This window comes from Spea bombifrons, chromosome 6 (assembly GCF_027358695.1).
Source record: "Spea bombifrons isolate aSpeBom1 chromosome 6, aSpeBom1.2.pri, whole genome shotgun sequence".
Lineage (NCBI taxonomy): Eukaryota > Metazoa > Chordata > Amphibia > Anura > Pelobatidae > Spea > Spea bombifrons.
In genome coordinates, this window is record NC_071092.1 from 7,832,282 (window position 1) to 7,976,460 (window position 144,179).

The 144,179-nt window shown below is 40.7% G+C and overlaps 3 protein-coding genes across 6 annotated transcripts in view; 2 read left to right on the forward strand and 1 right to left on the reverse strand.

The window, feature by feature from the left end:
* The first annotated feature begins 527 nt into the window (after window positions 1–527).
* On the forward strand, window positions 528–17,222 carry SLC6A6 (solute carrier family 6 member 6). The gene is made up of 14 exons (XM_053470361.1): window positions 528–562; window positions 7,255–7,491; window positions 7,625–7,759; window positions 8,445–8,679; window positions 9,103–9,235; window positions 9,802–9,936; window positions 10,678–10,781; window positions 10,867–10,991; window positions 13,181–13,293; window positions 13,870–14,007; window positions 14,347–14,449; window positions 15,082–15,182; window positions 15,756–15,926; window positions 16,665–17,222. The coding sequence occupies exons 2-14, from the start codon at window positions 7,263–7,265 to the stop codon at window positions 16,791–16,793; spliced, it is 1,851 nt and encodes a 616-aa protein (XP_053326336.1). The 5' UTR covers window positions 528–562; window positions 7,255–7,262; the 3' UTR covers window positions 16,794–17,222.
* A 5,253-nt stretch (window positions 17,223–22,475) lies between these two features.
* On the reverse strand, window positions 22,476–117,624 carry GRIP2 (glutamate receptor interacting protein 2). Of its 3 annotated transcripts, none has more exons than XM_053469247.1 (24): window positions 117,129–117,624; window positions 48,147–48,227; window positions 44,115–44,250; window positions 43,749–43,894; window positions 43,345–43,431; window positions 42,721–42,796; window positions 40,219–40,364; window positions 38,160–38,307; window positions 37,215–37,384; window positions 36,216–36,341; window positions 35,901–36,056; window positions 35,048–35,234; window positions 33,304–33,449; window positions 32,124–32,204; window positions 29,249–29,312; window positions 28,694–28,839; window positions 28,177–28,321; window positions 27,352–27,491; window positions 26,609–26,788; window positions 26,052–26,205; window positions 24,756–24,876; window positions 24,234–24,425; window positions 23,593–23,739; window positions 22,476–22,919 (listed from the first exon to the last, which is right to left on the reverse strand). In XM_053469247.1, the coding sequence occupies exons 1-24, from the start codon at window positions 117,181–117,183 to the stop codon at window positions 22,749–22,751; spliced, it is 3,201 nt and encodes a 1,066-aa protein (XP_053325222.1). In that variant the 5' UTR covers window positions 117,184–117,624; the 3' UTR covers window positions 22,476–22,748. The 3 variants fall into 3 exon arrangements, with proteins under 3 accessions (XP_053325222.1, XP_053325223.1, XP_053325224.1); XM_053469248.1 differs by lacking the exon at window positions 117,129–117,624 and adding an exon at window positions 55,212–55,475; XM_053469249.1 differs by lacking the exon at window positions 36,216–36,341 and having other exon boundaries at window positions 117,129–117,623.
* Window positions 117,625–134,970: 17,346 nt separating this feature from the next.
* The window catches only part of CCDC174 (coiled-coil domain containing 174), a 10,965-nt gene continuing 1,756 nt past the window's right edge, over window positions 134,971–144,179 (forward strand). For both annotated transcript variants that reach the window (XM_053469289.1, XM_053469290.1), the window contains exons 1-8: window positions 134,971–135,134; window positions 139,719–139,823; window positions 141,370–141,470; window positions 141,570–141,628; window positions 142,490–142,652; window positions 143,050–143,145; window positions 143,257–143,393; window positions 143,715–143,809. In XM_053469289.1, the coding sequence (XP_053325264.1) occupies window positions 135,093–135,134; window positions 139,719–139,823; window positions 141,370–141,470; window positions 141,570–141,628; window positions 142,490–142,652; window positions 143,050–143,145; window positions 143,257–143,393; window positions 143,715–143,809 (798 nt within the window). In that variant the 5' untranslated portion in view covers window positions 134,971–135,092. The remainder of the gene's footprint in view (window positions 135,135–139,718; window positions 139,824–141,369; window positions 141,471–141,569; window positions 141,629–142,489; window positions 142,653–143,049; window positions 143,146–143,256; window positions 143,394–143,714; window positions 143,810–144,179) is intronic.

Genomic DNA, 144,179 nt, shown 5'->3' on the forward strand with positions numbered 1-144,179 from the left:
ACTGTATGGTGCTGGCACTGTCTGCCTGTACTCTGCAGGTTACTGTATGGAGCTGGCACTGTCTGTCTGTACCCTGCAGGTTACTGTATGGCACTGGCACTGTCTGCCTGTACCCTGCAGTTTACTGGATAGCGGTGGCACTGTCTCTCCTTACCCTGCAGGTTACTGTATGGCGCTGGCACTGTCTGTCTGTACCCTGCAGGTTACTGTATGGCGCTGGCACTGTCTGTCTGTACCCTGTAGATTACTGTATGAGCTGGCACTGTCTGTCTGTACCCTGCAGGTTACTGTATGAGCTGGCACTGTCCGTCTATCTGCAGTTTGTTGTTCTAAAACACGTGCTGAGGAACCTTTCTCATCTAAAGTCCCGCCCTCCCTATTAAGAGACCCCGCCCCTTGGTTGGCCCCGCCCGAGACAGCTGTCTGGTACAGCCGGTGTTTTTCCATTATTGCCCGATGCTGTTGCTTCACACAGAGAGACTCGGTGCATAGAGGAGGGCAAGACACTGGCTGCGGGGAGAAACTACGCGGGCTGTGACTGCCACAAACGGGGCAACATAAGGTATGGGATGTGACCACCACCCATGGATACTATACAGATAGGCACCTATATTTCAAGCTATTAATGGTGCTCTCATTGCCATCACCCATGGATACTATACAGATAGGCACCTATATTGCAAGCTGTTAATGGTGCCCTCATTGCTTTTTTTATATAAAATCACTGGATATTCTTGATACCCAGAGGCACAAAGCAAGTTATCCTGGTACATCTACCTATAGAGACGATACGATACTGCCAGCTCCACCTATAGAGATGCTGCTGGTCCTATGCATACGTTCTGCCTATAGGGAAACACCTGGAGTTATACAGCCACATCTCTCTATGGTTATATTGTTAGATCTACACATAGAAGTGCATCTCTGATCTAATCTATAATGTCACCTCAATGTATAGAACTGCATCTACAATGCCACATCTACATATATAAATTCATCTGCAGCTATAGAAGTGCGCTTTCGTTATACTATCGAGAGATGTGCTGCTGGTTTGTATAATAGGTGGTATTCTGATGATGCTATACATTTACTTCTACATTTAAAACTCACTGTGTGTGTATATATATATATACGGTATATATATACATACTGTATGAGTTATCTCGCAAACATTATATAAAGATGCTTCTGTCTGAATATATAGAATTATATTAGTTCTAGCTAATGAGCTTTTGCTGGTTCAACACTCATATAGAATGTATGCTTTGACTTGAAATACTACTTTAGTTCCAATACATTTAGATTCTGGAGCTATACTTCTATTGTTACTGTTTTTTGGGGGGGTTCTTCTGCTTGTGTCATATGAGGTGCATTTACAGATATATAGAGATGGACTCTGGTTCTTTAATGTGCCTGATAGATAACTATACTGTCGATTCACTGGCTTTCTATAGGCACCAGGGTGTATAAAGGCAGAAACCGATCTAGAGTTCTAATGGTGTTCATCAAAATATATTTAATGGGTCTATGTCTAACGAACGCAGTAATTAGATACACTAAAATGGACTTTAATAAATCCATGCTGGTCTAACGACTTCTGCCCACTTGTTATAACGTTTGATTCCAAATGTCAGCACAGCCATAGGCAGCTATTAAATACTTTACCACAGTAGCACCAACTCTGAATAATTGGACATATAAAGTTTGGTACACTTACCGAGTGGTATAAGAACGAAGAAAAGGATTTCCAGTTTCACCATCATGAGTGTTGCTACTGCTTCATCTGGAGGAACCCTTTGGAACAAAGAACTCCCATCCCATTTGATTTCTATGTCTATTCTTAAAGACAGCTCCTGGAGTATTTTTTGTATCCTAATAGCTTTCTATAGGATCACCTGAAGGAAGAGGAGATGTCTGATTTAAGAACAATCAACAACGATCTAATATTTGCAGGGTTTCATTAAACAAACCTTATCCTATGGCCATACATTATTTTCTACAAATTCACAGAGAGAAAGAAACTCAATGGAATCTCTACCCAGATCAGGGTTCTTCGTGTAGCAGCACCACAATTCCCATCACACGTTTGTATCTAACGATAGGCTGAGAGTGATTCTTGCTGCGGTCTAGGAACTGAAGAGCAGCAGGTTCTCTAAACCCTAACCTAGATCACTGGATGTGGCACCTTCCCCAAGCACATCACCAAAGGTCCTCTACGTCTCCCATATCACAGAGCCTTTCTCTGTTCAGATACTGCCACTCTCAGGTCCCCTTTTGTGTGCCAGGTCTCCTCAGTTGCCACAATACAGAGGTACTTGCATTACAGGTAACAAAATATGGCACATAAAAAGCAGCAGAACATTAGAACGCAGGAGTTCTATGTACTTTTATATATATATATATGACACTGTTCCTACTTTTCCCAATAACTTTACAACCTTTTCTGACGATTGCATCAAACCTTCACAATTTTAAAATAAGCAATATTAAATAATATATTAAATAAGTAATTTTGGTTACCTCCAAAATCCAACAAAAATTATTGGTATATACCGATACCAGGCTTGGACATTTAGCCTTCATCTATGGTGATCATCTACTGCTACATCTAAATATGATTTCTTTGCAAATAGCAGCGTTCTGACGTTGAGTTGTATGGTGGGAGTCATGGACCTCCAGTAGTGGGTTGTGTGATGGCAGTAGGATGGTTCTGGTGATAGAAGCTGCAAGGTTCTGGTGGTCAGTTGTGTTATGGTAATGGTGGAGTTCTGTTGTTGAGTTTTGTGATGGTAGTGATGGGGTTCCAGTAGCGAGTGGTTTGATAACAGTGGCGAGGTTCTAGTGGCTCGCTGTAAGAAAACAGTAGCAGAATTTTAGTGGTGAGTTGTATAATGTTAGTAATTAAGTTCTGGTGGTAATGGTGGAGTTCTGTTGTTGAGTTGTGTGATGGGGTTCCAGTAGTAAGCGTTGTGATAACAGTGGTGAGGTTCTGATGGCTGGTGGTGAGTCGATGAGGGAGCCCATGTGACCATCGGTAAGGAATTATAAAGTCACCTGTGTTCTTTCCTACACTCTCTGCCTAGAAATAAGAAAGTGCTTTGAAAACGTTGAACTTTCGGAGCAGAATTGTTCCTACGCACACATTGGCATTAGTATGTTCTATTTTGCACGCTATACTCTGTACCCCCATAAACATGCAGAATATTTGGCAGCTCTTGTATAAATTCATCGTGGCAGTTACGTCTGGGTGGCCAAATGTCCCTGTTTTCGGAGAACAGTCCCTTCCTGTAGTCGATGACATCATAAAAATCCCAGCCAATTAATTTTCTTGAATAATAAAAATCCATTAAAGGATATCATTGATATTGAATGTAATAAAATTGTGTGCTTTTATTACCTTTATATCTCAGATAAAGCAAGTTTATTTCCTTTTACTTCCTTTATTATGGATATATTTCTTTGTCTTTCCGCCGGATACAGTGTATACTTCTTTCCCCTTTGGAATTGGATACACAGTGCTTTTAAAAATGTCTTTTAATATAATTTTAATAAATTAGATCATCTTAATATGTGGATTTTATATGTCGTTTGGTTCAGGACACCTGTCAATCATTTTTTCTTTCTTTAATTCTCTAAATTAAGGGTTGCATGTGAGATAAGACATGCGCATTGTGAAGCTCCAATTGCACTATAAATTATACAGGACTGATTTGACCCAAAGGAGAAACTACATGGATTACACCGGATTAAGGGGATTTAAACTCTAATAATGCTTAGCCAGCCAATAGTTGCTCTACATGCGGAGAAAGCATCCTGGAAATGACTGACAGTGATTTGATATTTAATTATCCCCGTGGGAAACGGGACAGGAGATTTCTGGAGTTATTGCGCAAATATGTTTAGTGATTTTCTGCATACTTCTGTGAAATGAAGATATTTTACCATTTGTAATTTTCATGTACGCCGTATGTTTCGAAGGCTTCATTTAGATATTAATGGATTACATTTAGTGAAATTGGCAGTCAGTTTGTGAAATTTCTGCCCCGGTTATTGTGAACTGGAAGTTTCTAGGAGTAACAGCAGCTCAGCCACAAAGTGTTAGACTCACAAAGTGCACACTCACAAAGTGGGTCTGTCGAGAAGCAACATCAGCACAAGCGCTGTGCGTCGGGAGCTTCATGAAATGGGTTTTCAGGGCTGAGATCACTGTGCACAATGCCAAGTGTCGGCTGGAGTGGCGTAAAGCATGCCGCAATTTTTAGAAAATCATGATCTATTTTCACAAATAGAAGAGAATTTGGAAAATAGTATTGGTCCAAGAGAAGATTAAGTCTGAAATGTAGTGATCTCAGAGGTCTCTTCTGTATGTTGGCCCTATAAAATGTGCCTCCTTCAACTAAACACTGAAGGATAGTGATGTAAAACATGGAAAGTGACAGATCCGCTTTAACTAACGACCTCTTGTTATTCACGCCAAGAAATTAAAAGAATCCCCAAGAGGTCATTATGTTAACCTTGGATATCATTATTTTAATGAGCTCTCCTGTGAGTCTTTCATTCTAGTATAAATAAATCAACTTTTATTAGGTGTGTATATATATATATATATATATATATATATATATATATATCTTGTTTGTCTGCCCTGTCTGATAGTTTTTGTATAAATAATAATTTAATTAGGTATAAATACAAGCTTAACCAAGCTTCTACCAATCCATCCTGTTTTTGATCCAAAAGAAGGCATGTTTGGGGTCCCCAATGTTAATAAATCTTGGACGTAATTCCTACAATCCTTTTGTTTTTCCCCTTCCTGTGGACCCCCATACCCAGTGAATCCCATTAAAAAAACTCCTATCTGAGGCATAAATATAGGGTATTTCGTCACACTGTATGGTTATATATTGCTTAGTCTGCCACTACATCAAAGAACCCCAAATTTGGCGAGTTCTGTCTTATTTTTCTTGGCTATATTGCTTACCAAGGAGCCGAATCAGTGGGACTGCGCCGCATTTTAACCCAACCAGACTCTCATGCAATAAATAAAATGCGGTGCAGTCCCACTAATAGAGCTCCTTGGTAAGCAAAAAGCCATGAAACAGGACTCCCCAAACATGGGGTATTATAACGTTCTCTTTGCGCTCCCCTTTCCGTATGTTGTTTTGCTGTAATTATTTTTTGGCGTGCTTGCTCTCCCACCGGGCCAGTCTGCCAGACTTCATGGTGACCTCCACCTAAACAAGCGGGTGTCTTATTAAACCTTTAAGACGACGATGCAGAGCTGCACGGTATTTATTTTAATAGATGTTTACTTTTCTCCTGTAAACAATCACCATTCCCTGGAATCTCTCTCTAAACTTGCGGTCTCTGTCTGTTTGTACAGAGAGCTTAACTTAATACTAATTGCAGGTCTCCATCCTTTTCTTTGTTTACAACTCCGCTCCATTTGATGCTGCTCGCTAATATGGAAATTTTACTTTGCTCAGTTCAGGGTTGATGATAAACAAATGAATTGCAATGGAATCTGGATTAAAGTCTACATTCAACGACAACAATATTAGACGATATTCTTTTTAAAACATCTTGAGCTAGTCTCCTTTTCAATCATGTATAGACAGGATCTTTTAAATCATGTAGTGTTACATTTTTTTCTCCAGTATTGTCTCCATTAACCCCTTAATGAAAAAGCCCGTACATGTTATTAATGGGTTTAGGGACAGCCCATTGTCCTTAAGGGGTTAATTTTCCCACTTCCGGTGTCAGGCTTGCTGGTCTGCATTTACTAGGTGTGTTCCAACTTGTAGTTTCTTTGCCTGATCTAATACTTTACTTAAAATGTATTTGTCTTTTTTAACTATACAGTAGACATGTGAATTTGATTGAGTTGGGATGTAATTCTGTGTTTTTTTTTTAGCATTGTGTGACTTTTGTGGCTTCCAAGAAACTATTACATGTTGCACAATTGTAACATTTACAGTGCTTTTATTTTATGAATTAAAAAAATATTTTATAAGGTTAGAACCCGTATTTATAATGAACAAAGATAGCTGTTTCTTCTGTTAATTTCCATTGACAACGATAAGCATGCACAGGATGAAAAAAGTAAAAATAGTCATTATTGTCACATTAAGCGCAAGAATAAGAATACCCAGAGACTGAGTCATTCCTGCAGCTGAGCCTGTGTATTTCAGAGGCAGACAGAATGTCTCCCCTCCTTTCTGCAAAAGATGTAATAATAATGAATGATGACTCATTCTTGGAGTTAGAATGAAAATGCCGTCTTTTATGTTGTCTTCTCATTCTTCTGCACTCTCTGCAGTTGGTTTGAAAGCATAGGAATCTTATTAAGTCGTTTTGTGCCTTTAGAGTAGCAATGTTGCTGCGGACACTCACGATCGGTTGTAGATTGTATTTGTAGGTTGTTTCAAAATATTGTTATATGAAAATTGCATAATATTGTGGACTATATTGGGTTTTCGGTTTTCATTCATCACCCTTAATCTGCGGACTATTGGAATAAAACCATAGTAGTTAATATCTAATAATGATACATAGTGTATTGCACTCCAGAGACAGTAAAACATGAATGCAGCATTCTATAACGTCCCGTGATTGCTTTCAGCATAGACATGCCATACTGAGCCCTTTAGATACTGGCTCTCGGGAGCCTGTACGTATCTAAAGACAGGGTCTCCTTGCCCCTTCTCACACCATACTCCTTACAATGCAACCTCATCGAGCTTATCCTCAGAATGGGCCTTTTGAACTGTAAAGCCCGGAAAGGCCCAGACATAGGTAGAAGGTCGTGAGGACCAAGTCCCAGGCAGCAAGCTGCGAGAGCCAACAAGGGTGCCTGTGGCAGATAAGGAAGGCCATGCCCCACTACTTGCCCATGCCCCATACAAAGGTAACGGTTGTACCCCTGATCGGGGCACTGGTAATTAGCATGAGAAATTTTTGGCCTCAACTGTTCTATCCCTTTAACTTTTATGTGTTGTCATCTGATGAGGGCAGAATACAAGTAACATTCTGTTTGTCATCATCTTATGGCATCCAGTGGGTAATGAGAATGCTTGCATCCTGTTTGAAGGAGAGGGCTTGTGCATGTCTGAAAACAGACCTTGTCCAATTCCCATCATCAAATGCAATGCTAACCTCAATGTCTGCACAGTACCTTCAAATTAACTTAAACTGGTCAACAAGAAAACTCATGGATAAAAGAACTTCAGTTTTTTGTCACATTATGTTTTGCAGACTCAGAAATGTCCAACAAAGAGAAGCTACAGTGTCTGAAAGATTTTCACAAGGACATTTTGAAACCTTCCCCAGGAAAGAGCCCTGGAACTCGACCAGAGGACGAAGCTGATGGTAAACCCCCTCAACGGGAAAAATGGGCTAGTAAGATTGACTTTTTGCTGTCCGTGGCCGGAGGCTTCATTGGTCTTGGGAATGTTTGGAGATTTCCGTATCTCTGCTACAAGAACGGTGGAGGTGAGTTTCTGTGCTTGCTTGAGCCAGAACAACCAAAGTAGGTCCTCTTACTCCAAGGAAGACTAAGTTGTCTTCACACAATATCATGTGAAGGAGCCCTATCATTTCAATCTCTTTTTGTTTCCATTTAAAGGTGCGTTCCTTATCCCATACTTTATCTTTCTGTTCGGGGGTGGCTTGCCTGTGTTCTTCCTGGAGGTTGCTTTAGGTCAGTTCACATCTGAAGGAGGAATCACTTGTTGGGAAAAGATCTGCCCCATCTTTACAGGTAAGGTCGCTCATTAACAAAACAGTGTCCTCAAGAACCATAAAAAACCATCTCCAAACAAGTGTGAGTTAGCTGTCCATAGGTCACGATTACCCATTTGCTTAGAAAAATAGCTTTGCAGGAAGAATCCGCCTTACTTAGAACACATTGTGACATTTGTTACCACAAACGATCCATTCTAACTTCCGTTTTTGTTAGTTCCTTGTTTATAATGACTAATTAAACTTAAAAACAGAATAAATTGCCAGCGTTGTCTTAAAGTGAATGGAAAAAAAGAAAAGAACAAATGTAAAAATAACCTGCAAGCATTAACCCTAAGTAGACCTTCAGATCGGGTTTCATTATTAGGTGTTGATCTTCTCATTCAGCGCGTGGGTTCATTTTCCCATCGTTTTACTTGTTCCGAATCAGAAATGTTTGAAACTCAATTACCTAAAACTGACTCATTTCCTTTCTGTTGTAATGGAGCGGCTTCTAATAGCATAGCCACAAAATACTCTTATCTGAGCCTTGTTTTTAAAAAAAGGGCGATTTTCTTTAAAAAGAAAATGAATGATCACGTTAGAAAAAAAGGATAAAATATCACAATTTAGGGAAAAAATTTATAACCACAAACACTGTCATGTCTATAAAAATATATATTCCAATTTTCTGTGTGTTAAAACCTTTTTCATTTCTTTCCTAGGAATCGGCTATGCTTCCATCGTTATTGTGTCTCTCCTGAACGTGTACTATATCGTGATCCTGGCATGGGGAGTCTATTACTTGTTTCAGTCATTCCAAAGTCAACTGCCGTGGGCTCTCTGCCACCAGTTGTGGAACACCGAGACCTGCGTGGAGGACACTTACAGGAAGAACAAAACCATGTGGATGGCGCTGAACTCCACAAACTTCACCTCTCCCGTGACAGAATTCTGGGAGTAAGGAATGTTCTTAACATAGAAACATAGAATTTGACGGCAGATCAGAGCCATTCGGCCCCATCTAGTCTGCCCATTTTTTTAAAGACACAGATTTAACAATAATTTTGTTTTTTTTCATATCGTGATTAAAGTAACTTGTAAAAATCCGCGATGCAAGCAACATGCATGAATTACAATAATATAAAAATATTGTCGAAACGTGTTGGGCACACAGGCCAGGAGACATTAAAGTCTATAGGGTTGGGGAGGTGTATAAGAGGAATCGGTAATATGCCTTGAAAGCGGCCACAATGTTTCATCTACACCCAGTAACCCCACTCATCGACTGCATGGTCTCGGCCAAATGATTCTATCCCTCTGGAAAGCCTATTGAAACCACATTTTCCTTTTTCGCTTACACCGGTTTATTGTCTCCATCAGGCACAAAGTTCTTAGCTTATCAAAGGGAATTGATGATGTTGGTATAGTGAAATGGGATCTGGCTCTGTGTCTGCTTCTCACCTGGGTTATCTGCTTCTTCTGTATCTGGAAAGGCGTTCGATCCACAGGGAAGGTAAGAGGTCTTGTCCAGGAGGTCCACACTGCATAGATGGGGGGATCTCATGGGCACATATGGGGTATATTAAAATAGCCTTGAAGATAAATGTTTTTGGATTTATTACCGTTTTTTTTTTCTATATATTTTATCTGCTGGTTGTTGGAATATACGGCTGCTAAAAGTTACTTCAAAACCACACTTCTGGTCTTCTGGTGCACAGATGTTCACAATACAATGAAATTACGCTTTATTAAAGTTCTTTCTGCCAGATTGAGATACCATTAGATACGTACATCAACCCAAAACCACTGAATAAATTATCTGTCACCCTTGTTAAAAAGTCCACATGGAGTCCACCTTATGTCCAATATTATGCAATTTGGGAAAAAAATGTCTAAGACACCTATTAAAGTTCACCTACATTCCACTGAACCCCACAGTCTCATCAGACTCTGTTCGGGGTATCATTTGACCTCATCCATTCATGCTTATAATTGCCTATGTTGAAGTAACTGATAATTACGTTTAGTTTTGTCAATATGCTCAGTTTCTCTCTGACCATATTCTTTTTTTTAATTTAGGTGGTATATTTTACTGCCACGTTTCCGTTCATCATGCTGATTGTCCTCCTGATTCGGGGGGTCACCTTGCCCGGAGCCGCAGAGGGAATCAAATTCTACTTGTACCCAAACATTACTCGTCTGGGGGACCCTCAGGTGAGGATGCCGGATGAGTCTGCAAATGAAGCGTTCCATGTTAAAACACAGACACGTGGCTGACAATTGGCCGTACTTCCCCTGAGAATAAGCCTAGAGAAGCATTTATTGAAGGGCACTTGAGGTCAGGCTTGTAAATTGTGTTGCTTTTTTTCCTTTCCACAAGCAATGATACTATGTAATGTTGTATGAACCAAACGTTTCTGCGTACCCAGTTTTAGGACGCAGAAACAGGAGAGAAACAGAATGAGCCGTTCCTTTGACTCACAAGTTTCTTTTTGCCCAATGTACATTTGATATTATTAATATTGTTAATGAATCCTAGACAAACACTATGGGGAAGAGATACAGTAAGCCATTTTTGTTGTTCTTCTTGTCTTATCCGTTATTAATAACAATTACATTTCTTAATTTTAGCTTTATACATTCAGTCCCTTTTTTCCCCCAGTCCAGCCTTTGAAAATGTGGCACATGAACTAATATCATCATATATTTTATAGCAATTTATCCTTCAATGTGAATCAATCCTGGTGGCTTCTCAAGTCAAGTTCTCTTGTTTTCATAGCGTCTTCCTGTCCCTCCTCGACTGCTGTCTCTTTTTCCGTTATCTTCCTTTTCCTTGTCATTCCAAGCCCCATGTGTCTTCCGATTGATATTCATACCTAGAGGTTTATGTAGGAATACCGAGTAGTACAGAACATATCCCTGCTCTACCTAGCTGCTATCTTCTATTCCTGAAAGGTATGGATTGACGCCGGCACTCAAATTTTCTTCTCCTATGCCATCTGTCTTGGGGCCATGACATCCTTGGGCAGCTACAACAAGTTTAAATACAACTGTTATAGGCAAGTTGGCGGTCAGAGGGAGATGGGCTGGTCTGGGTTTGGTTTTTGTTCATTAACACTGCTCCGTGACATGTGTGTGACTTAGGGACTGTTTGCTGCTGGGATGCCTCAACAGTGGTACCAGTTTTGTGTCTGGCTTCGCAATTTTTTCCATCCTGGGCTTCATGGCACAAGAGCAAGGGGTGGACATTGCAGATGTGGCTGAGTCAGGTACTGTATGGATGATGCTCAGGTGAGCACTGTCACTGAAAGCCAGCAAGGCCAGTGACAGACCTCTGTGTGCTAGGCCATGGTAGAATTGGTTAATAGACCAGAAAACAAAACAGTAAAAACCATGCAGCCCAAGGGTTCTCTTGGCCACTAATGTCTTGCGGGGGAACACTTTCCCTTGCCCCTGACAGCAGATGGGCTCTAGTTTTGAGTTTTAGTTGAGTTTTAGTGGTTGTAGAATTTTCAGTCTGTGTAGCCTTTTGATGTCAAAGGTGACAGGTTGTGGAAAACCGTAATTGTGGCCTCATCATAAAGGGAAATGTTATGGCAGAAGAAGGCCCTGGGGTGGCTTTTCCCACAACAAAGCAAGGGTTTGAACAACCTCCATCCCTCAACTTTGAGTCCACGTCGCATTTCAACTGTTGAAAAAGAGGAGTTATTTCTTCTGGTTCTGCTTCTTGAAGGTGCAGAACATTAATCAGTGGCCACTGTTTCTTATTTCTTATGAGTGACCCTCTTATTATCGCATTCCTGGGTGTGTGGACCTTTGGGTTTTTTAGCTGTGTCTTAAAGTCACATAGATCCAAATTAGGCTTGATGATGATATTTATAGGTTACCTACTTTGTAGGTTAGTTTGCTTACAAATGACACCCAAGTAAGCTCAGGGAATGCTTTGTGGTGGCTATGATAGAGCCTAAAATGAATATCCGAGATCCTTGGAGATATACAAGATCTTCTAGCAATGATGGAACCCAAGGATTTGGCCCCTGCGGGACTTGAGATGGATTATGTACTCCTCAGGCAGTGAGATGGGGTAGATTTGTGGAATGTGAGACTTTCACCTGAAGATCATGTTGTATTTAACATATTTCCAGAGTGACTCGAGTATTACTCTAAACATCTCTCTAATATGTCCACAGGGTCCATCTTTGACATATTTTTGGTAATTTTAGTCACTGGTAACATAACAGATATTTGATTCAGACCTCATTGCTCAATATGTAAGGAGGCCCATATTCACTAAGTAGTCATTCACAAAATGATTATTACAATTCTCTTTAATACTTCACCAGCCAGGGCCCTGGAGCTGCAGTCCATCAGTCTTTAAATATTTATATAAATGCTCTTTTAATTGTCTTCCTGATATCCATATACATGTTTGTTTTATCTCTTGCCCCCTAAAACATATGTCAGAACACATACAACTGTACTCTTCTTTATACACAGAGCACTTATCTCCTAATCACCTCCTCCTAATACACAGACATCAGCACATCTACCTCTCACCTCCTCCTAATACACAGACATCAGGACACCTACCTCTCACCTCCTCCTAATACACAGACATCAGCACATCTACCTCTCACCCCTCCTAATACACAGACATCAGCACACCTACCTCTCCCCTCCTCCTAATACACAGACATCAGCACACCTACCTCTCACCTCCTCCTAATACACAGATATCAGGACACCTACCTCTCCCCTCCTCCTAATACACAGACATCAGCACACCTACCTCTCACCTCCTCCTAATACACAGATATCAGGACATCTACCTCTCACCCCTCCTAATACACAGACATCAGCGCACCTACCTCTCACCTCCTCCTAATACACAGATATCAAGACACCTACCTCTCACCCCTCCTAATACACAGACATCAGGACACCTACCTCTCCCCTCCTCCTAATACACAGACATCAGCACACCTACCTCTCACTTCCTAATATACAGACATCAGCACATCTACATCTCACCTCCTCCTAATATACAGACATCAGGACACCTACCTCTTTACTGTTAAATGGGTTTTAATGGGTTTGTGTGCCTTTCGCTAGTTCAGGGAATCACCTTAAGTGGATTTTAATTTTAATTAAATCCACTGCCAGCTTACCAGCTAGGAATAAAGCACATTTGTGCTACTTTTCCCATAGTATAGTGCTCTTAAAGTAACTTTTATGGGAATTCTTAGCCACCCATTTTATCGCAATCTAGAGTACTAGACCAGAAAAGCGAGATGTATAGTGACTCAAGTACTGAAAGGTCTTGGCCATAAGTAATATATACATTGAGTAGCGTTACGGGGTTCACTCACTCAGACAGGGAATTGCCTCTAGTACCATGAACAGAGCTGTGCTAATTACTGTACCCCCCACTGTACCCTTCCTTTTGATTTCTCTCTAGGTCCCGGCCTGGCTTTCATTGCCTACCCAAAAGCCGTGTCGATGATGCCTCTCCCCACCTTCTGGGCCATCCTGTTCTTTATTATGCTTCTGCTGCTTGGACTAGATAGCCAGGTCAGTGACTCCAAAACAAAAACCCATTTACCAAAGAACAAAACGGAAGGACATAGTACAACTAAAACTTTTTTGTGAAAAAATGCTGGTTCCTTGTGTTCTTGGTGTTCTATTTCCTCTTGGTGTTTGATCCCAATCATAAAACTGAAGAACCCTCCTCTCTATAAATTTTAGTGTATGAAATTAGAACATCATGCAGAAAATAGCAGATAAGCAAATCCCATTGCCGTCTATCAGTCTATATACTATAATGTTTGTTATTCACATGCGAGATTAAATTAGCATCGCAAACATTTGCATTTTTGTTTGCATGTTCCAGGTCCAAATAAATGAGGTTAAAAAGTCCAATCATCCAGATTTTACTGAAAGCAAATATTATTTTAGTGTACTGCTTGCATTTGCATTTTTATTTATTACTAAAATCAAATGTGGTTGCCGGCATCTACCACCAAACCCTTAATGATGTTTTAATATTGTGGTCCCTGTCAGAGCACGCAAAAAAAAAAATATATAAATAGAGTTGTCCGTATAATGGGTGTAACATCTAGGTCCTGACTGTTCATTTACTGTCCGCAGTTTGTTGAAGTTGAAGGACAGATCACATCTTTAGTTGATCTGTACCCATCCTTCCTACGGAAGGGTTATCGACGAGAGGTCTTCATCGCTATAGTGTGCTTCCTCAGCTATCTTCTGGGGCTAACCATGGTCACTGAAGTAAGTGTCATCATCCCATCACAACATCACACCAACCATCAGGAACTCTACATCTTAACCCCTTCAGGACAGCATTTTTCACTCACCAGATTCCCCAAATCCTGGTTTTGTAATCCATCACCTAATATATATGCATATATTACCCCATTTTTAACCAATGTCTAGAATCTAATGTCTATGTTCTTCAGCCCATGGTTGAAGCCTCCTCTCCTTGGCTCCTGTCCTGTTTCATCTACAAATGTGATTTCTTTATATATTTTCTGTTTTGGCCCAGTAAAAGCTACCCCCCCCCATTTCTGGAGTCTGCCCTTATTCTCTTGTTCTCCTCACTCCACACAGGGTGGCATGTACGTGTTTCAACTCTTTGACTACTATGCAGCTAGCGGAGTTTGCCTCCTTTGGGTTGCATTCTTTGAATGTATTGCCGTAGCCTGGGTTTATGGTAAGTTTCTATGGCAACAGCCTATCACTGTCTGCTTGCGTCACATGACCATTAACGGATCCTGGTAAAAATGATGAATGAGGAAACGTTTTTACATGATTAAAGAGTTATTTCCGGGACGGGCTAGGAATGGTGGTTCTAATCATACGTTTGATTACAAAAGTGTTAAATGCAACCTAATGCATTATAGTTTCTCAGCACCTAATATTTGCATTTTAAATGTATATTCATTTTTTTTAATGACAATCATTCATAGTTTATGAGGAGTTAAAGAAGCCTTTAATTATAAAGAGCAATTTAAAAATCATTGAATTAAAGTAGCGCTTTGACTGTAGTGCAGTCACCATGGAAACTGACAAACTGTTTCAACTGATTGCTCTTTGTTTAGTGTTTTGCACCAGAATTGTTCTTTGTAAACTCATGTCATGCAGTTCCCTGCACCCACTACTCTTGCAAACAGATTCTAGTAGCAATATCCCTAAGATTTTTTAGTGTTTAATATTATTATTACATATTTTTTGTTTATATGATGTCATCACAGGGGATTGATTTTTATTTATTTTATTTAAGTTTTTGAGGATGTATTTTTAAGCTCTCATAACAGTTGGTGATTTTGTTTTCTTTGTCTTCAGGCGCTGATAAATTTTATGACAACATTGAGGACATGATCGGGTACAGACCAGGTCCATGGATGAAATGGAGCTGGTGTGTGGTCACCCCACTGCTCTGCGTGGTAAGTCCAACATAGAAGCATTTTCAATATAAAGTTCCAGAACTAGAGGGCATGAGTTAACTTTAGAGGTCATGGAAAGCTGAGGACTAATATGATAAAATTCTGCATTACTGAAGAGGTAGTAGATACCTGGAATAGGCTTCCGGCGCAGGTAGTGCAGGCAAACAGGGCAAATGAATTCAAGAAAGCTTAAGGTGCGGGCAAAGCTCTTCTAAAGAACAACTAAGTAAAAAGTGATTTAAAAAGGACAGACTAGATGAACACAGTTTTGTATTAACCCCTTAAGGATAATGGGTTGTCCTTAAACCCTTTAAAAACAATGCATTGTGAGCCCATACATGTACGGTCTTTGTCATGAAGGGGTTAACACAGCAGAGCTATTATGAAACATATAAACAATATATCTGATCTAGCTCGACCCTATATACAGATGTCCCGCCATCTATAATTCTCTTTATGATCACGATCTTCTCTTCAACCAGTAATTATACTATTCATGTATACATTGATAATATATTCATGTTATGTAACTTCCTTGTATCAGGACTTACCGTATATTTTTTGTACTTTCAGGGCTGCTTTATATTTTCTTTAGCCAAATATACCCCTCTCACCTACAACAAGTACTACACGTACCCTGACTGGGCCATTGGGCTGGGGTGGGTTCTGGCCCTGTCATCCATGGTCTGCATACCATTGGTTGTTGTCTTACGGATTGTGCAATCAGAGGGCTCCTTGATCGAGGTAAGCGGAAGTGATGTCATTATGGCCGATTAGAACTTGTATAAATACATCCAAACTGATTCATTCCTCTGGAGACTCAAGAGGTTTGCCCTGTCCACTGCCCGCCCACTTCCACCAACTTCCTGTCCCCACTTCCTGCCTGCCTAGCCCAGCTTCCTTTCACCAGAAATTCATTAAAGCTCTACAGAAATAAAAGAAACAAGGCTGCGGCCTACAAAAAGTTTGGTTTTTTATTAAGGCAAACAAGAAGATACCACAAACAAAAGTGAACAGTGAAATCTGTAAACAGCACCACCTACTGACAGAACAGTATATAACACATAAACTGTATACACAACAGAATACATGAACACAGCATCTCCATATGTAGAGGGGAAAGAGAGCATATATATATATATATATAGGGCCCAGAATATAGTCGCTCAGAACACATTTGTCAGACAGGGTTCAACACCCACTAGTTTTCAGCCAATCCTCGTCAGTGAGTGACTCCTCACCTTGGGTGGAAACTTTTTGGTTCTGGAAGTTTCTCACCCTTTATTTTGGATGAGGCAGCCATTGTAAGGATGAGTGAGGATTTCAGAAGAGAACATTCATTGATCTGTTAATTCCACCCCCTTTTACCACAAGCCCTAGCTGCTTTGTGAAAGAGTCCCTTAAACCACATACCAACCAGTCAGATAAAAAAAACTGTGAAACCAAAATACCCATTTCCACATCATTTTTTTTTTTTTACAGAGAATCAAGTCAGTCACAGCTCCGAAAGATATAAATCGCTGGGCCACAGACGCAGAAGGATCCACACCTTTCTGTGCGAATGGAGGCCACCTGAAGCCAACCCATGTTATTGTAGAGACCATGATGTGACCATACGCTCGGTCTCCTTGCTTTCAAGGAAGGAAGGAGACCCGTAAAACACACTGTTTACTAACACCATCCTTAGATCCAGGTTAATGGAGATCTCTATTTGCACTAGAATTCAACTGTTCAGCTCTTGTAGAGAAATCTGTATAATAATTGTGTACGCGAGTGCGTATTTTGTAATATTTTGTAACAATTCCTAATGTCTTTGCACAGATTCTCATATCTTGACATTTTAACCGTTGGATTTATAAATATATATATATCACTATATATATTAATCTTCTGTACCTCTTGGATCCAGGTGCTGTCAGGCCCCAGTTTATAGGCTTTTCTCTAAATAATAACTTTGTAGTTGGCATAAAGCCTTGTGTTTTGGAGAACTTTGCAACATTGTGACAGTTTTGGTCAATTTTTAATTGAAAAGAAAAAGAAGTTAAGAGTTATGCACAAATTGATACATTTTGTTAAAGCACAAATCATCTGCATAGCTTTTGTGCTGCGAAAATATACATTGCTTTTTTATATCTAAACAACTTGTATCAGCTATATTCCAGCTTTAATATAAATTTTAAGATGAAAATGCATAATATATACAATTTTATCAATAGGGGATGGTGTCTGTGGCTGCATTGGGAGAGTTCTGACACCTTGTGGTGACTCTGAGCACTGCAGGCTTTGTTACAATTCTGTCTTCAGTCAAGTAACAAAAATATATTTTCCAATACCAAAACAGATCCCAAAACCACAACAATGTTGCGCGCTCCAACATATCATTTGTACCAAGGTGTGTGTGTCATCACTTATAAGAGAGTAGATAATGATGATAATGATGATGGACATTTAATAATGTCTAGGTCGTATGGTTACTTGTAAACATTAAATAGAAAACGCAAAGAAAAGTTAATTTGGTGCCATTCCTGGTTGCTGTTATTCATACTTCAAAACTAAATGATTGAGGTCCACAGCTTTAGGTATGTCTGTTTCTGTATAGGTTATATTAATATAATAATGTACAGAGACATTCTTAAAGTGACAGTATTACAAAAAAACCCTCTATAGATCTCCGAATGCTGCACTTCCATGTGATACCATCCCTTCAAATACCAGTTTTCAGAAACAAGAATTAAATTGTATTCATTTTAATTAAATCTCTAACAAATTTTCAATCTGTGCGATCTGTTCTCCAACATACTAAGACAAAGCATCGTTCTGAAAAAGATTTGGTTTGATAGTGTTAAAAAAGCACACATTTCCTGTAAATCAGTATATATATACTACCGTCTTAACGTTTAGGGTCACTTAGAAATGTTCTTGTTTTTTTTAAAGAAAAGCAAGTTTTGTCCGTAAAAATAAGATAAAATAGATCAGAAATCCAGCGCAGATGGGGTTAATGTAAATTACTGATTTTTAATGGAATCCAGTGGCAAGTTGTGTTCGCTGATCCAAGTTTAATTGTAAAAGCCTAAAATCCTTTGAGATTTTATATATATATATACCGGTATATACTGTATATATATATATACAATCAAATAATGCAGTTTGACATCCATCATATAGAATATATTCAAAATAAGTTAGCGTCAGTTTCTGTTCATGGGAAACCTTATATGTATATATATATAAATTTATATATATATATATATATATATATATATATATCATGTAACACTGTAGTGAAGGGAATTTGTCATAGACTGTGTATTTTTAAATGTCTGCATTTGTAGACGCACATTTAATGTGCCTTCCGATGCAACACAACCCCCCCCCCACCAAAGCCCGCTTCGCAGCGCACTCAATGACACAAGAGAATAAAGGATCTGATTTACAGTGATAAAAATCAGCTGTGTCTTTCCACAAGCGTCCCTTTTGCCAAAAGAAAAATGTTAAACCCTTATCCAAATAGACCTTTGATGTCGACCTACTGATGTCGATAAGCCGGTGGGTTCACTTCTCCCTCGCTTAATCTCCGGTCATAGCTGCCCATGGTGTCCCCATCATATAACTCCTTTGATTGTCACAAATAAACCTAAAGGGTTAATGCAGAGTACCCAACCCTCGCCCTAGGGGTCCCTAACCATTCGCGCATTGATTAATTCTATAAACAGTGTATTTGGTGAGGACCCGAATTTGTTGCGTCTTCTATAGAAGTTTCTTAGCTTCGGTTCCCTCGTATTACTGGATTCAGACTCCCATGGGCCCTAGGCTTAAAGCCATCCAACTAATTACCAGTGGTAATGGACTGACGTGCCATCATCCAATGGCAGGGTCGTAGGCCGTAGCGTATCTTACTTATGGGGTATTTATGCTGCTCTGAATTGGGAGATAAAGTATAATTTATTTTCATATATATATGCTCGATATCTGCTAGCACAGTAATAGTCATTTCTGGTTACGTTATGAAGTCAGACACACAATCGCTTTCCTTCAAGGTTTATTTTCACGCAGTGGTGGGAGCGGAGAGAAAAAAAAAATGATGCATCTGCGGCAGATTCCCTTTAACATTAATACGCATGATCCGGGTGCTATTTTTTATATGTTCAAATCATATCACATATTGACATCTATATATATCTTTTCCAAAGCGTTCCATATCAAGTGTTTTATTCAAGACTAATTTTTAAATTGTGTTAACATTTGTACACAAAATTTAACATCATTTTTAATAAAAATCCTTTTAACTCGCATCCTTAATTCAGAAGACAATATTTTTTTTTGTTACCGATAGCAAACTATCTTATGCATTATGTTGTAAATGTTGCAAAGATAAAAAGAATGTTTGTATTTTGAAAATGTCTTGGATATGGTGGTAGGATTTCCAGTTAACAAGGGGTTAATAAAAATAACCTTCAAGGACAACGGGTTGTCCTTAAACCCATTAAGGACGATGTATTGTGAGCCCGTGCATGTACGGGCTTTGCCGTGAAGGGGTTAAGAATGCTTTATGCAGTATATACCTCGACGCCATTCCTATTAACTATTTAATAGGTTTTTCAGCTGATGAACAAAGAAATCTTGTATTAAGGGTCCACTTCAATGAAATCTTTATTCTCATTTGTAAGATAGCTTTCTCTCGTTACCACTGAAACATGGCTTTTTGCTTAAAAGCATCAAACTTCCCAACAGATAAGACCTGTTCGGCCCCCCATCAACTCGTGTCATCTTATATTCAGGGGCCGTATGCCTATCCCATGCATGTTTAAACCCCCTTACTGTATTAAGCTCTACCACTTCTGATGGGAGGCTGTTCCACTTATCTACCACCCTCTCTGCAAAGTAAAACTTCTCTACATCTAAATTTGATAGGTATGGATATATATATATTTTTTTTAAATCAATGAACTTGATGGATTTGGGTTATTCTATTTATAAAGAGATTACGTGGCTTTTGGTGTATTTTGATATACAAAGGGTTCATCGGTTGGACAAATACGTTCTAAATATATTCATTAAAATTCCTGAGCGCACTCTATCCTGGTGGAAGTAGTAACCGCTTGGACCAAGCTTCTGGGTCTGGTATTAAACTTAACTTTTAGTACAAAAAGGAAAGGAGGAGGACGATAATGTTTTATCAAGAGGCTGTCGTATCCTCTCTCTCTCCTAACTCAAAAAGGATTTTATTTGCATTTTATCGTAAATTAGCAGTTTGCTGTTTTTCTTTGTAATTTTAGGAGCTTTTGTAATCAACTTCAGCAATAAAAACATTAAAAAAATATTTTAAAAACAAATAATTGTGTGTTTCGTTTGTAGTTCACTTGCGATAGAAGTAATATTTCTGGATGTTAGAACAGGTCGCTGTGAGATAATTAAACAATATTAATAATTAAACTGTAAACAAAAAAAAAAAAAAAAAAGAATCAAGCAAATAAAATTCAAGATTTTATTATAAAAAAACAGAATTTGCACAACACCCTCATTTTTAAATACAATTTGATATAGTATGTACAGCTTGTCCAGGACAGGACTAAAATAAGACTCTCCAAAACATGTACCGTAACATATTGTGCTTTCCAGACTAGAAAAGAAAAAACAAAGTTTGTATAAAAATACTTTACATGTTAAGCTGAGTTAATTATATGGATAAAAATATTTTTGTTTCCGTTATGTGGGTAACAGGCAAAGATCATTGAAAATGCATAGGAAGGGGTACAAGGAATAGTTGTTATTATTAAAGCCTTCGGTTAAAATTATTCATTAAAAACCCAAAAAAAGTGGAGCTCTGTACCCACAGATATTGCATATAAAAATACTTTCAGTAGCTATGGCACATATATCGAACATGGCAAAACCGAACGGCAAATCTCGTGTACGTACAGCTCGGTAAGGACCTGGAAACGGGGCATATCAACGGTTCTCAAGGAATCCATGCCTGAAGGAAGGTGCGTCACCTGCGTACAAGCAGGGCTGCCCATTCATTAAGACCTCTTTGCAATTCCATGCAATATGGGTTAAAAACAACCAATTTATATACATTTTCCAAAATGTGGTTGCTACTCAGATAGGGCAGCCGTTTCAAATAAAGAACTGCTCCAACATAGTAAAAATTAGATTTAATCAGACACAGCTAGCACAGACGGGCTGCGCTGGACAGACGTACGGACGTAATGCAATAATAGGGCTGAATCATCAATAAAATTAACCACTTGGGCAACCAAAAATGTAAAAAAAATTAAAATCAAAAAAATAAAATAAACTCATCACATAGCCTGCTGTAACAAAATGGCCTAAACTGTAGGGTCTCAAGGTACAAAGAAAATAAAAACCTGGAATAACACAAAACCCCCCCCCAAAACTCCAAAATTCTATGGGAAATTACGTGTGAATTTATGGTGACATATGCTGGTGTAAAAAAAAAAAAAAAAACACTTCTATGAGTAGGCATTTTCTGAATGTGCACATCTGGCTGCTATAGGGTTAACCAAATCAATGTATAAAGTGCAAGAGGAATAATATGAGATCCATCAAAACAGGAACATTTTATCACATGCAGGTCATGGGAGACAGATAAACAATATTAAAATGTGCAGGAATCGGAGGAAAAAAGTGAAATCCATGAATTAATTGTGCTCTATCCCCGATACACCTTGGGTGACATGGGATAAAAAAAAATATATAATATAATGTGCTTATAAGAAGAGAACGTTTCCTGGATGTCTCGGTAGGGTCACAGTGCCAAGTCTGCTATCAAGGAACAGAATATTAGATTGTTATAGAGGGCCAAGGATGAAAATCTATTTGTGAATTGTGATCAGTGATCAGTGATTGTGATACGTGCAATCCTAACAAGTGCTGCGGGAACAGGGATCGGTGTATCTGTGCACGAGAGGTTTAGTCCAAGCAGGGGACTGGGAATCGGGGGGAAAAAGTGGGAATAATAAAAACACTAAATTTGACACAAGTCTAAAGTGCGTATGTTTAAACAGTACTATACACCCAGGAAAATAAAATATGGAGTGACTGGCAAATTTCAAGATTATTTAAGAAGAAGAAAGAAAAAAGTATCCTCAACTAATGGAGGTTCAAAGAAAGAAAAAAAAGTTTGGGAGAAAATAAGTTTTTTGTGCAATTCTCTGAAAATCGTGGGGGGCGATGTAAGTTGACAAAGAGGGCAATAATAAAATAAAATAAGAAGTAGCACCATGAATTTATAATTTAAAAACCTTCTATAGAAAGGGAATATTTGTGGAGCCAGAGAGCAGGACGGCCCTTCTAAGGCTTTGGTCAGTTGAACAGCCCCGTTACGTTGAGTGAAATGAGGTGGGACCGGCGCGTCCCACGAGTCACAGATGCAATAGGTCTGGACTACGAAAAGTGCCTAAAATATATATATATAAATTTTAAAAACAACAAGTGAGCTGATCACCTGGAACAATTACATAATCAGGACAAAGAATTACTGGGGCCATAGGAAACGTTACAAACGTAGATCATGGAGTGCATAAAAGGTTCTTTTAGGATTCCTCATAAGGTTTTTGTGCTCGTCTTCGCCTCTAATCCTCCATGCCGTATCACTGCATCCTCCGGAAGGGCCAAAGGGGTCCGGCTAATGACGAGGTCGAGCCGGTCGCCTGCGTCAGCAAGAAGAGGCACTGCCAGGCAACAGTCAAAATCCCTGGTACGTACGTGGTTCACCTGTGGACAAGCAGACATGTGCAGAGTTATCCTTGTGGCTCTAATGGCGACTGAGACAATGCAGATGATGAGTGGGAGTGGCTAAGTAGTAGCCTCACCCCTCCACTGAACAGCTCCATCTATGCCACGCCCAGTTTTATATACAACACCCCATTCCCACCTATGCCCAACCCACAAAAACAACGTTACTGAGCAGGGCCGTAACAGGGATATGGAGACAGGCCTGGCACTTTAAGGCCAGTGGCCACCTGATGATATAAGCGCAGCTGACGGCTGGATATGCATGGCCACGCGCTGCGTTTTTATGGCCACTTAGCACGCGGCCGGCATTCCCAGCCCCTGGCCACACGATACAGCACCCAATCTGGCGCGTCTGTCGGCTGGTGGCCCACCTTGCTCAGTGTGCCAGATGGCCAATCCATGCCTGATACAGAGTTCTTATTTTAACAGATTAGGTACAAATCAAATAATTTAGGTCTTTGGGAGGCTGGGATGTATATCGAGCGGATAAATGTCTCAACTGGGATTGGTTAAGATTTCATGGCTCACAGAGGTTAATTATACCACATCCTAGAAGTTTCCATTTTCAAGATCCTTAAAACTTTCTGGTATATTTTGATAAATCATAAATCGTACATTAACACCCAAAGGGCAGATATATACACGCGGTTACCTGCAAGATTCTATCATATTGCTGCAGCCCACTCCTGTCGGCGGGACCCCCAGGCCGAATCATATTCACATAGACTCCTTTCTCCAGGAGACCATCTGAGACACTGAAGCCAAAGTCATCATTCTCCAGGTCTTTCATGACAGTTACCTGCGACACACAGAGCCAGTCAATATTCATCTTATTAATACGGCTATATACATTTCTGTATATAATTAGAGGCAGTTCTTCCAAAAAGAAAAAAAAACACAGGCCAGCCATGGGGGTCTGATATCTCCACCCTGGGGGTCTGGCTGCTCCCGTACCTAATACTCAACTTATATTATTCTTTGGCAGAACCAACACCTTCTCCATTGCCGACTATTTAAACCATGTTTGCTTGTTCACATAGTATATACTTTGTGTGAAATGCATCCCGTGCAGAAGCTGTAACAGTATGTCATTAGTCTATCAGCAGTTAACGTCTTTTAGATTTTTTTATGGTGCTTTATAATATTAAATGTTATTTCACTAGTTTTATGTCTGGTTCACCAATTCCCCCGCAAAGCCAACATACTGAATCCAAATTAAGCATGAATAAATTACACATCTACAGATCCATGTGTTTTTGGAGGCATGAATTGTAGCAGCGTCAGGTTCCTTACTTTGAGTAGTTCGGTAGTGGAAGACTCCTCCTGGATCTCTTTTTTTTGGCTTTTTAGGTCTTGATTGAGCTTGTTTGTTGGGGGGCTATTACTATAGCGGCGGTGGATTCCCTTCCTATGGCTTGAGTTTTCAAAAGGCAGTTTGCTGTTATCAAGGCCCAAAGTCTGCACGTTGCCCGTCATAATGGATGCCTGCAAATTAACGGTAACCAGTACCAAAATGAATTTATATATCGATATATATATATATACAATTGTTACTGTAAGTTAAATTATCGTATTTTCTACTCGTTATGTCCCGTTTAGCCATTGTACAGCACTGCAGAGTATGATGGTGCTATAATAATTACTGTGACTCGTAGTTCCGTGTGTTTTCCCATAGTACAACATTGAGCTAGAGGGTGTTGTGAATTTAAGAACTATCCCAAATTATAACGAAGGAAAAGCTGGCAGGTGGATCACTATTGTTAAAGCACAGATTTTGGGAGAAACATCAGAAGTTTGACCAGCCCGGAAATTTACCTCAATTTCCCTCAAAAGCTCGGACTGCCCACAGGTCTCCAAGTCTTCCAGTGCCTCTCCAAAAACACGCCAGAAACTGTCATCGTGGTCTGTGTCTAAGCCGTTTGGTTGACTTGGGAATCTGTTAAACCAAACATGGTGAGCCCTCAGGACCATCTTCTGCCCAACACTCCAAACTCTTATGGAGTCTTCTTACACGAAAGTACAACACCATGAGCGTCCAGGGGATGCCCCTCTCCTAATGACAAGTTTATGCATTCAATCTCCGAGAAAGGGGGCAAAGGAATCATATTGGGGATTTTACAAAACAGGTGGAGAGGACAACATTCAAGCGCCTGAGTGGCAGAGGGGCGAGCAATGCATTGCTCACAAATCAGGGATTTGAAAAGGTAAAAGATGTGCTAATGATGACAGAGAGAAATGAAAGGGGAAAACAAAAAATAAAAAAAAAGTGGAAGAACGTTGGAGGAAGTTACAAAAATAGAAGGTCCCCAGAAGCTTTTTTAGTACGGGAGGATGGGTGATGGGAAACGGTTCAAAGCTGAGACATAGAACACCTGGGGAAAGAGAGAAAACACAGAGAGAGAGGAGAACAGACAAGGTGAGAAAACAATGGGAAAGAGAAGAGTTGTAAGTATCTTTGAAGGGTTGTTGGGGGAAGAGGGTGGAAGACAAAACAACAGACAAAATAGCCAACGAATGGTGGCCATTCATCATAAAGGTCATCATGGTGGGAGCCTTCTCTCAACATTTACTCTACTTCTAGTTAATCACAGCCTAATTTCTAGGCCGATATTGGAGATTATTAATGTCTCCTACGGTGTCCATGGTTGAAAAGCTCATAACTCTTATCTTTAGTTGATTGGTTGAGGGTTTTCTTAATGATTATGTCACAGACAAGGACTGGACACATATTGGTTGATTCTTTAAGAGAAGTAGTGGGTAGGCCATGGATTGACTTGGCCTCTTTGATGCTGAGAGAAGATGTCACAGTCTCTGGAGATGGGGCACTGAACCATTGAGGGTGAGGAACGTTCTATTTCGCAGACAAATGATACAGATAACCTCCATTGGTCATAAAGAAAACCAAAAGTAAAATAGAAGGCAGGGAATATGCAGAACATGCAAAGAATGATCAAAAGTGCATAGCCGCTAATAAAGCACACAGGCAGCGCCATCGTTTTTGGATACTCTAGATTCGCTCATTAATTTTATAAGGGATGTGATGACATTTTCATTAATGGAATGCTTCTTAAAGCACGATGTACACAGTTCTTCAATAATCCTGTTACATACCGCGCAGGCTTCTCCCACTCCTCCTCATTATAACTTCCATCCAGAAAGGGGTAACTCTTTCTGTGCTCCACAGGAGGGGTTCCAATTTTATGACGGGCTGTCCTCCATTCGTGAGGATGTAGGGAGATACCGACAGCCTGGTGAACATAGTTACCTGCAGAGGGACAAAATCCTAGGTTAAAAACATTATGCAAAATTAATTTGCCCCCCCCCCCCGAAGTCTCTAAAAGCTTCCAACTTCTTTAAAATAAGTGCAGTTTATTTTTACAATTATATTCTGATTTAAGTAATTCATTGAAATTAAGGTTTAAAAAAATGCCCTCCTCACCGACTGCTTCTGTATGTCATCTTGTTATGTTATATACGAATTGTTATGTCCTGTCTACCCTTCGTTATGAGGTTGTAAATAAAATGTGATTCTGGTGCGAAAGAGGTCTTGGCTCCATAACAGTGAATGGAATATTCCTACTAACTGAGCCATAGAGGGGGAAGAGGACCACTCAGTTTCTCAGACATGGCCCACAGCTTTTCTATATATCAAAGACCAGGTCTCTCACCTTGGCTTCCATAACCTGCATCAATACCAGATCCATCCCAGGACTCCAGCGCACTGTCCACGCTAGGGATGGTAGTCGAGTAGATCTCAGACAGTTTGCTGGTCTTTTGAGAGTCGGTAAGGTCATCTTCTGGGTCGCTCCCTTCATTCAAACCATCAGACATCTTCTGGGAGTTTGTGCCTGGAAGACAGGTCCAGCCGTTACACAAGCCACGTTTATACGGAGAAAGGCTGCATGACCACAACAGGAAAACTGTTCTCTATTTAAAACAATTACAAGGAGAATTAAATGATAAATCTGCTCAATGTGTTGGATCGCTTCATGCTTTGGTTTCTACAAGAAACAGCTTCATAAAGACATAATATTGCTACTGAAGCCACTGTTTTTGGGATATTTTTTTCTGAGTGGCGTGAAACATGTTCTGATTTCTATCTTTTTAAACAGTTACATTTCAAAAATAAAGTTAGTCGGCCTTAATCGTTAAGAACATTTTGAACTTCTAGGGTAAGATTTAGTTTTAGCCCAATGAGTAGAAGAAAAGCGCTCCCATTGAAATCAAGTGCATACAATGGCTGTTGTGTCCCTTTAAGGAGACCGTAATGTTCCACCTCTATCCATAACCATAGGCTTCTCACCACTAGCCAGAGACAAATGACCCGGAACCTTTTTGTTAAGCCAACGTAATGATTCAAGGTCCTACAGGCACCAATAGTAATAATCCCTCTATGATCTGTCCTACTCACGCTCTGCCTGTTTCTTTATTTTGAGGGTCACGGTTTCTCCCGCCATCTGCAGCAGGTGGATGGCTTCGCTCAACGGCTTTCCCTTCAAGCTCACATTATTAATCGCAAGAATACGATCCCCAATGTGAATGGCTCCAGTCCTATAATTGAACAAAAACAGTGACAGTGGGCAAAAATACAATGGAAAAGCAGGATTTTAAGTACGGCTCCATAGCTGCAGTCCTGGAAGACCAATGGCCAACCAGAAGTTAAAGAGCCTTCATACATAGGCACACAAAACAAAAACATTACAAGCTATAGGTAGTTTTAATAGATTAATTTCTGATAAAAGCTTTCGCCTTTAAAATCCAAGACTGGAAAGATGCTTTCATCCACAACAAGAAAGGTATTTTTAGTGGTCTGGAATGTAACTAAAGAAAGCATCCCGCTCAAAAAGAATTTAATTGTGGACATTTCCAGGCACCACTAGGTGTCACTGTAGCACAACAGATCACAATCGGACTGGCATCTAGAACCCCGATGGAACCTTAAAAAGGTGTTTTTGTGGCACATGAGAGAGTGTTCCTGGCATAAATTACAAAAAAAAGAAATATTCTAGAAAATAATTAACGGGAAGGAGCTGGGCATTCAATAGTACTAAGAACGAGGTTTCTAATGTTGCGTTTTGTTGCTGAAATAATAGTCAGTACAAATGAAAATCTTTTAAGTATCCTTTAACATTAAAGCAATGCGTTCATTTAAAGAAGCCAATAGTCTAGAATCTGAAAAAGCTTCCATAGTGGAAAGCAAGCTTGTCTGCAAAGAGGAACGTATAACAGGACTCACCTTTCAGCCAGACCTCTCTTTGTGAGCCCAGATATCACAATAGGATCAAACGGTTCCTCGGTTCCCGATATCGTGATACCAAGGGGGCCCCCATACCTCTTGAGCTCCACCGTGTATATAATGGCACCAGTGGTCTCCTGCTCATCTGCAAAACAGGAGGATTAACGTGGTCGCTCCCAAAAGGGACATCCGTTGATTTTGTGGGTCAACAGCAAGGTTGCATTTGACGGTCTTGTCACTTTTTCTAAAGCTAAATTATGTTACTATGTGACACTGGTGTTAACGTAAATGCTGATTAAAGACTAAGTAACACAAACTTTTTTAAAAAGATCTTGGCATATAAAGTCTTGGTGAGCCAAGTATGAAGAGCTCCGCCTGAGTTATCTATCTATCTATCTATCTATATAATATATATACACATACATACACACACATACATACATACATAAAGTTGCAAGCAACATATAAATCTCTAAGTAAAATGCTTTATTCGGCTGAACATCAAAGGCTATCATACCAGAATTATCCTCATCCTTTCGAATCTTCAGCTTGACCAGTTCTTCACACTGCCGTAGGATCTGCACGGCGTCCTCCATGGAACAGTTGTCTAGACGGATGTTGTCAATAGCTAATAGTTTGTCACCTGGTTCTAGAGTGCCGGTTCTGGAGAGACAATTATTTGTTTGCAGCTTAGGAATCAGGTTTAGACGGCACGTAGGGTGTCACAGATAATATTCCGTCCATGTCCCGATAATCGGGCTAAATTTGCAAGTTATCATTGTAAGTAGGCGATTGATTTGGAGATACGGCTACAGAGATGGCATGAGAGACGGAGACGATGTGAAAAAGGTCTGCTGTACAGACAGATTGCCAGAGCTGTACTCATCTGCCTCCGTCTCCCTGCTTTTGACAGAAAAAGATGGCTTATTAATATAAATATGAAACATCCCATTATTAGCTGGATTACGTACGGTGGAAACAAGCACATTCTACGGTCTCCGGATTGTTGCGGATTGACAACAGTGTCATTGAAACCGGCTGCATTACCTGCCGAGCCACTGGGGTAACCCACCTGTGTGCAACGCTGCCCTTCTTGATGTCCGATATAATTAACGGCTCCCCTGGTTTTCTGCTTGCTGCGGGAAGCAAGGGAGCATATATCAAAAACTAGAAGATATAAAAACCTAGAACCTAAAAAGGCTAGATTGTCCTGGATTGTCCTTTTTGGCTAAATGCCGGTATCGGTCCCTAGTCATCCCGAATGATCCCCTGTGGCCATAGAGACTAACCGGCAGAGACAATAATCAAGGTGCATTGTCCGTTCCAAACTTCCCTCCCCACTCTTCGTTTACACGCTAATAAAAGTCACTACGTGCCACAAATATTAGTGAAGCTGTAATCACAAGTCTCCAGCATCACTGCACTGGCCTGATTCAGGATTGACTAGCTCACCTGTGCTCAAGGAAGTTTATATTTAACAGCTTTTAAAAAACGTAGACAAAATACTTATGAATAAGCCACGTCGTGCCAGACTGTGGACTAGGTTTTGGTTAAGTGAAGTTCAACCACTGTGTACGACATGGTAAGAAAGTCAGTAATGGTTTTGTGCGTCTGGATACTGGTATGCCAGGCACGCTTTCAATGCCCCAGGACACCAGCTACGAGAAACAGCGATTATAAATCACCGAAATCACAATGTATCCTTCAACAGGGACAGGAGAGCAACGCAGAAGAAAAATATACAACAGCAGATCAATGGTGCCATTTATACTGATAATATATAGCTAATTTAATACGTCATCCCTGCTGGGACTTCAATTTGGCGGATGATTAATGACTGTATGAAGATACAGAGCTCTCTTAGCGGATATGATGATGATGATGATGACGGAGGTTTGTAAAACGTGACTACAGACATGGACACCGATTGCTGCCACACAAATGACAGAGTAAAGTGGTTTCTCATGGGCATAAGTGAAGGTAACCATGCAGTGCTTTGCTAATGATTTCCAATGCATACAGGCTTTGGTCAAAGAACGGCGTAATAAGGCATGTTTCAACAAACATTAATTTCAGTGATAATGCAACATATTGCCGGCGGGGCTTCTCATTAATTATTTCAAGAGTATGTATATCCAGGCATACCTTGCACGCACTAATCAATAAAGGACACAAATGTTTATGCTAAGAGCAGCACTAAAGCTTCAAAAATCCATTAGCAGTAGTTACGAGGAGTCTGAATCCGGGCTTCGGTGCAGATAAATTACTTTTCTTACTTGCGTGGTATTAAAAATAGATCATACATAAAAACACATCTGCTGCTTGGTATAATGGCAAAAACAGAGGCGAACGCACCATCAGCAGGGATAATTGCGTGAAATTTTATCATTCAGCCTGTTATGTAGTTTTAACTAAAGTTACAAATGCAATGTAAGGTTTCCCAACTCTCATCTCTGCTGGTCCAGTCCATCCATGATGTTCACGACTATGTGCATTGATTGTCTACCAGGTGTCTCAAAACCGTCTGCAGGGTCTACGATGGGGGAGACCACTCTTTTCATGCCCCTTGTGTAGCTCGTCTGGATCAATATGAATGCCTAAGGCATTGGGATATCTATTAATCCAACTAGACCACCAGTTACAGATGTCTAGTGGATATGAGATGACTGGACCTTTCAATGTAGATGCAGTCTCTATATCTTCTATTACCGTATTTGCTCGATTATAAGACGACCCCGATTATAAGACGACCCCCCAAAATCAAAATATTAATTTAGGAAAAAAACAAAAAGCCTGAATATAAGACGACCCTATAGGAAAAAAGTTTTACCAGTAAATATTAATTCATGTAAATTATTTTTTCATGTTTAATAAAAGCTATGATTGAGAAAAATATATTTTTTAAATTTCCTTTTATTTGCCAACCTGCCTCCCCCCAGTTATGCCACTCTGCCCCCAGAAATGCACTCTGGCATATAGGGGGTTAAAAGGCATATCATGGGGCTGAGTGGCATATAGGGGGTTAAAATGCATTTCTGGAGGTATATAGGCATATCATGGGGCTGAGTGGCATATAGGGGGTTAAAATGCATTTCTGGAGGTCCAGAAATGCATTTTAACCTCCTATATGCCACTCAGCCCCATGATATGCCTTTTAACCCAGCATGTACTGGCTGCCTTGGCTTGATAGGAGTGTGATTGCTGTTAGCAGTTTGATATATATATATCAAACTGCTAACAGCAATCACACTCCTATCAAGCCAAGGCAGCCAGTACATGCTGGAACCTGGGGATGATAGTAGTGGGATTACAGCCTCCCTATGCCATGCTACAACCCCCACCCCCCTTACACATCCATGCTATCACACACAAACACATTTAAATACTCATTCATTCCATTAATCACACATACTTCACACATTAAACACACATTAATCACACATACTTACCCAAAAACCCTCCCCCACCCCCTTACCTGAACTGCAGATCTCTCACTCGAAGACTTCTGCAGGGGACCGGCTGTAGAGCAACTTCTCTGGCCCCGCCCCCAGAGGAGGGAGGGGGAGATAGAGCTCTGTGAGGACGCTGCAAGCTTCCTGTCCTCCTGCTTCTAACAGAAGAGACGCTGCTCGCGACCGGTAAGCAGCATGGCCCCAGCAGACATTTTTTGGGGGGTCTGAGAAGACGACCCCGATTATAAGACGAGGGGTATTTTTCAGAGCATTTGCTCTGGAAAAAACCTCGTCTTATAATCGAGCAAATACGGTACTACCCAAAAGCTACCCCCATTATGCACTCTCTAGAACATGAATTCCTGCGTTTGTTTCCAGGGAACATTTCAAATCGGCGACGTTTTTCTTATCAACCAAATTTTATGACAACAATGAGGAAGACATAGGAGTTTGCACTCCACGCTATTGAAGGCCTTCATTTCACGAGCTACTCACAGCTGATTGTTATCCCCAACTCAACGCCTCTCTTCTTTGGTAGTTTGACGTGAAACGTTCCACTGCTCGGAACCACAGACTCTTGGAATAAAAATAAAAGAATGGGGAGAATGAATGGGTATGGCAAAGATCTTGCTCCAAGGCAGGAGGTTTAAATGTACAACACATGTAAGGCATTTGAGATCAAATTATCGCTAAGGAATCCTAAGCAGTCTCCAACTCACTGGTTAAAGCACACGACGATAGTTCATTGGCACAGGTGGATACGGTAAAAAATACCACACATACACACTAACGCTAACACACACATTTATGCTAACACACATTTACCCCCCCCATTATAATATTTCCTTTACGAGGCTTGCAGCAAATGCTGCGTAGCCAATACATGTGTGTTTCATTCAAGGGTGTTAATTTAAGAGAAAAACACAGGCTGTTAAAACAGAAAGCGTGGCACGGAAAGTGTGTACACACAAACCCACGAACAGTCTGTCATCCTCCAGCAGACATTGATATGGTTTCTACGTAACCACACTCCTCATCAGTGATAGTCGCAGACTTAACCATCTGAATAACAGAAGCCTTTCCTCCAAGGATGGTGGAGCAGCTACTCATTCCATTAACAGTCCGTGAACCCCGAGTACCGAGGAGAAGGTCCTTTGAGGCCAAAGTGTTATTGCAATGGGGGGCAGTAAAAATGACACTGATACACAACGAGAGTTACTGGTATAGAAGGAGAAGAGGGCCCTGCTCTTGTGAGCTTACAATTGATTAGAAGGTTGAGGGGGGAATGAAAGGATAAGCTTATCTACAAAGCTGTGAAATAAAGCCATGTGCAGCGGGCCTGGGTCAACTGTTCTGACCACTTTTCTCTGATCGTCTGGCAACCCATGCCCGTGCAGACTGGGGACCCAATGAAAATCACACTCCAGTTTAATCCCAAAGAACCCCATGAGGAAGACTGAAGAGCAAACCAAGTCATGGAGGTACAGATACACCTTATACACTTCCTAGACCACTAGATTCCTTTTACCTGCATTACGATGGAGAGAGCAAGAAGGAGTGTAACCGCTGGTACAAGACTACAAGTCATACTCATGTGGATGACACCAAGCAGTACCAACTTGCTTTGTTATAGCATTAAAGGGGAAAGTTTACATTTGATACACTTAAAACTCACCAGCCACGTCATACTCGATCTCTAGAACCACTTTATTGGCGAGAGCTGCATCTCTCAGAAGTTGGTTGGCTTCTTCCAGCGTCCCGTCCTCCGTGAGGATTCCGTTGATTGACAGAAGTCGGTCACCGACCTGCAGAAGTCCGCACCTACGAATAATGAGTAGCAGGATGGCTCAGCCACACGTTTTACACAAATCCAACTAAAACGTCCCCCAGAAATGCAGGAGAGCATTTTTTACAGCTTCAAATGAGCGTTTAAAGTCTAGATTTGTCTTCAGTTTCCTTTTACAACAGTCATTAATGAATATAAGAGCAGATGCGGTGCTTTTAGTACGCAATCCGTTTAAGTATGATCCAGAAATCTCGGTGCGACTGCGTCCCTTGAGCATCAGACCTGACAGCCTTGGATTAGTGGCTAGTGTACCTACCCTGTTCCTTTAACCTTGCTCTAAATTCCCCTCCCGTTCTACCCAGTTTGTTTTACTTGTTACTCCCCATTCTGACACTTCTTCTTCCCGACCTGCGTCCTTCTGGCTTTGTCTACCTGCTTGCCGCGGCACAGATGTTCTGATAAGGCTAGGTGCACGGCAGCGATAACACCCTTATCACGCTGTTGATTTGTGCCGTCTGAACCTCCCGTTGGATCAAGATTTAGAGACTCTATACTGCCCTTGGCAGCACCGCTAATTCTAACAGCAGAAAGTATTAAATGACCGTACAACGTCCATAAAACTAAATAACCAGAACGTGATGGAATGTCTGATACCCTGCATAAATCAGTAAGAAAAGAGAGAAGACCCCAGTGTTATGGGACACCTCTCCCCCGGATCCCACCTGCTCTTGCTTATACAGAATATAGGAATTAATCCGGAGTATAAAAAAGTAATCTAGACATTCTGATCTCTCACAGGGAAATACAAATTAAAAATAACACATGACAACGCAGAACATACTATTATACATAAGCCATAGGAAGTAACGTTAAAAAAATGCAATGTTAATAAAATAGAAAATACAAGAAAAATGGGAAAATATAATTTTGATTTGTATTTTAAAAACCTTGGGAAAAAAATGAAAGATTTGGAAAACTAAAAATGTCAAGAAAGGAACAGATGGGAATTCTGTAAATGTAAGGAAGCAGGTAGGGGTTAAATAAATAAATTTTAAAAAGCCTCTAGAGGAATGGAGGCTTCTGCCCAGGGGCTCCGCTCTGACCCCATTACCCAGAACAACAAGCTGTGTGATTTATTCCTCCGGAAGCTGTTCGATTAGATGCACAAGTCAACACAGGCACAAGCAGGACGGGGAAATCACTCTCAGAAATCAAAAGTTAACGGGCGTCGATGCTGTTGCTAATTAAAATCTGCAGTCAATTAATTCCCCGAACGAAGCCTCGTTTGTCAACGCAGACAAATCCACTGCCCTTGTGGGACAAATGGATGTGTCCCCTGCGACCCTACTGCTTCCAGAACGGTCCTCAAATCACAAAGCGCGGCTCCGGACACTCTGGGTGCCAAGGTTTCCCCAAATGTGTACAGAGCCTAGAAAGTATAGAACAAGCCAATTAACGCTACGTCAATCCTCGTTAAGAAACCATGTCTATTAGGCGCTGTAGTGAGAACACGACTTGATTACCAAGTGTTCTATAATTAGTCATCATCAAGCTTGCTTTACAGACCGTATTAATTCGATGTTAACGTTCTATTTTCCGCAATCATATTCCTGTACAGGCGCTTGACCCTTACCTCTCTGCAGGGCTATCCGGCTCAATGAACCGTATAAGAGGAGGGGACGAAAGGGTCTCTGTGGCAAAAATACCCCCCTGAAGCTGAATCCCAAAGCCATTTAGGGGGTCTCCACGAAGGACAATCTCGGTGGTCTCAGTGTGTATGATCTGCCCACCAGGACCAACTGTACTAGAAGCCAAGGACACTGGAACAGAAAGGAAGGTTCATCAGCAAAGCATACTCTACATTTGTAACTCAATGGAGGGGAAGCATTGTTTGCATGTTTAATACAAGCTGCGGCCAGGTTCTACCTGGATCATTACTGTAGGTCTCCAATATTTTCTGCAACCACGCAATAACTTTTTCGCAAGCAATCCATCGAACGACAACATTTAATTAGATCAAAGACAGGTGGGAGACGGAATCTTTAAAGCAGATCTGTTAAACAGTTATTTAGTACGAGTCCCTTGTATCCTCGCTACGCCAACCACCACAGCAAGAAAATTAAAATACCTACGGTTTACAAGCTATGGCGTCCCGTAAGCACTCCTACTCGGTGACACTTATGGAACATCAATTAGGTAAAATTGTCCTTCTTGTTATATATAATAAAGGTGTATTTGCCTAACTAAAAAAAAAAAATAGATTTATAGTCACATAAGCTTCCAGGAACTCTTCCTCTGATATGAGGTCTCGAAAGCTTACACAACTGCACAACTTCTTCTATATCGGCTCAACAAACGGTATCAAAGTCAACATGCGACTCCATCTTCTCTTCGACCAATTCAGTTAAATCCATTTTAAATATATATTTTTTAATATGGAACAAACAGCACCTAATAAAGAGGTCATAATTATGCTCCCCTCTTACATGAGCTCTTGTGGTCCTTTCTGCGCTGTCGCCTCCTGGACATGGTAGTCCTTGGGCTCATCGGATACGCAGTTCGGGGGAGTGTGTTTGAATTCTGACTACTGAATCCCGGCGTTCCCGCTGAAGAGGAGGAGGAAAAATTGGTAGCGACCAAAGCTGAAAATAAAACGGGGACAAAAAAAAAAGGCAATTTTTAGAAAGCCCTTTAAGCACGACCATACAAGATCATCCAACCATCTGAACCTGAAGAGCGATGCACCTAGACACTGACGTTATGAAGACCCCCGGTTATTACAGAATGTTTGCATTACGTACATTTGCAGTAATCTTGGTTAGAACTTGGGTTCCATGTGGGGGTTTTGCAGTGTCCTGGGTGATGGGAGTGGCAGTAGCTGACACAGGGGTCCCAGCAGTGATGATGATCACTCTTCTGCACTTTAACTGATACAAAGGGGTGAAGACTGCAATGAGTTCAACGATACAGTGACCAGGGGTATACCTGTAGCCTACGATCCCCGGATGTAGGGAACATATCGGAACTAAGGAACTACAACCAATTGATTTCCTTTTAGTGTTCATTTAAGAAAGAAGAGCATTGCCGGTCCTTTCAATCCTTTGTCATACCATAAGTTTGTTTATTGGTCACATTGCATGGGGGTCTAAGGGGAGTTCTCTGCCTCAATTAACATTGGTTAAAATGTGCCTTTATATATATATATATATATATATATATATATATATATATATATATATATATATATATATATATATATATATATATATATATATATATATATATAGTATATACCAACACATATCAGTGAAAGAACATGGTATGGGGGTGGGGAGGTCTGTACCATCAGAAGCTTCCTCACCAACACAAGAACACAATGCCGTGCTGGTTCTTAGCATACATTCAGAGCTGAAATGCCTATAGCTACGGCCAGGTCCGGTTCATACAATTTACTACGGGCTAAAATTGTCCAGTGAAACATTGTGAAATCCGATGCGTGCTGCTTTTCTCTGAAAGGGTTACAGGCTATTTCAATGTCCTTCACTGGGATCAGCTTGACGGGATGAACCCCCCCCCCCAACAGGCTGAGTTACTATGTTACACTGCTCCAACCTTGCCTTGTCATATAATAACCCTTCACGGCTGAAAAGCTCTGAATGAAAGAGCATTTTCCTCTGCAGACTGACTGCGGGCGGCTGAGCTTGACCTTCACCTAAGCCCAAGCTCCCTGTTACAGATCCCAGAGCAGAAGCAGGCAAACAAGTCTTCAAGTAATACACTAGTTGCACTAGCTCACTGACCAGTCTCTGGGGGTCTCAGAGAGAGTCGGCTGTGGTGGGCTGGTAGGATTTCCAACTTTACATTCTCTGTGGTGCTTGCAAGAAGTTGTGTGGCTTCCATCAAGGAGCAATGCTCCGTACTTGTACCATCAATGGAAAGGATGTGGTCACCAGGATGAAGCGCGCCACACCTGAAAGGTACAGGAGAAGGTAATACTAGGGTCAAGCGGTCAACCTTTTAAAGTGTCCAATTTTACAGAAGGAGAGAGAAAGTCTAGTTCAGGTCAAAGAGAAGTGAGACTGGATATAGCTGGACTCAATATATTTGCATTTGTTTGTATACTGAAGATAAAGGATTAGGGTATGGAAGGACAAGCGATGATAATCATGAAAAGAGTGGATAGCAAACAGAGAATTGGAAGACATATCTATTTTTCCCACAGCCTTGTAGATGGATGACACCATAAAATGATGACTTATAAAATATAAACCACTGCGGGCTTACTCTCCAATTAGGGGCACGTCTTCATCATGAAGTATTTAAGGGCCTACATTGAGACATTTCAGACTTTGCATTTTGGGGACCCAAGAAGCAAAACTGATCAGTGCATATTAATCTGGGACATGTGTGCCAAGACCTGGATTAACAATTATTGCTCTATGAAGAGGGTGTCAGGAAGATTTCACCGCAACAGGCAACAGGTGGCAAACATGAAGATGCATGAATGATGGGAATTGTAGTCCAGGGATAATCAACACGCCAAAGATAACTTTCAGAACACAGTCAACAGTTTATTCAGAAATGTTTATGTTCAACTGGATTTAAACCAAAGTTGATCAGTAGAAAACACTGCTGGCTACAAAAACATGACCTTTAAGAGGAAGCTGCCCACAGTGTGTTGGAATAAAATTCGCAAACATGCAGATGGTGAAACACAATGCCTCGGGCACTGCCCCCAGACTCACCTGTCCACCACACTGCCGGGTTTAACTTTGTCGATAACTATGACCTGCTTATTCCGGAGAGTGCCGGTGCTAAGAGAGATACCTAGTGTGGAGCCTGGCGTTTTGGCAATTTCAACGAGCAGAGGTCCAGAGGCGTTTGTCACAGTGTCTGCAGGAAGCGGAGTAAGTCAGATTAGAAAAATAAAAACTTAAACTGTATGAAGTTGACACAATTTGCATGAAAAAAAGAATAAAAACCACAATGTAATCTGTGTAAGAAAATTGAATTTTAACGAACGAGAGATTTGTAGAATAAGAGATATTTTTCTTTCTATGTCGCAATAAAGATGAATGGAATACATCAGTACTTACACTGGACTTCTTTGTACATGGTAATACTTAACTTTAGAAAAGTGTGAAAGAATACTGAAATGGTTACAGAACAGGAATAACCAATTAGCATCTTTCAAACAATTTAACTACAATTTAACTCCATTGTAGCCACAACCATCCAATCGTGGGTTGAAGATCATGGAAGCGGTAAACCAGCAGCTGGTGGGCCACCTTCACTTGAGAACTTTGGGTGGTCTTGGGTATGTCTCTGCCAGCTGCAGGAGAACCTGAGCAAACCAATAAAATGTTTGGTCTGATTTCATCATATTTTTAATCATTTGCATTGTCGCTATGGGGATTTCTATGCCCAAATTGCAGTATTTAGGACTCGCCAGTAATCACCCCATTCTTCTTACCAGGCGCGATTTGAAATACTCAACCAGCAACCAGACTTGCCGGTGAATAATCGCCTGTTAACTACAACCCACGGCCTCATGTCTCTCCACTATTTTAACAGCCAAAGCCAAACACTGCAATTTATTAATGAGCCTTCTGCGAATAATGATGTCCGATACACCGCGCAGCCCTGAAGGAGTTACGCGTACTACAGATAAACCCGCAGAGAGAACGCTGAATCTGGTCCAATCAATTAATTTCCTGCATCGGATGAAGTGGAGAGTGACTGTGCCTTCGAGCGCTGCCGTTTGTTAAAGGACTTCTATCGACATCCATCAGAACAGTGCCTTCCTGTCCCTCCACAGTGAGCAATTACACCAACGCATAGAAAATACACAAGAAAAACAACAACTTTCCTTCTAGAACACAGGTAGACAACCACAACACAACCCCCACCATCCACAAGCAAGAGTATGAGACTAAGCCCCTGGTATGTTCACCTTAGACCTAAAGAATTAGAGAAAACGTCACAACCATTCATCTCATGTAAGTATATAATATGTTCTGTAATTAATTAACGCACTTTTCCCAGTCTTGACCTTGTTGAACCCAACAAATATTTTTACCAGCTATGGTCCAACTCATGACAATATGCCATTGCACAGTGGAAAGGACATACAGGCTCAGAGCTACCGTGAAGGGTCTTCCAATTCAAACATCGGGACATCTAAAACAGCATGGTCCCCTATGATGATGATGATAACAGGTGTCCCCAATGATAAGAGGTCTTCGGGGGTCATTTGCACTATTTTGAGATACCTTTGACCAGCATTTAGCGCGGAGGACTGGCCAGTGAGCTTGTTTGCGATAACTTATTGGTGAAAATTCTACAGCAACCTAAAGTTACTTGGGCTTATCCCGTTAGGCTAAAAGCAACATCAAGGCTTCAATAAATTATCTGTACACATTTAATTCCCTAGTTAAATGGGTGCTTTGGGATCAAGTGGTTTACTTGAAATTACTTTTTTACAGGAGGGAGTTACAACGCGTAACACAACCGAGAGCACGCAGAAAATCACAAGTATTATCTGAGAAAGGTGCAAGCCCTCGTTAGCCAGTAGCTTCAGCTGAGAGTACGGCGTTCTTTTACGCGAAAGCTCTAGTGAAAAATAAAACAAAAAATAGTTGGGGTTTTAAATGGCCGTTCCTAATAATTTCCCCAAATCACCCCTTTTGTATAGTGTATTTTTAAGCAGTAGCTTGATTATTGTTTGGTATTATTTGTTCAATATTTGCTATTGCGGGGGGCGCAAGCTGCCGCGGACTACGTCTCTCAACGAGTTCTGCTCACCCATAAGCGCAACGTCGTATTCAATCTGGAAGACGGCCTCCTGACTGCATTGGCGGAGAATGGCGATTGCATCTGCATGAGAAACGTTGTGAAGGGAGATGCCGTCAACGCACAGCAGACGGTCTCCAACTTTTAAGGTCCCTTCCCTGCAAAAAAATTAAAAAAAAAAAAAGAGCCTCAATTAATGAGAAGTAAAATCCAAGAACCTTTTTTTTTAGTTAAACTCGGAATTCTAGTCAATTTCCACTAAATGCTCCCCTGCCACCCCTTTCAAACATTAAAACTCAGTAGGTTAGACTTCTGGATTGTAAGCTCCTTTGAACAGGATTCTCCTTACCATTTTTTCCTGCAAGTCCCAGTTGCACGAGTTATGTCTGGTTTATCCATTGCACAACGCTATGGACTATGATGGCGCTATACAAATCAATAAAGATCTCTGCAGGAAAGTAGAGCGTTGTCAAGCTCTAATATACGCTACGGTTTGAGAATTATTAGTTGCCACGCGCCAGCAGCTATCCCCTAAAGCATTACATTTAACGAGTCCTAGCTTTGATCCAATTTAACCATTTCCTGACAAGTATGCTAAATCGCTTTCCAAGGCAAGAAGCCGCCTCTGGGGGTTAAAGTAAATGTGGCATTTTTCCCCATTTAGAATAAAATGTCAGAGTTTAAAATTGAGGGCATTAATATGACAAATGCCTTAAACCATCCCAAATACCTGACAGCTTCTCGCTTTGATCAGAATAATTTGCTCGGATCAATCACTGTCAAGGACGCTACGAGTTTTCATTTAAATTCTGCTTTTCGGCTTATTGTAGGGAAACTGGAATATTACAGATCGCTTTAAATCCCTCAGGATTTCGGGTTTTCTTCTGTTCGGAGCTAGGCGAGTTGGATAATTGAGCTATTAGGACGGGCAGTATCAAGGGGCAACCGGGTAGGTGGGGGTGCAAAAACAGAGTAAGGTGGGAAGAAGTGAGTAGTTAATGTCTTACGGAGAGAGTTCTACATGACCCAGATAGCCAGACAGGCATGCAATCCGTCCACCTGCGTTCTGAAAGAAACCTTCTGTTTTCGAGATATCTAGATCAGCCTCGCTACAATCAATTGATCACCCGAGCAGCCCTTCTCCTTCCGTCTCATACCCCCCCCCCGCAACTTCCTAATAGATTGTAAGCTTACAAGGACAGGGCTTTCTACTCTGTATGTATCAGAAAGTTTTAAAATGCGCCAATGGAAGTCTATCTTGTGTAGATGTCAACGTTGTGGTTGGTTTGCTCTTCAAGGTTGTAACAGCGTTAAGGAATCTCCTGGCTCCATGAATAAAATGCAAAGTAAAATATAATAAGTTCTGAATGAGTTGACGTCATGGTTCCAGAAGAGAAGAGAACAGTCTTGGTCAAGGATCTTTGTCAATGTCTGGGAAAGAATTTCGCTTTGAAATTCTGGGTGTACTTACTATGGCTTTGGTTATAATCTCTTATACAAGTCATAGATCAACCAAAAATAGCTTTAAACCTCATCAAAAGATGTAAAAATGCTAGGTTTGCAGGGAAGCTGCAGATTAACCCGTTGACTTCACTGTGTATTTTAGAAGACCAACACCAGTGTCTTCAAGAACAACGTAGTCGCTAATTCATCAGGACCTCAGGATATTAAGACCTTATTACATGAGCAAAATATTATTGCAGGGCTATCCAAGATCTTCTTCCAGGATAAAATATGACAGGGTTGGCCCCTCATTGAACAAAGCAAGGTGTGTGAGCTGAAACCCCAGCGCTCCAACAATCTCCCACTTTCTCCTATATTTCAACTGTTTCTCTCCATTTAAATTTAATCCTCATTCACTTCTGCCTGTTTAATTTCTTAAGTTTTCTTACAACCGCCAGCTTTATCCTTATATATTCCAAGGTGCCCCGCAGACTCAAAGTCCCAAAGTCAAAATGGCCGCTTCGACCTGGCATACCGATGCCGCAAATGGAACATCAGCTTCGTATATGAAGAGAGCTGCTCTTTATTCCCAAATAACAAAATATTAAGAGCGAGAGATTCAAATTCAGTAGCTTGGACCAGTTTCCCCCTTCGGTTCCTTGTTATTCCACCATGGCTTGTGAAATTAAATGTTAAAATATGAGAAACCCCTGTTCCAATCCATCACTTAGACTGCCTAGGATTCCTTTAGAAAAGCAAAATATATATTCACTGAACAAGTGAAACACTCTAATCTCTAATTTGGATCCAATTTCCCAAACTGTCTGCTCTGGAATTAAACTGACATTAAGTCATTTGCAATATGTCTCACATTCGCTGCGCACATTAAGTAATATTGGGGATGAATTTATTGGAGTGCCAGACTGAGCAACCAGCTGTCACCGTTACGCACGCATCCGTTAACCCAAACCAAGCTGGTTTAAGGAATATATTCCGCTTGTCTTCATGAAATAAGTCACAGGCTTCTCATAACAGAAAGATAACGGCGTTATCATACATCATATCATATACCTATCTGCTGGTCCTCCGGGCCTCACGTAAATTATAACTAGTGGTCTGGATTTATGCCAGTCTTCATGGGCCCCTCCTGCGGAGAAAGGAACATGAATGCGTAGATTATCCTCAACCTCTACCTTTGATAATTTAACTTTGTACTTCCTCCCATATTACCATAAACTAATTGTCATTATATTTAACATAAGGAACGTAACGTTCCTCTGAATGCAAAATATCATTAAAATTATCCATTTAACCATCTGGATTCCGGGCCATGGCGTGAATGAAATGGGATAGCTTGTTTCAAATGGAAAAGATAGACTCTGGATCTACAGAAGACCATGATGCCCCAGCAACGAAACGAGTGAACTAGAATGTCCCTATGTAGAGTGGAATCATTGGTTCATGACTGTTAGAATGTTACTGATTTTACATATTCTAAAGTAAAACTATAGAAAGATAAAGATGGTCTTGTAGGGATTTCCACCTTCAAGTCTCCCTGGAGAGATTGCGCAATGCTAAGCTTTGTCAGTTTATGGAATAAAAATGGATGGCCACCATGAAAGTATCTGAGGAATGATGCCAGTCCCCATGTTCCACTAATGACACATGCATTATTAAAACATGATCAATGCTTACCTCTCATCACAAACCCAAAGCTGTTGCCCTCTTTGCACAAGGTGATTTCGATAGTCTTTGGGATGATGGCCGAGCTGGTGTCCGGAGCTGTATAGATACAAGTCATACTCAGAACATTGCACGTATGAAACCAGAGAGATATCATTGTTTCTACCTCCTAAACTAGCAGGGGAATAAAAATGGACGCCACCACATTCTGAAGGGAATCTACTACAAATACCCTCTTCCGTTGCCCCATGTCAGTACAAGCCAGGTTATGACGGCATGCAGCGTGGACTGATATGATTCAAAAACCAACAAACGGTCATACTTTCTCTAACTATTGGTATGAGGCTTTGTCTGTCTTTTAACAGCGATAGGTTTTGTCAACTATACGAGCGTGGCATTGTTAATATGGTACTTACTGGCAGGAGGTAGTTCATACTCGACCTCCAGGACCACCCTCTCACCCACATTCTTTAGGAGGCTGATAATCTCTTCATGGCGTAATTTTGTCAAATTGATACCATTCACAGACTTAATATAATCACCAATATTCAGCTGGTCACTCCTGCAAAAGCATAGAGAGCGATAATGAACGTGTCCGACATTGGTCAGATAAGGAACATAGGCCAAAAACTAAGCACAAAAGTGAAAAGAGCTTACAGTCTAAACTGTTAACCCTGCAAGACAGAAGAACATCTCTGGAACATCTCTTCATGGGTATTAAAGGATGAAATAGAGCATATACACGGTATAGAATATGTACACGGTATATAATAACGACTCACCTGGTGGCCAGACCTCCAGGCCTGAGATTGGACACTCTGGGTTTCCCATCTTTGTCGGTTCCTCCAGAAATGGTCAGGCCCAAAGTGCTTCCTTCCTTCTTAATCAGTTCCACTATGGTAACGCCACGGAACTCCTCTGCGAAGATTGAAAATGTTTGCAAAAAGACGGATCAAGATACAAGCCACGATGAACTGGTTTATGCAAGAAACAATGATCTGTAAGAACTTTACTATATACAGGAGTATCCATATTCTTATAGAAGAGCTGCAGAGGGAATAGCCAAAAAAATCCATGTTTTAAAAGTTTTTTTTTTTTTTTTTTAAGTTTTAAACTTTAAATGTTTTCTGCCCCGTGGCTCTCTATGCTCTACGTACCCCTGGATTTTTCAATTCCCTTCACCTTGCAAGATTTGACCATTATTAAAAATAATAATAATATATATAATTGGCAAATCCAACTTTAATGGCACATTTTATACGACATGAATTTTTTTTATTTTTTAAACACTAAGTTGGCTGATGCACACAAATATTTCACTGTGTTTGTGAAATCAAGGACAAGATTTAACATTTAAATCTAAAAACGAAAAAAAAAAAGTTACAAATGATCATAAAATATAAGTAAGGCACACAGATGACCTCTAACATGATTATTGTTGACCACAACCTTTACGCTCTTGGAACTCGAATGTAAGTTCTAACTTTCCTTCCAGCTGACGCACTTAAAAATGGCTTCTTGACATTGACAATCCCTGGGCTTCTTGACATTGATGTAACCATCTACCTAGGTCTTTCCTCAGACTTTACAGTTTGGTCATTTTTTTTACTTTCTATCCATCTCATGGTTTTATTCTCTACAACTTTAGCACAAAATGACGCCATACATTTACCACGCCAACAAACAACGGTCTATTGATCTCCCGTGTCATTATTTCTTCTCCGAGCACTAACCTCTCATCTATTATTGACCCCGACATTCTTGTCGAATCTTACAATTCCATTGCTTCCTCGGCTATTGACTGTTCTGCCACTTTGCAGATTTTACCCAGTTAATCCCCGTCCCCGGCTTTATCCCTCCACTCTGACAAGCTGAACATAAATTTATTTTATCGTTTTCAGTTCAACGTGGCCAAAAGCAACCAATAAAATCCACATCCCATGCTTGCCTTTGCATGATGCATTTTATGCTTTCATCACATTTCATATACGGAATTATTCTCCATTATGGGAGAAGATGAAGGTCTCCCAAGTAGTTCCTTGTAGCGCTCCAATTTATCTGTCGGCCATATGATGATTTAATTATGACAACATCCCTTTTCTAGTGTATGCATGCGTCTTTGAAGAACGCAAGCTCTTGAGCACAGACAAATATTCCCATTCATCCACTTGACCTACAGCATCATTCAGGGTCGGCAATGACAAGGCGGCCCTGGCACCGATGTAATGGTGGTGTAAGCGCGTGTGACGGTTGGGTATAACCAGTTGCACGTTCCATTTTAACGCTCACGGAGCTTGCGGTTGGTCATTTACAGCCCTTGGCTACACACCCGATCAGGTGAATATGGGACGCTGGTGGCCTGCATATATAATGTAATAATTTGTATCAGGGTGGCCACGTGGGCGCTGTGCGGCTCTTCTGACCCCTCTAACCAACCCCTAACTTAAAAATAGAAGCTGTCATACTTAAATTGGGACACCGAAGAGGTACGAGTCAACACAATCTCTGCCCTTCAAACCTATATACTGTAATCCCCTCCAATCTGCCTACAGTAATGCTATATAATGAAAGGGTTAATGAGGCTTTCCGTCCCGATCCCTTATGGACGGCTTGCCGCACCGCGTGACTCCTTGTCGTGTCAATCTGCCTTGCTTCTGCTCAAATTATCAGCTGCCCTGGCCGGGTTTTTCGCATCATCCCAAGCAAACTTCCAGATACGACTGCAGATGGCACCTGCCGGGATATTAACGCTCCCCGGCGGTCGCTTAATTTGCGTCCCGACAATCATTTACATTGTGGTTATGGTGCCTGCGGCTTGGAGGGAACCCTCGCGGCTTCTGGATGATGCCCAGGAGTACGGTGAGCGTGCCATGCTCTGAATGCAGAGGAAAGAGAGGGCTTGGTGCTCGTTTCAACAAATCGGTATCAAAGACCAATTTATTTACCCCATTCTGCCGTTAGGACGGTTTAGCTTTGCATTGTTCACTGGAGATTGTTAGAACCGGAGAGATGAAAGTTCTACATGCGATCAGCGGCAGATAAAATAAACTATTTTGCTTTTTTGGTTGTCGACGTCTGCGCTGGGTAACACTTTCTCTACAAAGGCTATTTTATCAGTCCGGAAAAATAATGGTGTGTGGCAGGTTCTGTTTAAGTCTATCTCAGACTATTTTAATCTCTTTCCTATAATAGCCATTCTTGCACCTCTCCTGCGGTGTGAAATCTTTAATCCTCCAATCTTTCGAGCATAACCAGCGTTCTTAATTTTTAACCTTGTCTTTCATACAAAATCTCTCCAAGCAGCGCCTCCTGGGCTAATATTCATTTTTTTTGGTTCAGTTTGATCCAGATTTAAAGTATTCTCTGATAAAATGAAAAATCAAATCAGTGTTTTATCTTTTTAATATTCAGGGATATTTGTTTTATACCTGGGAAGGCCAGGGTTTTAACGGGCACTATTGCCTAAACAGCTTGCTGTTACTTCAAACATGTACAGTACATAATATTTCTGGCTAAATTATTTTCATTGCATGCGCAAGGACTGCATTTTGGAAGGTACAGAGATTGGTTTTAAAGGTGCTGTTCCACTTACTCTGCTTTACTAAAGGCTCGTAACGAAACGCAGCACAAGAATATTTATTACTATTACTGATGAACACAAAACCGCTTCTCGGACCCTCATTCTCCTCAACCCTCATTCATAATTTTTCCCAGGAATACATCCAGTGGCACAAAAAAATGGTGTCTAATATTCTGCACTGATAACTTTAGTAAGAACATACATTTAATTCACGTCAGTTTGCGTCCTTCCTCCTGCACTCTATCTCTTTGCTCCATTCTTTAGGATCCTTTATATAAGAGCTATTTACACGTAATCAGAACTGCTCTTTAAACAAGTAAGCAGCGCCAGGCACCGGGCTCCTGCGAGATAAGAGCCATTATCAACCTCTCAAACAAGTACCCCAGCGCCTTCAATCGATGGAGGTAAGCAGAAAGGATAGCCTATAGTACTTTTCAATAAGGGTGCAGATTGTTAGCACGTAAACCCAGATACAGATTCTCATAGATCAGGGGTGTCCAACCTGCGGCCCTCCAGCTGCTGCAGGCCCCTTAGCTGAGCATTATGGGAGATGTAGTCCTGCAGCAGCATAGATTATAGCCCAGTCTAAGCGTTGATGCAGGGATACTCCGGGTCACAAAGCCTAGCAGAAACTCTTTCACATTCAACAGTGTGAGGACGTGGTAGAGATCTCAAGTTGCACCACAACATGTGTTATGACGGACTATTTAAGCATCTATTTTCCTCTTAGATCATTTATAAAGTTCTGTAGAACCTAACCAAGGCCTGTGTGCCCATAACAACAAAGCCAGGGCATCAAACTGCTGGAAACAGCCCCCCAAGACTATGCATGTTGGGGTTCACAGAGAGCGTCAACAGTCCCACGGTGGGCCTTGGAGCCAACAAGTATGGAGGCAGAAGAGCACAAGCCATCTTTGTGTTTTCTAGCATGAAGTATTAATGATCAAAAAGCTTACTGCTTGACAATGTAACTGAATGTCCATATTTCCACCAACAGACTGGGCACAGAAGTTCAGCACCTAACTTTTTGTTTTGCTCTGGAGCTGGAGCCCATGACCCCCGCCATTATAGAATATCGCTAAGAACACCAGAACGTAATTCAGAGATGTTAGATAGTTCAGAAAAAACCCGTCTAATACACAGTACGCGTTTTGGTATTTATCAGAACCTTTTTACGTATGGCCGATTTTCCTTATCGTTTGGACATTCTCAGTCAAACCTCATATGAACCCACCTGGAATACTTTGCCGTCTGGAGACAAGAGCCAGATCATTGCCTGCAGAGTCTTTTCTTCCCTTCAAATAAGGCCCATCATCTAGAAGAAAAACGGGACAAACTCACTTTAGAAATATAGGGCACATTACAATATACGACAAAGATGAAAACATATGTAGCCATAAATTACTGTAACTTGAGCAAAGATGTGTAAGTTGCCATAGAAAAGTCTCTTAAATTTGGTACAATGTAGCCACAACGCCATATGATACACTTTCGTTTGTTAATTATGTCCTGAATTGTGACAAAACTGGACTAATTTTGAACCAAAGCTGCTATCTGCATCTTCCTTATAAAAGCAATACTGCATTGTGTAATACAAAGGGCAAACAAACCCCAAATGAGGGTATCGTCAGCTAATTCTTTAGATCGTATCCATGGTGGAAAACGGAGAAGTGAAACATTAAAAAATGTATTTAATATTCCATAGCACACAAAAGAAAGCCAAAACTGGTAACAAAACAAATAAAAATGTACTACTTACAACAGTAGATATAATTAATGGCAAAACAAAAAAAGTAGTCCATGAAATGTGTATTATATTAAAATTTTTGTCATCTTACAAGTCAGTGGGACGCGGAATTAAAGTCCACCTGCTGCTCTGCGTGTTATGGGATACTGCCCTAGATCCAGAGTCACATCATCACGGTATAGTTCAACAACGGACGGATCAAAGGGTAGATGCTTAACACAGGAATAACCCCACATTCATGTATCCAGGAAAAGTGCGGTATCTATAACACGCTACATGCTACTGCAGTGGATTCCATTTAGTCTTTTGATGAGATGTCTGCGGACTGCATGCAGTGATCAACGTATCAAGTCTTACGACACATTGAACGATGTCAGATTGAATGGGTTGCATATCACAGGTTGGTTTCACGACAATTAAAATAATCGTCCCACTAAGAGAGTCGAACCCCTTTGTCCATCTTTCCTCCCCTGATGCCCCTCTTTTCTAGGAGCTTGGAATGTTTGCTGGGTATGAGGTTATCGCTGGGCTCTACAGCCTACACAATAAATGTGTATAAAACAGAAAATGGTCTTTATAAACTAAAACGTGTATGTAAAATAAAAGAAAAATGTAACTGCCTCACTCAGTTACCTAAACACTGATCGACAGGTCACAAAATCTAAATAAAGCCCTGTCCTTATTGCCATGCCCCTAACCACAAACTCTGCTAAAAAGACACCATTTTTTTTTGGTAATCTTGGAAGGTATATTATCATATAGTGTATATATAGACACCAGTTTTAAAGCCAACCAGGAGCCGAACGAAAGTCACTATACATTTTGCGGCGGGTGCATGCTGGCAGAAATCAAGAATAGACTCCTAGCTTTGGTACGAGAGCGCAGTAGATAGATTTCTACGCTCAGATGAGTAGCGCCTGTATGCTTTTAATGAATGGCCAACATGCCGATTGCCGGCCGTTCCCCATGACATTCTTCTGCCAGCTGTTTGCCGGGCGCATGTCGGCAGATAACCCCGAGAGTCGATGCAACAGCCGGAGAGAACCTATTTGTTATTCCCGATAAAAAAAAAAGATCCTGTGTTTATTGCAGTTATACGGTTTTACACTTTATTTCTGAATTTTGATGAACAGGACTCTTTCTCCTGTACCAGTATGACTTAACGTGCGTCAATCTCATCTTTAATCAACGTTAATGTTATTGTTCATTCTCACTGTCCCCCTATAGGCATAGAGAGCGAATGAATCTGCTGGCGCTCCATAAATAAACGTAATGTTAAAATGATACATGGACAGTCCAACCCCAATGAGTTACCCAGGCTGGCACTGTATAATGTATAATTAAATATTTCAATAAAAAAACAACTTTACTTACAGCATGCATTATGCAGCGTCAGCTTGGTCCTTGAATGAGAAACTTGGCCTGTTAGGACCTTTAAAATTCATGGTTAAGTTGGCAAGATGAGGTCATCCCCAATTCACTGGTCTGTAAATAAACCCCTTTGAAACTTGGTATATAAACAGCTCTTACTATTATTTGCCGACGACCGGCTTGGAGTGGAACGCGTTTCTTCTGCAATGCAAACTATGCAGGTCCTGCTTACATTTTATTCCAGCCGCCCAACCATAAACCCCACAGAGCAACCTTAAATAACTTTGTGAGATACAATCTTTCATTACAGCACGTCGCACCATTAAAGCGCTGGAACTTAACATCACGCTCGTTGACAATTCCTCAAACCGTTCAAAAGATCCGAACTTCGCCAGAACGTTCTATGCCCAGATCATAGACCATAGCAAGCAACCAATATTATATATACTTAGACTTTCACTTTTATTTATCGAAAAATAGCATATTTTTGTTTTAAAAAAAGTGATGATTATTGAATGGAATTTTAAGTGAAAATTGTGTATTGTAGTTCTAATCAAGAGTGAAATATAGGTTATATACACACACAATATATATAAATGTATATACAGTAAGAGCTAACCGCAACAATATCTTTATTCTACCAAATATTCTGCTTTCATGGCTGCACTCAACTTTGTCCTCAGCCGGTGAAATAAGCTCGGGATGTGACAGCTCTTTTTTAAAGCCTGTCACATTTATCAACAAAAACAAAAACCTAAACCTTCTACCGTGAATAATAGCAAACCAAGGACTAGCATGTTCAGAATCCAGAAGAAGTCAGCTCTGTGACTTGTAACTCATCCGGAAAGACCATAAATTTATATTATATACACACACACACACACACACACATACATATAATTAACCACAAATGCAACTTATAAGCTACGGAGCTAAACAAGAAACAAACAAACAAAAAAAAAAGCAGCAGTTTTTTATTCCAGGAGGCCACCGTGTTTACAATTTTATTTAAATCAAATGTCCAAAATGTCCAGAAAGATGTTGTCCTTAAAAAAAAATTAAATAAAAAAAAAAAAAAATTGGCAATGGCCCATAAAAATGGCATTAAATCTGCAATTTTTTTTTTCTTTGCTATAACTAGGCCACAACGTCAATCTTCTATGAATTTATGCTAATCTTAAAATTCTTCTCAAAAGATTAACTTTATATCAGCACCTGCAAAATGTCGAGAGAAGGGGACAAATTAACATCATAAAGGAAGAAAATGCAGAATCAACCCTGGTGCGATCACATGACGATGCCCGGGGGTGCCCTGGTATGGGACTGGAAACCCGCCATCTTGGACTGTCTTTGCATTCCATGCTAGCTTGTTTTTGGGATCTCTCATAGGGAACATAACAGTCCGTTGTTTGGATGGAACGCCACTTTCAACACCTCACGCATATTCACATGCTGAGTAGAGGCCATTTCCACAAGAATTCTAGCTTTTTTAATAGGAAATCGCTCCATATTTTCTGTATTATACTTTATTATAACGTATGCACTAAACTGACCATGCTGTCTCTGACCATAGATTGACTTCTCAAGCCTTAAGCACCTATTGCCTCATGCACTCCAACTCTCCATTTGTCTCTGTAACGGTTAGTAATCATTCCCCGCTTCCTTTTGATTTGGAGAGTGGTTTATGTGGCATTTGGCATTGTAACCGATAAAGGCGTCTTCGCCCTGCTGTTTCGTTTTGTAATTAGTCTGAAATGAAAATTGAACAGGTTTACGATTCACCCAGAGGGACGTCGAAACCAGGCCATTCTATCTGCATCGTCTACATTGTTATGAAGAAGCTTCACACGCACGGAAGAGCCATTTGCAGAATAAATACGGCATTCATCGCCATTATGTTAATCGGTTGTTACATTTTAACCCTTGTGTTCTTAATTTCTAAAGCACTAGACCTAAATAACCAGCAGCCCATCACATCTTATAAAGATAAGGATTATATCCAGAATAGGGTAAGGCTGCTGGACGGCACTGGATGACCCCGCATAAAAGGGAGCCCCTGGAGAACATATACAGAAGGGGGGCATCAGAGGTGAAAATCAGAGTTCAAAGAAAGTTGTGGCAAGACCTAAAAGGTCTAGGCTGGGGCAGTTTCAGTCCCTGATCCTCGCTATATACATTCAGCATGCCGCCTGACCTGCCAGAATGCTCATTCTGCTTGCCCGTGTACTGAACCCTGGCTGCCTTACTGGAGTAGCCTCATCTCTCAAACCATGGCTCTTCTGTTGGATTACAAAACATCCGGTGCCTTGCTGGCTCTGGATTTTACCAGGGGTCTGACCCTCTACTGGCTGTGAGTACTTTTCCATGTGGTTACTTCTCTCTTAGATTATTAGCGTATCCACCTCTAATCTGGCTCCATCGACCCCCTTCCCAACAGGTAGCTGTATAGGACCATATTGGAGGAGCTACTTCTCTTTCCATTATGACAAATTTTTTTTATTAATCGTCTGGCACTTCTTCTTGATTAATATCAGCTTTATCTAGTGATAGAAGATAAAGGAGAGGTGGACCTGAAGAGCAGTGGTTAGAGAAGGAAGAAGACCATGGCTCATGCAGCACTGGAGTCCATACTGATGGAGTTCCAAGCGGTGTCTCAGGGTCCCAACTGGCTTCAGGAGCAGCTGATTTTCAGTGGGTCATCTGTCCCTTCTCAGCTAGAGTAGGTACGGTTCCAGGCCCAGTCGCTCTCCGTCCCTCATGTCCTCCTTGGCGGCCCACCTCCCGCTTCTTCTCTGACTTTGCTGTTGTCTAAGCTCCACTCGGACCAGCTGGCACCTCTAGGAAAGACCTAACTGGAAGTCCCATCGTCGAGTGCCCTCTATACAAGGAAACAGTGTCTCGTCGGGTGCCCAGCGGTGTCCTCAGAGAATGGATCAGCAGGCAGTCCCCTCTTACTAAGGACCCAGTGGGGGCCTATTCCAAATTAGAGGGGATAGGGGGTCCCAGGGGGTCACACACCAGACAGCAACCGAACAAGCAGGAAGTTCTGTTCATCTGAGAGTGTCAGGGGTGTGGGGGTATGGCAACATCACCAGTTAATGAGGCTCAAAATGATAAAGATAAAGAACAGAACAGGTGACTGATCGGGCAAAGGGGGAGCTTTACATTTGTTTTGAGGGGTGTTTGGGTTCCCATTTGAATAGGGAAGTGGGGTGAAAGATTTGGAAGTTCAATCTGGAAAGAACTGCAAAGGCGAAAGAGAAGAAGAGAGAGGAGAAGTGATACCAAGAACTTTTTTTTTTACCCCCACTGACTACAAGCGTTTGCAATTCTAGCCAATGTCATTGATTAGAAGGCTCCGGAGAACCGTTCAACAGTATTTTGCTACATGGACAGTGTCGGGGAAGCTCAGCGGCTCATAGGGATCTGGCGTGGCTCCACTATGGCAAACAATTTAGCCAGCGAAAAGCGGTTCGTCAGAGCATTAGACAAATCTTGCGACAAATGTTTATGACATTACAGTTACCATCATTTCCTTGAAATAACCCAAAAAGCTAGCAATTTCTTCCAGCAACAAATTAAAGTTTCTCCAGTTAAGTAGTTATGAGTTACCAGATTGTTGGCCAAGCACAGGGATTTTAAAGCGTGAATTTCTTCTAATGCCACCACGTTAAGAAACATCTCAGGAGTAAAAGCCATAAACCATTCCATAGGTTTCATTGTTACCGGTGTTCTTCACAAGCGGTCTGTTCACTGTTCTTAGCAACAGTCCCAGTTTGCAGGTATCTGAACACAAACGTTCTGCCATGCCAGGAATGTGGGGTGGACTATAAGAAAGGGAAGGATAATGCAAACATACTGTATGTAAAGGCAATGTGTACAGGAGAGCGACGGGGAGGGTATTAAACATTTAGGCAGAGACTGTGGGTCAGAGGTTAGGAATGCATTCGCTTTTCTTAAACATAGACCCATATACACCGAGCCAAACACCGTTACTACATCTAAAAAGGACTATAACTCACACCATTCTTTTTCCAAGGATAATTGAAGTTGCAGTTAAAGCGCTGGGTGCTTAAGGTTGTAATCAGTGCGCAAGTAATTTTTTAGAATTTGTAATATATACCATGACTCATTTTATTAGAGAGAGGATGCAAATCCTAGATGTTTGTATATGTAGGCATCAGTAAAAACGACAAAAAATATATAATAAATTGTAACATATTGGTATACGGCTGTATTTTTTTCCCCACTAAACTTTTAATGATTTTTACTGAATATGTTACTTTTTTTAACAAAAAAAAAAAATCAATCAATACACAAAGGTGACAGATACTCCCATATTCACTTAAATCAATGTACCAACTAAGAGAGGTAAAAGAATCGTTGTTTAACCTTTAACTTTCCATAGTGGTGCATAACACATTTTTTCCAGTCCTCTGTCTGGGAAATAAAAGCATTAAAAAGACATCAAGCTGCCTCATATGTTTTGCACGTTCCTGAAGCAGACAAGGCGCTAAAAACAAAGCAAATAAAAAAACAAACAAAACAAAAACACCATCTACACTTTGTTTGTGTGCACATTCTCTATGGCCATATTTTGTGATCAAGTTTAGTAATTAATGCCGCAAAAATATTCAACGAACCTTGTTGGGCAGAGTATTAAAGCCAATAAAAACTAACCAAATTCCAGAAGGGCAAGCAGCCCCTCTGGCACTGAAACTGTTAATCCAAAAGGTTGGTTACTGTAACTATAAAATATTACAGTAAGAAACATTTTGAGTTAATTTCAAAACAAAAAGGAGCCCCCCCCCTTATTTCTGCAGAGATTATTCCAATACTATAAAAATGATGGTTTAAAATAATAGAAAAAAGGCAACAAATGACTTAAACAAAAAAAAAACCATTATCTTAATGATATAAAGAAAAGAAAAAAAAAGAAAAAAAAAAAAGAGATAAAACTAAGAAATTAGAAATTGCCAGATATTAGATCTGGCAAAAATAACAGGTTTTACAATTGAGATAATTGGAAACCTGTATAATACATCTCTCATAGCTCTGCTTGTTCTCTGCAACTTGGTTAACATAGCAACTTCATGACAACATTTAAAATATATGTATTAAAAGAAATATGGCAATAAGAAATGGGAAGAAAAAAAAAATTAAAGTTAAGAATTTTCCTACCAAAATCTGACTGCAAATCCTTCTTCAGTCCACAAAGCATGACTGCTGGAGAGCTGGACGAGGCAGTTGGCAGTGGTGCCCCTTCGTCTCTCAGCTCAGCCTACAGAGGTTTCTCCCTCATAATCCAGGAGGCAGACTCCACGCGACGCCGATTGGATCGCACATCATAACAAAAGTTTTTTTTTTCCTCCCCCCTTATTCTTTTAGGGAGGTGTATAAAATAAGCCGATGGAATCCACAGGCTCCTGTATCACGCAGCTAATTTTTTTTCTGTTGCTTCACATGCAAAGTAAAAAACACAAAACTGAATCGTTTCGTAAAATAAATAATAAAAATAACGAAGATACCCGGGTTTAACTGCGACAGCCACAGGGATAGGAAACCCAGCACAAACCTTCGCTATCCACGAGGACAGCTGGCCAGACGGGATCTTCCAGGTTCAAGAATGCCTAAATAAAACATTACGTTTGTAGGCTTGGTCCTGGTATCAGGGACGGTGACGGCGGAGACCGGTGGCCGGGTGGAAGTCAGATTCCTCCGGTCACATGCAGGATCGGAGCAGCTGTTGCGGTTGAGTGCAAGTCAGCGGAGATGTGAATGGTAGAAACAGCTGCTTGGTATAAAGGAACAGCCCGATACATTCACTTCACCCGCTACGAGCAACAACAAAGGCGTAAGTCTTCCCCTATCCAGATACCCCCCTACTACGGAGACCCTTTACCAGCTTCCAACTCACTGGAGGGCAGGTCAACAATTTGGAACCGTAATCAGATCATAACAGATGGAAGATTGATTTGAAAGCAAAATTTCGCAATCAAGGAGAACAAATTAAACAGCTGTGTGGGGTACCCCAAGTGGTCAATAAAGCCCCCAATAAAGGGATAGTCATTAGATGGTATGCAAGCGTGATTTCTCGCATTACATCAATATAAAGCGAAAACATTTTAAACATCACATCTATTATTTTATTTCACAGAGTAGTATTTTTATTTATATAGCGCCAACCACGTATGCAGCGCTCCTTACGGTACTTTTAGGTTCATATAGTACATTTTTATAGCATATAGAAATATAATGCCACATGCAGAAAGACTAAAAGAAAAACCAATAAGCAGAGAGGTTCGCCGTCAACAACCCGTTCAATTAAGTCCGGAACGGTTTAGAAATTCAGAAGACGCTGGCTTATGAAGTCGGAATTCACAGGTTTGTTACCTCCTGGGTCACCAAGAATAGTCTTTGGTTTCTATTCCTGAGCTTATTTCTTTCAAACAAATTGGGTCTGAAGTATCCTTAACACAGACTATCATTATTCCGTAGAGCTATATTTCTATATATCCACCCAACGATGGGAATTTTGGAGAGTTATTAAAATGAAAATTCATTAGGCTGTAAGGGGTTCTTCTCTTTATATTTATTGTGAAATAAATAAAAGTAATAATTGGTTTTGGGCATGGATTAGGCTAAATAATCTGGTGAGGAGGTCTGCACGGTCTTGGAAAGAAACACATACACAAGCTGTTCACCCAAAACACGCATGGCAACATTTATGGGTCTAGAATAGATTATAAAATCACCCAGAAGAAACAGGATCACTTCTGTATATCTAGAACTCCCCATGTGGAACAAAAAAGTTCCACTTAACTCATCGGTCCACAGAATATTATGCTTGAACTCTTGGGGGTCATCAAGATGTTTTTTGGCACACGTGAGATGAACCTGCATGTTCTTTTCGGTCTGCAGTGGTTTTCGCCATATTTGCAGTCTCTTGTGGAATTGTGAACGACGACCTTAACCGACACCTGCAGTTCTTTACAGGGTCGTCTGGGTTCCCTTGCGACCTCCTGGATGAATGGGCGCTCTCGGAGGAATTTTGGTAGGTCGGGCGCTCCTGAGAAGGTTCACCATCGTTTGTAGATAATGGCTCTCACCCGGTCACGCTGGAGTCTTTGTAACCCTTTCCAGACTGCTAGATGTTTCTCATCTGTTCTTGAATTTCTGTAGATCGCGGCTTCATCCGCTGCTTTTTGAGGCCTTTTAGCCAACTTCGCTTTGCAAGTCAGGTTCTATTTAATTTATGTTTATATCCAACAGCGCTGGCAGTAATCATGCCTGGGTGCATCTGGTGAAATTCAACCCAATTAAATTTAGTTAATTGGTCGATTTAGTAACTTAGGAGGCAATTACATTTTCACATAGCGCCAGGTAGGGTTGGATAGCTTTTTTTCCTTTAATACATGAAATCAATGAAATTAAACAGTATTTTGTATTTACTCGGGTTATCTTTGTCTAATATTAAAATTAAGGGGGTAAATATTTTCTTTTACAGCGCTGTATATTCATATTCAGTCTCGGAGTCAAGGGCCAACATGCTTGTTTTTGGGTTCGAGTCGGACTCACTACTCACTAAACCCAACGAAAAACATCTCATAATGGAGCTCTTTAGTTGCTTTAGGTTTGTTACCCGTCTGAATTTAGGGAGTTAAATAATAGATTATTTAAGATCCAGATTGGTTTTCACTTCCTAAACTGTAGCAGGGAGAACTCTCACATAAAATAACACGGTCATTTATTTAGGAAGGGGAATACAAATTACCAATTACTCCCTCTTTGAGCTTTACTTTGGAAATATGGTGATATATTATAGGAACATTCAGCCTCATACATCACCCGGAATGGTGAATACACTTAAAATTTCACAGCTCAGTATATTTAATGAACCGAGTGGTGTTTACAGATTAAAACACCAGGATAGATGTGCTGGAAGTCCACATTATTTGCATGCAAGCAGGAGAAGCACTAAAATATTTAAAAAAAATGGAGGGATCTAAGGAGGCTGACTGGGACACCAGAGGAAAATTCAGGGGAAAGGACCCATTGGAACGATAAACACGGTACATAAAATGCACTCAACTAAAGTTCCGGGTGACACGATCACGATCCGGCGTCGCTGTCTTGAGTTTGACCGAAAATCTCTCTACAACGGCTGTCAGAAGGTTAGCAGGCCAACGTCTAACGCAGGTGATGAAGATGAACCATGACTGGACGTCAGACCTTCACAGAGATCACATTCGGAATCCCATGGCAGTTCCACCTGAATCACCGCAGAGGGATTAACATTTCGGTTTAGCATTCGTCACTTGAAAGGGGTCAAAACTGGGACTTCCCAAAGTTTGTATTTTGCGATCAATAAACTTCCAAGGTTTTTATAAGCTGCATCCCCCCCATTCTCTTTGTATAAGGAGGCAAGAGTTATTATTCAATTATTCAAGTAATTATTATTCAAGTAATATACAATTATGTCACTTGTATACAGTGACAGTGAACACAATGTTTCCACGGTCACATCGAGGATCAGAGCTTTGATATAATATCCAGCGATTAAGGAGTCCACCATTCTACTTTTCATGTATATTATAATTATATATATTTTTTAAGAGGGGCTACTAAAATATCTTTAATATGCAAGGGCTAAAAAATCCGATACATAACGTTACGATGTGTTAGACGAAGGCCGGATTACTGGTTATTTTGCGGCGCTTCCTCAACCCATGACTCACTAAACAATTATACTCGTACATCAAACACAAGGCCGGGGAAAGGCAGCGGTGTTTCATCAAGTCAAATTGGCCGGACAAGAAATCAATGCCTCAAAAAAGTCATATTTCTGGTGATATTATTTTGATTTTTTTCCAGGATACAAAAGAGCAGAACTTTTCAGAATAAATCAGAAAATACAATCAGTAAGTGTCTTCAGAAATGGAGATGACCCACCGCTCCTCATTGTAATTCTCCGCAGGGGTTCTTGTAATGGTTATGATATAGATATACGACTGGTGCAGGGAAATAAGGTTTCCCAAAAATAAATGTTATTAAGTAAAGCCTTACCGAAATGATACCTTATATTTACAGGCAGTACTAGTGCCTATAATATAATGCTGGGTACACCAGACACCGTTTATCTGTGTATACCACCAGAGGGACCACAAAGCATTGAAAATAGGGAGTCAACATCTCCACAAGACCAAGCTTACACTACATAAAGGTTGTTGCTTCACGATATCGGAAAGTCTCTAAAGGGTCAGACAACAAGTCAGTGTAACAATTGTTGTAGAACATTTGTCTGCGTTCTTCTAGACCAGCATGGTGGTCATGAGCTGGACAGCCTCCTTCCAAGGTGGGAACACAAGCTGGTATCCTACTTACAAGAAGAACCGTCTGTGCCCGGTCATGCCTCTTGTGTATAAGGGGTTCACATTACTTATTTACCCATTGCCCAGCTTTAAAGGTTGGTGGTCGGGTCAATTTTGTAATGAAATTCGGGTCTGTACAGTACAAGCCTTCATTTAACATGACTGAACACAGATGTTTGAAAAATAAAAGTATATAGTGCTTCTCGTAGGATTAGAATCTGGAAGTAGCCCAATTAAAAAAAAAATTATATATATATATATATATATATATATATATATATATATATATATATATATATATATATATATATATATATATTTTTTATTATTATTTTTGTTTTAATTTAAAAATAGATTTGGTTTTAATTTGAGAAATCCTCCTCACAGATACATTTCCAAAATGTTTTATTTTGCTCAGCAGGGGGAGCTAAAGAATCAAAAGCCTGATATTATTTAAATTAAACTCCTGAACCCTTTCCATAGAGAGTTGTAGAGCGTATTTACACTTTCACGTAAAGCTTCTATACACGTAATCCCTTCAAATGGAATGTAATCCCTTAAATGACCGCAACAGCATACCCAGATTATATCTATTATAAAAGATTTATATATATTGAAAAAAAAAAAAAAAAAAATTATATATATATATATATATATATATATATATATATATATATATATATATATATATATATATAAAACGAGGTCCATTAACCCATTATTCAACAATCAGGTCCGCAGACCCCTCAATGTGATAAGACATCATATGATTATTTCAGAAAACTATACATTTCTATGCCACAGATCTCCCAGGAGCGACACCCTGCTGCGTGTCTCACCAACCATTATAAAGGCATTGAGGTTTACCCATTAAAGGGAGAGCTGTATATTTAACTCTTTCATTTCACAATACATCACGATGACTGACACTGGCAGGATTCTTCAGCGTGAAGGTGTGAGCCGGTAGTATATAATATATAATTCAATGGGTGAGGAGACTTTGGGGGAATCTTGCTGATTGAATTATACATTACACAGGGCCAGCCAAGCTCTTTCTGCTGCAGAAGCTCATTGCGGTTGGACCTTAATGATATCTAATGAGATCAAGGAGCTGGAACTACAACTCTCCATCAAACTCTGGACAGCTCTCCCTAGTGGATAGATCTTTTGCCCCCTCCTAATTTAGATGCTCTTTCATGAAAACAATCTACCAGTGTCCCATTTGCCCCCCGTCAAACACGCACTACAAAGCCCACCTCTGCAAACCAGCAGGAGGTATCCCACCTACACGTTATACCCCCGTTTTTCATACTTCAGTTCTCTGCAGCTTAAAAATATAAATATATATATATATATAAAAAAAAAGAAGCCTCACACATTGATATTTCTTAGATTTATTTTTCCCTAAAGAAAAGATGGTATCCCACTGGGAAAAATAACTCCGATACACAGGAGCCAGAGTTCCCTTTGTGAAAGAAAAATGACAAGATATGGCTGTTAAGCGAGAAATCGAATTTGGAGTGATCAGAGAACACGGTGTATTTGTAGAGCTGCCCATTATATACACAACTCCAGAGATTTCACCGAATGAAAGAGATCTTGGGTCTGGAGCGGCTGAGTCTGGGGTTTAATCGTGAACGTTCTGTACAGACTGTTGACACGGATCAGAGGAGATATTACGTGAGAAGCTTATTCCAAGAACGAGAAGTCTGGAGACGTTTGTGTGAGATGAGGAGGTTTGTATAAAACAAATGAATACATCCATGCTCTCACACACACACGTGCACATCCATGCTCTCTCTCTCTCACACACACACACACACAAACTGGTGCACATCCATGCTCACACACACACACATTCTCACACACACGTATACATCACACACACACACACGTGCATATCCATGCTCACACACACGTGCACATGCATTCCCATTCTCACACACACGTACACATCCATGCTCACACACATGTACACATCCATGCTCACACACACACACAAAAGTACTGTGTAAGCAGTAGGGTTGTAGTGTCAACTCCCTTGCTTCATTTTCTGCAGCTTGAAGGGCTGAGCTAGCCCTGTATAATATATAATCCAATGCATGAAAAGACATCTTGCCGACTGGACTATACATTATACAGGGCCAGTCAAGCTCTCCCTGCGGCAGAAACTCACATTAATAAGTTAAAGAGAAATTAAGGAGCTGAAACACAAATCCCCTGCCAATTCTCCCTTTAGTGAATAGGATGCTTATCCTCCGCTCTCTACTCAAGCCCGTAGGTTTCCAAGTAGCTAAAAATAAGATTTACAAATACAAAAACACCGAAAGGTTAAACAATTTTAAGAAAAAAGGCTGTACAGTGTAAAGAAATGTAAACGAGGCTTCCATATGCAAACCTGCGTAGGATGGAATTGGAGGTGAATTGGGGGCCGGGGTGTACGGGGTTTGATGGATTATGCAAGAGAGAGAAGGCGGCGAATACATGAAAGTTTGGGCAAAAATCAACGCGCGTGAAGAGTAGAAAGTAGTACGCGGCTTCGATTTTAGAAACTGCTTGCTTAATACATCTTCTATTAAATAAGACAGTTTAAATAACAGCCCTGTCACATTAATCAGAAAGGATTTCTTAATTACACATGTACAGCACTGACACATCCTCGTCACACGTTGCGGAGGCATAATACAGAAGAGAAAGACAAGTGCCAATTAACCCATTCCGTGTACTACATTTCCAGCTCCCGTAGTAACCGGGGCAGTTAGTAACCGGGGCAGTTAGTAACCGGGGCAGTTAGTAACCGGGGCAGTTAACGGCGTTCGTCTGAAGAATAGGCGGTTTCACGAAAGGGCCAGAATCTCACCAGGTTTTCCCATGAACCTTATTTACTAAATGACAAGATGCTAATCATAAGAATAAGTTCGCCGCAGTGAGCGACACTCCTGGGTTATACACAATATGAAATGTAGTCTATTTAACCATTTTCCATAGAATTAACACAGCAGGGGGCAGTGTGGGCATTGAAATCCTCGGTATATAAGTTTATCAGTTATCACGCCGATCATATATCACCACATAGACACCATTCAAGCAGTCTTCCAACACAGCGGATGACGCGACCCCATCAGCTGTAATTTTTAGATGAATAATTATATATGTACGTCTCTGTTTCTACAAATGTACCCAGGAATTCATATTTCTATTTCTCGCTAGGGAAAGAGAGAGAGAAAAAATGAATATAATAACCTCACCAGATGTTGAACTGCAGCTCTCATAATCCTCAGACAGCCGTAGCTTTAAACAAGTGTGTTCCCATAGGACGTAAAGATCAAGGGGGGGTATCTGAGGGTCTAATAATCCTGGTGGTCTAGCAACAGAGTTTATGGTTTAGTAATAATATTCATGCGAACGACTGCGTATTTAACCTAAAGATGATGTCATATAATGCGTTTCCTTTGCTAAACAAAACTACATAAAACTATAAGTCAATAGAATAAATTCCTTACATTATACCATAATCGTTAACCATATCCATACCATGACACAGCCCACAAAACCTGGAAGCCTTAATGGGGATCTGCTAGCAGTTCAGTAAATCTATTTTTTTTTTAAATATTTTTTAAATGTAAGCTCTTAAGCGCAAACACTAGTTTTTCACATCTCTGAGTACAACCCGTAAGCGATGTACCTGTTCGTCCCAGAATGGAATATGTAATATGTAATATATATATATATATATATATTTATATTATTATTTTTTTTATTTTTTTTTAAACCTCCATAAACATTTAAAAAGGCAGTTTTATTTGCGTCCTTAACCTATCTTTTTGTTTGTTGCCTCAACTCTTAACGGCAGAAAGAAAAAAAAAAATCAGCATGAATTAGCAGGCAGTGGGCTGTCAGAAGCCGGCAAGCGCTCCTCTTTGTTTAATGAAGTTTGTCAGAGCAGGAGAAATATGGCATAAGTAATATTTGTTTGTTTTTTTCCCAAGCGGAGATGACTTGAAGGAGATTTTCAAAAATAGAATTATTACATCACAGACCCAGCGAGCGCGGGATACATCATCAGACGGCAAAACAGAGACATAATGGTGATGAGAGAGTGGAGAAAAAAAAAATAGGGGAGCAGAGGCATGGGGGGGCAGGCTTTTAGGGGCTTACATTGTAAGTATGGGGTGTGCGTTGTATGGCGATCCATACCTTACAACATCTTCAATGGGGGACGGCTAGAAGTGTAGCTGCTGGATGGGGTCCACCAAGACTTTCTATGTGACCCAGTTATAGTAATGCATTCAATTTAATGGGGAATTTATCTGAGCGCCTAGAAAATAGGGACATCGGGGGAGGAAAGGGGGATGTGGGTCCCAGAGGGACTGTCTCTACTAAATAAGGACACTTGGGAGGTTCTGTGATAGCTCATGTTCCTTTAACAAGATATATATTACAATAATAGCCATCAGAGGCTTCCTACAGCAAGAAACCTGGAAATAGAGAAAGTATTTACAAAGAATGGAATTGTAATTTTCTGTTCCTTGTATATTGGGGTCTAATAATGCCCCCCAACCCCGTCAGGAGTTTGAAGGCTCAAAGCCAAAAGAACATTTTCTCCACCGATTTATTGGGGTCCGCTCTCCTGTTTTCTTCCCAAAAGGGTCAACGTATAGCATGGATACAAAGTATATAGTTTGTTTATTATACAAATAAGAGAATCATAATATTTTAAGAGCCAATTGATAAACATTGCCTAATCCGAAACACTGGGCATTCTCGCTGTCTACAACTCCCACACTGCTCAGCCACGGCACATAAATTCAATATTTCCTACCAAATTATCGCCATGACCTTCCCACACATTACTAGTAGTGAGAAAGAAATTAATTGTCCAACAGAACAGAGAGAACTTTTTTTTTTTATGTTGTCAGATTACCACCGCACCGTTAGCTATAGACATTCTACCTGCCCCTGCTGGGGGTAGAATATTAACAATTCTCAGATTACAAAGTATATATTTTATTAACTCCCATCATGAGATAAATTGCGCTGGGAATCTGTGATAAAGTAGAGGAAAAAGAATTACAACGAGACAGATGAATGCTCATGCGCGTATAACAGACCTGACCTTTAATAGCTCTCCATTTCAGAAAGGTCTGCAGGAAATGCATTTTATTCTTCCCGCGCGGGGGACCGGCTCGGCACCCCAATCCTTACTGCAGATCCTTGGGACCGGCGGCCACCTCTCTACTTCCAACCCATGCAATAAAAACCACCGGCGCCCATATCCAACATACTAATAAACGAACACGCCGCTCTATCACCTGCGACCGAGTCCTTTAACCACTTAAAGTGGACCAGTCAAATATTTACATTTAATTCACGGAGGGAAAAGAATGTATTTTGATAATTATACAATACATTTAAACATTAATTTTTAAGGATGTATTTGCCATAATGCACCAGTCCTTCCTTTATTCATAGGCTGCTCATTTTTTTTATTTTATTTTTATTTTTAATTTTTGTAAAAATTTACAACTGGTGCAGGAATCCACAAAGAGGCAAAACATGTTTACCCCAAGCATAATAGCTTCCAAATGTGGATATGTTAAAATGTATTACTAAAATATCTTTTAAAAACTGGGCAATCTTTTTTTTTTTTTTGTTTTGTTTTTTTAATATTAATAATTTATCATCATTTTTATTCATACCTGAATATCTACTATTAGAACAATATAACTGCTTATTATAACAATTTATTCTAGTTTGATTGGCAAATTAATTGTGTTTTTTGGAACAATAAAATGCCTGCAATTAAGACATTATGAATAGGAATGGGTTCAATTGCCTTAAATGCCACATGTCAATTACCGGTACTTTAAATATTTGCTTATAACCCAATTTTTTTTTATCATATTCACATTTATTTCAAGTAATTTAGTTCAGGGTGATGAGATTGTCTCTTCTAAATGGTTATTATTCAAAAATAAATAAATCATACCGAGAGAAATGTTATAATTATGTTTTATATATGTTCTCAGTTAAAATATATATTATTAAACGTCTCCCTTTAATGAATATGCATGTGTATTGCTGGGTCGCGTTGAAATTTATTTATTAAATTAAATTTATGTATTATTATGATAAAAGGTGTTCTGACATTAAAATCATCTTAGGTATCTATTTATTTGCCACCAAAAATCATTCTTATTGTAGATACCCTGGTGGCTGTGTGAGAAATGACTATAAAGCACTCCGAAAAGGCTCCAAAAAGGCCTAAAATCTTTAAATCAAACGAGCCCAGGGGGCAATGTGTTGACTTGTTGGTCAATATGTTCCTTTCTATTAAGGCCTAATGGCACTGAAGTCAATAAGTGGTCTGAGCGGCAATTCTATGAGGTAAATGTGGTGAAATCGCTATAGCAACCGATGGCCCATATCGGCAAACCGCTCCACTTTGCACCGGGGTGACGATTTATCCGAAACTTCCAAATGCTCCCTCTAAGGTGGTCAGCTTAGCAATTAAACTGTTAACGTTAACTATTTCCATACCCGGCTGCTCTAATTACATAGAGCATTGCCGGAAGGGCCGTTTAACACTTTAAACTACCTTCTTCTAGAGTGCTCTGAGAAATCTCTAGGGGCCGAGACAACTCCACTCCGTAATGGAAATGGAAACAGCTAATTCAAAGCTTTCCTTTCAAGACGTGCCGTAATCCACAGAGGACCTCGCGAGGCGCAATTAAAACATGCAAAGGGCCCCAAGTTGTGTTTTTTTTAAATAAAATTATGATTACTGATATAAAATATTTGTATATTTCTTTGCTAATTAAGTCGCTCCTTTGAAGCAGCTACGCATTGCGAGCGGATAAGGTCGGGCTGAATGAATTCCTGTGAATGCGCCAAAATTATTTTGCATGAAAAAGTAAAAAGAAATTGATGCCTGGAGCTAAGGACGTGTAAGCAGACATTAAAAATGACGTATACGTTGCGTTAGCAGAATTCCAAGCGAATACATTATGCAAGAGAAGGTAAATTATTACATATACTGGCTTTGACCCCTTTGTGAGGTCACCACGTGGCCGCATATGCAAATTAGTTTGCATGAGACTAGTGTTTCAGCTCCTTGAATGTCATATACATATATATATATATATATATATATATATATATAATGAAGAGCCAACCCCCAGTGAGCTTCTGCTGCAGGAAGTGTGTGGTTGGCCCTGTACAATGTATAATTAAATCAGTGAGATTTCTTCACCTTTTGACTTATGCATTATCCAGGGCAAGCTCACCTATTTGCCTTTTATAATGAATAGTGAATGAGGGGGTTGAAACCACAACTCTCCTACAAATGGTCCTGACAACTCTCCTTTTAGTGAATAAACCCCCTGATTCACTGAACTTGAGATTTGGCCAGCAAAGTACTGTAGTTGTGAGTTTCACTGGGTTTAGGCTAATTGGGCCAGCTTTTTTTTCTGAGCATATGATGTCATAGTTCCTGAATAATTGCAGCCTGGGGCATTTCTTTTCTGCCCAATGCCAGGTCTTTGCGTTCCAGCTTCTTGTTAAAGCTCTGATGCTTAACCTGACATCTACCTGCGAGTCAGAAACCCCATAAGCTGTGTCCGTCATAATCATGTCTAAAGGCTTTTTCAGTCTAGTTTGCCTTCAGCGGGAATTTCTGACGACTTTAATCAAACCTTTGGACTGATTCCATCTTCCAAAATTATCATCAGATTCAACTAGGTCTGCTCCTGACTTCATTCCTGCCAAGAAACCTATTCATAATAATAGCCGAGATACCATGAATGACTCTATCAGAACACACGTGTCATATGACCAATACCCAGCCAATGGCAAAGTAAAGGTGCCGTTCCACTTACCCTGCGGACATTATGCATCAGTATAATCATCATTCGGAGTAATGTTGAACTTTTTAATAATGTCACAGTTTTATTGGGGTACTTTGTATCATTATCAAATGTTGCAGTTTTAGAAGTACTGTAATTTGGGGTAGCCGTAGTTTGGGGTAGTTTTAGAAGTAGAATACATGTATTGGGAATACCGTCTAAGAGTACATTTAAAACACATTTAAAAAAGGGGGATAGATGTAATTTAGACTGATTTTATTATAAAGTGACCTGCAATTTAACGGCACATTAAAAGGTTCTGAATGCTCCGTAATTGTTGATTTTGAGACATAACGGAATATTCAAACACAATGACATTAATCAGCTGGATTCTATACCGATACGTAGTATCCAAATATGCATACAGCGCCACTGTATATGAAGCAATATGCCTTTACACTATATATCCGTGTCCGTACAGATAGAACGAGTCTGCCATCACATACTTCCAGTGCTTCATTTTCAGCAGGTTGACAAATATATTAGCCCTGGCTAATAGCCACATTCTGGATTTGCCAGCAGCAGCTTTGGATCCCTCGCAGATTCTATCTCTAGCTCTTGGCTGAAGAACAGAGGGAATGTCAGCTTCCAGGCTGACGACGGCCATCCCGGCCCCAAAGTGACGGCTTCAAGCCATCTGGCTTAATACATGGGTTTCAAAAATAGAAGTAATTAAATGGTTTACCCGGAGATACCTAAAAACATAGCGTATCTAACAGCTTCCTGGGCACAGACAAAGAGGGGTGACAATAGCGTATGCACATGCCCCCCACAAGCGCTGCTTTATAGTATATACATATCCCCCAAACATATCTACCTGGATGAACTATTCAGATCCCTGTGCACATGCGCAGCAAGCACTCCCAAGGATTTCAATAGGAACAGTTTCCTACCACTGACTGGCTGCTTCAAGCAGCCAATCAGTGGCAAGGAACATGAAACCAAGGAAGAGCAGGGGAGCTGCAGCAGCAGGAGTGCAGCTTCTAGGTCAGTTAAGTTTTTTACTTTATATTTTTTTCTCATTTGAAGAATGCATGCTGAAATACTCACAGAGGGTCCGAGCTACTCACAGAGGGTCCGAGTTAATGTCCTCTTACAACAAATACACCTTACGCATATACCATAGGAGCAACATTCCTAACTTCTTCTAAGGACCGTTATGATTATTCCTCCCCGTTGAGTTATTCCTCCTTTTTGCTGGACATTCTTTGGCATAAAATACTAGTTTATTTTGTTACCGCTTGTCACCGATCATACCTTGGCTGGGGTAAAATAGTCTCTTACTTTTAAATACCACATCTGCACTAGTTGAAGGACGAGACAGACAAATTATATGTATTGTGAATTTACCAAATTAATTTAATGAAGCTGAAAGCTGTGATGGTGACAGCTCCCTTTTAAGTGCAGAATATTCTGTGTTCATTTTACTTATTTTTAAACATAGCCTTAAGTAAAATCATCACATTTACATTTCTTGTTATTTAAGTGGAGCATGAAGAACATTCTCATGAGATGGAAGTAGAAGTTACTTAGTAGGGAGTTTGTAGTTGATTTTATACATAACTATGAGCTAGAAATTCAGGTTTTTGCTTTACAGCGATTATAGGGAATACAAGGTCACTTACCGCTGCCACAAAAGCAGTCTCCGTACCCCTGTTTCAGGCCAGCACCTCATCTATCCCCCCCACCGCGGCCGTCATTCTCACTGCTGAGCATGGGGATATGATGTCATATTCCTACATTCCGTGACTTAAAGGTTCACAGTGTCTTTTAAAGCAGCCTAAATAGTAGACTTTCGTATTCGGGAGAACATAAAAAGGAACACGAATGGCAGCTGCCCTCCATTGGTTGATGCCAGAGGAGGTTCCTGCCTGCGACCAACAGAGTCGCTAATGCGGACCTTTAACTCCTGGAACCTCCCAAAGGCTAAGCTTTAGCGTCAGGAGGGCTGTAGGAGCGGCACTGAGCTCCTCTGGCATCAACCAATGAAGGGCAGCTGTAGTCGCTTGTCTAGTAAATAGTGTGCTGGTTGGGGGGGGGATTAGAGATCACACGTCAGGGAGGCTGATCACTTTAGAAGTTGATCTGCCATCCCGTGTTGACCTCCCGCGCTTGGCTTATGCCAGCTTCTACTGGGAGGCTGCTCTACTTATCTACCACTTAGTCAGTAAAGTAAAATATGCTGGTTCTAAAAAATAAAATTGAATCAATGAATAAAAAATAAAAATCCAGATGACCATACATATTATACTTTTCAGTGTAAATTAGCAGATAAAACACAATTCATATCACGTTAAAAAGTGTTTATATTCCTTCACAAAAGAACCGTCGCTCTTGTTGGCTAAAGGCCAAAATGCTTACGCTCGGAGCTGGAATTCAGCTGGGACCCTCCAAGAATCAGCAAAGTCTCCTTAATCCCCCGTATACAACATGCTGACTCTGCTTTGGCCGAACGCAATTACCCACCTCCTCCCCAGCATTCCCTACGAATTCATTACCATCCCTCTTTAAAAAAAGAAAAAACACTTATTTATAGTTGAAAAATATATATTTTTTTAAATGTGAAAAGATATTTTGATCTTATTTTTTATTGGCTCTTATCTACCATTACATTTCACTTGATAACTGTATTTAGTATGCAATGTGTTTGTTTTTTTTAAATTAAAAAAACATTACACTTTGCCCCCCACAGCCATTATTAATGTAAAAAAAAAATATTTTGCCTAATAGTGGCCTGAGGTCAATTAAGCTCTGGATGCATAAAGTTTTAAGAACTGGCATGAGCAGGGTTAATACCGGAGAAATGTTAGCAGGCCTGCAGGCAAACAAGACGCAACATCAACGTTGTGAACTAAAACACTCCAGCATGCCATGGTATGTACAATGTTAACCATAGCTAAAGACGTGCAAAGGGGTTCACTTCCGAACGAAGTAAGAGGAGCAGTTAAATACTGTTAAATATAGTGCAATCACCATAGCAACCAATGAAATGTTCCTGTTGACTGATCATAGCAGTACAGTACCTTTCATTCGCCTTCTCATAATCCCAAAACGGCACTTTAGTGATACAGAGAACATCGTGCAAAGTCCCTCTGTCTTCACAGGTGGATGTAAAAGGTGCGGACGGCCAGACACGGGTCCAGCGGAAGGCAGGGTCGGGTGTAGGAAACCATTAAAAAAACAGTGAATTTATTTAGAGATGGTGTCAGAGGGCTTGACAGACCTATATGTCAAGAGAGAGTAGGTGAGAAAGTTAAGAGAGGAGGACAACTTGTAACGATAGACCATCCCGGCTTTGGTCAGAATGCTGGCGTGTCTTCTCCATAGCTAGGAAAGTTTATGGTCCTCAAGAAAAAATATTCCTTGGTACGCGATTTCCCTGCAAACTGGGAGAGAAACGAAAAGGGGCGGCTGAAGGGTAGAGAATAACAGGATTGTAGAGAAAAGGGGAGAACCTGAGACTAACGGGAGGGCAGGGTAAAGAGAGAGAGAGAAGAGACGGAGGGTGAGTGGGCTGCGAGGAGAAAAATCCTGGTCTCTCAGCGGTGTCTGATCAGCGCTCTCTGCTTCTGTGTCCAGAGCATAATGAGATTCTCATTAATATTAATAAGATGTTTACTTGTTTATCTGGCTCCTCAGTGCAGAGTTTGTACTTAAAGATTCATTAACCCGTTCGTCAGACCATTAGTAGGAATGTGTAATATAGTAGAACAGTGGCTGACCTCCGACGTGCAATCAATCCATATTTCTGCAGATCTAACACAGATATTTATGTCCGTATTATTACCGCACTGAATGTGTAGACCATCGGTGGATTCTGTAACGCTTCTACAATGTGGGGAAAACACAAAACAACAATAACAGAAGCTCACATACGAGATACTGGTACTGAAGAAGAAGAGGCCTCTGTTTCTGCCTCCTCCAAAAGCTCAGATCCCACTTCCTGCTCCTTAATATAGCTGGATGATGACATTTAGATATGACATCATAACCTTCTGTTAGACTGACGCTAACTTAGAAAAAGTCATCTTTTCACAGCTCGCCCAAGTTGATTATAAATATCTTGTATTTGCACTTCACCGGATTCTACACATTCACCTGAAATTTTTAGGTTTGAAGGAAACCTCTTCTAATAAACCCAAGCTGCCTGTGCTTTAGGAGAAATCAAGAGGCGCTGCTAAATACATTTGTTGATATTGGCGTCGGGTACTTTGCAAGCTTCTAAATCTGAAAGTAAATTCTAAGATAAAGACAGATCCCTCTGTGTTTGTCGAAAGCTTATTTTGTTAGTCCGGCATCTAGACAAAGTTTGATATCTCATGAAGAATCCCTTCAGGTGCAACGTTATCTACAAAGACCTTCATTTTCTTGAGAAAGCCAATTCTCTGAAATACTAGTTTTATTTCCGTTAAGGATTAAACCTTCCATGGACCTTTTTCAAATAAACATTTTAATAGTGCGGCTCTGCTTGTCTAATCACTTTGATACTTTGTGGCTATTTTCATCAATGCTAGCTGCTATCTCCATCATCTCTAAACATGGATCTGGCAGTAAATAATGAACGTCCTCACTGCTCATGAGGTCATCTAACAACACATATTTAATTATACACTTTCAACTTGGGTGCACTTGGTGACAGAACCAGATTGTTGCCTCTATGGAGCTCACTATTAGGACCAATAGGTACCAAACCCAGGAGCTGAACTAGGGTTTCCAGAGTCCAGCTATTTGGAAATTACCACTGACCATTTGGTAAAGAACTCCATTGAGTTTAGCTGGTACATTTTCGGGGGGGGGGGGTAAATCTGGCCCCCCAAAAGACATTCTTGACTCCTGAAGCTTCTTAAATTGAATAACTCAACAAGAGGTCCACTTCGGTCCACTTCCACCAACTCTCCCCTTAAATTAATTTCACTCAATGCATATCCACGCTTCACAAAGTTTATTCCTATGAACCAAATTACTAAATTCAATGCAGCGCCGAGGGCCCAATGGAACGCTAATCCAAATGTGTCAGAGAGTAGTTTCATCTGTGTATCACTACAGCTTCCAATAACAAAATAAGACAAATCATCGCACGGTAACATAGTCTAACACTGAAAAGAAAGCGTCCTACAGGGAAATCTTCCGCATCCCTGATCTTGTACGGGTAGAAAGACATCCGGCTGTCAAGAAGTACACCGCTGGGACTTATCTCAGGAGCTACCTTAACCCTTTGTCACCAATACACTATGTCAAGGTGACGTATGCACTATAGCTCAACGGGTCTATGAGAGTTGACCTGTCCAGTACAAAAAGGGTGTCTGTGACTGCGAGAAATGCATATTCCATGGCAATACCAACGTTGCATCAGTCATACAAACGGACAAGGGCCAATCTCAGTAGGATATATAAATGGGCTCCAGTCCACACAATTCTTTTATTCACGGGGTTTCAGCTCTCATATTAATAAGGTGAACATTATTAGCTTATGAATTCATTAAAATGAGGTCGGTTACGACCTCTGCTGGCTTCACTGTCAAGTCTGGAAAGAATAGAACCCGGTAGGATGTAAAGCTAATGCGTTCAAACCAAGACAATAAGGATTCAAGCCCTCCGCTAATATTTCTGTTTGTGACTGTGTGTATGGGTGCTACAACTGAGGCTAAATGATGGGCAATAGGTGGGCAACATAGTTTCATACTGCATAATTAGTCTTTACTATACAACAAAGACCCAAACGATGAGCCTACAGCATCCACGATGATAATTAGATTAACAGAAAGAGAGCAAATGTATAGATCAACGGAAAATGAGTCTTAAATGTGTCCTATATCTGGAACTATATGCAAATCCTAGTACAATGGAGAATAATTAACAACAAAGAAGTGTTGATTACAAAAATAGAAAAATACCTCCCAATTAAGTTTTAGACAGAATGTACTTTTTTCCAGAACCTTTAGCTGCTCCTTTTGCCCCAAAAGACCATCCGGCCGGTCTTTAGAATTGCATGCTTTACTTATACGTAATTCCAAATAAATGACACCCGTAGTCTCTCTCCTTACGCCTTCTATCTCAAGTCCAGCCTTTCCCCTTATAAATGGAGCAGTAAAGTCGGCTAAAGCGTCCTTCCCGAGAGAAAAATTCTAAATGAAAAAAAACAGGAGGGTTTTATTACTGTTATGGTTTTGCAACCCGACTGCTGTTCCTCAATCATCCTCACCGCCTGCTGTACTTACAGGAATTCCCACTGCTTCAAAAAATAAGAAAGGTACTGGGAAGTTAAGTTAACTCTTTGTCTCCATCAAAGCCTATGATTTTAAAGCACAAAGACCCCGCTGATACAGTGTTTTCATTTTATACAGTTAAAAGGTATACATGGCGTTGCAATTTAATCGTTGCTGTAATTATACATAATTTACCAGGTAAAGCACTGAAATAAAAATAATTCTACGCATTTGGCAGCGCAATAAAAAAAAAACTGAATTTGTTAACCCCTGAGCTACCACGGCATTAAGTGATTTTGTCGAAAGAATGTTTTTCTATGAAGCATTTAATTACATACACGATTTAAGTTAATGTTGATATGATCACACATTGTTCTGAGTCTATATCAATATAAGGCGGCGTTAACCATCTGGCTGGAGCCTTTCTATGATATCATTACAGATGTTAGGCACTAGTGTTCACACAAAGGAGGTTTTCTATCATCTGCAATTTAAATAAGAATACATGAATAGATATAAGCAGTGTATATATACCACGGAAGTTATATGGGGACTGACCCAGGGCATCATCCTCACCGCGGAGCGCCGGGACATGACCTCATATCCCGACGCTCCGTGTCTTAAAGGCAAACAGCACCTGAATAGTGTCAATGGGCCAGTTGAGGAGATCAGAGATCTCCCTTGTAACCAGACCATTGCCCAGTGGCAAAGCGACCAGTCCATGGTTTGCAGCAGAAGGACTAGGTCTAGGCCAAGTTGGCCTAGGCTAGAATATGTTGTTGAAAGCAAGGAACACAGAAAGGATAAAGCCTGGGTAAAAACATGTCAAAGCCCTTACTACTACTCCAGTAGCTATATGTGAAAAAAATGCAAGTAAAATGCACAAAACAAACGTGCCCCGAACTCTGTCTACCAGGGCAGCCCAGGGGCAAATGCCCCTCTGTATAGCTCCTTATTGGACCACTATAACCCCCATTATTGAGACTCTATGAACGCTACATTCTGATAAGGAGCTCATCATCTGCAAGATGCTATTAATGGAGACTCCAGGAATCACAGCTAATTACAGGACCTCTAATTCCCAGCTATTCCACCTTGGGTGCCAAGTATAATCTGATGCTTTCTAATGAGCTGTACCCCCTGGCATCACAGGGGTTAACTCCATTCATTCTGCGCATGCAGACAGGTGCTGAGGGTCTGTACTTTGATGCCTCCTCCACAAATTTTCTCATTTTAAGCAAATTGCTCCGTCAGCTTTTAGATGGAAGGCAGAGGTAATTATCTTTTTTTTATTATTTATTTTAGCCCACAGGATTCAGAAAGATTTGGAAGGAATGGAAAATCCCAATAGAGTATAAGACCCTCGTTAAAATTTATGAGACAGAGAAAATTACAGCTGTGTTGAGATAATGGAGATAGAATTTTGCAATCTATAAACAGCACGAGAGATCAAAATTTTTATGTCTGACAATTGATTTGGAGGCAATGAACACAGGTGTGCTCAGAACCCACAGCGGTGCCGTCAGCCGGGCCTCCATGCTACCGTGCTTCTTATGAGCTCGGAGATATGACATCATATCCCGGTGCTCTGCCTTATAAGGGCGTGCAGCGCTGGGCAGAAGTGAACTACGGAGAATGTGTCGACTCGGCACTGTGCTCTATAGTTTCTATTGAGCGATCAGTGAGTAGCGGTACTACAGAGAGCCTGATCGCCCAATACAACTGACGCCATGTTATACAGCAGAGGGGCTTCCAACCTTTGGCCCTGCCACCCTAGGCTCTAGTCAACCTAGGCCAAAATACACCACTGGTTATAAGTATATGACAGTGTTCTAGACCCCTAAAAGCCCCAATAATGTGTCTTTATACATTCAAATTACTTAATTACCTCTATAGTTATTAACTGGTTATAAAAGTCAACCCATCGCTAGCCCTCTTACTAGATCCCTGAAACAAAAGTCTTCCTGAAGGGGAAATAGGAATTTAAACAAATAGCATATATTTTTATTTAATAAACCTGAACATAACAGCAATGTTCATTAAAAAAAGAATCCTAAAAGAGATCTTTCTCTAAGCAGCAATGTCCAATTTCATTTATCAGGCAGCAACGTGACCTTGATCGGCAACAGGAAAATATGATTCAATGTTAAAGCGCGGTCTAGCGTGTAGCTATGGATCATAGTTAAAACACGGCACATTAAGCGAATACGCAAACCGATAAAACTTAAACAGGGTCATCCCTAGAGTAGGGCACACCAGGGAAACTGCCCTGAGGTCCGTAGCGTTGGGGGTTATCATATCGCAAAACAAAAAAATATTCTAAAAACTTCAAAATTGGAGCAAGAAAGAAGCCCCCACACACAGATTTCGGTGAGAGATACTCCAGATATTATATACGTTTTAATGCATACGATAGCCGAGTAATCCCCTTAAATTTTTGTTGGACCCCCCGCAGACTCTCCCATAAACGTTTGCCGGTTTCCCCAATCCTCAGCTCTCTAGGATGAAGCTGAAATGCATGCAGGCAACACTTCCCACCAACCATCTCCAGTGGAAGCTCCTACACGGCTTCATGGGGTCTAACAAGACCCCCACGTTCATGTGCAGATAGTGGTTCTGTTGGCTTCAATAGGAGTGCAGCCCTGGCACTGATTGGCTGTTTGAAGCAGCCAACAGTGGTGCAAAATACAGGTCCAAAGGGGGAGTGGTTTTCTGCAGCTCTGGAGCTGCAGCTTCTCCTAATTATAATTGATTTTTTTTAAGTTAATTCATACTAAAGCACTTACAAAGTACTTTAATATGGATTCTTCATTGGTGTTGCTGCATGAGACAAAGCGTCCCTTTTAAGTGATGGTCAGATCTTGTGGGTCATTCCATGTCTTGTTGTGTTAATCACAGCCACTCAGAAGAACATTAAGTAATTTCAGGGTTTTCTCTCCGCAGGTTTGTGTGATGCAGGGTAAGCTCTGCAAACAGGAGAGACACATTGCCACGTTGATGGCATCACAGCCTAGCAATCGCCACGTCTCTTCGCTCACACCGAATGTTTGGGAGACGAGGGATCTTGCTGGGGAAGCTAGCACTCTAGTTATTCCACCATTAACGGATCGAACGTAGTGCATATTTCTAGTGGTCGCATTCCTTTAGACCACCAGAAAAAGTGGCTTAGAGGTTTCCAAATGTTCCTTGTGACCTGCAGAGGTCCTGCTGGCCAAAGCTGTTGAGTTACCATATGTTCTCGTACACCAAAAATAATTAAATTGGTCAGCCGAGTACCTTATAGATTCTGTCCTGCAACAACAGTTTGGTGTTAATTCTGGGTCAGCCTTGTGTATACCTTCGGCTTTAATTAATGCTTATTTATTGATTGTTTTATTACTGTAACAGCTGATTCAAGCACAGATACTTTTCAGCTGCAAACTCCCCACTTTTTATTCTAGATAAATAAATGAGACCCCCAGTGACTGCTGCATAGATTCTACATGATTAAAATCTTTATCTCGTAATCTAGATCACCAAGGGGTGCTTCTTTTAAAGGTATTTTCTGGTTCATACATTCATTTCCAATTTGTAATGTACATGTTGTTCTCCGTGCTTAATGATCTGCGGCGAAACACTGTTCCCATTTTCAGTTCCAGGTGATACGCTTTGTAAAATCACTTTTTTTTATTTAAAAAAAAAAATATTGCGTCAAGCTTTCAAGCATATTTTAGTTCCATTGATTTCTGGGTATTTTAACCCTCTGAGAACAAGAAGGGTGAGTACACTTTGCACTCAAAAGTATTAACATAGAGGACAAGTGCTAGGTTATATGAATTATCACACACAATAACGTTACAGTAAAATTTACCCAAGTGTCCTATTATTTCCTCGTATTCCCCTATTTAACGCTTGGAAAACTGCTGCTATTTAAATGCATTGAGATTCATGCGCACGCATATTATATGCCAGTAATTGGGGTATTGCAAGTATAACTCAAATATAAATATACATTAGATACGTATTAACAAAGCTGAAAACATACTCAATAACTAAATAAATAACTAATCCTGCATCTCTTCTATGAACATAAAACATATATAATATGCACAGTACTGGGAAAGCATTTTGGGTAGAAATGCTGTAAAAAAAGAATGCTTTGAAAAATAGACACCTTTATAGTTTATTTCTATCATTTAACAAAATGCAGAAGTGAACAGAAGAACAATCGAAATCAAATCAATATTTCTTGTGACCACCCTGCCTTCAAAACGGCATTGATTCTTCGAGTGAGGGATTTTGTAGGCATAGAGTTAGGTGGGTGATTCAACAACTATTATCAAACAGGTGCTAATGATCATCCGTTTAATATGTAGGTTTGAAAACAATCATTAAATGAAAAAGAAACAACTGTATAGGATAAAAAAAAACAGGGCGAGCAACAGGCAGACTCACTAACAAGGTGAGGTTGCTCGCTGACAGTTTAATGTCCAGACCAGGGCAAGACTGAACACAGCAACAAGACACAGGGTAGTTATACTGCATCTAGGAGGCCTCCTCCAGGCAGAAGTTTCAAGGCAGACATGGGTTTTCAGATGTATCGTCCAAACTCTTTTGAAGAAGCACAAACAAACGGGCAAAGTTGAGGTCTGTAGATGCAGTGGTTGGCCAAGGAAACTTAGTGCAGCAGATGAAAGACACTTTAATCGGAAGATGTCCAGCAGTGCCATCTGCTCAGCATTGGCAGAAAACAGCAGAACCCTGGAACACCCATCTACTGTGCAGAGAAGTTTGGTCGGAAGTGGTCTTCATGGAATAAATCCATACCTATGACATGAAGACAAGGCCAAGCGACTCAACTGTTCACCAAAACATAGAGGGTACAGAAAATGTCAGCAAGTGCTCTGGTCTGATCAGTCTCAATTTGAAATATTAGCCTTTTTTAGAAGGCAGTTTGTTCACCAAAGGGCTGGAGAAATGTACAAGAATGAGTGTTTGCAGGGAACAATGAAGCATGGCGGAGGTTCCTTGCAACTTTGAGGCTGCATTCCTGAAATTGTACAGGCAGATACTTATCCATCATGCAATACCATCAGCGAGACATCCAATTGGCCCAAAATTTATTCTACAACATGCCAATAACCCCAAACACACAGTCAAAGCCACCAAAAACTGTTTTCAGTGTAAAGAAGAACACGGACGTGATGGAATAGCCCCACAGAGCCCTGATCTCAACATCATTGAGTCTGCTTGGAAAACATAAAGAAAAAGAAGCAACTGAGGCTGCCTTAATCCACAGAAGAACTGTCGCTAGTTCACACAAAATAAATATTGATTTGATTAAGATTTTTCTTCTGTTCACTCACTTTGCATTTTGTTAAATGATACAAATAAACAATCAATAGGCCTATTTATGTTTAAAGCATTCTTACTTAAGAGGATTTTTCACACCTGCCTAAAACATTTGCACAGTCCTGCATATTTTAAGAAAAAATCACAATCCTTCAGCGACTGAAAGATTACATAAGGGTTGGTGTGATGCATATGTACGTAAGATATATGTACATTCAGGGTATGGAACGGGAAAGTATAAAGTGACACATTTAAAAGACCAACTGAAATCAAATGGAACCAACCACACACATTAACAGAAGGTGAGGGTTAAAAAGGAATGCGATCATTGACCCCTGCTGGGGTACTAAGTGGCATTAAAGTGCTTTGTTATCCTTACCGCTCACACACAAGCTCAAGCTACACAAGCCTTCCTCACAAGACTCCTCTGGGCTCTCCTTATCTCCTTCATCCTCTTCATCCTCGCCGGCTCTCGTGTTCTCCCTCCTCTTCCTCCTGGAAGGTCTTCTGACATTTCTCAGGACTTTATTTACCCTGTTCATGGGCTGATGCACTCGCCGGTCCTTTTGTAGTACGTCCCAGAGAGGGGTCCCTGGCTTGGCCGGGTAACGCAGAGCCAAGCTTTCAAGCCTGCAAGTAGAGAACGCTCTCTCTACACAGAACAGCCCGCTAGTTCTTCTCCTTCTGAGGGCTGTGTGGGCTGACGCCGGTGTACTTAGTCTCTGCTGACTTACAAAAAAAAGAGACAATAGCTCCGCAGGGCAGTTGCCTTCAAGCACTTGTGTTTGAAAATAAAGGAACGACTCCACACTTTGGCAGCCTGTTATTAGCTTCCTGCAAACCGTGCAACGAGCTGCCGATCACAGCCTTCAAGCCTCTGATACCGTCAGAGGGAACGGTTTAAAAGACACGTGCAATATACAGATCACATATCACAAAGCTAACGTCCCCTCTGCATTCACATCCTCGCAGCTACAGACGAGGAGGGTGTGAGAGACAGAGGGACGCAGGCATCTTCTGATTGAGCCGAGAATCTGAGCGTCAGCTCTTAAGTACACTTTGCTCTCGAGACCCATACACTTGCAGTCTATCGAACAGAACATGAACCAGGTGTTCAGGAATAAAGCTGCATTTTTAAAGAATTGCGATTATTATATATATATTATGGTTTATCACAATCTATAATTATCTATTAATCTCATTAACGATCGATTTGTCTTTTTTTTAGAAAATTGTTAGATCTGTTTCCACATCTGTATCTAATGATCCGGATTGGAGGCATTTATAATCATCAGCCTACCCATCGATATTTAACGGCCCATATTGATAGATGGCGTCTATAATCCATACATCTCCCCCTCTCCGCTTTCTTAGTTTGTCCGTATCCCGGGCTGCGCAGAGCTTTAAGTAATCAATTTATTTCAATTTGTCTAGATCTATCCGTCACTCTTAAGGTTCTCCAAAGCATCTCTTGCCAGCTATAACTGCCCGTCTATCAATATCCAATATCTGTCTCTATTTATCAAGCATGCCCGTGCCATAGGCGTAGCGAGAATAGCCAAAAAGCCGTTCTTTAAGTCAGCGAACATATGCATTTGATTTATACACACATTAAGTACATGTCATCAGAATGTATAAATACCCTAAGTATGCCATTAATCCCCCTGATGCTTTAATTAGCTGTAGGTTTGAAACTTCAAAAGAACAGATTTCGCAGCTCAGAGCACGGAACTGATCTAACAGGGGAAAGTACATCAGAAACGGCGAGATATGAAATACTGCTGCGCTAATGGAATATTAGTGGAAGGCGAGGGGGAGAGCCGGAGCCAAACTCAACCCCGGGAAACCACTGGCAGTACATTAGCGTCTCATCGCTCAGCCAAACACGCTATTAGTAATATTGTAATTAAACGATGTGGCAGAAGAAATATAATTGAAAAATGGTAACCTATACAAATATATGTAAACCGATGCCGTCATAAGGGCCACACACCTTTAAACCGGGTATTTCTGATTTTTCTATTAAATATTATAGGGTAAAAAAATAAATAAATTGTGACTTTGTCATAAGATAGTTTAATGCGATAATTAGGGTCAGGGTTAAGAAAAATTGTAATTATAACATAATGAAGCACTACTTTTTACTAGAAACTTAAGCCTAAAATAAAGTTTCCTTATTACTTATTAAAGCCCAACACTCAGCCCTGTGCTCAGCAACGCGAGTCATTTTAATGCATACAAGTTTTAATTTTCAGCCTTGGTGATCATGCTATCAATGTTCTTGCAACTTGGGTCTGTAACGTCACAGTGGCTACGCTTAGGATTATTAGCTTAAAACGAGGAAGAATAGCTTAAGAACATAACGCCGGCACATTCTGTATCCTCGTGGCATCAGGCAGGTACGTATAGAGGCGAGCCACAAGACCCTACAGTGGCATGACGGTCGGATACCCCAATAATAAAGGAGAAAAGGCATAGTTGGCTTAGTTTTGGCTTATAAATTCCGATTCTGAATTCGTAGGATATATCCACTTTGGTCAGAAATTGCTTGTGTTAACAATTTGCCATCATGGAGTTAAAAAAAAGAATATAATAAATTGGCCACTTAACACTATAATGCAGTTACTATCTGAACAGAAATGTTCCATTGCCAAATCCATTTAAAATGTTGGGCAGACATGTACTTCTACACTCAACTTGCGTTCTCCAATGTTGTGTGGACATCATCCGCCGTTGAGTGCAGCTCCCACGGACCACGTCCCTACTATGGTGTCAGTAACCATACAAAACATAATAGCCTTAGAACTGTATGTAATAAAGAAAGTGAAGAATATGTGTTAAGGATCGAAGCATTCATTTTGGTGGACCCAACTGGCTGGTTAAGTGTGCATGGCTCAGAAAAAGAACAAGCCTTCATTTATGATCATACCTCTCGCTTAGGATAATGTCTACCCTATGGACTGTTCCTTGGTACAAGCAGAGCAGGGTATCAACAAGATGAGACCTCAGCTCCTAATCTTCATCTCTTTACCTGCTCATATATTCCAACGTACAACAACCTGGTGAAGACAAATGAAGACAACTATTGTCACTTTTGTAGTTTTATACAGTTTTTTTTTGAGCTTAGACAACAATCCCCAAAAGTCTGCTGGCAATGTCTTCTAAGAAGGTCTTCTGCTTGGTCAACTCTATCAACCACTATTGAATACCACTTAGAACTCCTTCCAATGGTAGTAACAACAACAATGGATGTGATGGTAGGAGGGGAAGAAAAAGAATAATAACTATATTAAATCATCTCTTCCACTATTAAACATACCATTGTTTCACCTCGTAGGGAAAGCTAGGAAAATATATATGTTTAATTATGCTTTTTTTCCTCCTTTTAATAAGGGTAGCATAGCAACAGAGCTAATATAGCATTTAATGTTCTGTATTAAAACCATTAAAATGTATCCTTGTCTTGAATAATATTATGCACGATAGCTTAGGTTTAACACTAATGCTACCAGAGGGTGAATCTGACGCCAGAATCTGATTTCTAAATGAAGCTGAATATTCATATTGTACATACTCAAGGCTAGCTTCGTTTTAACGTTTCTAGAAATAATATTTTTCTACTTTAACAGGGTGGAAGCGCTAGTTTCTAAAGCTGTTGGCATAAGCTTCTGGTTTTTTTTGTAATCTCTAAGGAAGAATGATAAAAAAATATTGAATTTTGTATTGCGTTGGCTAAAATAATTCCAACAACTGGTGATTAACTTTGGAACAATATGGAGTCCAATTGACTTTGCCATGTTTAAAGAGATACGCAAAAAATATACGCTATAACGTGAATGGATAGGACGTGGGCAGAACTAAAGATAACTAAAGGTAGATGTGGTGAAAAGTTGGGTATTTAGGAGAAGGAAAGGGTGTTCCTACTAGTAAGTTATGCCTCTTGATTCAAGCAATGGCTCTATAAAATTGACTTGTGGTAAACCCAACCTAGGTCTTCAGGATTTGGTGAGGAACCTTTACCTAAATCTATGGTGCACAAAAAGGGGCATAGATGCCCACGACAAGGAAATAATTCTACCATTGTACAAGTCACTAGTCAGACCACACATGGAATACTGTGTACAGTACTGGGCACCAGTGTACAAGAAAGATATAGTGGAGCTGGAGAGGGTTCAAAGACGGGCAACCAGAGTAATAAGGGGAATGGAAGGACTGCAGTACCCAGAAAGATTATCAGAATTAGGGTTATTTAGTTTGGAAAAAAGACGGCTTAGGGGGGACTTAATAACTATGTATAAATATATAAGGGGGCAGTACAGAGATCACTCCCAGGACCTATTTATACCCAGGACTGTATCTATAACAAGGGGACATTCTCTACGGCTGGAGGAAAGAAGGTTTCTACACCAGCACAGACGGGGGTTCTTTACAGTAAGAGCGGTGAGACTATGGAACTCTCTGCCAGAGGAAGTGGTAATGGTAAACTCAATAAAAGAGTTTAAAAGGAGCCTGGACGTGTTTCTTGAAAGCAATAATATTACAAGTTATGGATATTAGATTAATCGGGACAGAGCGTTGATCCAGGGATTTATTCTGATTGCCATATTTGGAGTCGGGAAGGAATTTTCCCCCTGGTATGGGGCAATTGGCATCTGCTTCATAAGGGTTTTTTGCCTTCCTCTGGATCAACACAGTAGGGACACAATATGTATATAGGTTGAACTTGATGGACTTTGGTCTTTTTTCAACCTTATGAACTATGTTACTATGTTACTATGTTTTGGACACTGAGGACAACCATCATGGGACTCGAAGAGACATGATATCCATGGTGGTAGAATGCCAGCCTTGCTTAGCTAATTCACCCATTTATCGGATGACCACAACCCCCTTTTGGAGACGGGATATTACTTTGCCTGTGTCTCCGTCTGATACATTCCATGCAAAGGAAAGAGTTTAAGAAACACTAAAGATACTTTTATCCTATCAATGATAACTATGGTATTCGTGAAAAGGCTTGCTCTTCACCCGAGCTGCAAACCATCATTGTAAGTGTAAAAGAGCTGCAGCAGGCCAAGTTGCCAGGCAAAAAAAAGAATTGCGAGTCGATTTTTCCGAGTTGGTTTTTCGATAACCATTAAACAACCGAGTTTTTGCTTATGGTTGGGCTAACTGACTCTCAGATTAAATCTCTCCGTGTCTGAGAGAATTGAAGTGCTTGGTAAAGTGCGTTTTCCGCGTCGTAGACGGTGCTCTGTGTATTGAGTATGGCCGTAGGGCGCCCTTACTGCCGTGTAAAACTTGGCTCGGTGTGGAAGCTTGCAATTGAGCTCATTTATTAAAGTTATAAATTACCTGATTTATCGGGGCTTGTGACTCTCTGCTTTGTGGGAAGCATTTTTCCTGAGCATGCAGCCAGCTGTCTGAAAGCGCTGACAAATACCTTGTGTTCTTCCAGTCATATTATAAAAAATCCTTTAAATAATGCATGTAAGTAGGAATTAGTATTATACGAACGGTTCTAGGTTGACAGGGTAGCCTTCAGGGCAGAGACGGTACAGGAATTCCAAAAGTCCTTTTTGGGTGAATTCTCTTAATAAAGAGATCACGTTTCTTATTTTAAATTGTCCATTTATCAACCTGTCCATTCTTCATGATTTCATTTAGATTAACACAATTTATGTTAGCCCAATCTACCCGACAAGCACCCTGCATGTGGTAAACAACAGACTAATGAAAGTCTATGGAGGAAAAGACTTCATTAGCATTGCCGTAAAGCATCAGCTCAGTGTAGTGTTTGAGCAGGGAAAGCCACCCAAGATATCACATGACCAACAACAATGGCGGCCTGCATTTTTTTTTCCATTTGAAAATGTCACTAACTACCAATATTAGAAATATTGGTAGTTAGTGACCTTGGGCAAAAACAAATCCAGTAATTATCTACTGACTAAGCTATAGATTTCAAAGGATGGAAATTATGTTTCTCTTGTAATGGTGCTACCATGTAGGCAAAGGTGGTGGCTGGCTATGGCTATGAGTTGATAGGACTGGCTACCATCATTTTTCCTTAACTGGACACAGGAGAGAGCAACAGAAATGTAATCTGTCTACGGAACTAGAATGCCTGGCCCCAGGAGGTCTAGCGAGACAGACAAAGTGGTCCTCTGTGTTTTTGTGACGTCTTCTACAGATGCTGGCGCCCTCCTGCTCCTTGGACTCCCGGGACTAAAGTGGAAAATGTACCTAGCTATAGGTTACTGAAACCCATAGGATTCAGGAGCAGTTGCCTCCTTCAGGTTCCACATTTACATAAATGCCCCAATAAAAAAAGCAAGTATCTCTTAACATTTGCCCAATTTAATATTTCAACATTACGGGAACTAAAAAAAAATAAACACTTGTAGCATTGAACTGGTTAATTCCATTAGTTGTAATATACTAAATTAAAAGCAGAAATTGTATGTGTGCCCAGCTATTCACGCTCCTGGGGCTCTCCGATAAAGAGATTTAATAAATCCGTGGCTGAGTTTTCTTGTACCGATTAATAAGAGCATGTTGGGGACACACACTCCAAGAATCCAGCTTATCTCCCCGCCTGGCTCGGGAGCGAGTCGGCGGCCGGTCAGTGGGTCCTTATCACAGGCAGCATTCCTCATTTCTATTCCGCAAACTCAATAAGCTTAAACACGTCCCTGCATCCAGCGGCCTCCACCCCGAGAATCTATAATAACAGGCTCCCGAGAAGCCGCTCCAATAACCGCACCATAAAGCCCTGTAAATACAAGCAGTGCTACATTGTATTCTCACGGCCGGATGGAGCACTGGGTGGGTATATTAAAGAAATGAAGGCTGCCTTGGCTGATAACTGTGTGATAATTACACCTCCGAGGGATTGCGGAACACGAGGTCTGTGTGCTAGACTCGGGACCTGATGATTATCACCTGATTACCATAGAGTGCGGTGTTGGCCACTGTCAATCACCAGCTTTCTAATGTTCCTGTATAGTCTGCTTCCAGTTCTCTGCCTCTCGATTCTTGCAAGAAAGAGAAATGCTACGCCGCTTGAACACACAGAGATCAGTTAACCACCATGCTGCCAAAGCAGCCTCCAACAGGACCAGGGCTACACACATTCGGCTTCAGCGTGGGTAGGTGAAGACCCACTAACCAAGATGTGCCTGTTTGAGAAAGGAGTGGAGATCTTGGTGACTTTTTGGTGGAAGTCACTTTAACTCAGGTTGGTTGTTGCTCTTGGTCTTAAATTACATGGAACATAGTAGTTTAATAGATTAAGTGAACTAAACAAGAAAGTCCAACTCAAGTTCTTACAGGGTTGCAAACATATTGGGTGGTCCAGGTTCTTATGGAACCAGTTCTACTTGTGATAGAAAGGTCCACTAACCTCAAATATTTGTCTTTGTAAAAAGGAAGGCATGATTGACAACCAACTGTATCTCTGCATCATAACACCATTTCACTTCATTGGCATACAGTTGGTTGTCAATCATGCCTTCCTTTTTACAGTCTTCTTCTGGTAGAAGACGATATGACTGGGGTCTGTTCTTGTCCTTGAGTTACATGCAATACAGTAGTTTAATAGATCACATAAACTTAACAAGAGAAAGTCTGACTCAAGTTCTTATGGGGTACAAACAGACTGGATGGTTCAGGCAAAATCACCAAACTATGACTCTTGATGACCAAGTTGGAATCCATACGAAGTGTATTTTAGGTCAAGGAAGTCAAGCTGCAGCTTCAACTGGAAAGAATTATCCGCAGCGTTATCCACAGGGTTATAAAACTTGAAGTACACTTCTGATGTGTAAACCCAGTACAACAACCCTACACCAGGGGACGACAAATGTGGTTTGGATCTAGGAGCCAGCTACAAAATGTAGGCGCCATTTTTTTTCAAATCATGTATTTATTTTAATATATTTAAAGTTTCGTTCATATGTCCATTATACTAAAGATAATTGAATTAATAAAGAATTGATATATAAAGTAGTAAAAATCCCCTTAATACATTAAATTATTGGTAAATCAAGTTAACCATTGGTAAATATTAGACTTCTAAATAAAATGATAAATACATAAATAATTGGAGAAAAAAAATGTGCATTAAATAAAGTTTATAAATGCATTAGTACATTATTAGCCATAAAGAAGCTATATGAATCTACCTGAAATTGAGCTTACGTTGCCTGTCACTTCTATTCTGTGTAGAATACACAGCTCCTGCTCCTCCTCTCTATCCCACAGGTGCCACTAACCCTAGGCTCCCCTCCGACATACACATAATGACACTATACGCTGACATACACATAATGACACTATACGCTGACATACACATAATGACACTATACACTGACATACACATAATGACACTATACGCTGACATACACATAATGACACTATACGCTGACATACACATAATGACACTATACACTGACATACACATGTATACATGCTAACACCAAATACTAGCACCCACTCATGCTAACACCATATACAAACCTACACGTACACACTCTAACACCATGCAGTGACAGACACATGCTAACATCATACGCTCACAAACACTAACACTTTACCAACATGCACTCACATACACATACAAACTGGCTAACATTATACATATATAAAATACATAGACTTACTCTAACACTATAAACACTACATCTGGCAATACAATACAGTAGACACACCACCTCTGACACTATACATTTACACACACTGACTCTGACACAAAAGTATACACACACATACTGACCTTTGCACCATACACATATACACATACCCACTGAATCTGACAGTACAGTATACACACATACTGACTCTAGCACTATACTTTTACACACATACACACTGACTCTGACACTAAAGCATACACACACATACTGACTCTAGCACTATACATTTACACACTGACCAATATAGTACCTAAGAATTAATGGAAAATAAAAAAGGTCAAGTGGCAATCACATTTGCAAAGCTCATTAACTCAATCACACACTTGCCAACAAATACATTTTTATTCAACATTTAAATTGTATGTCAGCTTGTGTTTTAGAGAACAGGCATCAAACCTGGTTTCAACCTTTCGTTTAAAAATAATATTTTATTCCTTAAAATCTGTTTGGAAAAAAATAAAGGGTGGACAAAAGTGTCACATTTCATTAGTGCCATGAAGTTCCCCAATTAAATAAAAAAAATATACAAAATAGTATATTTCCATTGTTCTCGGCTCAATTATTTTATTTTTAGTATTTTAATTTAAATAAAGGTGAAGCCAACACATTCTCCTTCCTATGGCTGGACTGATAAGATAGAACTATAAATATTTTAAATTCTGAAACACCACACATTTTTACAGACATTCACACATGTGGCTTGGAATCCAATTTCATAGAGCAGGATTTAGTTCCATAGTCTAGTGCAGATGAGTTTTTTTTCCCATCTCTGCTGAAAATATTACAGTTTTTAATGAATTCTCATTGAATTGCTGTTTTATTGGGGAGAATTCAACTTCGATTTGATAAAAAGCTTTAAGATTTCTATTAAGGCTGATCTGAGAGCCAGAGTTGGTAGCTTTGTCGGGGGACAAAGTTAAATTATTCCATATAAACTTGTTTTTTAAGGCCGCAAGAGCAGGGCAAGGGACTTTTGTCAGATGAAATTATTTTATTAAATAGTAGCGCTGCATTTTTTTGTAGAAAGAACTTTAAAAGTAAAAAAAAATGTAATACATCCTAAATAACCAATACAAAACTATAAAATTAACACATAGAGGTAAATTAAAGGTGCTTTTCCTTAGGACAGTATTTCCTATAAATAAATGTTAGCAAATTATTGGCTCTGAAGTTTTAACCCCTTAATGACAAAGCCCGTACATGTACGGGCTCAAAATGCATTGTTTTCAAGGGGGTTTAGGGACCGTCTATTGTCCTTAAGGGGTTAATAAACAACCTATCAGCGCCTGCTTTTGCATCGCACAACAAATCATGAATACGAAAAACGTTACATGATTAAATAATTATTTCTGGGTAGGGTTTGGCAATTCAGCAATAGCGCTGAATTTAGTTACAAAAGGCGTTAAGCAGAGTATGTAGAAGAGCAACATTGAACACATGGACCAAAAACTATTCAGACCGATACTTCATTTTGGTTTCAGTCCATTGATTTTTGGACAACAAATTTCAGATTCTTCTGAAATAAACCCAAATTCAAGTGTTTCCTTTTTTTCCAGGTCACCAATCAAAGTTACCGTATATGGAAAAACAACACAAAAAAAATGAGATCAGATGTTGGAAATGTGTGAAAACCAATTAACCATCACTTTTATAGAGTAAGGATAAGTTAAAAGAGGACCTTCAGAGGACACAGCCAGAGGACGACATTATACTAAAGGAACTCGATGGAACCATTTGATACATCGCTCCGTCATTAGGATTCCTTTGTACCATGTGTCATACGTGTGTTCTATGGAGCCCTGCACCTGGTGTGGAACTTGCTAAAACATTTGTTGTGGGTACCAGCAAGCGGCAAAATGATATAATAGAACGAAAATGCACAAATTACCAGTCTGATTAGCTTTTCATCATTATGGAGTCTTTCAACAGCACCTGCTCCAAGCTACCACACATACACAGCAGCCCATACAGCACTGGATTAACCCGTTCATTGACGAGAGATGTGATAGCCCAGGGTACAACACGGGCTGTATAAACTCAGAATAGTGTGCTTACAGTGGCCCTTAATGGAGAAGTGGATCCCAGTGTGAGTGGATGGCTGCCACCGACAAGATAAATAATAATATGGATGATGTAATTATCACATCGTACAAGTGAATCCAGCATTGATAATCATATATTACTTCTCTTCCTATTTTTTCTGTTGAATGAACTTGAATTGAATTTCATGTTTATATAAGTATTTATTTATATAAGTATTCTGCAGCTCCTCTGTAACGCTATTATTACAAATATCTTAGGGTGAGACAACAGCCTCAATTGTAGTCGCACAACTGCTGCTCCCAGATAATGCAAAAAATAAGATACATTGTATACCTTTACATTATAGGTAAAAATCACATGGAGTAATTTTATTGCTCAGCTTGTTACAATGTTGCTGAGATTGTTGTTCCCCAAATTGTTTCACCGGTTATGTAGATTCACATACCTGGGCTGCATGCCAGCAGAACTCAATACAATTATTTTAATGTGGTTTTCAATAATGTACAGTGACATAATTGTGTTGGCATGAAACCCATTTAAGAATGAAGGCCCCCACACCAGCAGTAAAAAGGCTTCACAAATAAACCTTGCAATGCTGACATCAAATAAAAGGGATTTTAAAAATAACCTTAAAAATGCTGGCAAAAGAAGCTTCTAGAATACTTGAAGTTGATTTCAGGTCATCAGAGGTCTTTGATGGACCCCCTGCCAGAATGAGGATTTGTGGGCACTGAATGTGCATTTGTGGGACAGAAACACTTAATTAGATGGACTCTTTACCTTGGACCCAATAGATAAACTTTATCCATCAACTTTAAATACTTCATCTTCTTGTCAAAATGGTGGTATTGTACAGATAATTTTAGCTTTCTTAGAAGAGGGCAAAGCTATTTTGAAGTATAGTGGTACTTTAACCATCTGTGCAAGCTTATGAGCACCGAGAAATGCTCCTCACATGTTTCATTAGAGCACTGGGCTAGGCATAACAGTAAAAGAAGTTTCAGACAGTGGATGGTAATTGTCCGTGTCCCATCAGAAGTGTTATATGTCATTCCAAAGCTAACATGTTACAACCATATGGCAATGACGAGAGGCTCCAAGTAAGAGCAAAATGGCGTAAGAGGCAAGTACCTCCTTGTGGCCATCCATGGTTTCTCTTCATGTAACCTCACATCCATCTAGTAAAATGTAGCAGGCAGCTGCACACACAGAGAAGCACTACTGACTTAGCTTTGACGTTTCCTGATTGCGGCTTCCCACAATTTCTGATCATTAAGTAAATGGGAGGCCATTAAACCAAAAAGCCGTGGTAGAAACAATTCCCCCCCTCCATCCTCGTCCTCCTCCCTCACCAGCCCAACAAAGCACAGCAGAAAGAAAAGAATGTTCAATTAAATGTTCCGAACACAGTGTCTGAGGTGGGAATGTATTGCACGCCTCTAGTTTGGAGGGATTGAACGTTGACTCAGACATAAGACCCCGAGGGCACCTGCTGAGACTAATGTGCATTTTCAGCAGGCGCTGGAATCCACTTATCCAAAAGTCACTAATTAAAGGACGTTTTACAGAAGAAAAAAAAATGGTCAAAACTAACCAAATAGCCCATCCCACATTCAGTACATAACACGGTAACAGGACCATTGTGGTAAAAAGTATATGCAACATCTAGAAAGCCTGATGGAAGTTAAAACATTGGGTGGGCAACAAATGTCCTTGCTTGCCAGTTACTGCAGACCACCACAGCATGCTCTGACCAGGATGCTTTAAAGGGACACTCCAAGCAGTCTACCATCTATTAAACGTAACAAATATTAAATGTCTTGCCTTCATGAGAAGCTGCAGCTCCAGAGCTGACAATACAGTGCCTCATCTGTGGTCTGAAGTTTGGCATTACTGATTGGCTGCTTGAAGCAGCCAATGAGTGGCACCTAAGCACTCCAACTGAAATCAATGGGAGCACATTCTATGCATGTGCACAGGGGTCTTGTTAGATGTCCTCCCTCCCCACAGAATGCTCATCGTGCCAGAACTGGAGCAGACTGGTTGGGAGTCCATCGCGTGGTAGGGCATGTGTATGGCAGAACTTCTGCACGGCAAAGAGCTGGGGAGTATGCAAAGGGGACATCATGAGAATGAAAGTGCATACGGTAGCAGGAGTGTCCCTTTAACGATTAGAAATTATTCAAGAATTCGGACATTGGCGGCCCCGAAATAATATTGCAACTTCCGTGATGTTCTCCTCTGGGGAAACTAGAGATTGGCTACCCCAGATATACAATGTACACGGTTCCAGCAGTATATGGGTTAATGACGTTCTTGTCCTCAGATTCGCAGTGGAGCAAGAAGGCAAATATTTTGCCGTGGCCTGCGGGAAGCTCATGAATAATAGATGTGACATGTCGGCTACACCCAGGACTCCCTCCCCTCATCTCCTGACATTTTCTTCTACCTGAAGGGTTGTTTTTGCTATTTGGGACGGCCTCACCAGCCAAGCTCCGCTTTACTCTGCAGTCACTTCACATCACTGGAAGCTGCAGGCATGAACTTTAAAAGGAACAGCTGATGAGGTGGGCGCCCTCACCCTGTCAGCGAATGACTCTCTCGATCCGGAGCGGTTCCTGCTTCTCTGTCTCAGAACATATTCATTGGGACACGCTAGAAACGCCGCCAACACTGGGCAACGTTTCTTAAAATCATTAGGTTAAAATTAAATAAATGAAATATTGTTTTTTGAAGGACCGTTCATCGTTTAAAGGGGCGGCCTACTGCCCCACGCAGCCTCACCGACAATGAATGTGCAGTAACTGGAACTGGCGGGCAAGTAAGACTGAGAAAGGGAAAATATCCTTTCATATCTGAATATTTCAAACATAGAGTCAGACAATAGTATGAGAATAATACTTTATTTAGTGAAAATTCAAGGAAGAGCTTGGACATTCAACGGTACTAGGAATGATGTTTCTAATGCTGCACTTAGCTATTCAAGAGTTACGTTCGGCAGAATGGGGGCAACAAATGGACTGAAATGCCTTTGTCGAAAGCAAAGGGACCCCCAGATCGAACGTTACATTTTTATGGGCAGACTAGATGGGCCAAATGGTTCTTATCTGCCGTCAAATTCTATATTTCTACTTACACTTATATATTGGTGTTGAACAGACAGCATCTGGAGTGACGCCTGATTCTAAATCAGTTCTTACGATTTCAGCATTGATAACAAGTGTAATAACTTTGCGTGTTAACCAGTTCAGTACCAGAGGGGTCTACTTTACGACCAGTGCCTGAAATCTTTTCGGCTGAAGTTGGCAGGGGCTGCATTTACCGACGATGCGCAGTTATGCTAAACACAACAAGTCGAACCCTGACAAGTGGCATATTATCAATGACTCAGCTAGCCATTAGTGCGCCGGGGCTTCTGTCATCCTGACAGTCTAATGAGACCTTTGTGGCGGTGACGTAGTCATTTTCCTTGTGACAGCACCTGCTATTATACAGGCAGCATTTCCCGAGATCAGCTACCTGTCACTCAGGCACAGTTCGGATAACAACGAACACCAAGATGTTTCGTCATGGTCAGATGCCTGACATGAATGCCTTTTGACAAAGTGACAATACTCAAAAGAGGGATTTATTCTAAAAAAACATTCTAGCTAAAATGATCAAAAATTATTTGCATGCTCTTATTACCAGACATACTGTAAACGAATTAACCAATGAGGTATTAGCATCCATGTTCTAAATGTCTTAGATCACAATGTGACATCAAAAAGTCTTGGTGAAACCCCACCCCCTAGACACGCCTCCAACCACACCCCATATAACAAAAATGTCCTTATTTGGCCAGTTCAAATGTTCAGAGGTAAGCAAGTAAAAAAAAATGTTAACATATATATATTTTGCCTAATTAAATATTTACTTATGCAAAATAAAATATATGTTCTAATGTCCTTTGAAGTAATGAGACTCCAGAGAAACCTTAAACGGAAAATTTAATCCATAAAAAACATTTATTGCCCCAAATTGCTGCAGATTAAAAAAAATATGTACACATTAATAACACTGCAAGCGTTGTTTTAAGATACAATTAACAATTAATTAGTAAGTTCAGGCAGAAAACAGTTATGGCGTAGCTGGCTCGCCAATAAAATGCATGAGCAGTTACTTTATAGAATTATTTCTTAAATAATATTAATTTGCATGAAAGAATTGGGAGATAATGACAAAGAAGAGAAATGGGGAGAAATGGGAGAGATGGTGGCAGCAGCACATGGTTTTTTAGGTGTGTGTGTATACATGTGAGTGTGAGTATATGCTTGAGTATGTGTTATGTATATGCACTAGACCAGGGTTGGCACTTGGAGGTCTGCAACTTGGTTTTATGCAGTAAATTGGGCACTCAGGACCAAAAACATGCAACATGACTGCCCTTTCACTCCAAACTCCGTCCTTTCCTAACTCACTAAAATGTAGACCCTAAAAAGCCAACATATCCAAGATATTTCTTAAAGGAACATTTTTTATATTACAATCCAATAAAATTTTACTATGGATCATAGTAAAATATTTTAGACCAATATAGCATAATGAAAGTCATGTTATTACCAGTGGGGTTTAGGTTATTCTATATCGTTCACGCTGTTCTGTTCCAAGTTTTATTGGTTGCAAACAATAGGATTGCAGAACGTTATCAACGAAAACTCGTTCGTGATACATTGTTTAAATGAGTCATCTTCTGACTCATCGACCTTTGTGTAAATTGACTGCAGAAGCAAGATCATAAAGTACCATGTGAGCTGTAGGTTTTTTCAGCACCCATAAATCAGATACAAGGCTAGTTAGATGGAATCATGTTTCAGCCAAGAACAAATAACTTGGACTGCTGGGGACTACGGATCATGCGTCTTTTGACTAGCTGGGGACTATGGCTTTATATTATAAATCCATATATACAATACCAGAGGTTGGCTGGGTGGTTATTATACTCACTGGGAACTTAATATATATATATATATATTTTTTAAAATATATATACTTTCAAATATGATTCTTTATGCTTTTGGGGAATCATATGGAAAAAGTAACTATTCATCACAGGTAAGAGTAACATGGCCTTGAATGTGACCATTTCAGTAATAGAAAGATATGGGTTAGTGAAATCTTAGCATTAATTGATCATTTCATTTATTTGGTGCCTAATAGACCCAGAAAGCAGCCCTACGGCCACAGTCATTAAATCCTAGTTGAAGATCCATAGCCACTACCCATGGAAACCATCACATCTTCAGCCCCTAAATCTACAGCTTCTAAAACCATTAGCGTCAACCCGATTCTTATGCCTGTAATTCTAATATCCAACCCAAGATAGGTTATCCAAAAACACAATAGAATTCTGCGAGCAGGCAATGGTCACTGCCGGTTACAGAAGGACGTTTTAATTGTGTAGAACCAGTTCAAAAGCAACCTTGACTTTCAAAATGTAAAATACATTAATAGAATGAACCATTATACAGGCTGTGCACTTATAACTCATTTTGTTGCCACAATGTAGCAGATGCCACGGTTATATTATTAGAATAGATTATTTCTTTTAATAATTTTGTGGCCATAAAAAATGCATTTTTCAGATTATGCAGAATTATTTTTGATTGCTTCTGATAAATCTTTTCACTTGGGGACTGCAAAAAACCTAGGACCGCTTCTTCCATGCACACAATATCTAATCCTACATCTATAACCCTTCAAACATAATGTCTGCTCTCTATATATAATATAAGTACACAGATATAAGGCGGAATAGCTTCATAGGGACGAATAATCATGCAGATCCTGATTACGGCATCTTTCACCACGTTACAGAGTTTTAATACCTACATATTGCTTATTTTAATCTGTAATCCCCAGCGCATAGCCTGGCGCTGTCCACGGTGCTGAAAGAGTGCCTCTGAACGCTACGTTCCCACTGTGTATCTTTTGACGTTGCAAATACAGATATGACCTGACAGTCACCGATCGAACATCACTTCGCATCCTGTCCTTCCTAAATCTTGTTGTTGTTTTAAACCCAATGCCAACTGAGTTATTATATAACTGGGTTCAGGACCGCTGATCCAGTTAATGGCCAAATCAGAGGAAGCGCAACCCCCTACCCTCCAAACCGCATCCGTAAGAAATAATGTCACCAAGTATTAAGTTCCACAGGAATGCTTGAAAGTTCTGCCTTGATACATTTTGTATCTAAAGGTTCCAGTTGAAGGGTTATAGAGTTTCGTGGGCTGATCACTGATCATTCATTCTTCCATTAGCCAGTAAGCAGCTGTCACTGCCATGAGTCTTCCGCATTCTGTCCCTATCCCACCCCAACCTGAACAGCTGAACATCTTTCCTGATGACCCCGTCATAAGCTTGGTTATCAATCCAGCTCCCAGCGTCCCCGCGCACTTCACAAGTGCTTTGCTCCGTCTAATGACGAATAGCCATCGCAGCCAAAATGCACGCCGGCCGCTGCAGCTCAGATTAATGAATCAAAGCCTGCTGTGTTCGCGCCAAAGCAAATCACCTCTTCCTTTACGGCCTCTGATTAAAGACGGGATGCTTTCGCTTCTGTCCGTGAGATGCATCACGCGCTGAAGCTGTAAGTCACGGCCGCTGAGTTATAGCAATAGCCTCAGATACAGGTCTGGAAAGATGTTAATGGCTCAGCACTGTGATCATAGATCCTCAACGTTTTCTGTAATGTAGCCAAGTGGCAACAGACATAAAAAACAACGAAAATTCAATTTTCAGTAACCATTTAAGCTCCGCACCTAAATCTATGCGTAAATAAAGCAAGATCATGTCCAAAAGGGCCTAGTAAAAATCTGTCAAATACCGGAAAGATATTGTGTTTTAAGATGTCATCCATATACAGCAGGGGTGTCCAACGTGCGGCCCTCCAGCTGCTGCAGGACTACATCTCCCATCCTCCTCAACCAGCCCTTTAGCTGAAAGAGCATTATGGGAGATTTAGTCCTGCAGCAGCTGGAGGGCCGCACGTTGGACGCTCCTGATATAGAGTTAACTGTGAATGCGTTAACAAAAACTTAATTCCTAGCATAATGGCTTTATTTTTATGTCACGTTCCATGTGTTTTCACTGAAAGGGTTAAATGATGCGTTTTTACCTGTCTGTGCACCTAATTAATCTTTCTGGACATGTCTTGAGGATTCTATAATTTTTTTGTGGTAAAATGTATCCGTTTACGATGTGTTGTTTGCTATCGATTTCAATGTAGCAGTCGCAGTATAGATTTTATGATAACTACTTGGGGTTTTAGTCAGGGGCTTGAATTGCAAACCATGAAAGATGTTAACCACAATTAACACCAAGGAGGGTCTAGACCGCCAGGGGAGGGCTGTCACATTTTGGCCCAGGGGCACAAATTTGACATTTACACACTCATGCTAACACAGATATTTTCATACTAGTACACACATTGACACATAAACTCATGCTAACACACACACTTATACATACACACTCATGCTAATACACGCACATGCATACATACATACTCGTCCTAACTCATATACTAATGCTGACACACACACTTACACATAGTCCTGCTCACATTCATGCTAACAAACATATACACACACGCTAAGACATGCACATTTGTCGTAACATACATGCATGCAACATACATACTCTCTCCCTCTCTAACTCATACATCACTCGCTCCCTTCTCCATCCTCTCACTTCTTCTGGCCTTTTTTTGAGCGTTTTGGTGTGGCCTGGGGGGGCAATTGCCTCCCCGGGCTGACAAGTTACTGAAGTATTAGCACACCAAATAAAATATAAGATCTTTATTCCTTGAACTAACTTTTAAATCAGTGAACTCAATGTGTGAGTTTCTGTGTGTGTTGGATTCAATAATGTTGCCTATTTAGAGTTAGCAGTAACAGTTATATCACAACGAGGCCTGTGCCCTCCCGTTAGCCTTTTAATTGCCCTGACGTTAACACTTGAGGAAGCTTGGACAAGCAGGGAATGGAGTACGGACTAAACACAAGTAATACTCAGATACTTGATAGGGAGTATCTGAGGGAGTATGATCATATAGTCTCCTGTTTTAACGTTGCCTTTTACTTGTTTAAACCCTTTATTATTTACATGCACAGTAAAAATAGAATTAGTAACACCTTTGTAACGTTGCGATGTTATTCGCCATCGAGTTACCACGTTGTGCGCCTTTGAGTGTTACGGGTGCTGATTAACCTTCTTCTCTGTAGAATGTACGCATAAACTGTTACACCGTTCAACTCTCTGTGCAGCTGGGCACCAAAAGCCAGAATACACGCTATGAGAATAAAACAAAACTGTCCCGTTTCTTCACATTTTGCAGACATTTATTAAACCTGAATTTATATACTGCAGTAGGAAAGAGTAGAATAACGATTTGATTTTCCTCCTTAGTTAATTATGCTTGTTTCCAGCAGGTTGGGCTAAGCGGATGTAATGCTACTTAATGAAGTGAATATTTACATTTTAAAATGGATCATATTTCTGAATATATTTAATACACTTATGTAATGCTGTTGACCTATTAAATGGCATATCTAGATATATTACAAATTCACATCTAGGTGCCATAAAAATGTACATTCTTATCCGATCCCATTAATTGTCCCATACCTCTAGGTATTAGTTGGATCTAAAGGTCTCAGAAGGATTAGTTATAAAGTGTTGTTGCACTTGTGGATAACTCAAGCTCTTCAGAGATAAAATAGTCCTTGACTTTTAAGTCTTGCAATATCTTAAAATCTAAAAAAAAAAAGACTTGTGCTATGTTTGGTTTTCAATAATAGATTAAAAAATGCTTCCACTATGTCTAGAAAGCTGTTCGTAGCTGTCAACAACAACCTAGTCCTGCTGCAGACATTTCCTATAAATTGTTAGGTCAAGAGACATTATAAAGTGAGGGCGAGTCTAGCTCTTCCACGAATGGACGATCCTCCCGTGGACACATAAAGAGATGGTTAACCTTCTCGGAACTTCTTTTATGGAAAATGGTCCTCAGTAAAATACAAGAAATATGAAGACTTTGGTCACTAAGGTGAGGTCCATCACCTTGCTTCTTCTCCATTCATGCCATGGATGTCCAGACAAGAGGTGCTGAACCAACATTTGTAGAGATCCAAAAAAAAGAATGATGTTGTTTACAAGTGAAATGCAAACAATGAACCTGGTCATGATCGTAGCTCTAAACATTCTAATTATCTGCACAATCAAAAGACTTTTATCTCCTTCGCAGGTTGAGGGAGTTAATGGCAGAAGTGCTATTGACGCGCTTTCAATTGAGACCGCTCTGTTAACATGGAATTCAATCTTTTTACCGCTCTTCATAAATCTCCTACTCATTATTTTTTTTCTCACCGCCTGCAGCACACGGAGGCCATCAAAGAATTGTTTGTTCTTTCCATTTAGTTGAAAGACAGTCTTATAAAATCCAGAAGAACACTCGTTTTGGAAAGCTGGATTACGGAGGCAGATAATGATTGAACTGAACTCATTACCACATTTACACGGTTCTTCAACGAGTTAAAAAATGCTAAAAACGTTGAAACCACCGACTTAAGGGCTGAGCAATCTGTGTATCATTTAGTGATATGTTACAGAGGCAGACAACGAGCAGTGATTAGAGAAGCGTGAAGCATTATCATTAATATCAGGGTTTTAACCAATGTGGTCCCTTTTTTGGACAGCCGGCCAAGGGTGGTGGCCAAACGAGACCAATATTTTCCCTTGCACCTTAGCTAGAGAGCAGACATGCTTCGGGCCTGTGAGCGTGGGGCATTAATAAGTAGGGGCCCTTAACCTTCTCACCGATAAGCGGCAAGGTACTATTTGTGTTAGAAAATCAGCTCTAAGAGCCGTAATCACTAAAGAGTAAATTAGCTCTGGGTTGTTTAACTGAGCCTGTTTGTTTAGCAGTTTATAAATTGTTAATACGTTACAGCGAAAGCTACATTCAGTTCACTAACCATTTTGGTTTTTAATAGTCAGCGGAAAAGCCCTCCAATTACCATCAACCTGATTAGCAGTTTAAGTGACCTGTCTGATACAAGTAATCACAGAAAAATCCGATATTGATATTATGGAGAAACTATGCTTCTTGCACATGCGCTCGAGCATATATCTTATTTAAACATTGACACTCGGTAAGCATACACGTGATTGGCTGCTGCTACTCTCGTTGATTTTAGGGCACACAGGAAGCATACACAGGTACACTTCCTGCTTTTACCTAGGCATCATGGTAAGCTCATGATTAGGTGTTGCTAGAGGAAATTGCATTATTTCATTACACGTTACTGTATATCTTTATTGGCCTCCAATTTCCAAGTCTTCGTACCTTCCCTGTTCCAGGTTTCTAGACTATTAAACAGCTGATTTTATAAAAGTTACCTTTTTTTAACCAAAAAATGCCAAAATTCCAATATTTTACTGGCTAAGCTTACATAAGGATAATATGTTCCCAAAAAATTGCATTAAAGCAGTGCGGGTAAACTACAGCACTAAGAGCGCTCAGCTCCTACCACGGCCAAGGGTCACTAGGCAGCAATTCATCACTTAATACAGAAGTCTTGCGGAGCTCCATCAGGGGCCTCTGCAAACTGCTAGCCTCATCTCGTGTGTTCCATCCGCTTCCGACCCATGCTGTTCAGGAGCCAAATAAAGGGGAGAGGATTATTGCAATTGGGCCCTGGGGCAAAAATAGCAAATACCTCCTTCAGGGCCGTGTTTCTCCAACAAAATGCTTTTATGTAAATGGTCAGCCCTCTTCATGTAAAATATAAGATTAACCCTTTGAGTCCAACCCTCCCCCTCGAGAGTGACAAATAGATGTTGTGATATACATCAAGCACATCAGGGACACTGTAGACCATTTAACTATTTGCAGTAAATCCCACCAGCCCTGTCTTTCTTTAAAAAAAATCCAAGATTTGGTCATAATACAAAAACTGAATATATATATATATATATATATATATATATATATATATATATATATATATATATATACACACATATATACATTACACTCTACTGTCTCCCAGTCTATACCTTTTTTAAATGATATTCCAAAACATACGTATATGCTGACCTAAGATTAAGAGAGTATGGTGGGAGACACCCGACAGCAGGAATGGGGGTAGGAAAGGTGAGACAGAGGTAGGTGGAAGAAGGAGAGTCAATCTGTTCGGTGATATGCTTCCCTGGAGAAGTGATAAAAGTCTTCAAAACATGGATCATTCAAGCATACAATACAAACTCGATGGACCCATGAATGCTCTGTTTTTTCTTTTTGTTTCAGTGATTGACAGTGAAAAGAGACATTTAGAAGTAAACTCGATCATCAATCAACCGAAAGGCGTTTATGCTTAGAATTCATGTTGTACTATTTGTCAAGGAATTCTGTTAATAATTCAAGGCATGTTAAATAGCTTTGCAGAGTTAAGCTCAGCTCGATTCTAAAAAGACACATCAATAAATACAAGAGATAAAACATTACAGGGGGAAGCTGAGGATTAGCAGGAGCAGCGCAGAGAAGCCATTGTGTAACCGGCCAAGCAAAATAACCAAAAAAAAAAAAGACATCGCAATTTGTAACGAGCTATGGAATCCGAACAATCCATTGTGACACTTTGAAAGGAGCAAAACTATCCATTGTGACAAAGCAAAGACAATATATCAGAGATGATGAGCCTCACATTATAAAATAAATCAGCGCAGGCGTTCGGCTCGCGCCAACAAGAGCAGACACAGAATAACATTACGGGAGAACAAACTGTCTTCACGTGGGCTCCCCCATGATGAAGGGATTCATGGCTGCGCATCCCCCATTCTAGCAGTGAATGTGTTAATAATAACATTAAGGAAGATTCATTTTCCTTCTTTAATAAATTAAGGAGTTGTATGTCTTATGTTTGCGGCAATGGTGCCATTCTAGAGAATATTATGTCGTATAGACTGGTTATGCATGAATGAGTACTTGCTTTCGACATCGATCAGGATGCAAAGAAAGAGCTGTATTACAAAGAGAAGTAGATGCCATGATGTCTGTGTATTAGGAGGAGGGGAGAGGTCTATGTCCTGATGTCTGTGTATTAGGAGGGGTGAGAGGTAGATGTGCTGATGTCTGTGTATTAGGAGGGCTGAGAGGTAGGTGCCCTGATGTCTGTGTATTAGGAGGGGTGAGAGGTAGGTATGCTGATGTCTGTGTATTAGGAGGAGGGGAGAGGTAGATGTGCTGATGTCTGTGTATTAGGAGGAGGGGAGAGGTAGGTGCCCTGGTGTCTGTGTATTAGGAGGAGGTGAGAGGTAGGTGTGCTGATGTCTGTGTATTAGGAGGGGTGAGAGGTAGGTGTTCTGATGTCTGTGTATTAGGAGGAGGGGAGAGGTAGGTGTCCTGATGTCTGTGTATTAGGAGGAGGGTGAGCGGTAGGTGTTCTGATGTCTGTGTATTAGGAGGAGGGGAGAGGTAGGTGTCCTGATGTCTGTGTATTAGGAGGAGGGGAGAGGTAGGTGTCCTGATGTCTGTGTATTAGGAGGAGGGTGAGCGGTAGGTGTTCTGATGTCTGTGTATTAGGAGGAGGGGAGAGGTAGGTGTCCTGATGTCTGTGTATTAGGAGGGGTGAGCGGTAGGTGTTCTGATGTCTGTGTATTAGGAGAGGTGAGAGGTAGATGTCCTGATGTCTGTGTATTAGGAGGAGTTGAGGAGCAGGTGCCCTAATGCCTGTGTATTAGGAGATAGAGTGAGATCTGTGTACTGATGTCTTTGTATCAGTAGGAGGCATGTGCCCCGGCTTCTGAATATAAGGACAAGGAGAGCGGTTAGTATCTAGATTATCATCATTTATCATTTATTATGTCAGAGTTGTAGATACAGTGCTGGGTGTTCAGGATTCAGCGCAGGCGATATAACTCACACATGACTTATTTGCAGAATGCAGGGCCAGCCGACTAAAAGGGAACTTAACAGCTTTTTGGATAATTTTGCGATTGACATATTAAAAAAAGGGGAAAAGTCTCTATTATTCTCCTTGCACTACGAAAACTACTATTTGTTGGTATTTCTAACTGGGAAGACCTATCGGTTTTTGATTCCGATGAAATATTCTCTGCTATGCCTGCGGCTTCCATCTGCCAGTGAGAGCATTTTGATTATCATTTCACTGAGCCCAAAAAACTTCAGGTGTGGGAAGATTAATAGCGGGGAGATGTCTCGGCTACCGCTGCTTTACTGCGCCTTTTGCCAACATTTTTAAAATGCAGCAACATTGTGACCTTGTGTACTTTAACAGACATCCCGAAAAATGGATTCCAGAGCATTTAGCAAACATACATACTAATCAGGAACCTTGGGTGACATAAATCAGAAAGAAATATATAATAACTTCCTCCGGCAGCGGCATATTCTGGTCTAGGCCAAGGGAGCCAATCGTACTATTGGGCGCCACGAAATAAAAAGGTGATCATCGTGAAATCAATAAAAACCATAATCAAACCCTACATTTTTATTCATACATTTTACGTTGGGGGATAACACAGGTTTGTATTTGAACCCAGGTTGTTCTTTGGTTGAATTTAAGATATTGCCGACTAATTGGGTTTATAAAGATGGCGGGGGGTGGAATGGATGGTGGGGTTTGATCATTGATTTCCTTTAACCTGTTCCCTATTGCATTTACAATGAGGTCGGTCTAACAAGCCGCAGAAGTGTTAAATACAACAGTCAGCTTTTCTATATCCCAAGAGTCGGTTCATGCGCTACTGCCAGCATTAGAAGCGCATGCGCTTCATTCTTGCACGCTCAGGGGGTTACTACGACCCACCATTCATTTTTTGTGTTATTTCTCATGTGAACTATTTCCGTGTTTAGCTGCCAGCGGTGAGATGCGGTGATCTCTGGCAGGAGGTTGATCTCCTAGTCAATGTATTCATTACATTATATATTCTGCATGAGATTCGTCTGCAGCCTGGAGGATGGTTTGTGGCTTAACTTATATAAGGGAAACAATTTATTGTGAAATGTCTAATAAAGTACCGTCGTCATGGTTTGTATCTGTTTAGTGTCATAATTTATAGAGATTAAACTGTACTTTATGCTGCTTGGTCTGTCCCAAAAGAGCTGTAATCTATGCCTTTTGTTTTCAGTAAAGTTATTAATTTGTAGCTTGGTTCCTTCCTTTATCGCCATGATGCTAGGTGCGCTTCGGAAGGCAACGAGACCTGGGCCCAATGATACATCTGTACACTTTGTATCCATTTCAGGTTCTTCACTTTTAAGCATTTTCTCTCCAGCCTCTCTTATCATAACCCCTAAGTGTCCTGGTATTCACAGGGCAATCCCAATTTAAAGGCGCTATCCCGTGTTTACGGACAGTGAGGACGATGGGCCAGTTATGGAGATCAAATGATCTCAATTGACTGGCCCACAGACTTCTAAAATCATGATGCGGCCATCTCACAACTCTCAGCAGCCGAGAGTTCGGTGGCTCTTCAAATATGGTGGGCGTGTGATGTTGACCACACCCACTTCTGGGTCTGGTCACACCCCTCCCATTTTGGCCCCTCCTACTCCTGCCAATAGCCACACCACCCAACACAAGCCCAAACCGCCACTCAGGTGGCCCAGATTTTTAGCGCTGGGACTCTGACAACCGGCGTTTCACCCGGAATCTCCGGCCAGAGGGTTCCAAACTATTCACCATAAAACAGTATTCTGAGATTCCATTTGATACACAGAAGATGAAGAGCTTCGGAAATCCGTCTCTAATAATGTTATCGTTAATTATTGTAACATTCTCAGTCTTTTCTGTATTCCCATAGGTAGGTATAAAAAATTCAAAGCCAGCTTTGTTGGGCTGCCTCGACCTGTCAGACTGTATCAGCAGAGCGGACTGCTCCTTGCGCTGCTCCGTAGAGACACGGTATTACAATATTCTCCCAGGCTTCTCCCCAAAAGGTGAAAGGTGACGGCACGAATCGCTCGGATGCTTCGAAAATGCTGTGTAAAAAAAAAAAAAAAAAAAAAGGCAGCTCCCCCAACGGCCGTAATGAAATCATCTCCAGGAACAAAACCCTGCCTTGAATGCTCATCGTATAATAAGCAGAATAGATCACAGGTGGGTTTGGGTGAACAGTGTTTAAAGCTCACTTATGTTTTATTTGTGTTACAGAGAAGAATGAATGTTTGAGCCACTGGGACAGTAATACTTTTCAATAAATACATTTTTATATAGAATAGTACAACCCAAGAGTTTCTCGTAAAAGTTAAAATACCTTTATGCTATTTATTTTTGTAAAAACACAACAGAAAGCAGATGAGAGAGTAGAGGGAAAAAAATGAATGGTTTGAAATAAAAAGCTGAATTCTTATCTTTAAAATCAACACCAAAATAAAGTCAGTCTCCTCTTTGCCAGGGTCAGGCTGGCAATTACCAGACGGCCCTGGCATTTTACTAACAATAGATCATATCGGTTTTTTTTCCAAGTGCACCAAAAATGAAGAGTTCTGGGCCTTAAATCGATCCCAGCCAATACTTGGGCCAAAATGGTTTCTTGATCCCGTCTCAGCCCCTCGATGGAGAACGGAGTCCCCCCACTAGACATAACAGCCAAAATGGCAAATATTCAGTTAAAAATAAAGAGCTAAGAAAAATAAAAACTACAAAGATTTAGGTAACAGCCAATGGATTCAAAAAAATGAATGCAACTCGAATATGTTGGAATAAATGTAATACTATTGTTTTATTGATTGACAAATGTAGCTGAATTGCAATTGGTAGCACTCAGAGCAAGCAAATTCATTGCCGTCCGACCTGCGGTCACAGGGGAGACCGGCCTATCGATTCTCTCTCGCTGCGGGAATCCTTTCTTACATGGCTCTTATTTCTCTCTGTTCCCGCTGTCAGAGATTTACTCTGTGCTTTAGATACCGAAGGGGAGTTGTTGTTTGCATGGATACAGACCTGAGACACACAGAACGGTCGTAAATTTTCCACGCAAAATCTCTATAGCCTCTCAGCTCTTTTTCAGATCAGCGGTAGAGTAACAATTGACTTTGCGTGCACTTTAAGCATTGTTCCCTATTGTAGGACCCAAATTCCTCTGCCCCTCTTTCCTTCCCTGATGCCCCTCTTTCCTTACCTGATGCCCCTCTTTCCTTACCTGATGCCCTTTTTTCTGGGAGATCAGAGTGTTTGCTGGGTATGGGGGTATCACAGGGTTCTACAACCATAAAAGCCACAATAATGTCTTTAGAAACAGCAGAAATTGCTATGAAAAGGTCGCTAAGTTTTACCGTGAAGCCACATCCACCATATGAGCCAAATGTCCCCCATTAGCCCTGTCAGATATTGTAACATATGTAGCCTGGCTGCCTCCAGCAACTACTGTGATATCATCATGTCACACCTGATGGGATTTCCTCTTTAAACATTTATCTCGATTGATGACAGGACAATGTTCCTTTGTGAGATAGTCAATGAAGTAGCCCGTGAAAGGATTTATAACATTCGGTGTCTGTGATCTGGATTCTGTACCGCTTTGGTTGCACCACAGGACTCGTCTTCCTTGTCCCAGCTCTTCCTATGTATTGAAGAGTAGCTGGCTTCATATGTCCGGCCATCTTGTTTTCCAGCAGTTTTGCAGTTCCCTTTGTTGTTGTGTGCATCTTTCCTGTGGCAACTAAGATGAAATCAAGGACTGTCAAGGAGGAGGACATTCAGGATACTGAAACCGACAATCACCACAACCCATGGCGGAACAAGTGGACTGGAAATCAGAACTTATTTTCATCAGCTGCCTCATCACAGCATTTTTGGGTTCATTGCACTTACTTGTGATCTCTGTATATGAAGTTGGATCATATTTTTGGACACGGATCCCACGCAGAAAAGGCCAATATGCTGACTTACAGCAAGTTTTCTGGAATGTAATTCCTCTGGACCCTGTGGAAACCCTCCATTTGTTGGTTGCGTTCTTTTAAGCTGTTCTTTACCTAATTGTAGCCTTTCTGATTGGGTATTTACTTGGCCCCTATATTTGATGGGGTAAGACTAACACCTTTAACACCGCATTATGCCACATGTAGAAGAAATTTGCCGAGATGTGTGGATAGCGGTGGGATGTTGGTCCTTCTGAGGAATCAGACAAGTAACATTATCCTCTGGACAGCTGAGGCTCATCCGTAGAGGCACAGGAACTTATATCATGCTATTGTCCCGGCGCTCTCTAATGAATGAGTTAGTCTTTAAAATGTTAATAATTAAAACAAGTTCAGCTTTATCTTTGTGATGTCTTGTAGTCCATTGATTCCATCTGCTTATTCTCTCTGTTCCATTATTAATTCACATAGATACATTACTGTCTTCCATACCTGGGTGCCGTTAAGCTTTGGCCCTGAGTATCCAGGATCATACATCGTATTTTTTTTTTCCTAAAAAAAGAGCGACATCAGGAGAGGAAAGATTTGGGTCACCGAAAAAAAAAGGAGCAAAAAGTGTATACAAAGTAAAGCATCCATACTAGACGTTCACATGACGTGTTCACTTCTTTAATCGTGCTTGTGCTGCAGTCACCAAAGTGTTAATCTTTCAATAACTTCTATAAAGTAATAATTTCCCAAAAATCCCTCCAGCAGATCAGTCACTGTTTGTAAAAAATTAATTAATACAATTAATGAGGAATTAAAAGGCCATATTAGATGTTTATATATTTATATATTTATATATAACAGTTTAGGGGCCATTTTCCTACACTTTTTTAATGTACTTTTTTATCATAGAAATCATGCTTTTCTTTGATAAATCCTTGTGCCTCTTTATCTACAAGAACACAGAAATTGGGGAATTAAAATATGCCTCTCGTGGAGGTTGAATTTTTATATTAAACAAACATATCTATCTACTTATTTTTCCTTTAGTAATGAACAACAGTCCAATCATCGCATCTCTATCCGGGATTTCTTAACGCTTATCTTAATCGTTTCAGTTGCCGTAAGCTGTGTCATTTATTGCATTTATAGGATAATGAAAATACCCAGCATGAGTCACTGCGGATGCTGCTGGGATGCATTTACATATTCATGAGAATGGCTGCGATTGAGCCTCTCCTCCCTTTACTGTCACATGATGAGAGGAGATTAAGGTACCAGGACATCTCCCTTAAAACAGATTTATCACGTCTTCCAAATATTACATTTTTAAGCTCAGTACGCTAAAGAAACCTTGCAATTCTTTGCTGGAATCAGAAATCTTAACTTCCCGTTCACAGCATTTGAATAATTATTCCTCCCCATCAAGTTATTCCACCTCTTTTGTTTATTTATCGATGCTCCTTTCTCTCTCTCCCTTTTTGTATTCTGGTTACCCTTTTCCATTTTTGTGCCCACCATTCCCCCTGTAAGACTTTGCCCTATCCTGTTTTTGTATCATTGTTTTTCCTGCCCCCACCCCCACCATACTTCCCTGGGCAGGCTACCTGGAGCTCTCCTGGGTAACTGGCTTCGCTAGGGGGCTGGGCTAGCCATCCTAGTCACGCATAGGGGTGGGGCTGGCCTCAAACACTATTGAGTAGGAGTGAATGTAGGAGGGGAGTGGGCGTGGCTAAACACTACTCAGTAGTGACCAAGAGACCCAGAGAAGCAGTACTTCATCTAGAGACTCCAGGTCAACCCGGAGAGCTCCCTGGTACGTGCATGTCCCATTTTTGACAGACACACATGGATAAGTGACGTCCGCTCCAGGAAACACATGCAGGCGAGGTTAAAAATTTGAATTCATTGTCTCTGAGTGCCGGGGACAAGTCCCCTAACCCGGGACACGTGGTCAGCCTAGGCGGGAAACTTTTAAAAAGGCGTCTATCGGAAAAGCTCTAGAAGTGTATGGAGATCACACAATACAAAAGAGAAAACACTACTGTGTATGAAATCAAGCAATTAAGAACCCTGAAGAAAAAGTTACATTCATACAAACTGCTCTTTTAAAGTAAATAAAAAACATTATGTAAATTAGGCATCTCAGTAGTCTTGGCACTCAATACACACACTGTAGAACCTTCCCATTTAATTTGGATATTACTTATTTACCAACTCTATGTTTAATTGTTTATTTTTAATTACTGTTATCTTGTAACTTATTGTTTTAAGGAAAATATTGCATTAATTCGCGCAGACAGAATACATGCAAAAACACTATGGCTATCAATGGCAGAATTCAGAATGTTCTGAAGCTGTAAGCTAAAAAAAAATTATTCTAGCAGCAACCCAGGAATCGGAATGATTGCGCCTTTTATGCTATTCAGGTTCTACGCTCCCCTATGGTCTATGTAGTAAATTAGTTTATTACATAAACAGGACCTCATTAGCGTTGCCACAAAGAATCAGCTCAGTATGATGTCTGAGCAGGGAAGTCCTTCACAATATACAATAACTGCCTACAACAGCAACCAAAGGTCAGCAGATAAAAGAAGGTTATTGGAATATAATGAAATAAAAACCACATTTATCAATATTAAACTCCACTATTCTATACAGTGTTGTACGTAATGCTCCAATAAATCTATCTTTCCATGGGACTTCCCATTTTAGGATATTCAACAAAAGTGCAGGTTATGTTTCCAGATATTATTATAACGATGTTGAAAGTCATAGATGGATTTCATGGCATCACGATCACCCTATCCGTCTAAAGGACATAAAGCTGTTTTGTGCTCTAATATATACAAAAGGCAGGGCTATACCATGAGTACAAAAATCATGTGTTACAAGACTGGACATTTTCAGTGTGACCTCAAGACTGGAAGAACATTGGGTTTCTGCACAAGGGTTCCATACTTTACAGCTTTATCGAGAGCGGTTGCAAGTCGTTTTTTTTGTAAAAATTCATTGTGATGAACAATGCAACCCAGGTTTACATGAGAAAAGAATTACCATCACAAGAATTGTGACAGTGGCTGCCCCCAGAGTCATCAAAGTTGAGCCCCTAGGTAATTAAAGGTAAAATGATGGGTGACCTGCTCTCTATATACAAAAATAAATTAATTGTGCCTAATAATAACCGAAACTTGATTAAATGATTGACTTAAGACTTCCCTACTTAGGCATTTTCTCTTCTAACAAACTAATGAACTGAAGAACAGGTTGAGTCTATAGGTGGACTGTAAAATGACTGATATGTTGGGAAATAACAGAATTCCTCGGTTTAGAACCTAAATCCATTAGGTGGGTCCACAGGAACTTGAGAGCTAGAAGTTGCATTGTATCTCGGGGAGAGGTTTTATTAGTGCTGAAAGTTGATAAATTGATATATTTCTCTTATCCTTGGGTAGCCGACATCATTTTAACTCCCCTAATGTATAAAACAAGCACTCCCTGGAGACCACAGAACACAGCATCATCACTCTACAAACCCCCAACCGGCAGAATTATGAAAGCCCTAGAGGCATCTGCCACGGGGTCTTTCATTGTTCACGGCAAAAGCTGAAGGACTTGAAGGTTAAATGCTTGTGCTGCTGGCTTTAGCTATGTTTTTGTACTTTCCAGACAAAAAAAGGTGATGAAAATGCCAGGACTATGTGTCACACGAGGCCTCCTGCTTCTCTTGACACTGGCGGCATCCGGCAGGCTTAATGAAAGTGACTGAATTATTGCAGGATCCTGATTTAGAGAAGAGATTGCTCCGGGTATATATCTTCAAAGCCAGCACATGGAAGCCAACGGAGCGCTCCGATAATCAGAGACCACTTGTCACAAAAAATTGAAGATGGTTTTAACAGAATGTGTTCATCGTATCTCGGCTGCCGCAGATGAACTCCTGTACTGAAGAATTTGGCTTATCAAGATGAAGCATTAGATTAGCTTTTTTTTAATATCTGCTCGTTTTGAGTTGGCCAAAACTTGAGCCCTACGTGGGGAATTTTGTAATGAAAGGGCAAGACAGAAATATTATTCAGAGCAGTGAAAGACAGCTCTGCTGCACTTAACGAAGGAGTCTACTCAATAAACACGACACTCTCTATTTTAAGTGGTTACTGTAGGCAACCAACTCAAGTAATATGCTGTTCAGTTGCAGTCTAACTAACCAAACATGAATCTGATTTCACTGATACTAAGTTATATTATGCTTTTGTTTTTCCATTTTTTTGTCTTTAATGTACCTGCAAAACCAAAGGATTTCAAAAGAAAATGAAAGTCCAATGAATGTTCCTCTCTGCAACCGAACGTTGGAGGAACTTACACCAGGTTGGCTTCATCACGGAGTCCATGGTGAACGTGGTCAGAAGCCAGCTTGGCTGATCTTTAGCTGGTGTTTGGCATCCCTGTTAATATTGATTAGTCCAAGTGCAGTAAAGATAGCAAAGTACTAGCCATGTAACATGGGGCCAGTAGTGTATTCTGGCCCTTGCTAACCAGGCCTAGGGGCAGGTCCGGGGGGGGGGGCAGCAGCCCTTCTGCTACAAAACACCCGCTTTGTGGCTGGTGAAAAGGGAGACCACTATCAGCCAACCCAACGGAGATACCCTGGTCATACCATGCTTGGGTTTAAATCCTGTGCGCTACAATTTATATTCAAGCTCTTCCAAGCCATCTTTTCACAACTTTTCACAACATAATATAACCTGATACCAAAGTATATATGGATCTTCTAAATAGCATTTGAGACATTATGGACAGAGAGAAAATTGTATTCAATAAAAAAAAAGAGACAATAGATTTCTTTCCATTTATTACATTTCTCTGCCTAGAAAATTGGACTGCAGACCTTAAAAGCCCCTAAACACAGGGTATCCGATAATTTCTATAAATAACCATCCAAAAGCTTTTGTCTGGCTGAGCTCTGTTCCGGTGACGTACCTCATGTGTAGCAAGTGGAAGCTAAATAATTACAGTAATGATTTTAAGGCAAGTCGTACTGTGCCAATGCTAATAATATGCAAATTGGCGTCATGAATATTCATGAGGCAGCCTGTGGACCACTTTCTCTTTCTCGTCTTTGAATGAAAAATGGATCTTACATACCGAGTACATATGGGTCAGCGCACATCTCTCAAACACAGACAACGACCCTGTATTAACTGCCACGTGCCCATCTGCTCCTATTCTCTTCCTACACCCATCCGAAACTAATCAGTTCTTATCGATTTAACTATTTAGATGCCACAGCACAGCCGACACATTCATTGGCTTTCCATATTTCGCAATCCTCCAGAGGTTGCATTCAAAGAATTAACCCCTTACGACCAGGATTTATTGTTTCATTCAAAAGGGGGAAAATAGGACAACAGAAGCCGTCACATGTCGTAGAGCAGGTTCTTAAGGAATGACTGGCATGTTAGAAATGACATCATACATAATAAAGCCATATCATTATGGTATAGTGAGTGTTCTTTAATAAAGAATGCAATTATCCATGTTTTGGGTAATTTGCCACCCTTTGTAGTGATAAGGACTGCATCCTGCTTGTTAGGGTTGCCTATGCAGGTAAGTGGGCTAGCTCTGTAACCATGACAACAACCACAACCAATCAGAAAGACACAAGCCTTTATTAACGCAAGCTTTGTTCGTGGCTGTCCTAGAATGACATGTGAAAGAGCTGCATTCAAGGCCAACCCAAGGGGCTCATATGATGTCCGAGACAGCCAGCAACGAGACTGGATGATTGGCTACCGAGATAGGACATGTGAGGATAACGAGAGCTCTGTGCCGCGAGACTGCATTAAGTAGCATTATCAACCCACCCACAAAACCACTTATACATCAAACATACCCCCCCATCCAAGTCCTAAGAGAAAGAACTGTATTATCCAAACCCATGGATACAACATTCATCTATACTGATACCTGACCGATCGTTTAATGGAAAAGTCCAACTGCTTTGAAATGGTGTAACAGCGCTACGGAATCTGCTGGTGCTATAAAGATAACTGTAATGTATATTATACTGTAGGGTATCTGTTAATTGAAAATAAGATGTCTTCCATAAAACCAGTGCTTTTTTAAATTCTGTATGCATCTCATCATCATTTCAACATATATCTGCAATCAACATATAGAGCGATTGGCTTAGCAAAGTAATTCCATGACTGAGTGAAATTCAACCAGCATTTAAATGAGCATCTGTTTTGTCAGGAGGCAGGGGATGTCTGGAACCTTTTGGTCCAGGGGGCAAGTAGTGATACATTAGTCCATTACTGTCACCCCTCGTAACTAACATTCACATTGGAACACATTGTACACACTCTCATACTAACACACACATACACACTCGTACATCTCACTCCCTATTCTCTCACTATCTCGCTCCCCTCACCCCCCTACCTTCCCGAAGCTCATGTGTAACTTCACATTAATTCATAAAGCATTACATTATATATATATATATATACTACACTCATGGGCATTCTGTACAGTATATCACGTTATACATATTTAAAAAAGTTCAAAAAGGCTAGATCTCTATCTTTTTAAAAATTTATAGGGCCACATAGAGTTTTGAAGCACAGATTGTTATGATGTCATACAATACATCCTATGAGTTCTTCAGCCTTACAAAATCTGGAGTGTAGAATTTGGCCCATAGGCATACCTGGGAACATCCCTTGGTAGGCTTCTAGGAACTCTGCCTCCTCTGGGGCAATGCCTTTGTGAAAGGACACAGACACCCTTTGATGGGTGGAGAGTGGGAGGGAAAAGGGCTGGGAGTGGGTGTGGTCAATTGCTGCTCCACCACATGGAGAATGAAGAAACTGAGCAGGAGAAGCAGGGTTTCACCCGGAGGCTCTGGGTCAAACCTAAATAGTTCCTAGTCCCATCATCAGGAACAAAGTCATGGTAAAATGTATTCTTGTATATATATATATATATATATATATATATATATATATATATATATATATATATATATTATGTAGCACTGATTAATGCACAGTATTTTATTTGGCTGGCAGATGATTGCTGATCATTACCAACTCTTAAAGTGATAATGCCATTAGTTGTACCTGTAGGAGAGACCGTCCTTCTCAAAGCCCTCTGTCTCTTTTTCCTCCCTTGGTATCCCTCTTTTGTAGGGTTTGAGGATTATGAGTGTATCACAATGTTCTCCAGCCCAGCATAACCATAAATGTGTTTATAATGTGCATTAAAATAAATTGCATTATCCTTTTTTTAAATGTGTTATTCTTATCTTATAAGGGTCCCTTTTCGGTCAAGTGTTGGGTGATATGTAATACGCTGATCTCTCAAGGTTGTGAACCTCAGTCCCAGCAGGAAACTCTGACACAGAAATATTGTATCGGATGGCAGGTAAGACGCACCAGGTTCACCCAATCTGACATTTAGCTACATTCCGTCAAATCAAAGACATTCTGCATCTGTAACTTCCTTGGATAATTTTAATACGGTAAACAAAAATATCACTGAAAAAAGGGGAAATTTAAATATATGGAGGGAAGGAAGACATGAGCGCACTGACCCATTTCTTGCTGGAGGGGCATATAACACAGTTATGTGTACTGTATGAGTTGAACGGCTAGCACTTCTAATGTGCCAATGACACCTACTGACAAACATTGAAATACCAGCCTCTCGTTCAAATACAAATTCAAGTTCTTGAATTCTTTGTATAGGCTTTAGATTAGACGTTAGTTTCCGTGTAAACCCGCTTTAGTCCCATCAACGGAATAATACTGAAAACATTGCAAACATTATTTGTTAAAAGAAGTCCATGCTTTCAGGACAAAATGTTCCATGACATTTTATGCAATTCCATATTTCATTCTCCATAATCTGCAATTTAACACAATACGAACACAGCACTAAATACACAGTATAAAGGATTAGTAGGTTAGAATTTACCAGGTTGGTAGCCACCATCCTGTGGGACTACAGTTCATGACGCCTAGTAAGCTGCATAAATTAAGAAAGAGCCTGATGATTGTTTCCATAGAACCATGGGAAAATAAGTTCAACCAACAGCTGGAGACATATCTTCAAGACACAGCCAGTACGCGTTAGAGCCTAACAAATATCTGTAGTAGTTAGATGGAAAATGGAAATGCCAGGATGCCAACGGACCAAGAGAAGAAAAAGACTGAAAGTCAGATAAGCTTTTGGAATCTCACAAGACAGTTCTTCAGATGGAATTCCATCTGAAGAAGAGACATCTAGGATCCAGAGGGTCCGGCTCATGGCATCTTTCAATCTAAAGGTGGAAGGGTACACATAACTAATTTTAAAATGAACAATGGTGACCCATGGGACTCATCAAGGAGGTAGGTTTGAAGCTTTGAATTGTTGGAGATACAACATGAGCTTGGTGCATCCTTAGGCACAAATTTGGACACTTAAAGTACACTATAAAAAGTTGAACTTCCTTAAAGCACTAAAACTCCCTAGCCTACAAAGACCAGCATTTGAAATCTTAACACAGTATCCTACTTCCCAGTGGTAAGAGCCAAATAAAGCGCAAACAACTATGGAGGGTCATTTCCTCTATAGTAATTCTCATAGTGCACCAAAATACTCTGTGGTATCAGTGGCTACATTTTTCCACAACTGATAAGTATATTTCCAATAATAAATATCAGTAATCAATCTTCTGTAAAATTCTCATTGATGTATATTCATTTACACTTGTATTACAGAGTGTTAAAAGGCTCTAGAAGGAATGAGAAGCCTGCATAGCAATCTTCTGCATAGGTAGACCTGAAAATGCATCAGGACCATTCGAGAGACAAGACACTGCTGAGTATAGGAGGACAAGAGGAAATATAGTTTAGTTACAGCTAAATAAACAGAAATGCCTTACTTAATGGTTGGGATTCTCTGGTCCTGAGCCATGAATTGATGGAATGGAGTAGAAGCTGCGTTATTCATAATACTGTATCTCGGCTGGTGAACATTATATAGCTTTTTATCCATTAAGCGCAGAAGGTTTGTTTTTGGAACAAGTCTGAGATATTGGCTAGACACTCGGTCAGGGTATGAGATAGTAATAATATATAGCAGAACATTAGCAAACTATTTCAGTTAGTTGAGAGTGGGAATTGGAATGTGGGTAGAAGGTAATAAAGTGATAAAGAGACCAATGGCAAGGAGGGATATATATAAATATTTTTCACGCTAATTAGCAGTCTGTCTGAGATGGAAAGGTAGGAAGGAAAAGCAAAGAAGGGAGAAATCCATGAAAACAGACTATTTGAAATGTCAGGAAATTTATCTAATGATGTCAATATGGTGATTATCAGGAGTCCATATGAGGACTCCTGTGTCCGTGGTAAGGCTTTTCCAAGTCATTGGCGGCTCATGGTAAGTTTGGTTAATGTTGCTGACAAAGCCTCTTGCTGCCTACTCATGATGATCATGGTGGTAGGTGAACATCATAGGAGGTGGCTGGACTACACAATATGGCTAATACAAAGGTATGATGGGAAAGACAGTAGATGGGCCAAATGCATGACTATATTGGCCAACTGGACTGGTTGATCAGGTGAACAACGAAAATGAATGGGCTGGCTAGTTTGCAATAAAGGGTAAATTAGCTGAGTATGATTAGATGGACAGATTACCTAAAATATTAACTAAGATCAGTGATAGGAAGACTGAGTGGAGTGGTATGCATTGGAAAAAAACAGAAGTTAATGGAATTAAATGATTTAAGCAAGAGGTGAAGGTTGAAATGCTTGGTAGATGGGGGCCTAAGTGGAGAAAACAAGATGTTTATCAGGTTTGCTGAGTGGGAGGCGAGTTGGCTGGAAGATTCATCAACTTTATTCACAGGATGAAAGATGATCAAAAACATTGATAAAAGTGATGGAAATACTAGTGTAACTGGGTGTGTCTGGTAAAGACAGTTTGTACTAAGTATAAGATAGAAAGATAGAAAGACTTAAAAATTAGTACTAGATGAAGTCTTTGGTAAGATTGGTTGAGTGGATTAGAGAAAACTAGGAGAGCTCCATAATTAGCTGACATATCTTGACTCATAAGGGTAGCTTTAGAATAGGCAGTTAAGCTTAGCGTAAAATGCCTAAATTTGTTCCAAGTGAAGTTAAGACCGGAATTAAAAGAGATTATGGGAAAATGTGCTAAACTGGATTCAAAGACTACATATACAATATGTAAGTATTAGAAATGGAACGTGCATGACAGGAAGACTAGCTAATATAGATTTCATATCTCATGCTTATGATTTTATAAACAGAACAATATGTCTATTTCACTATAAATATTTGTGTATAATTGCACGTATGTTGCAAATGAAGAAACAAATAGCACCAGGAACATTGGAAAGGGTTAAGGTTCTAGAGTGCGGTGTTCCTGCCTTTTCTTTCTAGGAATGTATTGTTAGCGAAGCATAAAAAAAAATGTTTCAAAGGCCATGATTCCTCCAGCATTTAAAGGGTTCACCCACCCAAATCCCTTATCGCCCTCCCACCCCTTTGATCGTATAGACCTGGCACCCAGCTGAGCCCCAATGGCCAATAAATTACCCTCAGACCTTACCATCATCCTGCATCCTCTGCAGACACAGTGAGAGGTTTCTCCTCCAGCCTGGCATCTTGGCACCGCTTGGCACATGTGCTGAAGGTGGGCACCCAAGACCTGATCACTGTCACCGAGGAACAAGACTGTGCAGGTGCAGAAGGTAGAAGGAATGAGTTAGGGGGTGACTTAACATGGGGATGCAAGGTGCACCTTTAGTGCCCTGCTTGGGGTATGAACTGTCATATGGCTGGTAGCATCTCCTCCTTATTCCTTCCTGCTTGTCTTTCTAATGCATCATCTCCCTCTTTGTGAAGTGCAGTCAGTTCCCCTCACCAGTGGTTCTTTGTGCAGAATTGCTAGTGCCCCCTTCTTACTGGTTTTACTGGCAAATTGGCACTGAACACTCCAGCAATGGACTGGGGTGGCTGAGTCTCCAGGGCTGGCGGTGGCCCCCTGTGTAGTGTGTGCACAGTGTCTGTGTGAGGCTTACAGACCCTCCATCCCACTGGACCTTGGGCTCTGTGCGCTTCCTCCCCCTGCCTTCTTCAATAGCCACCTGAAATGCACATCCCAGACAGTGTGGAATGTACCATATGGGCCGGGATCTAAGGGGAGTCTGGCAGAAGAAGCTCACAATTATCCAATGTCTCGTCCCCAGGGCTGAGTAATTAGGTCTTACCCTGAAGCCTCTGGATCTCAGCACCTATTGCTATTTCCACAAACACTAGGAGGGAGAAGAGGGGACAAGTATTTCTAGGAGTAGGGGGGCTTTCTACCCCTCTGAGAGCAGTGGTACAGTCCGACTCCCAGGAACAGATAGAATTTCTGCTATTATATACAGTGAGTGTCAGGGGCTTTAAGTCTCATTATTATTACCCTTCTTATAGGCGGTGTGTACCCTGCACTGCACCCATTGTCGCAAAGCCAGCTCAGCCGCAGAGCTTACAATCAAACACTGCATGGGCCTCATAAGGAAGCAAATGTATGTAGAAGTCTACTAAAAATAAATGTTAACGTTAATTCAAAGAGCAAATGGTATCTGCATATCAAACAGCGGTCGACTATATGCATGTCAGTAATGGATTGCAACTCCCATCAATCCCAGCCATGCAATAAAGATTATGCTAGTCGCAAACAAAAAGTAGCAAAGTAGGCGAGATTCTCTTCTCCCACTCCATACTGCACAGGGTGGAATGTGACGTATGGAATGCCATTAACCCCTTTAATGCCAGTTGTGGCGTAAAGAAACACCTTGGGATGGTTTCCAACTAGCAACGCATTCATACTGATAGAGAGGCCTCTCGATGAACCCTACTCACCCCTTGGCGTGATCACTGGGAAATTGTGAAAAATACACTATATTCTTTCCTCGCTTTTTTCCTCTCTACTTGTCACTATCAGCGTTCACATCTTACGCCCGATGCAGCGCGTACTCACGTTCCCTGACACTAAGTATCCGCTGCATCTGGAAGCTTCCCGGGATTGGAGTGACTATATCTGGTTTCGAGGTACTCGCAAATTACTTGATGGTGTAAAAATAGACCGAGTAACGTCACGGCAGGATTCTCGATACGGCAGGATTTGCATGCCTGACGTTACGTATTAAAAGCCTTTCTATTTAAAGTTCTGATTGTGCGCCCTTCTTTTCAGTATATCTTCTGCATGCTTTTATCAGACCCGGGATATGCTCACCTACAACACCTTTTTATTCTACTTGTATTCTACTTATTGTACATTTTTAACCGGTGGGGGGATTTAAATCTCGACAGTATCTTTCCAAGATTTGTGGACATGCATAGTTCAATTGAAGTGACTTTTAAGAAGTGTCACTGCTTGAACTCCGCCATTCAGGGTCAAACAGGAGAAGATCTTGAAGGAGATGCTCAGAAGTTTAACCTTTCTGAAGTGAGGTTGAAAGTTTAGCATTTAGTGCCGTGTCCTCCATAAAGCTTGTTGTCAGGCTGTGGCATTTGTTAAGCAAAGCAGGAACATTCTATTAGTTACTATTGTAATTGCACCAATTCCCAACTTATCTGATGAACCAACTGAGCATGAGCAGCGCATCGACTGCTCATCAATACTGGGGTGATCTAACACGGACCTTCAGCTATTATTAGACTGAAATCTCTGGCAGAGGTTTATGGGAGTTGTAGTCTGGCAATCGAAAGAGGTCCACATTTAGGCAATTTAAAGCCTCAAGCACAATCATTCCACCCGAGTGTCCCACTTTAGAATGGACAATTCCTCTTTGGGATTAATCAACCCCTCTTTCCTCCCATGACGCCCTTTTTCTCCTACCCTGATACCCCCTCTTATCTAGGAGCTCAGAATATTTGCTCAGTATGAGTGCATCATCATGTTCTTCAGCCGTGTAACATGTTTATAAACAGCAGGAGTTCTGTTTATAAATTAAACTTTGTAATATTATTTGTTTTGAAATGTCTTAGCTACATTAACCCCTTAATGACAAAGCCCGTACATGTACAGGCTCAAAATGCATTGTTTCCAATGGGTTTTGGGACCGCCCATTGTCCTTAAGGGGTTAATATTGTAAATGGCCATAAAGTCACTTAAAAAACTTCTATTAAAGCCCTGACCATAGCCATGCCTCCTCCCTGGGCCAGTCAGGGGAGAAGAGGATCTCCCATACCAGCTTATGCCCCACCACAGCAGGACTGTCCCATGAAAACAGGGACTGTTGGGATGTATCGTAACATAATATTTACATTTTGGATTGAATTTTTCTTCTATCGTAGGATATATATCTGATTTCAGATCTATTTTGATTTGATTATGTAAAACCCTATTAGTAAAAAGCATTACACTGTATAGGGTTACGGGGAATAAAATGCGCATTGGGGGAAGTTTGTTGGCTCTCAGAAAATAAGTTTATTGAAAGCAAAAGGGCAGCGGAAGTCAAATACTCATCTCTGGTAATGAACATAATTACAATGCAGTTATGTTAGCTAAAGATTTTTTAATGGATCATTTTCCTTTTTTCTAAGTGTTTTCAGCGCTATTTGACAGCCGTAGTGCGCGAGGCCGGTGCTTGGCTCCCCATTTCATCCGGATACTCTTTGCTCGGTGACCTCACGGGTCTGCGTAACGAGCTCAAGGTATTTGGACATTGAAACATTTCCAAAACTGACTTTTCTGCTCTCAACAGAATAATAATTCATAATTTTTGCTTCGTTCGTTTCAGAATTTGTCGTATTTTTTTCTGTTTTGTCATTTTAAACCTACTGGAATTTTATCCTTGGCTTGATATTTCAGAAGAAAAAAAAATATATATAAAGAATAAGGTTTAAAGATGACTTGTCCCCGGCTGCGCTTATTGTTCATATATCCACATTCGGTCCATCTACTCTGCCTGTTTTTGCTGCTGTAAAGACTGAAACCTTAATCAAGGTCTCGTCTTAGATTCAGGAGCCATATGCCTATCCCATGCATGTTTAAATTCCCTCACTCTATGAGTCTCCACCACTGCTGGGAGGCTGTTCCATTTATCCACCACCCACTCAGTGAAGTAAAACATTGTTACATTACAATACACTTGCACTGCAATGCTTACAGTAATGAAAGCTGAGCATAAGTGCTGGACTGTATAGACTAAGTCATAACCATTAGGACCCTATACCCATAGCACCTATGCATTAACTCTTGTATATCTGCATCTGACTATTCTGGAGAACCAAGCTTCTTCCCGCAGCCGCTGGCACAGGGTTCTCGCCCCGAAAAAAGGAAACGTTAAACATTGATATTTACTACAGTTTCTCTGACTTTGCTTTGTCCACAATTTTGCAACCCAAGGCCTGACCCAGGGCAGCAGACCCACCCAGTTGGGCGATTTGCCCCTCGTTGTTGCATTAGAGGAACTACATCTACCCCATCTACACCGCCCCAGGCCAGAAAACACCACTGCAGCTTAGGTTTCTCACCAGATTTCTAAATCATGCCGTGATCAGCTTTTTTCTTTAAATGCACAATCGCATTAAACCCCCTGATAAACCCCCTGATACCATACGGGATGCTTGGGTTTTTTTTTGGGGGGGATCTGTTCTGGTTCCTCTGGCGAAGCAGTCGATTTATTCGAGGTATTGTAGTGTCAGCATGCGGTGACACACAGCCTAACGACTAAAACTGTCTCATTCCGACTTCTGCATGGAAGACACATGCCCTGAACTCGTTAAAAGCCCCCCTGAGGGGTTGAGGATGGCTGTGACACTGTGGCTGCGGATAGCGATACTACACCGGCCTCTGTGGGATGCACTACATGTCCTCATCTGGCCCTTCTTATGTCATAAACCCAATACGGACTGATGACCAAGAAAAAACACGATCGTTACACTCCTGTGAGTGACAGCGACGATCCGGCAGCGTGGATGGATAGGTGGTAGGAGGGAAACGAGCACCGACGGGGTTTTTTATGCTATACCTGCAAACCTTACCTTTTATATACATAAGGTTTGCTTCATTATTTTCTCGAAAGGAAACAAGTTTAATGTCGGTAAATGACAAGGTTAAAGAGTTTCCTTATAAGTGAAGCCTGCATGTCGGTAAAGTTCTCTGTAGGAATCGGTTCCCACAAAGTTTGTTTGATCCTTGCGTCCAACAACTACAGCTTGACCTCTCAGCACTGACCATCTGGAAATAGAGATGTCTTCTCTTGGCTGGCTCTTCTCTTGGCTTGGTCCCCCGGTCAAAGAATTTTGTTGTGTGGCTGTCCAAAGCTGGTGTCCCCGTCTCTAGCGGGTTATCACCCACATTCAGAATTCAGCTATAGTAAACCGATCTGAAACTAGGATACGACGACACGAGTTACTAGCACCAAATACTTCTGACTTTTCTTGGCTTCACATCAGTGGAGTTATTACAAAATTAAATTGGTGTCAACCTCTTACCATATGTCCGCATTAAAGATATCTCAAGGCAGTAATGGCCATCTGCTTGTCACCACCCTGTGGTCTCTGTCACCTGCTGATTGATGGATTCCTAAACTGAGATATATCACGTGTGGATCCCAACCTGGGGAAAGCCTGCACACTGCCCGTCCATAACCGTTTCAGATAATGGCTGCGGCTCAGCAGAAATACAAGAATACGCAGATTAAAAACACTAGATCTGCAGGTACTAGTTCTCCACTCCTGCTGGTTGTGTTGGGCACCAACCCTAGATGGTTTGGTGCCGGCCCAGACTAGCCATGTGGCACACCGAACTAGCCATCTAGCTGGATGTGCCCAGCCGCACGCTATATAACCATAAAACCTTAACACGCGGCAGCGCAAATCCAGCCATCAACCTATGGCGGCAGCTGGACTTAAAGTGCCAGTGTGGCTACCACAGTTGGTGGATCCAGTTGTACAACCGGAGGTAGAATACCTAATCTATGACAATCTACTTTTCTATGTCTCTGACTTTATATCAGCCCCTTGTTTCTTTTTTTTTTGCCATTGTACCAAGTGTAGAATGCCAACGTACAAGGCATACATGGTTGGGCAAACCCAACTTTTCTACAGTTCCAATAATTATAAAATATACTGAAGTATTACAATTCTATAGGAACAATTGTGCCCGATATGGTACCGGATATTAATGTATAGCTAAATCTGTTTGGTAGTTCTAAGCACCCCTGAAACCGGCCGTTGCCCCCAAATATATACATTCTGAAGTATGAAAGCAAAAAAAAAAGTTAATATAGTATACAGAGAATCTGAGTTGAGTATTTTGAAAGCCTATCTTGTAACGATTAATCCATAGTTTCTCTTGTTAGACATGCAGACTTATGCCTGGAAATCTAACAATAAAAACGGCAGGGCTATAAAACACTGAGATGAAGAGGAAACGGAGTTCAATTGCATCAAGAGAATAATTAAGCAAGATTTCCGCTGGAGAAACACATCAGGATTCATGGGGAGCTGTGAAAATCAATGATCAATGATTTTTATCCTTCCACCAGCCATCTCCTTTTTTGATTACAGGGAAAAAATGCACAAAAATTATGGATTTCAACATAAAATGCGTTTGCACAAAAAAGAAGGGTTTTGTAGATGACGGACAGTCTAACAAAGTTACAGTCAAGTGGAGCAAAGCAACCGCTTGCATGCCGGCTGCCGTACATTAGGGCTTTGGCAGGCGTAGAGGTGTCTTGGGTGTTGTAATCGACAGAAGCTGGATCATAAAACCATTATTATATGGTGAGGTTACTTTAAGGGGATTTTTGGGTCCCAGACTGGGATTTTTCTGCATAACCTGGTTGTTATGTACTCGTTAGTCCTTGTATTTGCATAATTTAACTCTGGGACTAAAGTGTGAGTTGTAGGGAAGTTAAGAGCAGATGACACATTTTATCCCAGTCAATTAACCATGCATTATGGAGGGTCTCTACTGGCAAGGAGGAATGCACAGGTTCTCCACTAAAGGTGGGCAACTAGCCTGTACCGACACTTATGAAGCCCAGAGTACCAAAATGATAGGAAAAGATTAAGCCGGATGGACTACAGCTCTCTCCATCCACGCCGATCAGCATCTACAGATTGAGCCAAGGTCTAATGAACACCCTGGCTCATCCGGTCATACCCTGCATAACGCATTAAGTTTACTAATGAGTCTCCCTAACAAACAGTTGTACTATTTTCGTGAAAAGTTAGTTGACTTTTGATAAGCATAAAAATGTCTATAGTTAAAATAATATTAATACATGTAATGTGCTAATATCCCAACAGTCTCTCACTGCCCCCTAGTGGACACCTTGACTAACTTCATCTTGTATGTAACCGCAATAGAATGTGCAAACGTATATTATCAATGTCCTGGAACTTTAGGGACAGTCCCTAGTTTCTCCTTTCTCCTCATTTTAAGTATTCTAGCAATATCCCAATGTCCTGTACATAGTGGAAAACAATATTTGCAATAATAAACAAATAAACTGTTGCTTTTTTAAGTGAAAGGAGCATGAGCATATACAGTAATGTAGGTTGGCATTGACAAAAAACAGGTTTTCCTCGATGATTTCCCTGTTCAAACACCACACTGAGCTAATTGACAACAGTAATGCTAATAAAGTCCATTCCTCCATAGACGTTCATTGGTCAGAGTGCCCAGGTTGGTGATCAAGACTGAGCCATTCTATTGTTTGCCACAAGCAGTCTGAAAAGGAGTCAATGTGTTTTTCTAGTATATTGGGCTAAAATAACAGAGCTAGAATATGCACAAATGGTTAATACGTTGTAGCCCACACTAATTTATACAAAAAATAGCACATTATTTTATTAAATGTATCTGATACTAGTAATATAAACGGTGGGAGTTCCCCTTTAAATTTGTTTGGACCGCAGTCTGAAATTCCATGCAGCATCTCGCAGATTGCGTAACTTTCTGGAGTCGCTAATGTGGAAGGATTTTGTTTTTGGTATAAACTAAATAGAGCAAGAAACTCATAATATCTAAAATCACGTTATCTCTGGAGTCTACTTCTCTGAAAAGCACAAGCTGCACCCGGTCTTTGACTGTATTAATTTATTACAGCCCCCCTGGGGAATTCTGTCCCCGTGGTTTCATATATTATCATCTGCCGTCTGATTTTATCTTCACTGTTTGTTATGGAATTACATTCGGTCTGTACTGGTGGATTACACAACTTCATAACAAAACAAGACAATGATAGCGAAATTAACATTAAAGATGCCGTTCCACCTACTCGGGAGAATTGAACCATTTCTAACTAAAAAGCAGCGTTAGAATCATAATTCTTAGTACTGTTGACCCAGAAATATTTCTTTAATCATGGAAAATGTTTCCGCATTTCAAGGAGTGGTTAGTTTTCATACAACACAAACACAGGCTTTGATTGGTTGTTGCCATAGAGGCGGAAAAAAGCTTGTTGAGTGTGTGTTTTTCCTGCTATTAGACGTTTAGAATACATTATTAAATTAGACGTCTGCTGAAGTTTATTTGCTTAACACATTAAGAGCCCAATTAATGTCTTATCTAAGTGAACCAGCACATTTAATCTGGTTTAACTAAATAAGATTAAATAAGACGTGTCTGATACACCCCACTGTGTCTTTCTTCCTCTGTTATAAATACCATGAGACGTTTATGGCAAATAATTAATCACAACTGAGCAGTGCTGGGTGTCGTTTCATTCTATGTACTACCCGACAGAACCAGAAACATCTGTAATGTAATTATTCCAAATATTTGTATATCAATACGCAGCCCAGCACTTACGTTGGTAATTATATCGCACGCAGCCACACCTAATATGACATGGAAAATACACAGGGTTCAGAAAAGAAAATTAAGTTTGAGATGATAAGAAGCAAGAAGAAAGAGAACAAGACAAGGACAGGTGGATATAGGATAGATACTTCCTAACAGTCCTGGTTTTTATGGGACAGTCGCAATTTTTAAGCACTATCCTGCTTTTGCTGGCGGTGGGGATCGTGGGCCAGTTGGGGAGATCCTCGGATCAAAAACGAGGTACCAAAGAGATCCTCTGATCAAAACGAGGAACCAAAGAGATCCTCTGATCAAAACGAGGAACCAAGGATGCAAGAACCAGTGACATAACCCCCAAAGCAGGGCAGTGGTCAATGCTTCAGCAATGGAAGCCACTGAAGACGAGAGTGGCCAAAGGTGGGCAAGTCTGAACTAGCATAACGTGGGGACAAGAGGAGACAGAAATATCTGCCACCACAGAGCGGCGTGGTCAGGAGAAGGCTCACTATGCTCTGGGTTGTTGGTTCTAATCCTGAAGGTTCTGACACCGTGTGGGTTATCAACGCCCAAACTATTTTTTTTTTGATCTGTCACCTTTCCGTACCTCCTGGTGTTCCACTTGGTCAAAAAAGGACACTGCATAAGACATCTAAGAGTTCCCTTTAACTTTCCGTGGCGTCCCCATGCATACGCAGGATCCCCTATGTGCATTTGCCCTTTTGCCCTCCCCACAGCTCTTTTTTCTGCAAAAAACAACAATTTTCTCTAAATTCTGTGAAGGTGAAAGCTTCCCCTTAAGCAGCCTTAATTAAATGTACTTTATTGCAGTTAACTATTTTAACATACTTTGCTTAATTAGCCATACAAATAACAGGCAAATTGGGTCGGTTGTGAAATTTCTGTACCCAAACGCTTCGATTGCCCCTTAAAGCCACATTTTGTATAGATTCTGAACTTGCAACATTAATGGCTTTTCCTCTTTGTGCCATTTTGCACAAAATATCTTATCGGAAAGTCCTTGGGAGGGGGTATAATGTCACCTCTCACTGTCAGAAGGCTAAATAATACATTTCTTTTGCAAAAAAGTTACTCTGGGCAGACAGTCAAGCATAATCTGTATCATTTTCGCACATCTCATAATTGATCTTTTTCCTGCTTTTTTTCCTCGTTTTTTCACTGACAATATACCTCCCGCTATGCATTGTTCCCGATACTATTTTCTTTTTTCTCTCACCCTCTTTGACAAAAATCAATTCCCCCTACGCAGCTAAAAGCTGAGCTATCACAGAGATATGCGGCGGGCGCACCAAATGAAACTCCTCTGGTATCCCGGTTCATTGTAACATCAAACGCCGCTACGCGCCCGTGATTAGTCAGATCGCATGGAATAAGTTATTGGTTTACAGTCCTTACTGGGGTTATGTGGGGAGAATAATTCTTTCTACAACTTATCACAATGGCTACTAAATGATTTCAAGGAACAGTGAAGTCTGAAGACCTTTGCTAGAAAATAGAGGGCCTGTCTTATGTCTGAAAGTGGTCCTTCAGGGGTTCGGGGTGTCTTTAACACCCGAGAGGGAGACTAACTGGTATTTTAAACGCATCTCTTTAATTACGCTCCTCATTAAGACACAGAGAGTGCTATGTAGGGAAGAAATCTGTACGAGTTTGTACCTCACAGGAATCACTTCTTGGCCTTTGGCGCTAAGGTCAAGGTAGTACCCGTGAGTGGGAAAGCTTGGTCCTCTGGCTTCAAGGCTGAAGATGCAAGGATGCCTGATGTGTCTTTATGGAGCCCCCAGGTTAGGGCTACCTGGATGCTCAGTGAGGTTCAGTCGAGTAGGTAAGGGCTTGTGGGCCTTTTCCTTACACCTTTTTTTCCTCACTGGCCTATGGCTGGTTGGTGATGGTTTTATTTTTGCAATATCAGCCATGGGCTGGGGCCATCATGGCACTTTTTGTTTTTTTTTGTTATCCCTCACACTGCATCTCCTACTTGACTGGGACCAAGGAGTTGTTTCTATGAGGGAGAGAAGGAAGGGGCTACATATCCCTTTGGTGAGTGCGGCCCCAGATGATGATTGGGGACCTGGTGTTCCTCTGCGGAACAAGCACCTTCATCGTCTTATACCTAAAGCATGAAACCATGGTCTTAAACAATTGGATGGAGTTTAACCCAAACAAAACTCAGTTTTCTAGCACTTGTCCTTAGACTGTAATATTTCTTAAGCATTCCCGCCAAGTGTCTCTGTTTCGGAGGGACAGTCCCTCGTTAGCACCTACATTGCGTTTCCTCTTCGTCTAGATGCCTCACTCAGTTAGAGGACGTCTACATTCCTTTAGATCACTTAGCATGACTACATCGGCCATGTTTTCCAAGACCCATATCATTTTCTGCTGACCAGAACAGGTAAAGTGCTGCCCCCTACAGTATGAGGGATGTATAACAAATTACTCAGGTATAGATCCTGCAGGACAGCACTTCACCTGTGCTGGTCAGCAATACCTAAACATCTATGTATCCTGTCTAAGGACATAAGACACCAACTCCCAGAGCTCCTAGGCCAATATAAGGGATGTAATGGTGTTTTGGGATGTAGCCATCAAAACAACACAAGTTATCAAATTCTCTTGGGCCAACTCAGTAATGCCAATAGAAACCCAGTTCTATAACACCAAATCTAAACCTAGCGGCTGTATGGGATGACGTATGGAACAAATCGCTATGTCTGACTTCACAAACGAATGTTCCCAGTTAGAATAGGAATTCCAGTTCATGAAATATATTGATCATAAGATGGAACATGTCATAGGATTCACTTTCAAGCTCCTTTTATCTGCCATTTCAAAAATCCCATGCTACACAGCATCTACTAAAAACCCCTCCCCCCACACCTACTACAGCATAAGGGTTTCATAGGTACATAAGATCCTATCCCAGACAATGCAGCAGCGGCAGTTAATAAGCGCGCGACGCTAAGTAGGGAGGCAGGAGTTTAAATCCATTGTGCGTCTCTCTGGTACCCAAAAGGTTAAAAGGCAAATGGCATACCTGCTTCTTCTATCCTGCGCAGACAGAGCATCAAATGCCTCCACCAGCTTGGCATGGCAGTGACGGGAGACGGGGAGACTCTTGGAGGAGCCGTGCTGATGTGCAGATAGAAGACAGGAGGACAGAGGAGGATGGATGATGCTAAGCTTTCAGAGGGCAGCCCATCTCCTGCCTGCTCAGGCTGCCCAGACTCGCTGCCGCACAGCGCCGGGGCTCACATCTGAACCCAAGCTCCCCGCACGCTGCCTCCCCACATGTTCCCCTGCAGTGAACATACATGAGGGAGAGCACACAGATGGCTCTGCTCAGGCCTGCGTGTGCACTGACTTAATGCTGCATGACAAGGCTCTGGGTTATGTTCTCTAAAACATGGATATATGAGATGCAAATGATCTTAATATGCATTTCTCTGCTACTATGTCCCTTTAAATCAAGACCTTTAACGCTGTAAGACCCCCCCTCTGATGACCCACTCTAGGTCTTCATTCACGATTCTGCTATATAGCCATTTCTGTAATTTTCCCATCAAAAGTAACCTGCACAAAAAGCATTGTTTACTAAATAAAACGTATAATATATATAACTTACTAAATGTTATATATATATATATTGTAAATGACTAAGATATATACACATATATGTTTATGTATATAAATATATGTATATATTAATATAATATATATAATATAATATATATAATATATATATAATATATTAATGACACGCAAAATTAACAAAGTGAAATGCATAATTTTATTTAGTTTGTGGAATATCTTTTGAGCAATGATTACAATTTGATTTACAATAAACATATGATTTGCAAAAGAATCAAATTGCAATGTAAACATTTCACGCATATTAAATTAACTCCTTCGGGGCCAGAGTAGTTCTGTAAACTGGCACACAAACAGTTAAAACACTTGGATGGTCAACTTTGGCACACAGCCAAAATGTGCAAAAAATGTATATATACAATATATATATATATATATATATATAAATGCATACATACTGTGTATTCTTTATGAGCTGCATTTTGGGGTAGTCGAGACTGGAGTGTATGGGGGTGAGAGGTGGTCTAACGGTCGCTCTATATAAAGTGGGCGGTGCTTGACATCATGATTGCTTGTGACATCATGTCCACAATTTAATTGATAAACACATTTTCTGAACGCTTAAAAAAATTACATTACAGTTGAGGAAGAGACAGATAGAAAGATCTGGGTCCCAAAGAGGGACTGCAACTCTTAAAGAGGGACTTTTGGGAGGTATGCTTTCTCTCCAGTTTAACGTTGTCACGTTTTCTACAGAATAAACAGCGATTCGATACTGCGCTACCGCAACTTTCTGACTTCTTCTTAATAAATATTGTATCTATAAATATTTATATATTCAAAACCAGTAGAATTATGCTTAACAAGGAGAATAGTTACTAAGACACGGAATTCTCAAGAGAGCCAGACATTTGTGTTATAAATTGCAAGCAGGTGATGGAAGGAATTGGATTTAAGTGAGTGAGCAGAAACCAATGGTAATGTTAATTAGCAGAAAAGCAAGATCCAAGAAAAAGTTCCCGGCATGCATGTTTAAATTCCCTCATTGTATTAACTTCTACCACTGCTGCTGGAAGGCTATTCCACTTATTCACCACACCCTCTGAGAACATCCTTAAATGACTCAAACTCAGTTCATGCCATTTCTGCCCTGCTAGATCTGTCCCAGTCCACAGTTAGCACTATTATTGTGAAGTGGAAGCATTTGTGACCACGCACACTCACAGAGCAGGGTTGCCGAATGCTGCAGCCCATAGTGCGGGAAAATCACCTGTCCTCTGCAGCATCACTCCCTACAGAGTTACAAAGTGCCTCTGGAAGCAACATCAGCACGCCGGGGGCTTCATGAAATGGGTTTTCATGGCTCAGCAGCTGCACACAAGCCAAAGATCACTGTGCACAATGCCAGGTGTCGGCTGGAATGGCGTAGAGAACGACGCCACTGGACCATCATTCACCATCTTGAAGTCTGATGGATAGATCTGGGTTTGGCGGATGCCAGGAGAACGCTACCTACCAGAATATATAGTGCCCCTTAGTTCCAATGAAGGCTAATCTTAATGCTTGAGCATACCAAGACATTTTGGACAATGCTATGCTTCCAACTTTGTGGAAGACCATTTTCTATTCCAGCATGACTGAGCCCCAGCGCACAAAGCAAAGTTCAGAAAGACATGGTTGGATGAGTTTGGTGAGGAAGAACTTGACCGGCCCAACAGAGCCCTGACCTCAACCTCATCGAACACCTTTGGGATGTACTGGAACGGAGATTGTGAGCTGAGCGTCTCGTCCAACATCAGTGCCTGACCTCACAAATGCTCTACTGGATGAATGGGCAAAAATTCCCACAGAAACTCTCCAAAATCTTGTGGAAATCCCTCCCAGAAAAGAGGAAGCTGCGGGGGCGGGGGGTCCATATAATACACATGGTTTCAGGATGGGATGTCCAACAAGCTCACGTAATGTAGGTGTAATTGGCAAGTGTCTGCTTACTTTTGGTTATATAGTGTAAAGGTGATGTAGCCCAGGGCCAAACTCTTTTAGGGGTGACATAGCTACTAAGTGGTTTGGCCCTCCCTTATACACTGCCCTTCCTATACACTGGCCTTGAATGTCTACTTTTCCTAGGCTGGCCCCAAAAGAAACTGGGTTGGGAGATGCCGCTAAAAACCATCACTAGAAGGTACTGACGCTGTGCAAATTGTTTGGCCTCAATTTCATTATTATCACTATTATCACTATTATCACTAATAAGCATACCTGGGAACTTTCTAAATGAGCTGACCCGGAGACTCTTAAAAATATGAACCGCCATGGAGATTCTATGCAGTGATTCACTAAATGTATTACCCAAATGGCTCTAATACCGATCCTCATAGAAACCATGACTTCTCATTATTAATTGATACACTTAGCTGAGTCACCTGCATCCAAGCAGGGATATAAACCATAACATACTGATAGCTAAAGAACCCATCGGGAGTCATAGATATGGTCACATCAGTATAAAATAGTGTATAAAGTTTGAGACTGTGAGACCCTGAGAATCTGCCCCTTCGTCATAAGATTAGGGCAAAAAACGTTGATAAACCTATAGATATGATTTACATTAAGCTATGAGTCTAACAACACTGTAGTTTAGTATGAGTATTATTGTAAAAAAAATCCCCCTGAGACCCTCGTTCTCATACTCCCATTATAAAAAAAAACAAAATAGAAAACATAAATGAAAGGAACGCGTGCTTGTGTTTCTCCGGCTCAGTGGAAGCAAAAGCGATTTAATCTTTTCTGCTATAATGAACAGAATACTAATGAACCCCGTACAACTGAATCAATTATCCCCACTCGATTCACTTCTAACAATACCCGGCTATGATAATAAGTCTGTTTATTTAAGCCATAGCTCATTTCTTTGTTAACATGTTACACGCGGAGTCGACATACAGACGGAAGCGAGCCGATCCACAAGGGGTCCCCGCACCGGACCTCACATTTTTACTCTGACTTCATTCATCAAGATAAACCAAAATAACATTAGGCTTTTGCTTTTTTTAAAAAAAATACTGTTTATGGGTTTTTTCCCCAAAAAACTGTTTTTGCGTCATTGTACAGACAATGGTTTCATGGTGTATTTAGGTTTTGTGCTACCCTGGGCCTGACTAAACTCACGCACCCACCTAATCTTCGTTTCCCACACCCCTTCCTGCCCAGGCCACATTATTGAAGACCCATCTCTTACATACATGTCTCTGGCATTTGTGTCTCCAAACAGTTTAACAGTGCCGTATTTATCCCCAAAGAGCTTCCCAGTACCATCTTTATCCCCAAACAGCTTGTCTCTGCAATCTTTGTCCCTAAACAGCTTAACGGTGCTATCTTTGTCCCCAAACAGTTTGTCTGTCATCTTTGTTTGCCAACACATTTGTTTGGGTAGAATAATCAATGGGTATAAAATTGGCTTTTTTAAAGACTGAAAATAGTCACCTTGTCCACCTGTGCAGCATGTAGCAGGGTCCCTAATATATGTGTTTGCTGGAGTGGGCTCGTATTGAGAGTGGTAGGGGGGTAGGGGGAGTGTAGCAGAAATCGTAGGTCCCATTGTGTGAAAGAATTTTGGTCTCTCTGCCGATCAGTAAAGAGATTTGTCTGGCAGATCCAGTCATTGGCAAAGCATAGTAAGCATTAATTGGACTAAGCTTTTGCTTTTAACATATATCTGCTATTTTTCCCAAATTCTAATTAAAGATTAAAGTAAAACCATGTTTTCAGACTAAAATGCATATATATATATATACTAAATACACCTAAGTAGCCAACACAAGTGAAACAAATACATAAAATACTCCCCTAATGTAACTGCAGCAACCACCAAAATGCGGCTTATATATAAAGGGACAGAAAAATATAAAAAAGTATAGTGTCATACCATTATGACGCGATGCAATACATACGAGCATGCAATGCACAAAAAGCTTTAACCCCTTAAGGACAATGGGTTGTCCTTAAACCCTTTAAAACAATGCACTGTGAGCCCGTACATGTACGGGCTTTGTCATGAATGGGGTTAATGAAGAAGGCACAGTGTATGCTTGTGCAAAAGTGCTGTATAGTCATACAAAGCTCACCATCCAGATGGAAAAAATAATGTAAAAGTTCTCTACGCGTTTCGCTGTGGCCAGCTCACCGTCCTCAGGAGGTTATAACCTTCAAGATTGCAGGTTATACATTACCTTTTGGTTGAAATATCAGCGTTTTCACACAAAAAAAAGTCTAAATTTTGCATGGCGTTATATGACTATTATTAAGACACCCCTGATACTATCTCCGCCGCTTAGTTATGCATCGGCTGCTAGACGTTACAGCTGGGAGGTGGTGGATTCTCCCAATCGAATGCATTTTTGATGGAAATTAGAGTTTTAACCATATCCGTAGCAGATGGCATGTGCATTGCCACAGCGAGCGCGTAACATAATTAACTCTCGCTATTAAAGATTAAAACCAACGTCTACTTCAAAGCTTTGCGTGCCTAAAGAGCCGGCGGTATGCTGCTGTGCATAGAGAAGGAGGGATCCTAATTTGGCAGCTTCCTGGGATGGGGTAGAATCTTATAATACAGAACGAGCTGGTGCCACGGGGCTCGCAAATTGGCACCCTACAGTACGACTCTCATCACCTTCAGCCAGCTATTGTACATTGATATAATAGCTTCTGTCTCATTGGAGCTGGTGGAGCTGGCTATGTGATTACTCAGGGGCAAAACACATTTGGCCCTGGGGTGGCCCTTGTAAACAGTCACAGGGGCCCCTTCTAATGTACCATTGCCTATTTGTACACCCCGATAAAGGCATGTTATCCCTATTAATCACAATTTGATTTCTTACCATGTTGCCTTAAGCATCTGCCCTGTTTGCCCGACTAAAATGATAAGTTAGGATAATGACATTTTTATTCAAAACCTCAGCCTTTAAAGACCGCACCAGTTTATTCATATTTTTTTTTTCTGCCAGAAATCCCGTAACGCGACTCAATTTTTGCTGGTCCTTCTGGGAAAGCAAGGGTTAAGCACAAGCGCTAAGTAAACTCAAAGCCCTCCGCGTTCCCTCGCATTATCAGGGACTTATTTTTTAATTTCCTTTCCTTTAAGGTCTGGGCGAGCTTCGCACCGTTCGGAAATACGGATGAAAAACAAATATAATATCGTGCGGTCTTTTAGATCATAAATGCCCCGGCAGGGCTCCGAGGCTCGTAACAATAGCCAGGGAGTCTGCTGCGCCCGGGGACATCAGATAACATGATTCACTTAATGACATTGGATATTGGACAAGAATTCTGGGCTCCGGGGGCCGTCTTGGGAATACAGTTATTTGCGCAGTAAATGGGCACCGAGATATCTCCAACATTTCAGATGCAATTATACTTGCGCGGTTCAAATGGCAAACAAGCACAGGCTATTAACCCTTGCTGGAACGTCTACGGCTATATAATGGCCGTAACCTCGCTTTATTAACCGTCCGCCATTTATATAATAATGAGTTTATTGAGATTATGAGGATTATCTGACGACCCCGCACTATATCGAAATAATTTTTTAGAATTTGATTGGACGCTGGGTTCTAGACTGGGAAAGTGCGCCCCCGCCGGACGTACTGAGCCCCCATTCTGGATACCCCATCTCCGGATGGATGTTGACGTTCTGCAGAGAGTTTAGAGAAGGGCAACTAAAATAGGGAAGGGTCTGCAGGGTAAAAAAAAAATAAGTCTTGTCTGCCATCAAATTTCTGTTTTTATAAATTGACCACCATTGAACTATACTTTTTTCCTGACAAATTCATATATTTGGGGTTTTTTATATTTATTTTGCTTTACTGCACACAGCACTGCTTTTACCGGTCACTGTGCTGTCCAGCCTGAGGAAGGTTTGTTTGCTGGGTGGATTGATAAGCTAGGGTTCTGTATTGGTACCCGCAAGCCGCAGCGTGACCTTCACAATATGGCGCCCTCAGCTGGACAAAGTCGCGGTTTGCGGCGCTACGGAGATCTCGCGACGTTTTTGAGGCACCGTCGTCGGTGTAAACACGGTGGCCTGGTTGTAATGCGGAGGGAGTTCGGCGTATATTATTTTCGTTTACGGGACATGGTGTTAAATTAAACGGGGCGATGGATAAAAGGAAGAAGGTGCTGGATGTGACGGCGGCCTCGGTGAGTAAAGCTGGCCCCGGTTATAGCGCTCAATATTCTCTCAGAGTGAGCAAATAAGGGTGAAAATAATAGATAATAATAAATAATAATGTAATAATTACACAGGGTGGCCAACAGGAAGCTGCCCAGATGTGGGAAATGCACACTCCCATGTCTGAGCATGATGGGAGTTGTAGTACATTGACACCTACTTTTTGCCATGATATCTTCAGCTTAACAGGGTTTTATTAGCTGTTATATATTATTTTTCATTTTTATTTATTTTGTTATGTTTATTATTATTTACAAAATAAGCTAAGTACGTCTTGTGGGGCTTCACACACGCCACGTTTATAACATATTATACATTTATAATGTTCTATTTCCTTCAGCCATTGATATTATTTTTACTTTGCGTTTCCGATTGAAAGAGTCGCCCAAATGGGGAGGAATTGTGTCTTAGTCTGTAATCTATTGGCAGGTGTATCTATTGCGTGTAAGCATCATATGTGTAAAATCCGTCAAACTGGGCTACTAAAATATGATATTTCCCCGTATATATTATTATTTATTGTTTTATATAGCGCCATCAAATTCTGTAGCGCTGTACAATGGGTATATATATATAAAGTAGATTCATATAAGATATATATTCCTTAATAAACTTTGGGGTTTTGTATTGTTTTCCAACAGGTCCTGTCTAGAAATAATTGATGGCATTTTCTGTTTACGTTTAACATTAAACAGGTACCCCCTGCTTTTTCAGCAGTACTGTGCTCAGCGCATACTTCGCAGAATCAGGAAACTCGCCCGCTGTGGTGGCTCAGGCTGTATTTTAAAAAGTCAGATCTGGTCCGTAGAGTCACGGCGTCGCTTGTGGGTTTAGAACTCTTTTACTTTAATATGCATTTAGAAACAAGAAATCAGGCTTACCCTGCAGGTGCGTTGTAGGCTGGTGGTGCTAGTCACTGATTGGCTGCTTGAAGCAGCCAATCATTGGCAGGAAAGCTCCCCCATTGAAATTAGCGGATGCACTTTGGATACGAACAGACGTCCAGCGTCCCTTGAGCCACCGCTGGAGGTATATCACATACATGGAGAATAGGTGCTGACGGGACAAATGCTGTTGCAAGGGAGCACCACAAAAATTTTAAAGGGACCACATTGCTATCGTATGTATTTGGTGGCTGGAGTGTCCCTTTAAACATAAGGGCGTTATTATAGGGGTTTGGTTCCATGATCAGTGTATGAATAACAGCGAAAGAGTCTCAGTCCAGGAAGCGAGATGCTGCATCTTTCCAAAAATATAACGAATGACGTCTTAAAAGCCCCCCAGAACCTGCGATCACCACCTCTATACGGCTCTCACTGTGAAGCGCCCTTATTCCTGTATATCTGTGTTCTCAAAGATTTTAAAAATAAATTCTAAGTTTTCAGTCATTTTAAGAAAAATAAATTTGGCTCCAACAGCGAAAATCTGCACAAAATGCAAGGATTTGGTGTTTTTATCAATGCACATTTCTGACAGTTGGTGTCACAGAAACCTGTAACTTTGTGACCGAGAACCCGTTGCAGATTTGGGGGAGTCTTATTCAATGATGACTCCGTATTGTGTTTTTTATAATGTTTTATTTGCACTATAGGGAAATTCCTAACAGGGAAGCAGAAGGTTTTGGGGCAGAGGGTGAAGTCCGTTATCCGGGTGACTGCGATCCGATGGAGAGACGGGTCGCGTCCGGATCCATCCCTCACAGTTCCTACTCTTTGGGAAACTGGTGTACGATGGACGGTCACGTCGCTGGGGGTGGTGGTTGTGGTGGGTGGCTTGGCTCTGACCGGCTCCTCACTGCGCTCTCCAGATGGTGTAGAGAGGGGGCCACTATGGTGAGGTGTAAGAGGGTGACAGATCTCTTGGCCCTGTTTGGTGTCATCGAGGGCACGGCTGGTTTGGAAGTCGCCGGCAGCAGATGCCACGTTGTTATGGGGCAGGGGCTGGGAACGTTCTTGCTTTCCCAATGAGATCTGCGGTGGTTTTCTCGCTCCTCTATCTCTCGTGGGTCAAAGGCTTTGAAGACGCTTTCATCTTCCGGTACGCTTCCAGAAGGGTCTCCTCGATTAGCTGCAGGTCCAGGTTTTGGGTCAGCTGCCAGCTCTGCGATGGAATAATCAGAGTGACCAAAGTACATCTGAAAGATGTGCTGCCGTCTGGACCAACTAAACCTTCCTGCTGCGGTCCTGGAGGAGAAGTCACGGGGGCTGCATCTCGATCTCCAGTTCTTACCAAAAGAACAGCACAGATTACCGCAATCACAGCTGGGATCAGAAATGCGAGAGCGGCTGCTTGATGGCAGAAGCAGTCATTCTCCATCCCGGGATCTTCCTAAACAGAGGGAGACATAAGGTGGTGAACGAAGCTGTTTGGTCATCACAAAGGCAGCGGTCATACATTAAGGTATCATTAAGATCCAAAATCCAAACCTAACCCAAATTTTACCCAAAGCCATCAGTTTCTTTCTTCTTACCTCATAATTGCACTCATAGGTGGCTTCTGGTGGTGCGCAGCTATCATCTGGAAGATGATCAATGCAGATTATGTCTTCCTGTAAGAGAAAAGAGGATACAGATTTCAGATACAGCGATTTGACCCGGTGCAGTCAACCAAGACAACAGGGTGAAAACTGCAAATTGAGCTGCGATTGGTTACAAAGCCCCAGCTCAGGTTATTTTACCCCAGGGGGTGATGCCCAATGTTGTTTTTGTGCTGAAGCTTTGCGCGGTAACATTACTCACCTGCAGAACATCTACTCCACAAACAGTAAAAAAACTCACAAGAAAAACAAGCCAAACGATCCTCATTCTCATCTCTATCGCTGAGAAATGGCTTTTGGTGACACTGACTGATCAGTCTGCAGCCTGCTACCTGTGACATCACAATGGCATCATGATGTCACTTGGCCGAATTAAAGTGACAGCGTATCTGTATAATGTCCCCACCAAACATTTCCACCCAGAAGAGAAACACAAGGTTTTCTGATGTTTGAAATCAGAACTGGGGTTAAATGAGTGAAACCTGTAAGCGCTGCAGGTCTTTAGCAGAAAGGGAAACCTTTTATTAGGCAAACATAGTAAAAGATGCAGCCTTACATAAGCTTTCAAAGCCTCAGCGGTCTCTTTTTCAGATTTGTCTTATTGGAATCGGCTACTATTATAATGATTTATATAGCGCCATCCTACTCCGCAGCGCTGTACAATGTGTGTTATTATTATTGATTTATATAGCGCCATCATATTCATAACCTGGAATGACATCACCCAAACAGCTGTTACTACCAACTACTACTGCTAACGTTCAATCCATATTCCTGTAATGTACCGGCAGATCGGCCCCATCCGGCCCCTGTCTAACCTATAAAGACTCAAACCTTAATCAGTCGTTGATCTTGTGTTAGATTCAGGAGCGGTATGTCTATCCCATGCATGTTTAATCCCCTCACTGTATTACCCTCTACCACTTCTGCTGGGAGGCTGTTCCACTTATCTATGGCTCTCTCTGTAAAGTAAATTTGGAAACATACTTAATTCCAAAACACGTTAAATCTTTTTTATGTCTGTAAAAATTTATTTTAGGGCTGCAACAACTAATCGATAAATCAATAATAATCGATAATGAAAATCGTTGTCAACGAATTTCATTATCAATCAGTTGAATCGATTTTTATCGGTGTGACAGCAGTCCCTCCCTACCAGTCCCTCCCTGCAGTCACTGCTGATTTGCTGCATGGAGGGACAGGGAGAACGAAAGGGGTGGGGCAAATCGTCGGTGACTACAGGGAGGGACAGGGAGAAAGAAAGGGGCGTGGTCCCACCCATATCCTATAGCGTCCACATGGCTCAAGAACTCGTCTAACTGTGAGCATAAAATTAATATTTGGGCTGCTGAAAGTTAGGGGCAGTTGTGGTTGATGGGGTCTTTAGGGTTTATTTAGGGGCAGTTGTGGTTGATGGGGTCTTCAGGGTTAATTTAGGGGCAGTTGTGGTTGATGGGGTCTTTAGGGTTAATATAGGGGCAGTTGTGGTTGATGAGGTCTTCGCGGGTTAATTTAGGGGCATTTGTGGTTGATGGAGTCTTCTCTTCAGGGTTAATTTAATGCTGAGGACTGAGGGTTAATTTAATTTAATGAGGTTAACTTAAGGTGCAGTTAGAGGTAAAGGGGGGGGGCAAACTGAGGGGAATCTAAATCCTGGGGGCAGTGAAGATTAACCCTGTATTTATTTATAAATGTATTGTGTCTGTGAACGAGTCTGCAAATCTATGAGGGCACATATCTGGGGGTATAAGGCATATGTGGGGAGGGTGGAGTGGCCTGTCTGGGAGACATTGTGGGCTCAAATGTTCATAACTGGGGCGCAGGTTAGGAAATAAAAACAAGAAATGCATTTTTATCAGTTTTTTTTATTCTGCCGTTTGTTTTTAACATCCCACGTTACTTTATTAAATTCTTTTTTTTTTTTATCCGATTAATTTAAAATAATCATTAGTTGCAGCCCTAGCGTGAAACATGTCATTTTTGTCATTTAACACAATCTTTTTTTTATTTATTTTAGTTGGTAGACCTCAAGGCTGAGCTTTTTAGAAAACAAGAAGAATTCAAGCAAGAGAAAATTTCCAAAGATGCTGGGGGCCTCCCAAAACCTAGAGCAGCTCCCAAGGTAGGTGCCATGAAATAACAATCCAGCTTGGGTGATTTCCAAGACCATAAACACTGGGAAGCGTAATTAGATCTTCAACAGATTTGGCCCTTCACATTTTAGATGCTAAATGCTCGCAGCGTAGAAAATGTTTCACATGTTCTTAGTGTAACACAAATAGTTACAATGTTGCTCTAAAATGAATACATTTCCAAATGATAATTATCAATAATTAAGGAACAGCATAGTCCACACATTATTGTTAATTATTAATGCATTTTTACTGTATGCGGACTGGTTAGCGGTCTGTACTTATTGGAGATAGGGAAAGCGACTACACAGCAACCAATCACCTTTATGCTCGTAAAACATCAGTGTCTACCATACCTGTGATTAGCTGCTGCTATTTCTGCGTGGTTGCCGGTGAGCGTATGAATGCTTTCAGTAGATTTAAAGTCTAATCTGTCTGTACGTGTCGTATCAGATTTAGTATGTATGTATAGTGCTGGAGGCTGTGTATACTGTAATGTCAGTCAGTGTGTGTAAGTGTGTAGTGCCAGAGTTGGTATGTCTACTGTATTGTAGTGACAGTGTGTGTGTATCTAATGTAAGTGTCAGTATGTATGTGTAGTGCTTGTCAGTCTGTGTCTGTGTGTGTGTATAGTGGAAGAGATAGTATGTCTACTGTATTGTAATGTCAGTGTGTATATGTGTAGTGCTTGTCAGTCTGTGTGTGTATGTATAGTGCCAGAGTTGGTATGTCTACTGTATTGTAGTGTCAGTGTGTATGTGTGTGTATATGTATAGTGATTGTCAGTCTGTGTGTGTATGTATAGTGCCAGAGACAGTATGTCTACTGTATTGTAGTGCCAGGTTCAGTGTGTATAGTGAGTGTATTTTATATCTGTATATTGTGTGGGAGTGTTTGTTCTTGGATAGTGCATTCATGTGTGTATGTATGGTGTTGTGTATGTTATGGTGTCAGCATGTACATGAGCTTATGGTATTAGCGTATGTTAGTGTGTGTGTCTGTTACTGTATAATGTAAGCATGAATGTTAGTATCTGGTGTGGCACTTAGGAGATAGAAAAGAGGAACAGGAGACTGCTTGATGGATTTGTGTTGCACGGGGTAATTCAGCATCACATGACTCGCGCAAGCACGAAAGATGCGCCAGCAACAGTCCCAGTGAGCTCGGTTCTAGGTAGAAATGTGTGTATGTATGTATATATATATATATATATATATATATATATATATATATATATATATACATTTGAAAATAAAAAATATGATTGGGGAGAAAAAACGGCTCGTAGATTCAAACCAAAATTGCCAGCCTCTCATTTAACCTGAAAGTTGGTCTGGAATGGACTTTTAAAAACGTGGAGTCCTGGAAGTACATTCAGCATTCCTGATTGATGTGATCATTACAATACATTGCCCATAGTAAAGATGCATTTGTGGCTGTTTTAATCTTTAGAACTTATTTATTTATCTCAAAGATTTGAGAAATGTGATTGGCCCGCTGTAAGCTGTTACTCAAACACAAGACCTTCTCTTTCAGAAACCTAATATTTGGAGCAAGCAAAACGCAGGAGTTACTGGACGAGCAGAGAAAGATGTGGAAGAAAAGATTGAAGAGGAGAACACTTTGGAAAAATCCAAGTGAGAGCAGTTTCTGAGAGCTGCTATTTATTATAATTTGGCCCTATGTGTTTGCAGATACAACCACAACTAACAGCTAAATATACTCTCTTCTTCTAGACAGAAGCTGGAGGAGAAAGCCCAGCTGTATGAGAAAATGACCAAGGGAGATTTTCCAGGTAAGACCATCAAATCTACCAGCAATGGTTTTGGAATACGATTAAATGTTGTTTTTTTCACAGGTCTGTTTATGAAATGTGGTGGCCCCTATCCAGTCGCAGAAAAACCCAACAAACATGCCTTGCAAGTATTTTCTAAAATTAACCATCAAGTAGCTGAGGGTACATTTTCACTGAACCCGTCGTAAGCGGCAGGGATCCTGTAGAGTTCAATGTGATGTCTATCGGCCTTTGGTCAGCTTGGTAATTAGTGCGTTCCTCAGGTCCGCCATGCTAGATGAGCTCCGTCTGGCTGTTCTAAATATTTACAAGCCAACAAGTTTCCCAGGAAATAGAGCTCTTTATTATGTCTTTGAGCTTTAAAAAGCTTCATACCATATCGAAGCCTGGCACTGCTGTCGGCATTAAATCGTGTATTTCCAGGGTGAAAGCTATTGAAATTACAAAAACCTTGTTTGCATTTAATATTTTCTGATCCTTAATAATCAAAATACCACCACTAAAATCGGGGCATTCGGTAACATTTTTATTTTTGTTATATTTTCTTGTAAGAGTCTCTGAACTTCAATTAGCCATTTTGTTACATCCGTTGCCTGAGCCCTACTATAACTACTATAGCGTGTTGTTAGAAATTGCTGCGGCTTCTTCTAGACACAGCTGTCCCTTTTCATGTTTCTGAAGACGGCATCTCATTTGCCGTACTTCATGCATCGTCCTTTTAACTTTCTCTTCTTGTGTTTTGAAGCAAAAGCATCAAAGCCCCGAATCACAGCCCCTTTATTTGTTTCCATCACTGAAGTGGGAACGCAGCTCATTACTATCTCTTCATTTCTTCCTCTCGCGTCGATAAACACCTGACAGACGAGGAGACGGAGGAGCTGTACCTGGTGGATTTTGCTCAGAAGATTATAGAGAAGAGGAAGGAGGTCCGAGCTTTGTGTGTAGAGGCTAAGAAGAATAAAAAAGACGAGGATGAGGTTTCTGATCTGCCGATCCCAGCTCCCCAGGATCCCAGCGAAGAATGGTTTGTCAAAATATGGCATTGTCCCAAAACTTTATAATATTATATATAAATAATAATAATATATATATATATATATATATATATATATATATATATATATTTCTACTTAATGGCAAACAATATCCAAAAAGAACTGCTACATATTTATTGTAAAAAAATCACATATACTTTTTTTTGTTCTTTTAAACCTATTAAGAACCTCTCCAAGGTACCATTATTATTTTTTTTTTATAATATTCCTCAGCAAATTTCTTTTAGGAATATAAACAGCCCCGTGTTTTCATTTTAAAGCTGGAATATACTGTAAAAATACATATCATATACATTTATTTTCTTTGTAATGATCTAAGATTGTTATGGCAAATTTTTTTTTTTTAAAGTTCTATTTTGCTGTTAGGGTGGATTACGTTGATTCGTTGGGCCGATCAAGACGCTGCATGAAGAAAGATCTACCTGCTCTTTTGAAAATGGACAAGGAACTGCAGGGGAAGAGGTGAAAACTCATCTGAAATGTTTTTTTTACACAATTACACATTTACAATATTTTCAAATACTAATGTTTAGTAAGGAGGGATTCAAAAGTATGACCGTCAAAATCTTGTAGACCACAGGAAGAGGAGAAGACTCTCTTGTCGGAAGACATGAGGCGAGAGATGCAGAGAAAGCAATGGGAGAAGGAAGAAGAGGAAGCCATGAAAAGGCCAATGGGCCCCATGCATTATCAAGACATTCAGGAAAATGGTACATTATCCGTTCATTACCCGTCAAACCTTATATATTTTGTTGTTTTGGCAAAAATCTAGGAAACGCATTCTTTTATGAATTGAATACTGTTTTTTTTTTAAAAATCTTAAAAAAAAGCTTTGTTAGATTTGGTGGTCTTGGCATTAAATTCTGTGCTTTTGGCCCCATAAACATAGTAAACTATAACAAAACACAGATGGTTCTTATATAAGATGGCCTCATAAAATTTACCTTTATCAAGCATTCTCAGAAATGTGTTGTGTTGTTGACTCAATCAGCTTGTACAAGTCTCTGAATTTATTTTGGGTGTTTTTGCAGAGGCCAGGCAGCTCGGCGTTGGTTATTTTGCTTTTGCTCGTGACGAAGAGGCTCGTCGGAAGCAGATGGACACTCTAAATATGCTGCGTGATCAGGTAAGTCACCCTCTGACAATCTTGGTGATCCACTGCCAGGAGAAGAAGGCCCAGGCAAAGAGGATTGAGGGCAAGCAAGCAGAATGTTCAACTTGATCACCAACGCAACGCACCAACTAAAGAATCAACTGTACAGGACGCTTGCAATGGGCAACGCAACAATAATTGAACCTTTTGTGACTGGATGTGATACTTTTGAGATGCTTTTTTTTTCACATTTTGTAAGGTACCTCTAACTCAGCTGACATCTTAAACCTTTGTGAAGTGTTTTTACCAGTCCACAGGTTTTGAATTACCTCCATTTTACCTTTTTTTCTAACTTTGTATCTTTAGTATAAATCACACAGGGCATTGCTGAAGCAATATAAAT

What these genes read in the sequence shown, in the direction of transcription:
- SLC6A6 (XM_053470361.1), top strand. Translation starts at nt 7,263, where the DNA reads ATGTCCAACAAAGAGAAGCTACAGTGTCTGAAAGATTTTCACAAGGAC. An exon ending in CTGCTACAAGAACGGTGGAG is followed by an intron (nt 7,492 to 7,624) that starts GTGAGTTTCTGT and finishes TTCCATTTAAAG; the next exon opens with GTGCGTTCCTTATCCCATAC. An exon ending in GATCTGCCCCATCTTTACAG is followed by an intron (nt 7,760 to 8,444) that starts GTAAGGTCGCTC and finishes TTTCTTTCCTAG; the next exon opens with GAATCGGCTATGCTTCCATC.
- GRIP2 (XM_053469247.1), bottom strand. Translation starts at nt 117,183, where the DNA reads ATGCCAGGCTGGAGGAGAAACCTCTCACTGTGTCTGCAGAGGATGCAG. An exon ending in TAACCAAGATTACTGCAAAT is followed by an intron (nt 36,057 to 36,215) that starts GTACGTAATGCA and finishes TTTTATTTTCAG; the next exon opens with CTTTGGTCGCTACCAATTTT. An exon ending in AAGGGCAGCGTTGCACACAG is followed by an intron (nt 28,840 to 29,248) that starts GTGGGTTACCCC and finishes TTGTCTCTCCAG; the next exon opens with AACCGGCACTCTAGAACCAG.